Source organism: Hibiscus syriacus, unplaced genomic scaffold (assembly GCF_006381635.1).
Source record: "Hibiscus syriacus cultivar Baekdansim isolate YM2019G1 unplaced genomic scaffold, ASM638163v2 tig00110333_pilon, whole genome shotgun sequence".
NCBI classification, from domain to species: domain Eukaryota; kingdom Viridiplantae; phylum Streptophyta; class Magnoliopsida; order Malvales; family Malvaceae; genus Hibiscus; species Hibiscus syriacus.
The window spans coordinates 35322-179500 of record NW_024062689.1 but is presented as its reverse complement, the minus strand read 5'-3'; the positions used below and the strand labels follow the sequence as shown (position 1 = coordinate 179500).

General features: G+C 34.8%; 9 protein-coding genes and 4 pseudogenes across 15 annotated transcripts; 10 read left to right on the top strand and 3 right to left on the bottom strand.

The window, feature by feature from the left end:
• Positions 1 to 11538: 11538 nt before the first annotated feature.
• LOC120120237 lies at positions 11539 to 12351 on the top strand. Of its 2 annotated transcripts, XM_039139916.1 has the most exons (2): positions 11539 to 11707; positions 11822 to 12351. In XM_039139916.1, exons 1-2 carry the CDS (start codon positions 11612 to 11614, stop codon positions 12320 to 12322), a joined length of 597 nt encoding a protein of 198 aa, XP_038995847.1. In that variant the 5' UTR covers positions 11539 to 11611; the 3' UTR covers positions 12323 to 12351. The 2 variants fall into 2 exon arrangements, with proteins under 2 accessions (XP_038995847.1, XP_038995846.1); XM_039139915.1 differs by having other exon boundaries at positions 11541 to 12346.
• Positions 12352 to 54656: 42305 nt separating this feature from the next.
• Positions 54657 to 56643, top strand: LOC120120249. Of its 2 annotated transcripts, none has more exons than XM_039139929.1 (2): positions 54657 to 55960; positions 56275 to 56643. In XM_039139929.1, the coding sequence occupies exons 1-2, from the start codon at positions 54943 to 54945 to the stop codon at positions 56307 to 56309; spliced, it is 1053 nt and encodes a 350-aa protein (XP_038995860.1). In that variant the 5' UTR covers positions 54657 to 54942; the 3' UTR covers positions 56310 to 56643. The 2 variants fall into 2 exon arrangements, with proteins under 2 accessions (XP_038995860.1, XP_038995859.1); XM_039139928.1 differs by having other exon boundaries at positions 54657 to 56104.
• Positions 56644 to 58042: 1399 nt separating this feature from the next.
• Positions 58043 to 59430, top strand: LOC120120183 (annotated as a pseudogene).
• A 1983-nt stretch (positions 59431 to 61413) lies between these two features.
• Positions 61414 to 62195, top strand: LOC120120250 (annotated as a pseudogene).
• Positions 62196 to 63553: 1358 nt separating this feature from the next.
• On the top strand, positions 63554 to 65091 carry LOC120120182 (cytochrome b5-like). Its single transcript, XM_039139868.1, has 4 exons — positions 63554 to 63626; positions 63789 to 63871; positions 64343 to 64409; positions 64681 to 65091. Exons 1-4 carry the CDS (start codon positions 63554 to 63556, stop codon positions 64941 to 64943), a joined length of 486 nt encoding a protein of 161 aa, XP_038995799.1. The 3' UTR covers positions 64944 to 65091.
• Positions 65092 to 80396: 15305 nt separating this feature from the next.
• LOC120120180 (uncharacterized mitochondrial protein AtMg00310-like) lies at positions 80397 to 81059 on the top strand. Its single transcript, XM_039139867.1, has 2 exons — positions 80397 to 80757; positions 80809 to 81059. The coding sequence occupies exons 1-2, from the start codon at positions 80397 to 80399 to the stop codon at positions 81057 to 81059; spliced, it is 612 nt and encodes a 203-aa protein (XP_038995798.1).
• A 4522-nt stretch (positions 81060 to 85581) lies between these two features.
• Positions 85582 to 86313, top strand: LOC120120179. Its single transcript, XM_039139866.1, has one exon. It carries the CDS (start codon positions 85582 to 85584, stop codon positions 86311 to 86313), a length of 732 nt encoding a protein of 243 aa, XP_038995797.1.
• A 3100-nt stretch (positions 86314 to 89413) lies between these two features.
• Positions 89414 to 114686, top strand: LOC120120201 (annotated as a pseudogene).
• Positions 93027 to 97970, top strand: LOC120120199 (U-box domain-containing protein 44-like). Its single transcript, XM_039139881.1, has 5 exons — positions 93027 to 93196; positions 93915 to 95305; positions 95522 to 95825; positions 96303 to 96790; positions 96876 to 97970. Exons 2-5 carry the CDS (start codon positions 94076 to 94078, stop codon positions 97869 to 97871), a joined length of 3018 nt encoding a protein of 1005 aa, XP_038995812.1. The 5' UTR covers positions 93027 to 93196; positions 93915 to 94075; the 3' UTR covers positions 97872 to 97970.
• Positions 104040 to 108268, bottom strand: LOC120120203 (annotated as a pseudogene).
• LOC120120202 (ORM1-like protein 2) lies at positions 112474 to 115333 on the top strand. Its single transcript, XM_039139884.1, has 3 exons — positions 112474 to 112843; positions 113715 to 113863; positions 114942 to 115333. Exons 1-3 carry the CDS (start codon positions 112658 to 112660, stop codon positions 115078 to 115080), a joined length of 474 nt encoding a protein of 157 aa, XP_038995815.1. The 5' UTR covers positions 112474 to 112657; the 3' UTR covers positions 115081 to 115333.
• Positions 115334 to 117529: 2196 nt separating this feature from the next.
• LOC120120200 (auxin response factor 9-like) lies at positions 117530 to 121611 on the bottom strand. 2 transcript variants are annotated; one of them, XM_039139882.1, is made up of 14 exons: positions 121446 to 121611; positions 120791 to 120906; positions 120525 to 120620; positions 120379 to 120435; positions 120092 to 120244; positions 119922 to 120006; positions 119712 to 119802; positions 119457 to 119621; positions 119250 to 119363; positions 119089 to 119161; positions 118852 to 118999; positions 118133 to 118764; positions 117860 to 118044; positions 117530 to 117770 (listed from the first exon to the last, which is right to left on the bottom strand). In XM_039139882.1, the coding sequence occupies exons 1-14, from the start codon at positions 121453 to 121455 to the stop codon at positions 117635 to 117637; spliced, it is 2061 nt and encodes a 686-aa protein (XP_038995813.1). In that variant the 5' UTR covers positions 121456 to 121611; the 3' UTR covers positions 117530 to 117634. The 2 variants fall into 2 exon arrangements, with proteins under 2 accessions (XP_038995813.1, XP_038995814.1); XM_039139883.1 differs by lacking the exon at positions 121446 to 121611 and having other exon boundaries at positions 120791 to 120913.
• Positions 121612 to 135345: 13734 nt separating this feature from the next.
• LOC120120198 (exportin-2-like) lies at positions 135346 to 139109 on the bottom strand. Of its 4 annotated transcripts, none has more exons than XM_039139877.1 (2): positions 136094 to 139109; positions 135346 to 135704 (listed from the first exon to the last, which is right to left on the bottom strand). In XM_039139877.1, the coding sequence occupies exon 1, from the start codon at positions 139025 to 139027 to the stop codon at positions 136094 to 136096; it is 2934 nt and encodes a 977-aa protein (XP_038995808.1). In that variant the 5' UTR covers positions 139028 to 139109; the 3' UTR covers positions 135346 to 135704. The 4 variants fall into 4 exon arrangements, with proteins under 4 accessions (XP_038995808.1, XP_038995809.1, XP_038995810.1 ...); XM_039139878.1 differs by having other exon boundaries at positions 135346 to 135697; XM_039139879.1 differs by having other exon boundaries at positions 135346 to 135641.
• Between the last annotated feature and the right edge of the window lie 5070 nt (positions 139110 to 144179).

Sequence of the window (144179 nt, the reverse complement as noted above, 5' to 3'; positions counted from 1 at the left end):
TTTTCCAGTTAATTTTGAATGAACATTATTCAATATTGCCATCACTATGTTCTTTACCCACCGGTCTATCAAATCATTCAAAATTATCATTAAAAAAGTTCTAACATGTTGATTTTATTTAACAACTAAGGTTTAATTTCAGTGTACGATACGAGTTGTTATATCTCATCATTTATTATGATCTTCCACTAAAATTAAAAGAATAAACCACTTACAATTATTATAATCCAGATATTTTCATCAGCAATAAACAATAGTATGTCCTCTAATATAAAATGAAATTCCAGAATTCATGATTAATGTTTTAAATAGGGCCCAAGATATTATTGCTCACATTGATCCATCTCATACAATCATAAATTTAATAACCATGCGAATAATTTTTTTAAGATTCCGGTTCATAATTGAGAAACATTTAAAAGCATCACCCATGGCCATCAACGATATAGCTGTCTCATAAATGTTAGAATTGAGCCAATACAAATTTTGAGTGGAAAAAACAATGCATCTTTCACCATCATATTTTGTTGGCCATAAGCCCATAAATGTGATTTGGATTTTGAGGGTAAATTCGAGAAATCTCTCGATCATAGTTTGTGTTGAAATACTACTCAAGAATGTAAACTGCTAGTAAGAATACTTGAATGAAATTGACAATCTGAATTTACAAGGTGTAGTTCTTGCTTATATACATCACACTCACGCTAAAGCCAACTAACTGCCTAACGTTCTAGCTGTTGTTACAACTAACTATAACAGCTTGCTAACCAACCTGAGTGCTAATTATCCTCTGCTGCACCCTTCTTGACACACGCAACACTCCCAACATCTTCTATGTTCAATATTCCCCCTCTTTTCCCTTGTTTTTTTTTCTGTTAAACACACCATAATCTGATCACGAAAAAGTTCAAAGGCACCTTTAGCTAATGGTTTGGTAAAGCCATCAGCAATCTGATGCGAGGCTGGGACATATTGGACTCGTAGATGCTTGGCTGCCACCTTTTCTCGAACAAAATGAACATCGAGGTCAACATGCTTGGATTGAGCATGGTAAATCGGATTAGCACTCATTGCAACAGCTCCTGAGTTATCACACCAGATTGTTGGTGTTGTGTTCGAGTCTTCACCTAAGTCAGCGAGAACAGTATTCACCCAGGTGACTTCTGCAGCAACATCAGCAAGGCTTTTATACTCGGCTTCCATGGTTGACCGTGAAACAGTCTTTTGCTTCCTTGATAGCCAGGACACCAAACATTTGCCAAGGAATACACAATGACCAGACATTGACCGTCTATCATCGACATCACCTCCCCAGTCTGTATCCGCAAATGCAGTAATAGACAAATTAGAGCCAGCAGTCGAGAACAACAATCCATAGTCTACTGTGCCTGCCAAGTATCGAAGAATCCTTTTAACTGCCATAAGGTGGGATTTGCGAGGGGCTTGCATGTACTGAGCAACCTTGCTCACACTAAGAGCCACATCAGGTCGAGTATGACATATGTACAGCAAAGATCCAACAAGGCTGCGAAACTCATAGGCATCAACTAACAAATTACCTTCATCCTTAGAGAGTTTATTAGCTACAACCATAGGCGAGGCAGTCGGATTAGTATGTGTCATCTTGGCTTTGGCCAGCAGATCAAGCAGAAACTTCTTTGACTTAAAACAATGGAGTTAGCATCACGCTTGACTTCAATACCCAGAAAGTAGGACAGATCACCAAGGTCCTTGAGCGAAAATTGCTTGTTGAGTTCGCGAACCACATGCTCAATATGGTTTAGCGATTCTCCAGTCAGTATGATATCATCGACATATACAAGGATAAACGTGCGAGTGCCAGCCTGATCAGTAATAAACAAGGAGCTCAGCTTTGGACCCTCGAAACCCCAGAGCAATCAGACTATCTCGAAGCTTGTTGTTCCAGTTACGCGGTGCTTGTCGTAAACCATAAAGGGCCTTCTGTAGCTTACAGACAAGAGGTGTGCCATCAGGATTGTGTACCTCAAATCCAGGTGGCTGCTTCATAAACACATCTTCAGTCAACCCGCCGTTGAGAAACGCATTGTTAACATCGATTTGTCGAAGCGGCCAATTCTTCGACACAGCCAGTGAAAGGATGATATTGATCGTGGAGAATCGAACCACAGGACTGAACGTCTCTTGGAAATCTTGTCCTGGTACCTGTGAGTACCCCTTCGCAACAAGGCGTGCTTTGTGCCTTTGCACAGTACCATCAGCATTCTTCTTGATTTTGAAGAGCCACTTACATCCTACAAACCGTCATTCCTCTGGGAGTTGGACGAGAGTCCAGGTGCCATTTTGTTGTAGAACTTCAAACTCATCATGAACAGCTGCGGACCATTTCTCAGACTGAAAAGCTTCATAAACAGTTTCTGGGATAGCCTCATCAAGATTGCTGAGGAAAACTTTGGGTTTGAAAACACCAGCCTTGCTGCGTATGCACATCGGATGCGTATTGACTTTCACATTCAGCTGTGACACCACAGTCGGCTCAGCTACGAACTGTTCGGGTACCACAACCGGCTCATCTACAGGTTGTTCAGATGCATGAAACTCATGACATGCTTCTTCATTCAAGGCTGTAGAAGGAGACACTGATGCTTGCGAGGGAGAGGCGTGTTGGTTTTCTGCCGATTGTAGGCTTGACCCAATAGGCACGATGGGACTGCGAGAGGCAGTGGGGGTCAATATAAGCCCAGGAGAGGTATTTGTATGTGAAGAAGTCATAGGAACATGTAACCGTCGTGGTTGCAGAATTATGTCTAAAGCAGGCAAATTCTTCTTCTTGGCTAAGACACGAGGGGACTGCAGCTCTGCAAAAGGAAATGTTAGTTCATCAAACTTAACATGACGAGATATGTAAACTCGCCCATCCGCTGCCAAGCATGGGTAGCCTTTATGTTAAGGACTGTACCCAAGGAAGGTACACTGCTGGGAATGAAACATGAACTTGTGCTTCTGAAAAATTCGAAGATGTGGAAAGCACCTGCATCCAAACACCTTCATAAAATTATAGTCAGGTTGCCTGTTAAACAATCTTTCAAATGGTGAGACACCTTGCAACACACGAGTGGGAAGTCTATTAATGAGATAGACTGCCGTTGTCACAGCATAGGACCAGAACTTCAAAGGTAAGGCAGCCTGAGCAAGGAGAACAAGGGCAAGTTCGATCAAATGTCGATGTTTCCGCTCCACAACCCCATTTTGCTCAGAGGTATGTGGGCATGTTACTCGATGCACAATCCCTTCTTTGGCCAGAAGAGTATTGAGTGATCTGTACTCACCACCCCAATCGCTTTGAATGGCTTTAATAGTGAGATTAAACTGTGTAGCTACAATACTCCTAAACAATTGGAAGGCATTCAGAAGTTGAGACTTATCTTTTAGCAAGTAAAGCCAAGAATGACGAGTGCACGCGTCTACAAAGGCAACGTAATATCGAAATCCGTTTGAAGGAGTAGGTGCAGGACCCCATAAATCGGAAAATACAAGTTGAAAGGGTTCAGAATATACAGTCTGTGAGTGTTCAAATGGTAGTTTATGAATTTTCCCAATACAACAAGCCGAGCAAACTTTATTGGTATTAGTTGAAATCTTTACATGTAGCTTATGACAAACATCTTTTAGAGTTTGAAGAGAATGGTGTCCCAAGCGTTTGTGCCACAAATCGAACGCCTCTGAGTTAGTAACTAAACTAGCACTAGCTTGATTATTAACCGGATGCCTGCCATCAGCTAGCTCGAACGAGTAAAGGCCCCCATTCTGTTTTCCTCGAAGTAGAACACTCCCAGTGACTTCATCCCGAACACAGCAATCGTTGGCATGAAATTCAAGAAAGACTCGGTTGTCCCTAGCAAGCTTGGACACCGAAAGGAGGTTTTTAGTAATCTCAGGCACATGTAAATATTGGTTAACTTTAATGCTTGTGACCGAGAGAAGAGCAAAGTGTTACCAACGGTTTCTACATGAAGAGAAGCACTATTGCCAACAAGAGATTACATGGTCCCCTATAATCAGATGGTTGAGCTAGTTTGGCAATATCTGGCGTCACATGGTGCGTGGCACCTGAATCGACTACCTAATGCTCGCGAGAGGAAAGGCTGCATTGGCTTGAGGGGGCTCAGTGGCTCTTCCTTCACTGAAGGAGTCATACTGCGTGCTGTCAGCAAAATTAGCACTGCTAGAATTGGCTTTGTATCGTTGTGTCATTGCCATCACCAAGGAAATCGCGATCAAACCGGTACCAGCACTGTTGAACTAAGTGCCCAATCTTACCGCATAGTTGACACTGTACTCGGGAACGGCCTCGACCACGACCACCAGAGTAAGGTTTACGATTAAGCTCTTGATTGGTTCTTGAATCAGGAACAAACCGATTAGCAGCCTGTGCCACATGGGCACTCATGGAAGGTTGTCCGCTGAAAACTCAAAACCAGTCAATTGAGTTTCAGCATCAATTAACATGTTACTTACAACATCGAGAGTGGGTTTCTCACGCATGGTGGTTATAACCGCCATAAAAGACTGGTATTCACGAGGTAGACCCTTAAGCACACTTACAATCTGCTCAACTGGTGCAACGGGGCTTCCACAGGATTCCAGCGCATCGCACACTTCTTTAACACGTGTGAGATATACACGCATGCTGTCATCTCCTTTCTTGAGAGATTGAAGCTTGTATAGCAGATTCATTACTGCTGTGGTGGAGCGATTAGCAAAGAATTGTGTGACCTTACTCCATACGGCAGCTGCTGTCTCAGCACCAACGAATTGAGTCAGCAGCTGGGGATTGATGGTGGACAATAACCAAGACGCGAGGGCACTGTCTTGGGCCATGAAGTCTTCAAACGCTTCATTGGGAACGAGCTCACCATTCTGATCAACCACAGTCTCTGGTGGCGATGCCATCAAACCAGTCAACATCCTTTCCAAGCGATGGCTTCGAACTGTGAGCAGCACTTGCTGTTTCCACAGCAAGAAGTTCATCTCATCCAAGACAACGTTCACTTTCTTGTTGGTGAACACAAGTGAACGTACCAACGAACCTCCTCCAGACGTTGAGGAGACATTCGGACTGTCAAGCGCCATTACCGCAGTCGGAGCTTAGAAGCCAAGATCTATGGCGAAAGATACCATGTTGAAATACTACTCAAGAATGTAAACTGCTAGTAAAGAATACTTGAATGAAATTGACAATCTGAATTTACAAGGTGTAGTTCTTGCTTTATATACATCACACTCACGCTAAAGCCAACTAACTGCCTAACGTTCTAGTTGTTGTTACAACTAACTAACAGCTTGCTAACCAACCTGAGTGCTAATTATCCTCTGCTGCACCCTTCTTGACACACGCAACACTCCCAACATCTTCTATGTTCAATAGTTTGTAACTCAGAATAGAGTCTAAAAGTACTTTTTTTAGTGTTTTTAACATGATAACTTAATATTTGTCTACAGAAAGTTATCCTATATAATTATGTAAACACAAATTGATTTGCTTTAATGTTAATTTTTATAATATTTAAGATTTAAGTTTCCCCAAAATTTCTTAATTTTTTTGTATTTGAATTTGAAAATGTGAACTTTTCATTATGCCTTTTCTTTTTTAAATAATATTCTAAAAAGGTATGTCATTCCATTGATGGTTTCGATGTCTTCCTTTTATCCGATAAAAATGCTTATTATGACGGAAGATGTGTCAAAAAATAAATATAATTTATATAATTAATTGATTTTCCATAGAATCTCTTAATTATATTAAAAATAAAAATATTCAAAATTGTAATGAAAAATGTTACAATCTTAATGTTAAACACCCACATTGCTAACAAATGCTCAAAAAAAAAAGATGAATAAATAAGTAATCAAATGGAAGAACACTTGATTTATTTTGGTGTATTTTATAAAGCTAGCATAAAGCTTTCATATATAGGCAAGAAATTACTTAACCTTCACAACAATTAAAGCTTAAAGCCTATAATATAAATAAATCAATGCAAATATGTTAGTGTTATATTTCAACACTCCCGCTCAACACCAACTTTCATGTCGAGTTGACTACTGAAATTTTCGAGTTTATTGTCACCCAAGCCTTTAGTGAATAGGTCTGCTACTTAATTTTTTGTCTTCATATGTTTCATTTCTTCTTACAAGACCTTTTCTTTATCAAAACGATAGTGTACCTCCACATGTTTAGTTCTTGCATGAAAAACTGGATTCTCAACGAAATGTATGGTTGATAAATTATCACAATGCAGAGTGATTAGAAACTTCACTTGCTGATGTAAATCCTTCAAAAATTGCAATAACTTCACTTGCTCGGCTACTTCATTCTTTTTTCCTTTTTTTTTGAAAGAACGGCTACTTCATTCACCTACCCATGAACTTGGCTGAAGATGAGTAGTGATCCTTCATATTTTGTTGAAACAAAAATATTAATTATTTGTATCAATTTATATGAGTTGTTATAATTTAATTCAAATTTAATATTTAATTTATTTGAAAGAATTTATATATTTAATTTTTAAAACTACGATAATTTAATGTTAAATATTTGATAAAAAAGTTTTCATATTTATAATTTTATCTTACTCGATACATTAATTTATATCTAACTTATTAAACATATAGAGAGGCGCCCGTGGTTAAAGACAAAACAAAATTCAACTATAATAAATATTGGATTAAATTAAATTTGAAATATCTTCTAAAGTATACAACGGAATAAACAAAGCTATTCCAACATAAATAAAGCTATTAAATTAAAATAAAACCTTTTATTATATTTAGTGTTGTCAATAATGCAGTTTAACGATAATTTCCCTATCATGGCACTTTAAAAAAAATTCTCTTTTTCTGCTAATGTTTTATGCTGAGAACATCCCATGGAAGTCTGAAGAATTTATGCATGTGGGTAAATTAGTCTAATATTTTACTCGATTTTGTGTGGGTGCTGTTTTTATCGATAAACAAATACAATTATTGTACATCAGTAGAATTGATTAAATTATTGTAGATCGAGTTTAATCAACTCTACATCTGTGAAGTCATACTTAGTATTCAATGCTAATATCAAACACAAGTACAAATAATATTTTAAACTCGTCATAACTAACAAATTTCACCCGTGCAAGATCAAAGAATAAACCAAACTCTTTAAATAGTTCGCCAATGAAGTCTTCGATTCAATATGAAACTTAAATTTAGGATATGTTGATGCCAAACCATCAATAACAGCAAAATAAATGCGAAAATGTATTTAAATTCGTCGATGGACTGAGATTTTTTAATCTTCATGGTGAAATCTCGAATCTTATTGGTCTTTCAAATTAGCATAATTATTTTTAATATAAAATCTGAAAAATATGTTTATAATTTGATCAATTTAGAAAGTAATCTCATAAACACTATATTACAAGTTGATAATAATGATATATGTGATCATCTAGTCGATACATCGATTAAAGTCATAAAACATTTAAATGATCCACATAAGATTCTTCATTTTATCTAGTGATGGTCGAATGGTTCATTTGTTTTGAGAATAAGTATCACATAAAAAAGTTAGTTTGAAGATTCATTATATTCTTCAATGAGTATCTATATAGATTGTCAATAAATTTTAACTTTATAATTTAACTGGATGATGTAACTAGTCATTCCAAATTATATAACTATCAATAAACTTCTAATTTGCAATATCATACGCTTTAATTATAATTCAGAGGAGAATGCACCATTTTTTCAATATATGTTTAATACCTAAGTTATATTTGTAATTTGGGGATATTTATCATCACTTTCAGTTATAATTTGATATGACATTCATTTAAGTGAATATTCTTTGAATTAACAAAATTCTTTAAAATTTTAGAGATTACAATGCATCTTTATTTTAATTTAATTTCCATCGATAATAATATACAGAGGCGGACCCAGGACAAAAATTAAGAGTTGCACAAAAATTTAGGCGTATCCAAATGATCACAAAACTGAAAATATGTGCTTGATTTATAGGCTTAAGGTTGTTTTTTGGGCTTGATCTTTTTTTTTTAATTTTAAATAGAATATTATTTTTTTCCTACAATAAAGAGCAGCAATTACACACAATATTAAGGGTGACACTTGTATTAATTAAAAAAAATTAGAAAAAATTAACACTAAGTAGATAATTTTGTGGGGTTGCCTGGGATACCCAGGGCAACTATAAGGTCCGCCCTTGATAATTTATTTGCTCTTTTAGAGGCTTTGGTAACTTTTGCACTTTTAAAGTAGTACTCACATTAATCTTATATATTGTTAAACGATAAAAATATTTCTTATACATAAGTATAGTATGAGTAGTTACATGGGTATTAAGCACAGTTTTTTTATCATTTATTGCAAATTATATTTGAGCATATTGTTAATAACATAACAAATTTGTAATACTCCTTACTTGACCTTAACATAATAATAAAATCGATTGTGTCATTTTATATTAAGGGTGTTTAATTCGAACAAAAACTCCCATTTATAGAGGTAATAAAAGACAAATACAACTCGAGATGAATTTTTTTTTATTATCTGTGTTACGAGCTTTACAAAACTGTTATTTATAGGATTAGAACTCTAACAATATAGGAGGTATGAACAATTACATTAAAGATTAAGAATACGAAATATGAAAGGATATCAACATGAATAGTATTCATAATAAATAAAAACTATTGTGAATGATCAAGTCATTGAAACCAAAGTGGCCGAATTAATAGCACGTGTTGTGGGAGAGAGATTTTGGAAGAAGTGGGCCCAGGACCACCAGAGCAACCAACAATAGCTCCTATATGTACTGCTCATATAGAATATAGTAGAAATTTGAGCAACCAACATTAGCTCCTATATGTGTCCCCGAAATACATGGTAAATTTCTCATCACTTTCTTCTTCGATTATTATATTACATCCTACCCAATGCAATTCTTAGGGAGAAATACAAAAGCTATAAATTAAAATAATAATTATATATGAATAAATTCATTTAATCTCTCACTTTCAAAAACAGTTTCTATTCGTTAATTAATTCCTGTTGATGAGTAAATTTCCATGAAACCACGCATTTCAAGAAAAACATGGCACATTTTTGTTCGACAAGGGCTACGGATGGAAGCAGGGAATTTGGGCTTAGCTGTTTAATCGTCAAGAATTGACGCATGTCGGGAATCACAACAAAGCGGGAGAGCTCAATGATTGATTGTTGCTGATTCAGCATGTGCTTTCTCTGAGAGTGAATATTAATTTCTTAAATATGTAAACAAGTACTGCTTTGTCGTCTTTCTTTATGTTTCCTCCCATTGTTGTCCATTTTTTACTTTATAGCTACTAAATTCGCGCCCCCACAAGGCAGATTCGAAAAAGATCTCGAGTGTTTTCTGGCCAAAGAATTTCTTCAAATGCTTAAAATGTGTTTCTGCTCTTCATTTGTCTTTGTTAGATTGATGTTACAGGATTCCATGGATTTTTCTTCGGAATTATTAGTTGAATCGATCAACAGTGTAATTACCATATACTACAAATGATCATATATAAATAGTTAAAAGGTAACTTTTTTCAAACACTGATGATGTTGTTGGTATAATTTCCACAAGCATTGCTTTTGCTTTTGCTTGTTCTGCTTCTGCTTCTGCTTCTGATTCTGATTCTGATTCTTTTGTCAGAAAATGGTTCGATCGTGTTTAATCTAGGGGGTTATGTTCTTTTGAGTGAAACCAAATAATATAATCCTCCCTAGTCATCGATAGTAAAATAGAGCTATTTTGGCCATTAATGATAGATGCTAATAAGGGAATTGCATGTTGAGCAGATGGGCTTTGGGGCCGATTCTCAGAGGCGATAATAGGGACTTTAATGCTGCCAACACTCATATTTGTGGAGTCGGGAGGGATGTTTTATTGGTTATTAAATACCTCACATACAGGGCCGTGGCTAGGTTTTCGGGGAACCTGTATAAATTCTTATAAAGGGCTCCTATTTTTTAGATATATTAGATTTTGGGGTAATAATAGTAGCGTTTTTGACAAACGCCGCAATAGATCTATCTATAGTGAGTTTTTCAATAAAACCGCAACAATAGTGACGTTTTATTTTTGAAAAAAAAACGTCACAATATGTCCATCTATAGTGGCGTTTATTGAAAAACGCCACTATAGATATACTTTTTGGCCCCCTTTTTTGGGGCCTGCGCCGTCGCACAGTTCGCACCTCCCAGCCACGGCACTGCTCACATATTATATTTATTAATTGGTTGAATGATAAAATATATTTATATTATCTGATTTTATGTAACTTAATAAAAAAAATTACCTTACAAATAATGACTATATATAGAGTTCAGTATGGAAATTTTGATAAATGAGAACGAATCTTTTTGCTCGGCCTTGGATGAAATTTTGCTCGCAAATAAATGAAGGCCTAGGAAATCATCTTGCTATTCACTGAAGATGACGAAATGCTAGAATGTTGTGTATATCGAAATGAATGTTCGTTCTTCACGTATTCTTGATTTGAGGTTAAAAAAAATATTATTCTTTTTAGATGATTCAGATTCGATCAGTCCCGATTATAAAGTATATATTGTAAATGACTAAAGAAGATTTTAAACAAATATTATCATATAATCACTCTAAATTATAAAAATATAGAAAATAAATTATATTAAAATGTTGTGTATATCGGAATGAATGTTTGTTGTTAATGTATTCTTAATTTTCCAGTGGGTTGTATTGAGAATGGATGATAAAAGTTTAAAGGTGCTAAATTTCACGTTTTCCTAGTCAATCTTGTTTGTGTGGGTATTTATATGTCTAACATCAAATAGTAGGGTGAGCGATGAAAGTTTTAGGATTGATGATTATTGATAGATTGACAGGTGAATAAATTCAACTTTCAAATAATAAATAAATATAGTTGACGATAAAATTGACAATAGTAAATCAAAAGACTATAGTCGAGTAGAGAAACAGGGGGATTATTTCAAAGTTGATCTGCGTGGAGGCGTAATCAAGATTGAAACATTACTAGGTTACTTTCAGGCGATGCTGTTAGATGCTTTACCTTATGTTAGAGAGATTAAAAATCCCAGAATACTGCCTAGGTGATAATGTTGATTATGTCTTAAAAGAAATCCGATTAAGATGAAGAAATTATTGATTCCTTCACTGGATTTGGATCCTACGATTTTTAGCAAGTATATGAACCCTCCATATTAATCTTCCACTCAATCCCTTCACTTGATTAATAGTTGTTAACTTCGTCTTTTGGCAACTCGAATAATTTGCATAACCATTTCAATGATATTTACTTAAGTGGGTTACATAAAGTGAAAAATTCGTATTCTTCCGTGGGGCATGACCGAAAATGCCTTGTGTCTCCTCTTTCCCTTCTTTCACTTGCCATCTTTAGTCATTTAATTCCATACTTAGCTTCGGTTTCAAGCCAAATTTACTTAATCCTTTTTAGAAGAAACAAGAATCTGAGCTTTTAAGCTTTATGAAAACACCAGTTCATATGGTTTCTTTAGAGACGATTGAAAAGAAAAACCGACAAACACCATGAAATACAATGAGATTTCCCATTTCAGCCACCCCCAACACATTCTAAAATTTGAGTACACTGAAGTTCCATTCAAGTGTGATGGGTGCAAAGAAGTTGGCATAGGCTCACGTTATCGATGCTCCTTCTGCGATTTTGATCTCCACATGCACTGCTCTATGCCGTCTATTTCGATTTCTCACCCTTTCTACACAAAATGTTCATTTCAGTTCCTCTCGAGGCCCCCTGGTGACACTCCTCGCTACTGCAACGCCTGTGAAAAGTATGTTACCGGCTTTGTTTACCATTGCGAATCGTGTGGATTCGATCTACATCCATGCTGTGCAAAGCTACCAATGGTGTTAGATGATGGAGAAGTGAAACTGTATCTGTATAGGAAGGTGAGTTCACCGTGTCATCGATGTGGTCGAAAAGGGAGGAGCTGGAGTTACCGATCGGATTGCAAAAAATACAACTTGCATGTGGCATGTGTTAGGGAAATGTTGGTGGAGAATTGGCATGAATTGTACTTCGGAGATGGTGGTAAATCGCTGAATCGAATTCCGAGCTTGAAGAACACACTTGAAACCAGTCATAAAAGGAGTAAAGGTAAGGTTAAGAAGTGTTGTGAAATGGCTGCTTTGGCTTTGCAATTTGTTATCTCAGCTGTGCTTGGTGATCCAACCGCTCTCATTGCTGGGGTTATTGCTACTTTTATGTCTAGAGCTTGAAAATGTCGTCCCGTTGATGCTGTTTAAGGTAGGTGTCCGTAAAATAAACAAAAAATAATTAACTTCTGTTGTATATAAATCCCAAATTCTATTTTTCTTTTCAATTTTCGTTGTGTGGTAAGCCGTTTTAGGAACCTAATTGACGTCATTGCTTGTATAGTTTTCTACAAATGATGACAGTTCTGTAATCACCATTATTCAACACTCGATGAAAATGGTCACTACCCAACATTTTAAACTTGGATATTAAATATATTCATTTTAAATGTTGAATCTAAATTGTTCTTTTAAAGATCTAGGGTTCAAATAATTTCATTTGTAAGATGTGTATTAATTAATTAATGACTGAAAATATTTTAAATAAAATATTACCTGATAAACAGATTAACTGTGCAAGCTAAATAAGGGGTTGGGAATATATCTTCTTTCCAACCCACAAACCCCACCTTCAATTAGGCCGGGGCTTGAAAAAAGAAGAACAAATTTGAGCTTGAATGGATTCGGTCAGTAGGAACAATGGGTAACATATTGAAGGTGAAGAGGACTTTGGGCTTGAATGGATTTAGTCAGTGGGAACAAAGGGTAACCCAATATGTAATAACAAATTTTAGTGAGGATGAACCATTCATTTATTTATTATATTAAAGAAATAATAATTTATTTATGTGCTCACTTTATTAAAAAAAATTATGTTTATTTTAATTAGTTATATATAACTATTACTCCGAAATATACATGTTTAATTAGTTTATATAAAAAAAAGTAAATATATTCATTTTATTGTTTATAAATATTTTTAATAAACTTTATTTAACGTTAATGAACATATTAGTTTTGTATTTATAAACATGTTCGAAGACAAGTAATTTTAAATTAACACAAACTTAAAAGTAAATAGAAGAAAATAAATAAAAGTGTATTCGATCAAAGTTGATTTATGGTCCTAAGATTGTGGGGGTTTAACACTTTAGCTTAACGCTACCAGTATTCAGTAACGTCACATAACATAGCCTAGCACAAGGGTCACTTTTGTTGAATTGCATAAACTTCAAAGAAGACGATGGTTAAGTGAAGAAATCGAGGTGCATTTTTAAGGTTTTGACGATATCAACAAAAAGGAACAACTTACCAGTACTGCAGATTCTGGGAACCACTTTAACTCCAGTTTGTCCAACGTTGTTTGTGTCTGAAAGAAGATTACAGTGTAACCTGTAGGAATCAAAACCGAAAATTTGTTTCTCCATTGGGTTTTCAGGAAGTCGATTACTAAATCAAGCTCGTGCAACATACAACACTCGAACACTGACGAAAACATAAATCAAGCAAGATCTTTTTTTGTACAGATGGGTTGACAGTTAAATCACCTACGTATTGCACAAAAGCAATTCATATTGGATCCTGATTAGGCTAAATTAGTAGTACTGTGACGAAACTTGAAAATGGTAGTGCCGATAACAAGGATGAATTTTCAGTAGCTGAGAGGGAAAAAGCCAAGCTTTCACATGGCACCCACTATATCACTATGTATGGTCTAATCATAGGTCAATTTATGAACAAGCAATGGGTATAGGCTACAATATGAGATACAGAATTTGATTATCGGACTGTACCACAGTTATCAATTTAATAACTATCCAGTTCAGTTGGTAGAACACAAGTTTCTTAACTTGAGGTCGTGGGATCGAGTCCCACGGAAGGCATTTCATAATTCGGATGTCTACTACAAAAGCTGCTCTCAACATGGTATTGGTGGCAGCCTACTATCTTACCTCCCCCATACGACATTACATATAGGAACAAGGAACAACCATTTATATTTACATCTGTAATCCACAATGGGCCAATCCTTAGTGGCTTGATGACATGTTATTTTCAAATGTAAGTTGTACACAACTTAATACTAAATTAATCAAATCACGTTAGTATTTATATATAAACAAATATTTGACATATTGTCGTTAAATATTTTAATCTTACGAAAACTGTTTAAATATGGATACGTATACTATAAGGGTGCGTTTGGTTCACAGAATGTAAGATTATCAGTGGGAATAAAAGATTACCAGAGAATAGGATTACTGGGAATGTAGTATTTTGTGTTTGGTTGGTTTAGCATGAATGTAAGATTACCGTGTTTGGTTAAAGGAATAAAAGATTATTAAAATGTATATTTGACTAAATTGTCCTTATTATATATTTGTATAATATTACAAATTGTAAAATATTTATATATTTTCTTTAAAAAATTAAATTCATAATATTTATATATTTTTTTACAAAATTAAAAATATAAAAAGGTTTAATGAAAGGGTAAAAAAAATTTAACCCCTGAACTTCATATAAAATTTTAATTATAGACTTTTTTTGTAAATCTAAAATAATTTAAGGATAAATTTATAATTTAACCTTCGTAGAATTTTTATTATTCAATGACAGAAGAAGGATATTTTTAAAAAAAATAAAAATTTAAGGGCATTTTATATCAAAACGCCGGTAATGTTACAATACCTAAGGGAATGGAGGTAATCACATTCACGGTAATATACCCCAAAAATCTACTATTGGTAATAAAACATTACTGGTAATGAAATTCCCGGTCAACCAAACATGGGAATGTGGGATTCTCATCCTATAGGAATCTCACAATCTTTGAACCAAACACCCCTAAGAATAGTGACCCATGAACTTCAGGGGGAAAAAACTAACTCGACCCTTAAATATTATATAAAAATTAATTTATCCCATAAATTTTAATTAAAATGTCAATTTAACTCTTAAATCTAACCAGATTTCACTGGTTGTCATTAACCACTTGCATCAATTACGGTTGATGACTGTCAAGTGTTGTCATCGGTAATTGTTAGATTTCAAAGTTTATAGTTCATATTTAAATACTTCAAACTCTACAAATCTAATATAAATCCTTTGATTAATCTTAAGTAAATATAAGGCAATATATATAAAAAAAAGATAACATAAATTCTTTGATTTTTTTAAAATTTAAATCATAATTATAAATATATATATATATATATATATATATATATATATATATATATATATATATATTGAAAGAATGGTAACAAAGCAAATTTGGTAGGGGCAAAGGCTGTCCCGAAGAGAAAATATGGAGGAAACAGAAATTTTTAGAAGATTAAAATTTTAGAGTCAAAAGTAGATTATAATAAAAAGGTAATTGTAATATATAATAATTTAAAATTTTTCAAGATATTATCCCACCAAACTACCCTCGATTAGCCTAAAAAGAGAGGAAGTAAGGTGGTGTTTGTTTTTGCAGAGGTAAAAGGTATGTAGTTTGCGGATCACATTTGCAGACATCCGCAGCAGAAGAGGTGGACCAAAAGTCTGCAGTCTGCAAGAAGAAGACTATTTGTTTTTTAACGTCTGCAGACTACTAAAATGAACTGAAATATAAATAAACTGATTTTTTAAACTTAAAAGAGTTTTACAATACTAAGATTTAAACAATTTTAGTTTTGCAATACTGAAATTTAAATAATCCATACAACTACAATAATAAATTATTTAAAATAAATCAATCCATATTTTAAAATAAATCAATTCATACTAATAAATTATTTAAAATAAATCAATCCATACAACTACAATAATAAATCAATCCATATTTCAAAATAAATCAATCCATACTAATAAATTATTTAAAATAAATCAATCCAAATTTTAAAATAAATCAATTCATACTAATAAATTATTTAAAATAAATCAATCCATACAACTACAATAATAAATCAATCTATATTTTAAAATAAATCAATCTATACTAATAAATTATTTAAAATAAATCAATCCAAATTTTAAAATAAATCAATCCATACTAATAAATTATTTAAAATAAAGCAATCCAAATTTTAAAATAAATCAATCCATACTAATAAATTATTTAAAATAAATCAATCCATACAACTACAATAATAAATCAATCTATATTTTAAAATAAATCAATCTATACTAATAAATTATTTAAAATAAATCAATCCATAAAACTACAATAATAAATCAATCCATATTTTAAAATAAATCAACCCATACAAATAAATTATTTAAAATGAACCAATCCATACTAATAAATTATTTAAAATAAATCAATTCATACTAATAAATTATTTAAAATAAATCAATCCATACAACTACAATAATAAATCAATCCATATTTTAAAATAAATCAATATATACTAATAAATTATTTAAAATAAATCAATCCATATTTTAAAATAAATCAATCTATACTAATAAATTATTTAAAATAAATCAATTCATATTTTAAAATAAATCAATCCATACTACTAAATTATTTTTAAATAAATTAATCCATATTTTATAATAAATTATTTTATAATAAATTATTTTAAAATAAATAAAATTATTAAATTATTTAAAATTATTTTAATTAATAACTATATTTTATAATTGTTCTTGAAGAGGTTTGAAGACCTTTGAAGACATAAAATCAAATCTACACCAATAAGAGCTCGCGCAGACGTTTAAAGAGTTTTTGCATTATAAAAAATAAACATTCTGCGAAGCCTAATATCTGCCTGTAATCTGCGCGACTCAGAAATAAGTGATTTGAAGAGCTTGCACAGAAAAAAAAAAAAAAACATTACCTAAGAGTATAATCAACCTGATGCAAGATAAAAGAGTTTTTTCCAAACAAAATCACATGGTGAAGTCAGTGCGAAAAATTCGAAGTTAATGTACTACTACTAGTCTACTACCATCAACTCATTACTAGGCTGTGACCCTCTCAAGGGAGCAGCCATTATGTACCTTTATCTTGTAGATTTAGGGCTTCAAGAATTCATCTAATCAGGCCCCAATGAAGTATCTTTTTCAGTTTGGAAAACTACAAGGGTCCTAAAACGATATTCCCGAAAATCATGAATTAAAGGCAAAGAAGAAAGGTTTTTACTTTATGTTTTGCAAAGGTCAAAAAATACTCAAATCCCCAAAAGGGACTTCTTTTCTTTGGCACCGTTTTCATACCAGTGCTTTTTAACAAAGAAAATAATTCAGAGAAGAACGACAAATATATTCAAAGTTAATGTTGTTATGCTCTTCAGGTACAACTAACATACAATGTAACTAGGGTATGTTTGTTTCACTAGAAACAATTTTTGAAAAATGATTCCTGAAAAATGATTTAGAAAATGAATTACATAAACTATTTTTCGGTGTTTGGATTAAACCCTGTAGATCATTTTCCTTTGTTTGATAAATTTTTTTGAAAATAATTTTCAAAATTTAATTTTCGTTAAATAAACTCATCTAATAATCTTTTAATTTTATTGATTTAATTTTATAATTATAAAATTGTCTTTTTGACCAAATTTTGCATATGACTACAATGTTTTTATTAAAGTAAATTAAATTAAAATTAAATATCACTCATTTTTTTATAATTATAAAAAAATATGAATAAATTATATTGATGAAGTTATACATATATTTTTGTGTGTTCTTAGTCATTGAGTAATTCTCAATTCACCAAAACGAAATGTAACAAATTAATGTAAAACATTTACAACTTACAATGACATTACAAAAATAAATCAAAAAAAACTTAATTTATCTACTTTAAATTTTGTAGATCATCAAACTTTTCCTGTAACTCTCATGTGTTTCATTATCATTCTTACTGGTACATATCCAAGGCGTTTCATCCCTTCTATAACCTTTCTTTGACGTCTTCAATTTTTCTTTTCAATAAATATTTTCAGTTGCTGCAAAAAGTCAAAAAAAGGTTGGGCATTGCTAACAAAAAATGCTAATTTAACCAACATTGTAATAGCATAATCCATTAAAATATAACTGGCTTCACGCCAACATTGTTATTAGCAAAATTAGTAAAGTATAAAACAAAAGAAAAATAATGTATGAAACTATCTTGAAAAAATCATTGTAATAGCATAATCATGTATCGCTAATAGTAATATGTATTTTAAATTTGAAGAGTCCAAATAAAAATTTTGGAGTGGACAAGTCAATACCTCTACAAATCAGATGACCAATTTCTTCACTGTCAACATTCAATTTTTCTTGTAAATATACAACATTTAGCTCTGACAATCCAAAGACTTGTTGAGCTTCATCAATATTAGGATTTTTCAAAAGATGAATTTGCATATATATAAAAGTGAATGCAAAAACATAACAGTTTTTACTAAAATAATAACAATTTTAAAATTTTAAATTACTAACATCAGTTATATATCTAAATGCACTGAAGAAACAAGCTCTGAAAATAATACAAGTAAACTACAATGTCTTTAGCAAATTGGCAGAACCTAGAAAACATTGTATAGCCAAAACAAAACTTTTAAAGCTCATATACGGATCTTATAGCTCAAAAGTTCAATCCCTAATAATTTTTTATTTTCCAAAAAAAAACTTTAAAACAAAGAAATTTTCCTTTATACTTGTAGACACTTTAAAATCCGTAAAATACAAGTCTGAATATTTCACAATTTGAGAAAACCCACAAACTTAGAAAAAATCAACAGTGGAATCAATAATCTGAAAGTAAAATTCCTGCTGATCTCCGTCGGCCCTCTTCCGTTCGCCTTCTCCTTACTCTGTTTTCTTGTTTCTCTCTCGGTTGAACTGTTTTCTGGATGGATTGGAGGAAACTATTCAAGAGTTCAGAATCTCACGACCTTGAATATTTCCCCCCAAATGTTCGTGGTGGATCCCCGATAGTGCTTCCCCCTCCGGAGATACTTGATGCTGGAATCTCTGAGTGGAAACTATCACTCGTGGGTCAGTTCATTGGAGTCACGCCAAGCTTTGCCTCAGTTCAGAAAATCGTCGATAATCTTTGGAGTAAAGCCTTGCTGGGTTCACGTGTTCAGGTCAGTTCCGCAGGTTCCAATCTCTTTATCTTCTCTTTTGACAATGAATCTGCTAGAGATTGGGTTGTTGACAATGGTCCTTGGCATGTTCATAATAAGACCCTAATTCTTAGGAATTGGGAACCGAATTCGCAAAGCCTTTGTTTTGATTTAACTAAGATTCCTATATGGGTTCATCTATACAATGTTCCATTAGAGCTTTTCTCCAGAGTAGGACTTAGCTACATCTCTAGTGCAATCGGTAATCCTCTGTCGATGGACTCCATCACTGCTTCTAAAACTAGGCTTGAGTTTGCAAAAGTATGTGTGGAAATAGGTGTTAATGATGTCATTCCAAAATTCATAGAAGTCGTCCTCAGAGATGGACATCAAACTTCAATAATTGTTGAGGTTCCTTGGCATCCTCCTTCTTGTAAGAAATGCCGAGTATTTGGGCATAATGATAAGTCTTGTCAGCAAAGAACCACTCTAAAAGTCAATTCTGGTCCTGCTCAAGTCTGGAAAATGAAGGAAACTACTCCAAGTGACAGTCAAGTAGGAGGTATTGAAGTTCTGCAAGAACCAGTCTGTAATGTCTCAGAAGGTATTGAGGTCGGTAATTTGCAGGAGGAGAAGGGAGGTGCTATCTCGAATCAAGATAATTCCAAAGGAGGAGTTGCTATAACCACTAGTGATCTTCCAAAGGATGCTGATATCTCTATTCTCCAGGAGCAGTCTGAAACTCTTGTTAATGATAAGCTCGACCATGTTGTCTCTGCTATTACAGAGTCACAGCATCATCAGGAACTGGATACTGCTGTTGCAGACCTTATTAATCCTCAATTTGCTACTATTCCTTCCACCAGCTCAGTTCCTCAGTCTAAAAAGGGAAGAGGTAAACATTTTAAGGTTACTGGCCAGGGCTCTCTATCAGGATCAAAAAACAAATTTGAAGTGCTCAACTCCGTTGATGAACTTCCTAATTTAGAGAATCAACCTCGAAAGCCTAGAGCAGCATCATTAGGAGTTGCTTGTTTAGTCAAGGAGCTAAAATCAAAAAAGAAAAATCAAATTGACAAAGTTAAAAGTATGTCTGTAGAAAGCCAAGGGGAGTCCTCTGGATCGCCAAACTTATGATAATCAGTTTCTGGATTGTTAGAGGACTCAATAGCCCTCTAAAACAAAATAAAGTGGTTCATAGAGCCATGCTGAACAAGGTGGATGTCCTTTGTCTGCTGGAAACCAGAATCAAAGTGGATAAATCTGAAACAATTTTTTTTTCTAAATTTTCTAATTGGAATTTTTGTTCTAATTATGATTATGCCATCAATGGAAGAATATGGATGCTTTGGCGGAAGGGAATAGACCTATCCATCATTCAAGTTGCTGATCAGTGTATTACTGCCAAAGGGAACTTTCAAGGTAAACTGGTATTCATTTCTGCCATATACGGTAGTAATGATGGAGTTCACCGTAGGCAGCTTTGGCAAAAGATAAAGGATGCTGAGTCTATTGTTGATCAATCTCCTTGGGTCTTAGGAGGAGACTACAATATTTTTTTGCACTCTCAAGAAAGTTCTGACCACGATCTCTTAGGTCATTACCTCACTCCTGACATGAAAGATTTCCAAGTATTCACTCAAGAGCTTGCTTTGCACGATCACCCTTTTTTTGGTCCCAATTTTACTTGGAGTAACAAACAACAAGAGCTTTTTCTTGCTGTAGACACCCGTTTTTGTCCGAGTTTAAAAAATATTATTTATTTATTATTACTATTACTATTATTATCTATTATTATTATTATTATTTATTATTTATTATTTATTATTTATTTTTTATTTTTGTAGGTGCCATATTCAACCCCACCATTCTGTTAAATCCCTAAAAATCTGGCTAGTACAACTAAACTCAACCGAACGTGGACTCCCGGGAACGTGCGCGCCCACCACCTCGCATGTCCAGTGCAACTAACCTCGCATGATTGCTTCTTTTTCTCTCAAAAAAAGGGAAAGTGGGAAGTGGGCCTTGACTTCAAATAATGTTGGGGAAAAACACAAAAAGGAAAGGGGACCACGTGGAAAAAATGGGACATTGCGTGGGAATTTCCTTTCTATTTATTTCTTCTCTTGATACAGACCAGGGGAGAAAAAATGTTAGAGAGAGCTAAAAGAGTAAAAGGGAGTGCCGCGTGGCTGAGGATAATCTGCTACCTTTCTGTCAAGCTCAAGTTTTGGCACCCGTCTTATTGTTTGGTCGAGACTTTGGAGCGGGTGGTATTGAATCTCATGACTTCAAAGCGGATTAACAAGGGGAATGACGCTGCCTTGCTTTGAACTTTTCTTTCACGCAATTTCCGTTTCCAATCCTTACTTTGACTTCCAACTCTTTGCATTACAGCACTTCAGTTTCTCTTCCCAAATGGATTTCTTCTTCGTTTCTGCAGATCAACTCCAACGAAGTTTAACTACGAGATGATCAATGATGGTCGAGGTCTATGGAAGCGGCGGAGTGATGAGCGAAGGAGAAGAACCAGCACCGTGCCAAACACCTTCTCGTCTAGGAGACGTAGAACCACATTTAGACGGTTTAAATTCGTTGGTTTCACTCCATCCGAGGCCGAGAATAGTCGGAAACGCTGCAATCTCCAAGCAAACGCAGCCGCGTGTGTTCTAGACCGTGAAAACGTTGGAGATAATAATTCTTCCATCTCCGAGGTGGACAAGAAAAATGGAAGATCAAGAACCAAAGGAATGGTAGTTAAAAGTCACACAATTCCAGCTTTTAATGCCTGCAATCACAATTGATTCAGAGTTATATCCGAAATTTGGCGTTGCTTCGGTCTGCGACGTCGTTGAAGGAAGATGTCGTTGAACAACCTCACCCGCTTGAGCATTCATGGACATTCTGGTTCGATAACCCACAAGCCAAATTATACTTTCCCAACCATCGAACAACTCTGGAGCCTTTACAATAACATGCATCGCCCGAGCAGCTCGTCCGAAACTTTTTTTTCTACGTTGGAGAAGCTCCATGCTACTATGGGAACCAAGTTTATGATACCGATCACAGGAGGGAATGAGTTAGATTTGTACAAACTTTTTGTGAAGGTAATATCTCGTGGTGGTATCGAAAAGGTAAGTTGATACACACGTAATTATCCTGAGCTTCTTTCCCTCTCAAGCAGTGTGTTGGAGTCCTCAAATGGTTTATGAATTCAATTCAATCTATCTTTAATATGGCCATGTATGCTATGCACATTTCTGTTCATACATCATACATGAGAGACTCTTTGGACGAGTCAGTTTGGTGCATCATCAGGGATCAGGAATACATGCATATATGGTGGGGTCAAAAGGGACCTCACGTGTATGGTCTCCAAAAAGTTGTGGAGATTGTCATTACTGAAGGCAAATATTGGGGTTAAAACCCCTTTAAATGTATTATACATGGGACCCATGTTATCATAGCATGATTCATTTTGTTTTTGAATAAGCCCACGTGAATTGGACTTGGGTAAATTCTCTACATAGCACTTCAATTATTATGGGTTTCTTCTTCTTCTTTATTTAGTTTATTTTATCACTTTTTTTTATTTGATTTATTTAATATTTATTTATTATTTCTCATCTAACATTTTTGACTTTTTAGGAGAATTTTTTCCGATTAAAGGTAAGTAATTTGAATCGAGATTTTAAATTTTAATTTTCGCAATCAAGACAACCGAAAAAATTAATTGGTACCGAAAGGGCGGTTCAAGGGTGCTAATCCTTCCTTGACCGTAACCGACTCCCGAACCCAACGTATTTCTGGTAAAATGCAGATCAGGTAAAATATAAGGTATCCGATTAACCTATTTATTTTTAAATAAATAATCGGTGGCGACTCCAATCCATTTTTCTAAGTCGAAGCCCAATTCCCGGGGCCCAACCGAAAGACGGTCGCGACAGCTTGGCGACTCCGCTGGGGACAGGTAAGTGAGTCAGGCCGAAATTAATTTTCGGTTGTCTTTTTATGCGAAAATGGTAAATTTAAATTTAAATTTATTTATTCGATTCCAGTTATTTACCTTTGATTATTTTTCAAATAAATAGTTGTACTAACATTTTTTTAATGATTTCAGAGATTTTTGAAAAGTTTCTATCTCAAGCTCTATACCCGAGCTCCAAACCCTTTTAAGTGGGGGTGAAAGCGACGCATTCGTGTGAATTTATTCACCGCATATGCCTAGCAAGTAGCCTTCGGGATTCATATACCTTATGTCTTCGTGTGAATTTATTCACCGTGCGGGCATAAGGGAATGTTTCCTCTCGAGTTTAACTTAGTCCACATAAGCTTATAATGGGCTTAGGACTAAGGGTCTGGCAAGCCCAAGGGGGCACCGACAAGGGGAACTCGAGTACCTTTTTAGAACCTAAACCGGGAGAGTGCAGGGAATTAAAGCCCACCCCAAAACCTCATTCCAAACCTTAGGCTATTTTATTTCCTACTTTATTTTCTGCTCAAAAGCATGCGAACTAGACAAATATGCGGTTAGGATTTGTTTGAAATTAGTATGCGGGATAGAGATCATGTCCGGGCAGGAATTAAAGCATGTGGGGTAGGATTTTTTCATTTTTATTATTGTTTTGATTTACCTCACTAACTCTTTTATTTTTTGTCTTCTTTTATTATGTTTTTATCATTCGCATCATTTAAAACGGGGTGTTGATCCACCAAAAATGTGTTTGTTAAACGTAAATAATCTGCATTAATGGGCAAAGGGGTTATAATACAAAGAGATAAAAAGCTCAGAAGTCCAACCGTGATCAAAGAATACTCAGAGGCAAAAGTTGCAGGGGCAAGACGAGGAAATGGTTACTGACCCGGAGAGTCCTTTCGAAAATTACGAGAACAAGATGGTGAAACCCTAGCTAAGCCGGAGACCATTATTGATTAATTCCAAGAACAGGTCGACAAACTTCGGATTGAGGGCTCCAATGGCACTTTCGTTTGGAACGAGTTCGGCATAGAGCAAAGGCCGGAGATGCAGTCATTCGAGACCTTTTTTGGGGTAAGCAACTCGTTACCCGCACAAGTTTAGCCAAAGGAACTGGAATGGTTCGACAAGATATTCAACCGGTGAAAAAGCGGAAGACGAATCAACTTTCCAGAGGCTGTGCAGGATCTATACCATCAAAAAAAAGTTTTTTGTCTCTTCAGACGTAACATTTTTGTCCCCAATAAGGATTATTCAGAATAATAGGCACATTTTTCGGATCAATGCCTTGAACATTTCATGCATCATACATTCAGACATATTGTGCATTTTGTTATTTTTTCTTTACATTCGCATTATGATTCCTTTTTTTCATTACATTCACATGTCTCATCAAAAATGAGAACATTCCGATCCTATGACATATAAGGAGCTTTACCAACAGTTGTTTGATGCACACGTGGTGTCCATGAAGCCCCGTACCCCAGGTGGTATGATGAGAACGTTCATTGCGAAAATCATAGCGGAGTCCCAGGGTGCACTATCGAGAATTACTCCACCATCAAGAGAATCATACAGAAAATACGTAACAAGAATCAGATCGACTTCAACAACTTGGGGGCATCCAAGTGAGGCATATCATCTCATCATTTGAGCCATTCTGTTTGGATTTGTTTTTTCATTCTTTTCTCAAGTTTTTGCAAGGACTTTTAAATAAATTTATGTTGCTTTAATGATGGCGAGCAATAAATCACATTTGCAAACTTGCAATTCTTTGAATATCATTTGAATTAAGAAACTATGTGAATGGTTCAAAGTTACAGATCTTTGACCAAGTAACATGTTTTAAAACAAGGACCTTGACTTTACCCAGAATATACACTCAAACATCGTACCCTGCTCTTGTAATTAACCAATATAACATTTTCCTTTCATAAGGTGCGGACAACATGGGGCATCCTTTTGCATATGACATTATTATACTTTTTATTTAAGACGTTCAGTGATGATAATGATCTTCACAGATGGAATAGTCGAGTAAGTGAATCTAGTTTAGGTCAGTTGCTTGAAAATTGAACTCTAAAGATGAAATTTTTTACTTTCAAAAAACACCTAGGCTATAACAGGTTCTTCTTGACAATCTTAGGAAATTAAATCCGTAAAAACTGAGCTATTCCGCTAAGGCAATTGGTTATAGAGGAAACTTGAAAGCCCTGGCCTTATGAGTAGATTACGTTTAAACCATGACATTGCTCGGACACTTGGCAATTCGGTGTTTGCTCCACTGCTCTTGTCAGGCTGAAGACTCTGTGATGAGATGAACCCTTCAGTTAACTTGATAACTGTGATTATAATATTAAGCTGTCCCTCTAAAGCAATTGGTTAAACGCCCCGGCTTTATGGATTCAGCTAGTCAGATAACGACAAATTAAATCAAATTTATCTAAGCAAGAAATTTTCGGTAAAATGGACTAAGGGAGTTAAGGAACACCTGTTATAGTCAACTACACACGAGCACTCAAGAATTTCATTTTTAGATCGATGTTTTTGCACTGCCTTTGTTAGAGGAGCCTACAAAGCTTGAACAAATAGAAGATTTCAGAGGACTGAAATAAAAGGTCTAGTAAGTGATCATGCTAGTTATGTCATTTTGTCCGCACCCAATTGAAGTGCCAAAGCATGTTGCGATATTTTAAAAAAAATGACATTTTTTTCCAAAACCTTATAAAGGAGGCCAAGCTAAAGCCAACCCATCCATTTGACACTGGTCAAAGAGCTGTAACTCTGAAAACGTTAAAAGAGCTATTGATTCCTTTGATATTCTTCGAACTCACGTTTATAATTGCGAATAATATTTTACAGCATTTTTATCGTTTTCTCTCCTGAAACAAGAAAAATGAGAAAAACATTTTCAAACAGAACAATCTCAGATATGAAATGTCTGTAAAGCCCAAGCTCGAGAAACAAATGGGGCACGATCGATTCCATGGACCAGATTGGCAGACAAAGCACGAAGAGATAACACATAATTCATTCATGTTGCATGCATCTTAGACATACTTAGGTGCGTCACATTCATCATTTTAACATACACGTTTTTGCAGCTTTTAGAGTCAAGTTTTGACTTCAGGATGAAGGATACTCGATTCTCAAGCGCCTTCAAAGAAGGATGGTGGTTGCTTAACTCGGCAATAAGGAGCTACACCTCAACCGACTTGATATCTCAGAACCAATTTCAGATAGGTTCAGTTCAAAACAAATCCAGTTCGACTCAAACTCATCCATGAGCATCATGTTTCCAGTTAAAACTTTCAAGCCAGATTTCAATTCCACGACGGAAGATATCCGACTCAAAATTTGGCGAAAAGGGCCATCATTCATTTAAAGGAAATTTACAGCACAGCTTAAGTCAAGAAAAGTTGTTTGTCAACAAACAACTTCTCAATTTCAGAGCCAATTTCAACTTCACAACGAAGGATATTGGACTCGAGACAACGCAAGTTCAACTTCACGACGAAGGGACCGATGGTTGTCAACAAACAACTTCTCAATTTCAGAGCCAATTTCAACTTCACAACGAAGGATATTGGACTCGAGACAACGTAAGTTCAACTTCACAACGAAGGGACCGCTGGTTGTCAACAAACAATTTCCCAATTTCGGAGCCAATTTCAACTTCACAGCGAAGGATATTGGACTCCAGACAACGTAAGTTCAACTTCACAACGAAGGGACCGCTGGTTGTCAACAAACAACTTCTCAATTTCAGAGCCAATTTCAACTTCACAACGAAGGATATTGGACTCGAGACAACGCAAGTTAAACTTCACGACGAAGGGACCGCTGGTTGTCAACAAACAACTTCTCAATTTCAGAGCCAATTTCAACTTCACAACGAAGGATATTGGACTCGAGACAACGCAAGTTCAACTTCATGACGAAGGGACCGCTGGTTGTCAACAAACAACTTCTCAATTTCAAAGCCAATTTCAACTTTACAACGAAGGATATTGAACTCCAGACAACGTAAGTTCAACTTCACGACGAAGGGACCGCTGGTTGTCAATAAACAACTTCTCAATTTCAGAGCCAATTTCAACTTCACAACGAAGGATATTTGACTCCAGACAACGTAAGTTCAACTTCACGACGAAGGGACCGCTGGTTGTCAATAAACAACTTCTCAATTTCAGAGCCAATTTCAACTTCACAACGAAGGATATTGGACTCCAGACAACACAAGTTCTACTTCACAACGAAGGGACCGCTGGTTGTCAATAAACAATTTTCCAGTTTCAGAACCAATTTCAACTTCACAGTGGATGATATTGGACTCGGAACAATACTTGGATTTCAACTTCACGACGAAGGATATCCAATTCCAAGGCTCAACTTCACGACGAATGGGTCATATACGATTCCAACTTCACAACGAAGGGTATCGTACCCCAACAGTTTGACCCAACTTCACGATGATGGAGTCATCTCTGTCACAATAACCGTATCACCCCTAGACGACCAGACCTTTTCATCACCTATGAGTAGTGTCGTCCCCCAAATCAAATCAGAAAATGGAAAACCGGACAAAAAACTAGTTGTCTTTTTCGTCTTTGCCCTATCCTTGTTAACACAAGAATGTGCAAAGAGGGGCAGCTGTAGACACCCGTTTTTGTCCGAGTTTAAAAAAATATTATTTATTTATTATTACTATTACTATTATTATCTATTATTATTATTATTTATTATTATTTATTATTTATTTTTTATTTTTTATTTTTGTAGGTGCCATATTCAACCCCACCATTCTGTTAAATCCCTAAAAATCTGGCTAGTACAACTAAACTCAACCGAACGTGGACTCCCGGGAACGTGCGCGCCCACCACCTCGCATGTCCAGTGCAACTAACCTCGCATGATTGCTTCTTTTTCTCTCAAAAAAAGGGAAAGTGGGAAGTGGGCCTTGACTTCAAATAATGTTGGGGAAAAACACAAAAAGGAAAGGGGACCACGTGGAAAAAATGGGACATTGCGTGGGAATTTCCTTTCTATTTATTTCTTCTATTGATACAGACCAGGGGAGAAAAAATGTTAGAGAGAGCTAAAAGAGTAAAAGGGAGTGCCGCGTGGCTGAGGATAATCTGCTACCTTTCTGTCAAGCTCAAGTTTTGGCACCCGTCTTATTGTTTGGTCGAGACTTGGAGCGGGTGGTATTGAATCTCATGACTTCAAAGCGGATTAACAAGGGGAATGACGCTGCCTTGCTTTGAACTTTTCTTTCACGCAATTTCCGTTTCCAATCCTTACTTTGACTTCCAACTCTTTGCATTACAGCACTTCAGTTTCTCTTCCCAAATGGATTTCTTCTTCGTTTCTGCAGATCAACTCCAACGAAGTTCAACTACGAGATGATCAATGATGGTCGAGGTCTATGGAAGCGGCGGAGTGATGAGCGAAGGCGAAGAACCAGCACCGTGCCAAACACCTTCTCGTCTAGGAGACGTAGAACCACATTTAGACGGTTTAAATTCGTTGGTTTCACTCCATCCGAGGCCGAGAATAGTCGGAAACGCTGCAATCTCCAAGCAAACGCAGCCGCGTGTGTTCTAGACCGTGAAAACGTTGGAGATAATAATTCTTCCATCTCCGAGGTGGACAAGAAAAATGGAAGATCAAGAACCAAAGGAATGGTAGTTAAAAGTCACACAATTCCAGCTTTTAATGCCTGCAATCACAATTGATTCAGAGTTATATCCGAAATTTGGCGTTGCTTCGGTCTGCGACGTCGTTGAAGGAAGATGTCGTTGAACAACCTCACCCGCTTGAGCATTCATGGACATTCTGGTTCGATAACCCACAAGCCAAATTATACTTTCCCAACCATCGAACAACTCTGGAGCCTTTACAATAACATGCATCGCCCGAGCAGCTCGTCCGAAACTTTTTTTTCTACGTTGGAGAAGCTCCATGCTACTATGGGAACCAAGTTTATGATACCGATCACAGGAGGGAATGAGTTAGATTTGTACAAACTTTTTGTGAAGGTAATATCTCGTGGTGGTATCGAAAAGGTAAGTTGATACACACGTAATTATCCTGAGCTTCTTTCCCTCTCAAGCAGTGTGTTGGAGTCCTCAAATGGTTTATGAATTCAATTCAATCTATCTTTAATATGGCCATGTATGCTATGCACATTTCTGTTCATACATCATACATGAGAGACTCTTTGGACGAGTCAGTTTGGTGCATCATCAGGGATCAGGAATACATGCATATATGGTGGGGTCAAAAGGGACCTCACGTGTATGGTCTCCAAAAAGTTGTGGAGATTGTCATTACTGAAGGCAAATATTGGGGTTAAAACCCCTTTAAATGTATTATACATGGGACCCATGTTATCATAGCATGATTCATTTTGTTTTTGAATAAGCCCACGTGAATTGGACTTGGGTAAATTCTCTACATAGCACTTCAATTATTATGGGTTTCTTCTTCTTCTTTATTTAGTTTATTTTATCACTTTTTTTTATTTGATTTATTTAATATTTATTTATTATTTCTCATCTAACATTTTTGACTTTTTAGGAGAATTTTTTTCGATTAAAGGTAAGTAATTTGAATCGAGATTTTAAATTTTAATTTTCGCAATCAAGACAACCGAAAAAATTAATTGGTACCGAAAGGGCGGTTCAAGGGTGCTAATCCTTCCTTGACCGTAACCGACTCCCGAACCCAACGTATTTCTGGTAAAATGCAGATCAGGTAAAATATAAGGTATCCGATTAACCTATTTATTTTTAAATAAATAATCGGTGGCGACTCCAATCCATTTTTCTAAGTCGAAGCCCAATTCCCGGGGCCCAACCGAAAGACGGTCGCGACACTTGCTAGGAAGCTTGACAGAGTCTTAGTCAATCCTAGATGGGACTCTGCTTTTCCTAATTCCTTTGTTGAATTCCTCGCTCCTGGTGTCTCTGATCATTGCATGGCTGTAATTTGGCTTTCCAAAGATCCTCCTGCTTCTAGGCCGAAACCGTTCAAATTCTTTAATTTCTGGACTGCCCATCCAGTTTTTTTGAGTATTGTTAGACAGTCTTGGTCCCACAATGTTCTCGTCAACCCTATGACTGCCTTGTTCTCTAAGCTGAAAAGACTCAAAATTTGCCTTAAGGGTTTTAACATCGAACACTATGGCAACCTTTCGGACCGTGTTAAATTAAAGAGGGCTGAATTGGAACACCAACAACTCCTAACTCTTAAAGGAGAGAATGCCATTGAGAAAGAACTCGAACTACAAGACCAGTTGAAAATCCTTGAAGAGGCTGAAACTAATCTTCTTAAGCAAAAGGCTAAAATCCAATGGATGAGAGATGGTGACAAAAACACAAAGTTTTTCCACTCGATTGTAGCCTTTAAAAATAAGAGGGACACTCTAAGAATTCTAGTGGAAGACAGTGGGAATAGACTTGAAACTTATGACGACATGTCTAAAGAAGTTGTTTCCTTCTTCTCTAAGCTTCTTGGTTCTTCTGACCCCATGGTCAAGGACACCGATCCTGCTCTTCTTAATAACCTCCTTAATTTTTCCATGTCGGCTGAAGCTTCCTCTAATCTCGTGAAGGAAGTTACTGAAGAGGAAATAAAAAATGCTATCTTTTGTCAAGGCAACGATAAAGCCCCTGGACCAGATGGATTCACTCCCTACTTCTTCAAAGTTTCCTGGGCTATTGTGGGCAATGACGTTATGTCTGCTATTAAATTTTTCTTCAGCAACGCTTTTATGCATCCGGCTTTTAACTCCACTATTATCGCCCTTGTCCCTAAAATTCCCAACCCCAGAGCTGTCAAGAACTTCCGGCCTATTTCTTGCTGCTCTGTTATCTACAAAGCCATCACTAAAATTCTTGTCAATAGAATGAATGCTTACCTTCCTCAGATTATTACCATGAATCAGACTGCTTTTATAAGAGGAAGAAACATTATTGATAATTCACTCATTGCTCAAGAAATGGTCAAAGGATATGGCAGGAAAGTTATTTCTCCAAGGTGCTCCATGAAAATCGATCTTCATAAGGCTTTCGATTCCTTGCATTGGGGCTTCATCTTATCAATCCTTCGAGCCCTTCAATTCCCTAATATTTTCATTGATTGGATTGTAATCTGCTTCACCCAAGCCAGGTATTCTATCTCCTTCAATGGATCTTTAACTGGTTATTTCAAAGGAGCAAGAGGGCTCAGACATGGGGATCCCATCTCCCCTTATTTGTTCGTTTTAGCCATGAACGTCCTTTCAAATATGCTCAATTTGGCTGCTGCTAAAGGCATTTTTGCTTTCCACCCAAAGTGTAAGAAGATTGGGCTAACTCACCTTTCCTTCGCAGACGACCTCTTGATCTTTTGCAAAGGCAATGTTGATTCGGTGATTGGTGTCCTAAGTGTTCTTGATCACTTTTACCAAATTTCTGGGCTTAATCTTAACTCTTCAAAAAGTGAACTCTTTGCAGCAGGTATTTCTTCAAGGACGTTAGAGGATCTTAAACTCTTTACTGGTTTCAAGATTGGGTCGTTGCCTGTCAGATACCTCGGCATTCCTCTCGTTACAAGGAAATTAACTGCCAAAGACTGCGAGCCTTTACTCGGTAAAATCAGGCAACGCTTGCAGCACTGGTCTGGCAGGAACCTTAGCTATGCTGGCAGGCTTGAGCTAATTCGCTCTGTCCTGTTCAGCGTCTGTAACTTTTGGTGCAGGCAACTCATACTTCCTGCTTCCATTCTTAAATCTGTGGATCAACTCTGTTCCAGGTTTTTCTGGAAAGGAGCTGATACTTCAGCAGCCGGTGCTAGAGTAAGTTGGGAATCCATATGTCTGTTGAAATCTGAAGGAGGTCTAGGTTTAAAAAACACTGCTATTTGGAATAAAGCTTGTACCATCAATCTTAATAGAAAAATTCTAGCAGGCGATGGATCTTTATGGGTTGCATGGCTAAAATCCTATGTCCTAAAGGAGCACGATTTCTGGACTTTTGCAGCTGGATCTAATGTCAGCTGGAGCTTTTGTCGAATTCTCAAGTTGAGATCTATTGCTTTCCCTATAGTCTCGGCTGCTCATCAGCCGATCAAGGAAGTTTGGGATAAGATTCGGATAAAACGCATGAAGGTTTGTTGGCACAAACTTATCTGGTATCCTTTGCATATCCCAAAACACAGTTTGATTTCATGAATGGCCTTATTGAATCGGTTACCAACCAGAGACAGGTTGCATAAATTGGGTTTATGTTCTGATTCTACATGAGTTAACTGCTGTCAAGATCAAGAATCGCGAGATCATCTCTTCTCTCACTGTCCTTTTGCTATCGGACTTTGGAAAGCATTTTTACAACTGAACGATATGACTATTACTCCTCTTACTTGGGAAACTATGGTATCTTGGGCTAGCACAACTTGGAGAGGGAAGTCTCTTATCTCCACCTTATTGAAGATTTCTTGGAACGCTTTTATCTATTTCATCTGACAGGAAAGGAATCAACGTATTTTCCAGGGTCGACAAAGATCGATCGATATTTTGCTTAATGACATTATTGAAACTGTTAGTATTAGACTTAGGGGCAAAGCTATTAATAGACTTGATAGAACTAACCAATTGCTTTGTAATGCTTGGGGTATAGTCTAACCAAGCTTTGGTTCTTTTGCATTTAGGTTGCTTTGTCTCTTTGTTGGCTGATTTATTGTAGTATAACATTGTTATTTTGGGTAATAAATTCTGATTTATCCAAAAAAAAAAAAGAGATAATAGATTTTTCTTGTAAAAAAAATAAATCTTCATGGATGAAGAAATCTTATCACCTGATTTTCGTTGCCATAAAAAGGATGAGACGCCAGTAGTGATATTTTTACAGGAGTTTTGAAAGCTTTCAAAGTAACAGATGCTCTCCAGATAAAGTGAGAAGAAATGTAAAACAACTTACCGAAAATAAAAGGAAAGTCATTTGTGACTTTTTAGTTGACTAGTAATTTATTTTACATTGACTTTTTATTTTACTTAAACCAAACACTTGAAAACACGAAAAATATTTTTAGTAAATCATTTACGTGAAACAAAGACACCCTTAAAAAAAAGGGAGACATAAAAAAGTCATGTGATTATTTCTGAATAAAGAAGGTAATGAATGCCGGTGTGACAAGCTACTAGGATACGTATTATTACCTATTGTCCTGTTCGCCTACATAAACTCAACTCTGCCAAACTTTCTAATCAACTGTTTCTTCTTGTGTTCTGTTCTTCAGTATCCATGGCCCCATGGGGTAAACTTGGAGAAAATAGGGGGGAAATTGTGCAAACAATAGTAAAAACTTTACACCTCGTTTTGAACACCAATTCCCTAAAATGTACTGAAGAAACACCAGCTGCATTAGTAAAAGCTCCCTTCTTTCAAATGAATGTCCTTTTTTACTGCACAAAGGCTCTTAACCCTGGTGTAAGTGATTAGCTCAGATCTCAATCCCCTGAAACACCCACTGATCAGTCCTGGAAACCAGGGATTTGAAAGATGGAACAATTAAGGGTGTTTATTTTACTAAATTTCAACACCCAAAGATGGCATCTTGGAAATCAAAATTAGGGGGGGGAAAAGGCTGTCTTTTTCCTATCCTAACTCTAAAAAACATGTAAAATTTAAAGTGAAAGCTCCATCATTCATTCCAGTGATAAAAAACTGAGATATACAATTTTATAATTGCATCACATTTTCTTCACCATGCAAAGCAGGATAAGAGATGGAACAGATCTAATCAGCTTACACCAATTAAGAAGAAAGTTCGGGGAAAAAGCATTCTTTACCTTTGGTTCTTTACCGGAGTTAATGTTTATTGAAAAAAGGGTTCATTTTCAGGGAAAAGCCAAGCTCTTTACCTTGAAACTCTAGAAATATAGGGATGGAGTTGAAAAAGGAAGAGAGAAAGTTTACCAAAAGTTAAAAGCTGAATCTGAGAACAGCAGAACATACAGATCTGACAAATGCGGAACCAGAAAGGAGGGTTTCGGACTGACAAAAACAACATCAGGTGTCAAAGAAAAAACAAAACAAGAGTAATAATGAAACCTTTACACTTACTGATTAACAAAAAAAATGGTCAAAAACCTTATCATTACACCAATCTGCACATAACTAACAACGTTAATTACTCTAGAAACAAAACACCAGAAGATCTAGAACAAGACAAACCTTTGGATGGTGATCCATATGGAAGGAAGCAATAATTAGGGGGAATGAAGCCTGGTCCGACGAACTGGTACAACTTCAATCCATTGCAGCAAAATAATCAGATCCCATAAATGAATTCTCTAATGGATTAAAAGAAGCTGTCCTCGAAACAGACAACATTCCCCTCAATTTTGTCGCTCCCCTCAAGACATTAAAACCATCTTCAAACGAATTTACGTATGTATTTTGCTCTTTACCCCCCAAGAGTATCGCCTGTGTTCAAAGGGAGAGAGAGATGATCATGAGATGGTGAAGAGGGGGGTTTTAAGAAGAGTAAAAAGAGGTGAAAACCCATCGTTCAAAAAAGAAAAAGACAGAACATAGCTGTAGAGACACGACCCTACCAGCTATTCTCTCAGTTCCAGAAATAACCACGACCCCATGCATTCTCATCTACTTCTCTCTCTACTTTGGGTCTTATATGTATGTTAAGAAAACCTTTACGGACGGATGAATGTCAACTACAACAAGTTATTATAAAAAATTATAAAATTTAATTGTAATCGAAAATTTTATTAAGAGCTGAAATTTTTAGAATAATATGAATAATATTTTAGGTTTAAACGGAAAAATATGTTATACATAATAAATCACGTAAATTGTATAACTATTTTAGTTGTAACATAAAAAGTTATCGTTTTCTCAATTGTAGTTGAATTTTTTATCAATTGTATAATTTTTTAAGGTATACATGATATTTTAGGTTAAAACCCGCTCCAATATAACATTCTCCGGTATAATCAAAATTATCAACGATGTTCCACTCCTTATACAAGCAAATATAATTAAATTCAAAGTTTAGGGGATGATGGGATGCAAATATAATATTTCAAGTTAAAATCTTTATAAATTAATCTTTAAGTTAGGTTGTGGTGTAACTGAAATATCCTTTACCAATAGTTATACACTTCTCGTTAAAATATCCTTTACCATTAGATTCAAATTTGAATGGATGATGGTGTTATATTTTTTGTTATTAATGAAATTATTATTAATTATATAATTTTTTTAATGAAAAAATAACATTTAAGGTTAAAATATGCTGCAATGTAATATTCTCTGATTATGCTTAAAATTATTATCAATTGCATAATCTTTTAAGTTGAATAAAATAATATTTTAAACTAATACTCACCTTAAATTAACCTTAAGTTTGATTGTGGCATAACAAAATTATCCTCTATCATCAGTTTTACATTACACTCGTCGTACAAGCAAGCACACCGTTGCATCTAATTTAGGGGATGGTGGTGGATGGTGTCATGAAATATACTAAAAAAAAGGAAAAAAGCTACTGAGATCATACTGTCTATTCGGGAGCTTGTAGTAAGAAGAGAGAGAGTCTGTACTATCAAAACATATAATGATGCATAAATAATTGAACAGAAAAGGAATCAAATTAAAGGATGACCTAAAAGTCAGTGAGAGGTGTGGTTGAGTAATTGATCTGCCCGATAATGGCAAACACATTTAATATCTCTTACTTTTTAGAATTGAAAATGGGGTTTTAATTTTAAAAATGTTATAATTTTGTTTTTCATGGGAGAGGGGCCCTCGTCTGGCGTGTCACTTTTGGGAATGGCGAAGAATTCGAGGCGATATGGACAGATATAAGGGGTTCAGGGTCCACGCCCTCTCCTTTCCTCGGTCCTCATCTTTTTAAAACCCCCCCCCAACTATTGGGCTAGTCCCCAGGTCGATGCGGCTCCGTTTTCACTTTGACTTCATAATTTCCTCATTATTTTCTTAGGCTAACATTTATTAAAGGCATCCCCATATTGTTTTTTTGTTGTTGTTTTTTATCCAACTTTTTTGTTCTCTATTTTTTAATTTTTTTTATTCAAATCGAATTTGTTCGCTCGTATTTTTTTCCGAGAAATGTTCGCCGTATCTGATATTTTTCATAGTGACATTACTGTTTTTGGCCTAATTATGATTTTAATCCTTCATAACGTTGACGTGTGAAATTTAATCCATTTACTTTGATTTAGAATATTTTAATCCTCTACTCTTTATACTCCATCGTCCTATTAATTGTGTCTCATATCAATAAAACACATTGTTTTAAGAGGTAAATTTGATCATATATAAAATAAGAGAAATAATGAGATAATTTTAAAACTCAAATGGGACGCATTTAATGAGACAAAATGAGTGTTATTTGTAGTATATCTAAATTGATAACCTTTTCGGTTAACAATAACAATTAACAACTAATATTGTAATCAATTTGGACATATTGGAGGTGTTATAAAAATAGAAATTAAATTATGTTGCATTAAGCTACAATATTGTCTAATTGACTATCCGGTACCCTAATTAGAACTAATGATGTTATCAACATAATTTCGAACAACTAATGACATTACAAAATCCAGTTTTTGACTAGCCGAAATATAAGTGTTACAAATGTCTTGTCTATATCAAAAGGCATACAATGACATAACACGAGAGAAGTTTCCATTAACCTTTAAGAAGGAAATTTTGACATTCGACAAGTACTTTTTGTCCCCATATGAACATAGTCTGAAAATTATTAACTTTAGAAAAAAGTAAAATTAAAAAAAAAATCCCTCTCCTTTTACTAATACTGGATTTTGTTGCTTTGGTAAGAAACAATAGTTTTCATAGGATTATGATATCTTTGGATTCTTTGAAAGGGTACATTAATGTGCGAGTGTCAGGATAGAGACTTGGCAAAACAAGTATATAGGTTGGTTTTTTTTTGTCATTGTCTTTCCCATGCCATCCCGTTTCATCAATCTCTTCATCTATCCCTCCTATAAACACTGTTACGTTACTATATATATTATAGATTTTACATAAAAATTCTAAAATAAAAATATAACGAAATCGGAAAAAAAAATATATCACAATCTCTAACGCTTTCAAAAAAAAAATATTAATGGCGACGTTCCAGGCTTTGTTTTGCAGTCATACAGGCGAGCCAATGTATATAAATTTAAAAGTTAGAGCTGACACAGAGAGGGAAACATTGCCGGTTCAGGGCCTTACGGTGGTGGTGAACATAGAAAGATAATTGTCATTACATATACTGCAAACTTACTGCTGCTACTCCATCTACTGTTGGGTATTTCTCTTTGCCCTCTAATTAATAATCCCGTAATTGTTCAAAATTTTCAAATGTCAATTAAATTCCACATTAAATGTTACCAAATTCATTCAAAATTAACTAACTCATCATGCACTACTCAATGATACAATAATAAATTCAACAAATCTGTGGGGAGAAAACCAAACCAGTAAGAAATGTGTTTTAATGATTTATATGTTATTAATTTGAATAAAAAATTGCTATTGACGAGGGAAAACAGCTATTCCTGACAACTTTTGGAAAAATGGTTAATATTGGTGAAGAAGAAAGAAAAAGAAACCCTCCTTTTTATGACACAGAGTGATTTATATTGTTTCATGATATATAATAGTATGATTATTTTTTAGATTGACATGTTAAATAAATTTTTTAATTTTATCTTAATAAATTTATCTAACATATAAAAAATTGTATCTAGAGGTTTGCTTTCGAAAAGTATGAAATTATTAGTAATTTTGATAAACGCAGATGGTTGTACATAAATTTTAAAAGGCTGAGAATCGCTTTAGGAGGTATTAACATATATAATGTGATTATGTGAATTTAAACAAGTTGTATGTAAATTGCATATATTGAAAGGCCTAATGGAGTTGACGGAAGATATGGTGGCATGCTATGAATCTTGTCTAGCACAGCAAAGGCTCCACCATTGCCGGCTTGCCGCTCTTTGTCGAACTGTGCATTCAGAGTGACAAAGAGATAGGACGATACTGGTTCCAGATTTCAACGCTTTCACAGGTCTTGAGAATCGTGCCAAATAAACAGACAACACGTAAATGTCAAATCCTGCATCCTCCACCCCAGGTTGTCCACCTCTTCACTTGTATAATAATATTCCTATTAATCAATCAAAAACATAAAGTTCCATCATTTAAAAATGGGTATTCCACGTTGCACTTTTTTCACTGGCCTTAGGCTTAGGCTTAACATCTTCACTCTTCTCCATATGCATGATGCATCGTCACGTGCTATTCCCCTTTCTTTCTCTTTCAAGGTCTACGCCTTTGATAGAGCAGTTGAAAAGGAGGTGCAAAGTTTTAAACTTCAAAAAAAAATTATAACTTTCTAGTTTCTTCCATTTAGTAATAAAAAATGTTATTTTTTTTTGAGAATTTTAAGTTTGAATATTTATATTTATAGGATGTGTATGTATTTATTAGCAATTGAATAAATAGTACCTTAATATAATATAAGACTAAAATAAAAAAAACAAAATTAATTAATAAATGATTGTAGGAAGAAATTGCTTTTCAAAGTTACAATATCTGCAGCATTTTAATTAAACTGGTTCACATATAGGGCAGTAGTATTGTAATTAGTGGAAGTTTTAAGTACATTAAAAATTCTCTCTGCTTGTTTTGTTTTCTTTAATTTTTGATCGACTGACCTCTGTGCTGTGCTCTGCTCTGCTATTCTGAACTTACCCGCATCCTTCCAGCTCATGAAGTCATGATCCTTTGTGTTTATCCTATTGGTTCCCTGCTGCCCACCCTCGTCTTTCTTTTCATGTCGAAAGAAACAAAGATTAATACAATCTAATCAATATGAAATATATAAATTAGATTAATGTTGGTAATGCTAAATCCCTCCTAGAATAAGAAATACGTTAAGATTGGATATTTAAGGCTTTCATTATTCACTCACTTTTTGAGTGATAAAGAATAAGGGGGCTTCACGTGCGCTGATGTTGTCGTCTTATCTCGTGACTCATGCTATGTGCGATTGTTATCTTTTTAGAGAAAATTAGTAACTGATGATTGTTTAAATTCAGAAAAAATAACAGACATCTGAATAATATACTGTTTTATTTATAGAATTTAGCAATCATATTTCTCCTTAAATTAATATGTACGTTAAGATGAATTTGGACTGAATTTGCAACTTTTTCAATGGAGAGACAAGTTGTTTAATTCAGGAGTTTCCAACAGCTGAGCATTGATACGATGAACCTGGATTGATTTCAAGCCAGGTGCATTTGTTTTGGCTGTTATTTTTTGGGGTTTTATTACATAATTAAAATCAGAAATTTATTCTGATTTTATTGTTAAACGAAACTACCCCTATATCTACCCCATAAATAGAGAGTTCATTTGGCTTTTCAAATCATCCAATCGCTCACAAATCACTCTCAAGTGTTCTAAGCTATTCTTTTAAAGTTTCTTTCTAATCAGAAGGGCAATACCATCGGTGGTTCACTCTGAATTTGAGTGTACGAATTCTCGGAGCGACCGTGTTCACCTTGGGGGATGATTCGCCTGAAGCAGCGATTACAAATATCGGGGGCAAATTTGTTTATAAGACAGTGGTTTTCACCACAACAAGGTTTTGGGTTAACATCTTGTTCGATTATTTTTATTTGTTCTGTCAGTGTTAACATTTGAATTTTGCAGTATACATTTCCTACAATTTACAAACAAATTCATTCCTGTAAAATGTCGACAACACTAAGCAAGTTGATCCCAAACCTCTCTAAACTAGATGCATTTGATGGTTCCAATTAACGAAGGTGGTCACAACACATTCTAATATTATTCGAATAACTTGATTTGGATTACGTGTTGTTCAAGTCACCAGCTAGTTCATTGGCGACCTCTCCGATTCCTTATACTAGCAGTGAAGAAACCTCATCCAATTATGTTGTCACCTTTGGTAATATTGTGTGTATTCGAGGATGTTTGATGTTGATTGCATCATCATAACTTTATATGTTGATTTTTAGTACTAGTATTGAGTCCATTAACATAATAAAGAACTTTTTGTCCAAGAAGTTTGAGATGAAAAATTTGGGAGAAGTAGATGTAATCTTAGGATATAAAGTTCACAAAACTAGAAAGGGATTTTCGTTGAATCAAGCGCATTATATTGAGAAGATATTAAAAAATATTGACAGTTTGACGTCATACTCGTTCGAACTCCTTACGACACTAGTGTATATCTATTCAAAAACAAAAGGAAGTAGCGTTTCCCAAACTGAATATACCAAAATAATTGGAAGCGTAATGTTTTTAGTGAATTATATTCGACCTGATATTACTTACGCTGTGAGCGGACTTAGTAGATATACTCAAAACCCAAGTGGAGAAAATTGAGTCGCTCTTCGTCGCTTACTTACGTACCTTAATGGGACGATGGATTGGAGACTTGAGTTTGTTGGCTATCCTAAGGTGTTAGAAGGATTTTGTGATGCCAACTCGGTTTCTGATAATGATGAGGTAAGCTCAACGAGAGGGTATATTTTTTTAATTTGCGTAGAGCAACGATCTCGTGGAAACCTGCAAAGCAAACTTGTATTTCTCGATCAACTATAGAGTTAGAGTTTATAGCTCTTGACTTAGCTGGGCAAGAAGTCGAGTGGCTCAGAAATTTATTGGTTGAAATTTCATTCTGGTGAAGACCGACTCTTCTAGTTTCCTTACTGTATGATTCACAAGCTGCGATAAATGTGGCCAATAACCAAACTTAAAATAGTAAGAAGAGGCACATTCGTATAAGACATGACTCAGTTATACGCTTGATAAGGAATAGAGTACTCTCCTTACAATATGTGAAGTAGGAAAGGAACCTAGCTTATATGTTTACCATAAGGTTAAGTCATAAATTGGTCCTAGATTCGTCGAGGGGGATGGGTTTAAAGCGCATTGGTTGAGGAATTCATGTTGGATACCGAACTTAGTTATTTAAGTTCAATGTGGTCAAACGTAACCATGGAAAGAATTAAAGTGTACATTTCTGACTACATGTCCCTATGGTGAATAATGTACATGCACATGATGAGTGTTTGCTCTTAATAAATTCATAGCACTGTGTTTCGGTGGTGTTAGCGAGAAAGACTTGATGAATTTATCGACTATGGATAAATATTTATCCTTAATAAGTTCATTACCCAGAATTGAGTTTGTAGTTTTATTTGAGAATGACAAAATGAACTTATCGCTGGGAAAGTTGAGTTTTTAAACTCTTAATGAATTCAAATTCCAATTTGGATGGTCATATTAAAAGGGACATTTTGAATTCACCAATTTGTGAGGTTGAATAATTATTCTTACAGATTTCTTATCCAAGATTATAAATGATTCATTTATAATGAACTTGAAGAAAATCACCATAACCTTTGATAGGATGAGTCGTTATAAAAGATTCTTAATTATTTCATAGCCCAATTTTAAGGTGGTTTACATTGAGATAAACTTGATGAAATAACCTACGTAAGTGAGAATATAAACTTGATGAAATAACCTACGTAAGTGAGAATTATTAGTCACCTTCTTTGAAAAACATTGAATTATTTTTCTAGAGCACTTACTAGAATCCTGAGTTAAGATGGCTTAATATATACTTTTGTATATGTATGTCTTACACATCGATGACCCAGGTGGATGAAGGTGTTAGTTATGTGTTGTGAGTTTACCGCTATCTTAGAAAGTTCAGGACTAATTTCACTTATCTAAGAGAAGGATTGCTCATTATCACTTTGTACTAGTTCAAGATATGTTAACTAGTGCTTAAGCAACTAATCTCGCTATTGCTCTTCTGGAAAGTTTTTTTTGAGTTTCAGAAGAATTATTTCGCATTGGTGGGTGAATGTTGGTAATGCTCAATCATACAAAGAGTAAGAAATACATTGGGATTGGGTATTTGAGGATTGAATTATACACTCCCTTGTTGAGTAATAAAGAACAAGGGGGCTTCTTGTGCGCAACCGTCGTTAGTCTGTCTAATGGTCATGGTCGTGTTCGATGTCGAGGTTATGGCTCGTGGTAATACATTTCTTCGACTTGTACGTGCATTTGCTATCTTTTTAAAGAAAAACGTGAAAGATTTATGTATTTATTTGCTAGAAATTTATTCTAATTTTATTATTAAACGAAACTTCCCCTATATCTACCCTAAAAATAAAGATTTCAGGTGTACGAATTCTCTAAGTGACCATGTTCACCTCGGGGGATGATCTATTTGAAGCAGCAATTCCAAACATCGAGGCGAATTTTTTTCCTGAGGTTTCACCACAACACGATTTTGGGTTAACATCTTATTCGATTATTTTTATTTCTTCTGTCAGTGCTAATGTGTGAATTTTACAGTATACATATCATAAAATTAAAATTGAAGGACTGTTGATTCCATTTCCATGTAGTCAATGAAACAACTAGTTCACAACTCATTGTTGGGGTTATATACAATCAAATCAAGTTTTGGGTTACTCAAGTTAACGAGTTTTATTTTATGATTTAGACTTTTATTTAAATTTCGTTCAAGTCGAGCTTATAAATTTGAGTTGAATTGTTTGATTTGTTCGAATTTCTATTCAAAATTTAATTATACTTATTTATAATATTATAGTATAATTTAGTTCCAATTTAAAAGAATTTCTCTCAATATATAAGATATTATTTATAATGTAATTTTTAAATGATAATTTTTTTTAAAATAAATTATTGAAGAGAACATAAAGGTGTCGAAGAATTAATGGAAAAATTTTGCAAAAAAGAAAATTGTAGTCAAAAGACCTTATTGAATAAAATGTTAAATTAATGAATTAAATTGAAAATATAAAATATATGGTTAACAATAAGAATCGAAGTTACATAGTTATACATAGTACTAGAGGAGCATGTGGGTCATTTTTTGTCGAGATTAAATTAAAAAAATGGAATTAAAGAAATAAAAAAAATTAGAGACCAAATTATAAAATAATTAAATTACTTAGCTTAAAACTAAAATGATGTTTGAAATTTTATCTTTTAGTTATTTGAATTTTACAAATCGAAACTCATATTAAAATTTAAATTATAATTTTTTGTTGATTTAAATAACTGAAACATTTCGAATAATTTAACTTAAATTATTTTAAATTTTTTAAAAAAATTACATTTTTAGATCGAATTGAATTTACTCATCCCGAAACTCAAGTTACATTAAGAAAAAACAGATGCCAGTCGGATCCATGATTTTCAGCCCATATCTTTTAACAGCCCAAAAACGAACATAAATTCGAGCCTCTTCTGGTAAAACTTACTGGTAAGCGTACGGATCCCTTGGGCAGAGGTGAATGAAAAACAAAGAACATGTTTCGGACGAAGCATGGGGTTGCGAAATAATGACTTAAAAATTTACGGTGTCGTCCTGCGTTGTATGAATTAGAATGTTGCTAAAAATAATGGAATTATTAGATGATTACGATTCGTTCAGATTCATATCACTTCAATGATTAATATGATATTTATTATGGGCGAGTCAGACCATCCCACCTCAATATTGGGTATTGCATGGTATATGCAGTTTTCGATGAGAATTTTATACAAAATTGCATCAAAAAGCATATATAAACGCTTCGAAGCCATTCAATAGAAAAGATAGAAAGATTCACTGCAATCAATATTCGTTGTTTTCAATATGACATGAATACATTTAATTAGATGGTAGCAAGTATGTTTCTCCAAAATTCATACGCTACCAATTCTCCCTAATTGGCACCTCATGACTTGCATAAGAGTGTTGCAGGTGGCACGATCAGGCTCAATGCCTTGCTTTCTCATTGTGGAAATGATATCTATAGCTCCGGTAACCATTCCCTCCTTCCAATAGGCATCCACCAATATATTATTCATGACATCACAAGGCTCATTGCCTTGCTTTCTCATTTTGTCAACAGTAGTGCAGGGATCAACGTATCATACATGACACCATCAGGCCCAATGCCTTGCTTTTCCATTGTGTCAAGCATATATTTGGCTTCGGAAACCATCCCCTTGCTGCAAAGTGCACCGATCAATGTACGATACGTGACAAGATCAGACGCGACGCCTTGTTTGACATCGTGGCAACAATATCTTCAGCTTCGGATATCATCCCCTTCTTGCAAAGTGCATCGATGAATATATCAAACGTGAAAACATCAGGCTCAATGCCTAGCTTTCTCATTGTGACAGGAATACCTTCGGCTTTGGGAACCATTCCGTCCTTACAATGTGCATCCACCAATATACTATACGTGTCGAAACCGAGCTTAATGCCTTACTTTTCCATCGTGTTAATAATCCCTTCAGCTTCGGAAACCATCCCCTTATCACAAAGTGCAACAATAAGTATATTATACGTGACCGCATGAGGCTCAATCCCTTGCTTTCTCATTTTGTCAATGATATCCATAGCTTTGAAAATCATGCCCTCCTTGCAGTGTGCATGAATCAATATGTTAAAGAGGGAGATGTTTAGAGAAATATTGTAATCCATCATGTCAGTCAAAAGCCTAGTTGCCGCCCTCCTGTGGGGACGACTTATACATCGCATGCATTAAGAATGTGCAAGTATCGACAATTGGTCTAATACCCTCCTCCTTCATTTGCATGGTTTTCAGAATCGGATCGGTTAGCGAACCGGTCATGTTACCGGTTTACTGGTTCAACTGATCGAATTGGTCCGACCGGTCGGAAGAACCGGACGACGTCATAATTATTTAAAAAATTAAATAAAAATACCAAAAATATTTAATAAAAAATAATTTTTTATATCAAAAGTCATATTCAAAGCAAGTCATAACATATATAAGTTAAAAACCATAAAATCAAGTGAAACAAAATGATTCAAATTAACTACAACATAATATTTAAGGTAAAACATATTAAATAATAAATATAATTATATAACTATAATTAAAAAAATATATTTGGGGTTAAAAAAATCATAACAAAATGATATTGTTTGGTTTAATTTTTTTTTAAAAAATAATCCCACATGGCTAAGAAACATAGAAGAGCATCCAAAAAGTCTAAAGAGTAAAAACATGAGAACAAAACAATCTCACATTGCTAAGAAACATAGAAGCGCATCACAACTAACTTCTATAAATAATAGAGGTAATTTGACATTCAAAATCATGGAGCCTTTTGGTGAGCATTGAGTGAACTATTCTTTCACTTCAATCAAGCTCGAATTTTAGGCTTCAATCGAGCTTCTAATTTTTTTTTGAATTCAAGCCTTTTTGAGTTCAAGTTTCAATATTATATTTCGAATTTGAGTTGAACTTGATAATTTTTAGCTTGTGAGTTTGAGTTGAGTTGAGCTTACTTTTAAAGTTTTCAAGTTCGAGTCGAGCTCAGCAATACTCGAGTTCGACTTGGCTCGTTTAACAAACGACGTTGTTTGTTTTAATTTTTTTTTTAAACAAAACAAAAATCCCAAATTTTCCCGGTTTTCCCCCCCTTTTTTCGGTTTTCAGTCGGTCCGGTTTGAACGGTTCAGCGGTTCTGGCCGGTTCACTAATAGCGTTTCAACCGGTTTAGATTGAATCGGATTAAAAAACGGTTCCCGATTGAGCCGGTTGAACCGGCCGGTCCGATCCGATTTTCAAAACAGAGTTCATTTGGGACGCGAGATGGCGAACTTCCTTCTGTAACAGCCCCACCTTGCAATAAAAGTCGATGACAGAGGTATATGCAGCAATATCATGTTCAATGCCTGTTTCTTCCACCATCCTTAGAAAACTAACAGCTCTTTTCATTTTTCTCCCAAAAAAAATCCATCTCCCCTAACCATCATCCTCATCTTTATCTATGGGACCACCACTATAGAACTCATCGACTGCTTCATATCTTGAATCATTCTCTCTCATTCGAACCACCAATCATCTTCGTAACTCCACTAATGCATTGTCCTCTATCTCTCTATTGCCTAAATAGACTGAAATCCTTTCTAACAGTGCTCACTGCGCTCGCATCTGGAACTATATGCCTTCACCTAAGCCCTGAATCGACCACATATCTACCTGCATGCCCCCCAATAGACCTAATAGTTTTTTTTTGGGGGTTTTAGTTTAGATGGTAGGGTCAATTTGGGTAATGGGTGTTGAATGTAATGATTGTTGGTTTGGATTGCTTTAGGTATTCGGATCGGTTGTAATGGGTTAGTGTGATGGATCAGCTAGGTAGTTAGGTTGATGGTAGTTGGACTCCGGGATTTGTAAATGGTCCATTAAGCTTTAAATAAGAAATTTAAGTCCCAATGGCCACATCAAATCCTACTATTTGAAATTCCTAAACCCAATTTAGTTTCCATGTGTCTCAATTTTATTTTAACTTAAAAGTATACTCAAAAGAATTTAAGAGTCTACAGTATATTTAAAAATTACTGCATTAAGGTTTTGAAATATATTTTTTTAAAAAATTATATTAATAATAAATTTTAAACAATAAGTTGTTAAAATTAAAAATGTAAACGTAGAAATCAATAAATTTTAATTTTAATGGAATAATTCGAATAATAAACTGTGAAATTATCTACAACTGATGATGTCTTTATCTGAAATTGTCTTGTATTGTGTTGAAATACATTTTTTTTACTTGTCAACAATTGTCAGTGACATTGTTGAATTTATCAACAATTGTCAACAATTTTATTAACATGTTAGAAGACAATTATAGTTGGAGACGACTTAGGGATGGCGACGGGGAAACCCGAAATTCGGTCAAGTTCGGGTTGAGTCGGGTATCGGGAATTTTTTTCGGGTCGGGTTCGGGGCAAGGTATCCCCGCCCCGATTATATATATATATATATAATATTTTTTATTTTTATATTAATTATATATAAAATATTTTCGGGTTCGGGGACGGGACAAAAAAAATCCTCGACGGGACGTCCCGATAAAAAACCGTCGGGATTCAGGTCGGGTTCGGGGCAAGGTATCCCCGCCCCTATTATATATATATATATATATATAATATTTTTTATTTTTATATTAATTATATATAAAATATTTTTGGGTTCGGAGACAGGACAAAAAAAATCCTCGACGGGACGTCCCGATAAAAAACCGTCGGGATTCAGGTCGGGGACGAGGATTCATTTCGGGTTCGAGGATGGGGTGAGCAAAACCCACCCCGAACCCGACCCGACCCGTTGCCATTCATGGAACCTAATTGACGGGAAAGTAAAAAAATGGTGAAAGACGCTCGAAACTAGAAATGGATTCAAGGACATGTATGGCTTTGATGGACTTTGGGGTAGGTGTGGAGTACGTAAAAATCTTAAACTTTATTAATTAAATTAAACATTCAAGGATTATAAATAGTAACCGAAAATTAAAAAAAAAAATCAAACCAAAAATCGATTAAAATCTCTCCTTCAAAATAAATTTAAACATAAGATACTTTCAAACAAATAAATATTTATTTAAGTAGTATATGATTTTTAAAATATTTTATCTTTCGGAAGATGATGTTGTAACATTACTCTTGTCCATTGCATAAATAAAATTTTATAATAAGTCGATACGCTAATAAGAAAAGAGCATTCATTAAATTAATCTTCCATGAAAAAAGGCATTATTTTCGATTTGTAGTAACTCAAAATTAATAAATTAAATATTATTTGTAGAGGGCTTAAAATTTCACTTGGAAATTTGTACAATTATATTTATTCGTAAGTGGTAATTAAGAAAAATGTGTAAAGAGAAGGGAACAATTATCATTGTGCTACTTCAAAGTCAAATTACAAAAAAAAAAGTATATCTCTGCATTAGAGTTATTTAAGCTTCTGCATACATTCAATTTTTTTAAGGAAGAACAATGAATACAAGTTGCTTCGTTGTGTAAATCTGCAGACTATTCAATTTATATTCGAATCACATACAAGTGCATAAATATAAAGACATATTAGGCTTAATACTTTGCTTTTTCTTTGTGTCAATTATGCGTCGCTTCCGAAATCCTCCCTTGCTTGTCCAAAGTCGTTTATTTCTAGAGAGAAAAACATGAGATGGCGAACCAAATAGTATTAGCATCCCGTTGAAAATTTTGTGAACTCTTTTGGTTTTTCTAGTGAAGATTATTTGTAAAGTTGCATTTATCTATGTAGGTGTCCATGTCTTTAATCACATCTCCATTTAGCGTTTGCATCGGCCTCAATAGTAAGGTTTCAGCCTTTCAGGTACAACTGGCACAAAGTCCAGTGAACCCAACACATTACCAAGTAAGCTTATTTTGAAACTGATCCAAGTGGAGACTTCGAAACTTACTCGGTCTCTCTCTGATTCCGATCCTAACAAAAGGTGGTTGGCAGCGAAGAGGGAGGCAGAGAAGACTTTGTGTTTGAGGAAACAGTTGGGGATTCAGATAATCGGTAATGAAAATGAGTTTTTAAAAGATTTGACAACACTAGAGGTAGTCTAAAGGTTGAATTGGGTCCCTGTTGTTAGGTGTCGGTTATGATAGTTTCAGGGGTGTGGTGTTTTTGCATCAAAGGGAAAGTATTGCTTGTAATGACGATTGTAACGTGGAAGGAATCAATGTAATTTGATGAAAAGGCTTTATCCTTTGGTGGTAGTGACCATTTGGTCTGCGTTTCCTACTCGATCCTCATTGACGGTTTGGTTAGCAGTCATTGGCATGGTAAGATCAGAGTTGTCTAAGACTTGCTGGTAGAATCTTTCCTTTGCTGCTTCTGTGAGTGCAGGGGGTTGTGGTTCAGCTCTTATACTATTACGTACTAGTCTGGTGCTGCAGGTTTATATGTTAATTTTGGGTGGGGGTCAATCCGTTTGATTTGTTAGTTTTCTTTGTATACATTGCTGGTGAGTTATGGCTGCTTCTGGTTAGGATTTGCATTGTTTTGTTTTCATTTTTTTATAGGGCTACTGGTTTTTTCGTATTGAAATCTTGAAGAAGTGTTTCTCAAACTGAACAGTCCCAAACAACCAATAGATTTGAGTTAGAATAGAAGTAACAATAAAAGACTTCATTTTCAGATCGAAGGAGAATTGAGGAACTTTGTCTATGATTGTGAAGCTTTGCTTATTATAGTTTCTCGGAAGCTTATCAAGTGAATGACTTTCTGCTCTAATTTTGAGTTTAAAGTTTTTGTGCTTATTTCATATCTATTGCATTCTTTGAGAAGTAGTTACATTTTGAAATCTGTTCATTAATTTTCTGTTTGCGGAAGCTGGACGGGTGGGCTGGAAAATTGTTAGTTGAAATTGTCTTTGCGGATTATTTGGCGAAACAAGGACTACTTCGTGCTGTACTGTTCAAAGCGTGACGGGATTTCTAGACTCTGAGTCTTTGCACTAAGACTGTGTGACGGGATCTTTTTTAGCTCTGTTCTGCTTTTGACTTGGATGTCTTGGACCTGTATTTCACTTCTTGAAATGGTCTATGGTGTTTTATTATGGTTGAAGCATCATGTTCCTAGACTTGGAGCAAAGTCATTACTGGGTTGGGGCTTTCCATTATGGCTGATGTTTTTCGGATTTGTATCAAACCCGTCGTTTTTGAAGAGCAAACCTGCTTTATCATTTTGTTATATGTTTTTCTGGGATCTGCTAGTTCTGAGCGGGGCTGTTGCTTTGGTTGAAGAGGTTTGCAATGGCTTTAGATCTTTTAGGAAGATTTTTCAGTTGTGCTTAGCCAAGGTGGATTTTGCTTTTAATTATCTTGCGCGCATTTTAATTCTTTGTGTGGATTTTGGCTACTCTTTGTTTATTTTTGATTGTCTTCAGCAGGGCTATGTTACTACACCCAATCTTGTTGGTAGTAGTATTATGGTGGTGTTTGCATAGCTTAGTGTTGTGATGTTTAGCATCGGATTGTTGTCTTTTTTGTACCTAGGAGAGGCTTAACGTGGTCTCAGTGTTTGTTTTGGTGTAATTGCAGCAGTAGAGTTTGGTATGGTGTTGTACCTTCTTCTAGTTAAGAGTACTCTTTTTCTCTATTTAGATATAAAAGGATTTTTAACGAGATTCTTAACTTAGGCTTGATTGATAAATTTATCTTGCCGATAAAAAAAAAACAGAATCAATAGTGGGGACAAGTGAAACATACAAGCCCAAGCTTAAAAAAAAGGTTCCTGGTTAAAGGGACAAATGCAATAGCATCTCCCATGTATGCTCCTCAAAACTAGGAGATTTAGCTCTTACAATCACGTAAAACTTCAACAAGTCATTTCATTTCTACTGATTAAAGGGAAGTTAAGATTAAAATGAAGTCTTTCCAACAGTTAATAGTTTAAATTTGTCACTGTATATAATTGATGGCAAAAGTTCAGCTATGAGGTAACTTACTATCAACGTATAAGTGAGCAATGCTGACATATGATTCCAACTATAATCATCCAGTTAAACTGTTGGAACATAGAAACAAACCATCTTGCGAATCAATTTCACATAGATCCCTGCCTTTCAATTTGAAGGAGATGTTAAACTATCGAAAATAATTTTACCAGATATATTCCGGGAAAAACAAATTTATTATTAACTTCTATCTTACTCTTACGACGGACAACGAACAAAAATTCATTCAAGTCACTTATTATAGTAAATACTAAAATGTTCAGACTGATTATTGGCTATGGGATCTCCCTGAAATAAGAAACTCCTCTACAAGCAAAAGTCATTAAATATGAAGTAAAAAATCGATGAAACTGAAACTAAATGTAACTTCTAGATTAATTCTATAGAGATATATCTTAAGAATATTCTAAAATAATATTTCTCTAGAAATATCAATAAAATAACTTAGATATTTATAATATTTAATATTACATCTAGATTTATGTGTAAAAAAATCTAGATATTTGTAAAGCTAGTATAACTAAGACGTTGACATGTGTCAATAATCCAATGATCGCTAAAATCTATAAATAGGGGGTTAGAGTTATCATTGTTGATAGAGTGAAAAATAGAAAAATAGTGAGGTAAGTGTGTAATATTATAATTGTATTTTGAATTAGTAAAAGTGTTCACTTGTTTTATAATCATAAATTTTCTGGTTAAACATTAATTTTTTTTTTTACTTTATTATGTATTCGTGTTAGTTTTAGTATATGATTGACTCTATCACCTAAATAATATACAATCGACCTTGTTGTTTAAGTATTATTATGCCCCTAAAAAGTTATAAAATAAAAGTTTAACCAACATCAAAATATTATTATAGTAATAGTGATAGATTTTAGATATTCTACAATAAACATGTTGGGTTTGTCAAACACGACACAAAGGTAAGCATGACTCAGAATGATGTCTTGTCAAACTGAAGTAGCATCAATGTAAACAACTTATCAAACCAATTCACATTCGCCAAAGACGAATGTCAACCTAGCCTCAGAACAGTGTCTTCTCAAGTTTAAGTACATCAATCTAAACAACTTTTGAAAATGATTAAAATTCCCAAGCCACATCTCTTCTCTGCGTGTTAAACAGTTCAATACGTGCAATATCAGAGCTTAGTATGAAAACCAAAATCATTCTGGCAGTGCATATGTTTGTAGAAAAACCCTTCCCGATCATTTCCTCGATGAGTTTGATTGCTTATGAGGTATGATGCTGTCGAAAAAAACCCATGGATTAAGATATTGTAGAAAACCCATGAAGTATAATGTGTTGTAGACAACTAAGTTTGATTGATAACCCATCTTGGTCATTCTATGGAACAAAATCAATGTCTCAACAATCCTGCCTTGCTTACAAAGTCCACTAATTAAAGTTGACAAAGTTACAACATTAAATTCAACACCTAATTTCTAACATTTTCTCCATAACAGAAAAGTCATAGCCAACTTCTTCTAATTGACAAAAAAATATTAATCAATATGCTAAGAGAATAAGTATCATGAGTAAATCCTACTAATTCCATATGGCTACGCATAGAAACAATAGTGGCCATGTTTCTTACTTGAGCTTCAACGTTGGTATTAATGGTTTTTATAGAACGAGAAAAAGCAGAGTGGGAAATAGAAAGGTTAAAGAAATGAAGGAAGAAGTAATGAAGAAGAAAGCCTACCCATAATGTTGAAGTTTCTCGAAATGGAAGAGCAGATGTTGAGCTTCAAATGAAACCACAAATGAGTTGGTTAAAAACAAGAAATTAAGCCTACTCCTAAAGGGGAGTATGAGAGTGGTTTTATGTTTTTTTATATATATGTTTCTTATACATTGGGATTTTTGAAACGTATCTTATTTTAATTTGAAGTTCAATTAAAGAAGTGAATTGATTTATTTGTTGGAAACATATTAGAATAAACATTTAATTATCAAGACTAAAATTAAATCCTTCCATTTTAATTTGAAGTACAAATTTGTATCACGTATGTGAAATTTTACGAAATCATATTCGATGTATGATTTGATATTTTAAATTTAATTCTTCTTTTAGAATTGGATATTCAGACACTTACTTTGTATTGTGTGTTTAGGGTCTGAGATTAACCACATGTATTTTTCATTCTAGAGGAAATTATTCGGATAGATCGGATTCATAAAGTTTGTCAATATCATGATTAAATGACATATTTCGGATATTCTGACAGTGAAAACATGCTTGTTGAATATGAAAATATATATATATATATATATATATATATATATATATGGTAATATAAGATTTGTATTCAAATGAATTTAACTTTCAGCTATATGGTTATGGTGTGATTTTGTCGATTTGGCTATATGGTCATGGTATGAGTTTGTCAATTTGAATATAATATAACTCCTAAATTCGACTTAGATGTTACGGTCGGATCCTGAAGGTTACATTAATCATTGAAGTGATCTGGAAACCAATTCAAAAAATTTAACAGTTATAAAAACATATTCAAAAAATTTATTCAACTTTGATCATGTTAACATAAAATAATTTAATAAAAAGTAAATTAAAAATCGAGATTCCCATCTTCGAGATGCCGATCCTAATGTCTGTCCTGAAATATCTGAAAGGGAAAAATAAAAGGAGTGGAGTTCAGTTCGGTCAAAATGTGTGGAAAAACAAAATATTCAAAAATTCAAACGAGCATACACAACAAATTTGGTAAAACAGACAAACCAAAATGGAAACGAGCTAGTAAACTCTTAATTACCCAACCATCCGCTAAACTTCACAGGACGAATTCCCAATAGCCCGTAATCAATCGAATGCCAAACAACATGCGGTAAAGGTTGATGGTAGTTGAACTTCGGAATTTGTAAGTGGCCCATTAAGCTTTAAATAAGAAATTTAGGTCCCAATAGGCCACATCAGATCCCACTATTTGAAATTCCTAAACCACGCACGACCCAAAATAGTTTCCATGTGTCTCAAATTTATATTAATTTATCAATATACTCACAAGAAATTAAGAGCCTACAGTATATTTAAAATAACCGAGTTGAATATTTTTAAAATATATTTTCTCAAAAATTTTACTAATAATAAATTTTAAATAATAAGATGTTATAAATAAAAATTTTAATCATAAAAATTAATAAATTTTAATTTTAATGAAATAAAAGGAGTAATTCGAATAATAAGATGTGAAAGAAAAATGAAGAGAAGAACAATTATTATTCGTACAAATATATTTATTCGTAAGTGATAATTAAGAAAAATGTGAGAGAAGAACAATTATTATTTTTGTCACATTCTGTGAGAAAAATGGATAAATCCGTTAATGTAAAAAATATCGTATATGAAATCGAGAATTTTTAAATATTATATATATAAATTTAAGAATTTGATATATTTAATGTATGAATGAAGTAATTAACCCTTGAAATATAATAAACAAGAGCTGGCGGGTCAGTTACTCAATCCTCGGCGTCCAATTGTTGGGAAATTAGACGGTGCGTAAATAAATTGATTTTCAAATAAAAAATCTAGATGAAGTGTTAACCAAAATAGATAAATAAGTAAAAAATTAATTAGCATCCCTTATAATAAAAATAAAGTCTTTCGTCTCATTGCCTAGCTCCATTAAAATAGTCAAAACTTAACCGGATTAACTAATCTTAATAAATAATACCGATTAAAAATTATTTAATTATATTATTTTTCGTAATAAATCTATAACAATAGCTAAAAGTTGTCGATATCTTCCAATTTTACGACAAAAAACGTGTAATTAAATTTGTTCGATGGGGTAATTATGGGAATAGCCAATTTGTTTAGTTTTTCTTTTTACCAAAATTATGTTATTTTTTTTATAGATAAAATGTGTATATTATATACAAGGAAAATACAAACCGATAGTATCCGACAAAACAAGATACTCAATTTTCAGTAGGCGCTCACTATACCTACTATAGACTTTAAATTGAATTATCTCCCTAATGAAACCCACAATTATATCCCTTGTTAAAAATGTAGAAAGTATTAACTGTTGCAATACAGTTATGTAATCTGTTAGTTTGTTGAGTTTGTTAGATTTCTGTTACTGAGTTAGTTATAGGAAGCTATTGTGTATATAAGGACCAATTTGCTGTAATTGAAAATAAGAGGAATAAAATGATATACTGCCCAAATGTTCATTGTTAACATGGTATCAGTTTAGCCCAGGTTATTTGTTTTTGGGCCGTTTTCCTCTACTCTTTGCCCGTGGCTTTCTTCTTTTTTTCTCTCGTCTAAATTAGGTCTGGTTTTGGGCGATTTCTTTCGAAGAAATGGACACTCCTGACGCTGCTGCTACCACCGCCGTGCTCGACTTCAATCATCCTCTATTTTTGCATCCGTCTGATACGCCGGGCGGTGTTCTGGTCTCGCATCGTCTGGTTGGCATCGACAATTATACCGTCTGGAGCAGATCTATGAGAATCGCGTTGCTGGCCAAAAATAAGTTAGGTCTCGTTGATGGCACCTGCTGCAAAGAAGATTATGATGAGATCCTGCACTCTCAATGGGAACGTTGTAATGCGGTTGTTTTGTCCTGGATTCTTAACACTGTAAGCAGCGATCTCTCGGCTGGAATTGTATTCGCTTCAAGCGCTGTTCAAGTTTGGAGTGATTTGAAGGAGCGCTTCGATAAGGTAGATGGATCTCGAATATTTTTTTTACATCGTGAAATTGCTACCCTAAATCAAGGTGACTCAACAGTTTCGACCTATTTTACGAGATTGAAATTGTTGTGGGACGAATACCATGCCCTAGTTCCTCTTTCAGCCTGTAATTGCGAGGTATCTCAGCAGAATTCCAAACACATCGCACAACAGAGGTTATTGCAATTTCTTATGGGCCTAAATGATACTTACTCAGCCATTCGTAGCCAAGTTCTGCTTATGCAACCTCTACCGAATGTAAATCAAGCATATTCCATGATTGTACAAGAAGAAGCACAACGAGCTCAGTTATCTGGTGTTTCGGGTGCCACTGCCATGTACTCCAATGCATCTGGAAATTCAGATCGTAGGCGATTCAATGGTGTTTGTGATTACTGTAAAATCAAAGGTCATAAGCGAGACAACTGCTATCGTTTGATTGGTTTTCCTCCAGACTTCAAATTTACCAAGAAGAAGAATTCTCAGGCAGCTTTTGCTACTAATCCCTCCCTGGTTGACTCCAATCATGATTCACATGATTCCAGCATAGTTAATACTTCTCCAGTTTTCACAGCAGCTCAATATCATCAGATTCTAGAGCTCTTGAACAAAACTCCCTCGGTGGATGCAGCAGTCAACCTAGCAGGTATTGCTTCCTTGTGCTCACCTGACTCTTCTAATTCGTTTCGTTGGATACTTGATACAGGGGCCACTGACCATATGGTGTCTGAAATCCATTGTTTGCAATCTCTAACTTCATGTCAGCCTAGTTCTGTCCATCTGCCCACTGGTAAAACTGTTCCAATCACCCATACTGGTAGCTTTCATTTTAACTCAGTTGATATTATTCCAAACGTGTTGTATGTTCCTAATTTTCATCATAACTTACTGTCAGTGTCAAAACTCACTAAAGATCTCAACTGCAGTATCAGTTTTTACCCTCATTTTTGTATTTTGCAGGATCTCTTCACTGGGAAGATGAGGGGGATTGGTAGGGAAGCTCGTGGTCTCTATTTGTTCGACTCTAAAGACCTTGTTTCTGGTTTGTCCTTTACAAATATTACTTCTGTTTTGTCATCATCCAAATGTAAAGTTGATTCTGGTTGTATGTCTGTTTCCTGTGACAATAATACAATGCTTTGGCATGCACGTTTAGGGCATGCTACTTCTGTTAAAATGCATAAAACTCCATTTTTGTGTTCTGTCCCATTAAATGAAAATTCTGTTAAGCAATGTTCTGTTTGTCCTCTTGCAAAACAGTCTAGGTTACCCTTTCCAATTAGTTCTTCTAGGTCACTTACACCTTTTGATTTAATTCATATTGACTTATGGGGTCCATATAGAATATCAACACACAGTGGTCATAGGTCTTTTTTGACTATTGTAGATGATCATACTAGGTTCACTTGGGTTTACCTGTTGAGACTTAAGAGTGATGCAATTATCTTCCTTAAACAATTTTTAATCTTGTTCGAAATCATCATTCTACTTTAGTTAAGTATGTTCGTAGTGATAATGGTGGTGAATTTTTTAGTGATAACTGTTCTGAGCTTTTTTCATCCCTTGGTATCATTCACCAAAGCTCTTGTGTTCATACACCCCAACAAAATGGTGTTGCTGAACGAAAACATAACATCTTTTAGAGGTAGCACGTGCTCTTAGATTCCATTCTCATGTTCCTATCAAATTTTGGGGTGAGTGTGTCTTAACAGCTTGTTATATCATTAACAGACTTCCTACTGCTGTTCTAAACTGGAAAAGCCCATTTGAAGTTTTCTATAAAAAATCACCTAATCTTTCTCATATGAGAGTTTTTGGTTGCCTTTGTTATGCAACTAAAGTCAATTGTAAGGACAAATTTCTCCAAAAGCCTTACCTTCTGTTTTTATGGGTTATTCCTCAACTCAAAAGGGATATCTACTTTTTGATCTTCATACAAAGTCTTTTTTTGTTAATCGTGATGTAGTCTTTCATGAGACTATTTTTCCTTTCTCAATTCCATTAAATAAGCCTTCTCCATTTTTCCTACTCAGTCCTTCATTGATGATTCTGATTTTCTTACTCTCGAAATTTCTGCACCTTCTCATCCTGTTGATTCTGTTTCACCTAATTTGTCTTCTCCTTCTTCCTTCTTCTTCTTCTGCATCACCTCAAGTCTCAACTAGTTTGCCTACTCCATCTTCAATTCCATGTTCTGGTCAACTTTCTTTACCACAAACTCAGGGTCTGGCTCAGAGAAGGTCCACTAGGATTATCAAACCCCCTAATTGGCTACATGACTATGTTCAATCCTACCAATCTTCATCTCTTCCAAGTAAGTATCCTATCTCCAATTTCATTTCTTATTCTCACTTACCTTCTAAAACTCAAAGTTTCTTATCTTCCACTTCTCATATAAGTGAACCAAAAACCTATATTGAAGCCATCACCAACCCTATGTGGATTAAAGCCATGAAGGAAGAGATTGAAGCTTTGGAGTCAAACAACACTTGGTCAATAGTTACTCTGCCATCAGGGAAAGTTCCAATAGGCTGTAAATGGGTATACCGAATCAAGTACAAGGCTAATGGAGATATTGAACGGTTCAAAGCTCGCCTTGTTGCTAAAGGATTCAATCAAAGAGAAGGGGTTGACTTTGTGGATACCTTCTCTCCAGTTGCTAAACTAGTCACTGTTCGAACTGTCCTTGCCATTGCCTCCATTTTTTCTTGGCCTCTTTATCAAATGGATGTACAATGCATTCTTACAAGGTGACTTAGTTGAGGAAGTCTATATGGCACTTCCTGATGGTTTTTGCAGCCAGGGGGAGTCTAAGGTTGTAGGCTGCATAAATCACTTTATGGACTAAAACAAGCCTCTAGGCAATGGAATTTGAAGCTAACAGAAGCCTTACTTGTAGCTGGTTATATACAGAGCAAGTATGATTATTCAATGTTTACAAAGCAACAAGGGAGTGATATAGTTGTTTTGTTGATATATGTTGATGATCTTTTAATCACTGGGAGTAGTGAGAGATTGATAGCAGAATTGAAACACATTTTGAATGAGAATTTCAAAATGAAAGATCTTGGGGAGTTGAAGTACTTTCTAGGATTAGAGGTTCTAAGATCAAGGGAAGGGATTGTGCTGAATCAAAGAAAGTATGCTTTAGAGTTGATTGAAGAGATTGGAGTAGGGGGAGCTAAACCAGCTTTGACTCCTCTTGAGCAAAATAAAAAGTTTACTTCAGCAGAGTATGATGAAGCAGTTTGTAGCAATGAAGAACTGTTGCAGGATAAGTCTGTTTTTCAGAGACTTATAGGTAGATTAATATATCTGACTCACACAAGGCCAGATTGTCTATGCTGTACATTTCCTCAGTCAATTTATGCATAAACCAAAAAGGTCGCATCTTGAAGCTGCTCTAAGAGTGGTAAAATACATCAAGAAAAATCCTGGACAAGGGATTTTGCTAAGTGCGAAGAGTGAGTGCAGGTTAATTGCTTACTGTGACTCTGACTGGGCTGCCTGTCCTATGACTAGAAGGTCTGTAACAGGTTTCTGTATTAAGCTTGGAATGTCTCTAATCTCTTGGAAGTCTAAGAAGCAGAACACGGTTGCGCGTTCTTCTGCAGAAGCAGAATATAGAAGCATGGCAGGAACCGCGGCAGAAATTATATGGTTGAAGGGTTTGTTAGCAGAGTTAGGCTTGAAAAACTTAGCACCAGCACAATTAATGTGTGATAATAAAGCAGCTTTGCAAATAGCAGCTAATCCAGTTTTTCATGAGAGAACCAAACACATTGAGATAGACTGTCATTTTGTCAGAGAGAAGATTCAAGAAGGCTTGATACAAACTAAACATGTCAAGACAGGGGAGCAACAAGCAGATTTGATGACAAAAGCCTTGGGTGTGCATCAACATGAATATCTAGTTTCCAAGTTGGGGTTTAAAGACATCTTTGCAACCACCAACTTGAGGGGGAGTGTAGAAAGTATTAACTGTTGCAATACAGTTATGTAATCTGTTAGTTTGTTGAGTTTGTTAGATTTCTGTTACTGAGTTAGTTATAGGAAGCTATTGTGTATATAAGGACCAATTTGCTGTAATTGAAAATAAGAGGAATAAAATGATATACTGCCCAAATGTTCATTGTTAACAAAAAACACATTCCTGAAACATCTATTATTTCGTTCCCTCCAAACATAGTAAATAAAAGCATTCCAAGCCAATATAAAAAAATAGTGGCACGAAAGGACTTAACCCTAACGTGAACACACACCCAAGCAACCTCACCTTCCCAATCTAGAACTGAACGACGAATACCACTAACACCCAAAACGATCATTCAAATCTCAACTGAGAAATGGCACCCACAGAAAATATGGGATCGAGTCTCCTTCGCAGCATTACACAACGCACAAATTCTGTCAACACTCAACCCTATACGAATAAGCCTATTCCGAGTCGGAAGACGGTCGAGCAAGGCCATCAAAGTGATAAGAGAGTGCCTAGGAACGTGCAACGCAAACCAAATCAAGTGCTGCCACAAAACCCTCACCTTCCTAGCGCAGATCTCACCCCACACCTTCCTAGTTCGGCAAGCATCAGCTCCCTCCAAAGCCCTAAAGACAGCAACCACCTCATCTTTATAGGACAAGACCTTCCTTAGACTCCATCTTGTCATGGCGCTCAGCAAGAAACTCCACAGATCAGCCCCCTAATTACATAAGCATGAATCCACGCGACCCGGAGAGAACCGTCATTCGGAAGTAGCCTCCTGAGCAACTGAAAGAAGAAAGCCTTATTCCAGCATTCCAAATCCTTCAAGCTCAACCCCCCTCGGATTTGAGGGAACAAATCTGACTCCAACCTACTCTGGCACTCGAGGTCGCCACATCCTGCCTTTCCTTTACGTTCTCAATCAAACTCCGACAATCATTCTCTTAAATGTTCTCACCGAGCATCCTAACACACACAGCCTGCCACTACTATCCGGGTTACTGTCCATTACCCGGGGCCTCTACCACCCCCAGCAAACGAACCATCTAAGCCCCTACCCCAAATCAAGGCTTCCTTCCATAGCACCACACGCTTTCTCACACCAAACATACATCATCCAACGTCCCAATACCACAAGTAATCGTGATTCCAGAAATACTTTTACATGCCGTGCACAATCAATAAATTTTAAGGATGAACAAACTATGTAACTAAATTAATTTTCGAATTCACAACCAGACTCGAGCCTCGAAAAAAGATGAAGGTGACTAAAGAGTTAAGGATGCACCCATGATAGGTCGCAGTCTGATTTCAAAACAAACATTATTATTTTAAATATCCACGCCATAAATATCTATAAAAAGATATTGTCAATCATTCAAAATGTAACACGTGACTAGTTTATAAATATTTTAAAAAAATTATTTAAAAAACCTTAAAATTATTATCATTTTCAAAAAACCTCAAAATATTTTTGAAATCTTAAAGAAATCTCAAAATTCATTATCCCGAAGTATCAACCTCACTTGTCCGTCGTTGCCACCCTCATATACTGCCACCCACACGTAGCCAAAATCATCCAAAATCTTTAAGCCCCGAACCGTAACACACATCCATCTTAATTGATGAGTGAGTAACCAGCGGCGGGTGAGTGGGCAATCGTTGACAATGACGATGATTGACGACAAAATTGAAGGTTTTAAGAATTTTTTTTAAAAAAGAAAAAAATAAAGTTATGATTTTTTAAAAAAATAAAAGAAACAAAAAAAAATCAAGCAACATGTAAAATATTGATTAGTTGATTAATTTGTAACGAAAATTTTTAACGTCTTTTACAATGTAGGTATTAAGATGATAATATTTGTAAGTTAGACACCTATATTGAAAAAAATGTTTAGATATCTAGATAAAAATAAATATAATTTACCAAAAAAAATTAAATATCTAAATAGAAAAAATATAATTTAATATTTTTTTATTAAGCAAATAAAAAAAATAGTAACGTAATCAAGGCAGAAAAGAGGGCTATAAATACTATAATTACAAGCATAGTCAGAAGCACAACAATCAAAAAATATTCCCTTTTATTGCACACTGCTCTGTAATAGTATTTACCAGCTTGTATATGAAGGACGGAGATTTCCCGGAAAAGATGTTAGATGGGGTGGATTATACTCTGGAGATGATGACAGCAGAGCCTCTTTCCGCCAGGAAAAAGAAGAACAAGAGGAAATTTTCCGATGAACAAATCAGATCATTGGAATCGATGTTCGAATACGAAACCAGGCTGGAGCCTCGAAAAACGATGGAGGTAGCTAAAGAGTTGGGGCTGCACCCACGCAGGTTGCAATCTGGTTTCAGAACAAAAGGGCTCGCTGGAAATCGAAGCAGCTCGAACGAGATTACGCCATTCTTCAACAAAATTACAGCAGCCTGGCTTCCAAGCTCGAAAGATTAACTAAGAAAAGCAGGCCTTGGTGATTCAGGTACTTGACTATTAAACAAACTTTGCATACAAAGAAAGTAAACAAATGATTATATCGAAGTTGTTTTGGATTTTGATTAACAGTTGAAGAAGCTGAACGATTTGGTTAAGAAGCCGAAAGAGGAAGGCGAGTGTTGCGAGCAAGTGGAAGTTATAAAGTCTGATTCTAAATGGCAGCTCAGTTTATCGGTGGAAAGATCGGAACGTGCACTTGGAGGGGCATCGGACTATGATAGTGCCACAAAGATGGAGTATTTTGGAGTGGAAGAAGAGTATAACCTTATAAGCATGGTGGAACCAGCTGATGACTCTTTAACATCTCCAGAAGTTTGGCACAGTTATGACTCTGATTGTCTCTTTGGTCAGTCAAGTTGTGTTTATCAGTGGTGGGATTTTGGGTCATGAAAATTGAAATTATATATATATGGTAAGGAGGAAATGGGTGTAAATCCAATATATATATAATTTTTTTATAAATCCAGCTTTCCTGGCGTGCTTCACTTCTGGCCAGGAAATAGAATTGGAGTTCACTCAAACAGGACCTATACCATTTCCAATTATCATTCAAGTAAATATTTGCTAATCATACCATTTGTTTCATTTTGTTGTTTTAAACTTTTAATGGTCAGTTGATTGTGTTTTGCACAAAATTTTCATTCTGCAAGATATTCAATGGGACTGGTTGGGCTATGAGGAAAAGGAATGAAATTTGTACCATCTTGGAAATGGGGATTCAACGAACTTCTAATAAAATTTGTTTAATTAATAGCAAGATTAAAGCAATATTTTAAAAAAAAATATATAAACAATAAATTTCATCCTTTGTATTTAAAAACTTAATCATTTAGTCTTTATTTTTCTCTTAAATTATTTATTCTTCTCTAAAAATTTATATTATTATTTTGATATAATTTCCGTTTGACAATAACTTTCCACTTTATAGCAGAATGTAGATATCTGAATGTTATTTTGATAGATTCGTTTAGTTTGACAATACCACAAGTAGAGACATACGAAGGAATTTGTGTCAAAGGGTACGAACATAAAAAATAATATTAAACTTCAAAGAGTGTGAAATTAAATAATTCATATAAAATACAAAGAAATTTAAAATTGATGAAAATAAAAATAATATTAAACCTTAAGGGGGTGTGGTCCTCCTCAATCCATCTCTGACCACACCCCAACACTCCTCAATCCATCTCTGAACACAAATAAAAATAAATTGATGAAAGTTTTAGTGATAACTTATCATTACTTTATATCATAATAAAATTATCCATTGTTCTTTTATTGGAATCATTTGATTTCACAATATCATAAACAAAAATATATTGTAATTTTTAATATAATTGATTAAATTTATTAATTTCTGTAGAGTTAAAATAAAATTAATATAATGTTTAAATTTTAATGACTAAATATATTATTAAAAAATATTAAATATATTTGTATTTTAATAATAAAGTAATTTTTATAACAATATTTTAATAATTACATGATCCTAACTTTTAAAAAAGAAACGACATATTTATTAGCAAATATATAATTAAATAAATTAAAGTACATTTTGTCCTATAAGAGAACACATGTGAAATTTTATTCGCTAAATCTATTTAAAAAAGAAGTCGTGGAAGAGAGAAGAGATCAAGTGTGGGACAGATAGATCCAGGATGGTTCACATGTACTATTGAAAAGGAAACACGTGTCAAGCTCCTTATTGGTCAAGCGTAGCCAACTAAGATAAAATTCAGATTCTCCCAGACATTTATATGACAAGCCTCGACTCAACCCTTTCCACTCGCCCCTCATTTCCATTCCCCCGTCTTCTTCTCCTCACAACAGGTAAGACAATCCATTCTCTACTTAGTTTATTGTCTGAAATTTACCTCCTCATATTATTTTGTTGTCTGGAATTTATTTTGTCATAATCCCACTATTCTAACTCTGAACTTTGCTGTACTTTTCTGGGTTTTTTTTTAAAATTGTTTTCATTATTATATGTAGTTGATGGAGAAAAGGTTTTTGTTTTCGAAGACGTGGCAAAGAACAAGGAAAGGAATAATTGTTGGCTATTGATATCTGGAAAGGTTGAGTTTTTCTTTGCTAATATGATTTTGGGATTTTCCCTCTGCTTATTTATGTAATTGATTTAAATTTTATAGCTTACTTTTGGAATTTGACAACTATGTTGAGTGTTCTCTGTTTTAGTATTAAACTATTACCATCGAACTATCAGATTTTCCCTTTCGATTAAAAAATTTACAAGTAAGCTGCCTTTATCTCGTGTCCCATCTGTTTGCGTATTAATTTAACTTATCGATGAAATTCACGATAGAGCTCAATGGTGTATTAAAACTTGTATAAATTGAATTCATATTGTAAATTTTTTGTATTTTGTATAGGTAATCTATTTATCTCTAGAATTTTAAAAAATTTGTTCCCTAAAATTTAAAAATTCATATTCTTATCATAAAATTTTGCTTTTGTCCATGTTGATGGCAGTAATGTTGACTTCATTGTTCAGAGAACCAATTTTCTTTTTCATCCTACTGTATCAGGTGTATGACATAACCAAATTCTTGGAGGACCATCCTGGAGGAGATGAAGTCTTGCTAGCCGCTAGTGGTAAGATGATATTATTGCTGTCCGCTGACAATTACATACAGACAGGATAAATACATGAGTTTACATCAGAGAGATAATTTTTAAAATTTTAGAGTAGAACGAACTTGTAAAATTTAAGGAACCAATACATATTATAAACAGAAAATATAAAGAGAATATTTAAAATATATGATAATTTAAAATTTTTAGGGACGACTGTCCTAACCTCTCGGTTCATCCCTGCCGACGTATCGTATTTCTTAGCTGGGTTTGATTCATCTTATTGATGCAGGAAAAGATGCGACACAGGACTTCGAAGATGTTGGTCATAGTGATGATGCAAGAAACATGATGGGGAAATACTACATTGGTGAGGTTGACAGCTCGACTGTTCCTGCACCAAAGAAGATCAAAAGGGAGCCAATTTCAGTGACTCATAAAGGCGATGAATCTGGGTTTCTGTCTAAAATATTACCGCTCTTGGTTCCCCTCTTGATCTTATGTTTCGCATTCGGTTTGCGCTTCTTGGGGGAAAAGGGAAAAGCTGAAGCTTAGCTTTCCTACCTTTTCCCCCCATTGTTGAACATTCAAAAGGTGTGCGGCTGCTGATAATAAAGTTGGTGAAAGCTGTGTTTGTTGTAACATTCAATGAATATCTTCTATTTGTTGCTAATAATAACGGCTTGACATGTCTCATTCTCAATCTCTTGCTACTGTTTCTGATCATTTATATCAAGTTTTAATCATCTTGCATAAAGTAACAAATCTTTGAATTTTAATCCTTACAAACATAAGATTTTATGTTGCGTTGTAAATTTAGAAAATTGTATTAAAATTTTAGAGTCGTGAAATTATATAATTTTAAAAGTATAAAATAAAATTATTAATAAAAAATATATAAGAAATTGAAATTTTCAAGAGTATGATTCTACCTCAACACTTCTCGATTCATATACAATCTTATGATAAAGGTGAATGTATCTAAGAGGCCTTTGTATTAAATGGGGTGGATCAAATTGGTCCTTCTATTATTAAATGGGTCAATTTAATCTCTTTATTATTGAAAAAAAAAGATAACTAAATTTAAAATTTTAATTTAGTTGGATTTTGTCATTTTAAAAATACATAATGATAAATTGATCGAAGATCATGGTGGCAACCCGGCAGTGATTTTTATGATCATTATCTTAAGAGAGCATTGTTTTATTTAAAAAATTTACCTCAAGGTTTCTCTAGAATATTTTTATCGAGTTCTGTTGATTTAGTCGTTGTGATTTCAGAACATTTTTAAAGTACTAGATTGGTACTTGCACCAATTAAATACTTAATGTTAAAAGAGAGAAATCTCAAGGATTGAACATGTTGAGCTATCCACATACATCATTGAGTTGCATTTACAATATCGTGAACCCCGTCGTCGGTCCTACTCGCAAACTCTCACTGTCATTGCCTCGCTTTCTTCTACCTTGAATTCTCCAAGCACGACCCTGAAAAGCCATCGCCACCGGTGTCAAAACTGGCACCGAGATACTCCTCTCACTGTTGTTGGTGACGGCGAGATTCGTTTTGTGTTTTATGAATGGTTGTCGAAGCGTGGTTTTCTCAATTTAAAAATGAATTAGACTTAAATTATGTTTAAATCAAAATATTAAAATCAACTAATGATAACTTTAACATTTTAAACCAAAATGTAACTTTTTTAAATGTACAAAGATTAAATGTTCAAAGGTGCAACAATTGGTCGTGAACGTTTACAAATTGGCTACTTACTTTTTGCCGATGATAGTGTGCTCTTTGGAGAAACAACTATTGTGGGAGCCATCAATATGAAGAATGTGTTAAATGTTTATGGTAATTTTTCTGGACAAGAAGTTAATTTCGACAAATCGTTCCTTTTCTTTAGTAGTAATGTTGAGTCAAGCGTAAAAGAGCAAATTGGTCGGATGTTGGGGTGCGTATTTCCTCCAATTCTGAGCGATACTTGGGGCTTCCAACTATGCTTGGTAGGAATAAAAGAGAAGCTTTTAGCTATTATCTGGATATTTTAAACAGGAATCTTGATAATTGAGGTGTTCACCTCCTCTTATTGTTGAAAGTGGACAAATCCACCGAATGTTGAAAACAAAATCAACAAGTTGGCAAAACATTTCGGTGCCAACCAACATGATATTGTTGAGAAAAAAAAAATTAGGCACCGAATAGTGCAACTTTTGTTGAATTTTGGTGATGATAAAATTACACTTTTAGTCATTATAATTTAGGGTATTTATAAATTAGTCCTTAAGATTCAACTATAAATACCCTAGCTCATTTAGCTTCAAAATCATCTCAAAGCATTCTAGCTTTCTTCCAATACTAGAGAGAATTTAGAGAGTTTCTTGAGAGTTATTTTTTCCTTTTTATCAAGAGAGAATTATCATTGTTTTCTCCTTGGTAGATCGAGAGAGGTTGTAATTCCTATTTTCTCATAGTGAAATTCTTCTACCGTTACCCATGGTTTTTTACCCTAATAATTTTAGGGGTTTTCCACGTAAATTTTGTGTCTATTTTATCTTCATTTTTATTTTTCAAATTATCAGTTGCGATTTTGCTCTATCCGATAGCCGTCTTCCGCAACAATTGGTATCCGAGCTAGATTAGAGTGTGTAATATCTGCTTATTGTCTTTGTGGTTGCCACCAAAAGGTGGATCCTCCAACATAAGAAAGTAAGAAGTTATTACCCATTCTTTGAAGGTTCCATAGAACTATTCACGATAGTGAAATAGTGGGAGCTATCCATAAACGAAGCAATTGCAACGAAATTTGATATTGAAAAGTTCAATGGGAGAAATTTCTCATGGTGGAAATTGAAGATGAAGGCCATCCTAAGGAAAGACGGGTGTCTAGCGGCTATCAATGAAAGGCCGGTGGATTTCGCAGATGACATCAAATGGAACGAGATGGACGGGAATGCTATGGCAAACTTTCATCTAGCATTAGCAGATGATGTAACCCCCACAGACCGATAAGGGTAACCAAATCCGATCCGGGGTGTCACATTAGGGCCACCGGAGCGACCCACTGTAAAAATAGCAGAAAATTTAAAACTTTTTATCAGAACATGCAAACTTATAAAATCATTTGTCGCTATTTAAAAATAAAACAGATTTTCAGACTCATATATAAATCAAAATACAATTACATGCCCCCTAATCACATGTACCATACTCTGCAACAACGCCGAAAGAACTCCTTTACTGAAGTCGATAGATGCACTGGTACAATTCTTTTAACCTAAAAAGGTGAGTAATAGAGTGAGTTTTGGAAAGCTCAGTAATACAAAACTACCAGATGATGCTGAAGAACGTGCAAATATAGATAAATATACATTTCCTTATTGGTTCAGATATTTACAGATTTTTTTACTGAGCAGGGATCCTACTGATATTTCAGGTGCTAACGGACAATGAGCTTTCAGTTCAGATAAATAATTTCGGATGACTGAGTTCAGGAGATCAGAATAGGTTATCTAGTGTGTTCCCAAAAACCATGTAACTTTTCAGATCTTTTTAAAACATATATATATATATACCCCCATCCGTCACGAACAAAATGTGTAGGTTCCCCAGAACCATACAACCCCATCACGAACAGTAAGGCCCTGAGCACAAAGCCGAGGAGCCTCCAAGTAATCTTCCTCCAACAATAACCCCCAATAAAACATGTTCCGTACGTAAACGGATATATCAAAAATCAAAACATAATTCAAGTCAAGTATTATATCAGAATCCAGGTCATGTATCAGATCAAAATCCAGGTCAGGTATCATAACAGAATCCAAATTTGAAATTAGATAAAAACATTCATGTAATTAGGGAACATACTAGAGTTTACAGGTATTATTTAGAGGTACTGTATCAGGCAGAGAAACACAGTTCTTCAGTATGTCGATAGAATGTTGGAATTTAGAATCACTATTGGAAGAGTTCATTAACTGACAGAATCATCAGTTATTTAGAATGTGAATTATCAGGATATTATCTTATTCAGACAGTTTTCAGAAGTTGTACGTAATCAGAAGGGTATTCAGAATCCTTTACATCCATGTCAATTGATCGGATAATCGAACAACTTGATAACGAAGATTCAGAACCTTAACAATTTATATCCACTGGTCAATTCATTTCCCTTCTAGGGTATTTACTTTTTAATACCACAAATTCTTGTTCATAGATCACCTTCAGAATCATCGCTGAATAGATCTTCCAATGATCTTTATTTCATTTCCAAGCTTCCACGATATCATGAAATACTGACGTGCTTGATTTGTAGTTCATGTTCCATAAGGACAATACATCTTATAAACTCATCAGAATTTCCAGACTTATCCAATTCACTTACTTAATCCTCGATCATTGAGGTTACTTAGCTTATTTAGCAGTCAAATCCATTCCAGTTACTTCAGGATTTTCCAGAGTAATTCAAACGTTCCTGAATTTCAGATACATGTTGTACTTCCATTCCATTCAATTTGGCCTTCGTGGTTGATTGTCGAACAAACGTCCAATTCTTAGTACTGAATACAATCTAGAGCTGGGCTGAGCTGAATACTTCCAAAATTTATCATCAAGCCAAACTTGAGAAGACAAACACATGTTCCAGTAATATCTATGCCATTCAGGTATTGACATAGTTTTAGGGTTGATCTACTCACTTAAATTGTTTCCCATTACTTTTAAAGGTAGGCCAATACCTATGCTTATTTGGATTCCTTAATTAATCTAAGGCATTTACTTGGTATAGGTCATGAGGGTATTTTGGAAATTTTGGTGTTCAGTTTTATTCCATTCATTTAAGAGCTCGAGGATATCCAATCATTCCTGAGCTTGGTGATATTCTTGGGTCATTTCCATTACAGGGGTATTTTGGTCATTTTACAGATCTATGGTATTTCAATATTTTCTTGCCATCCGATCTTATTATTTAATTCAATATTATCATTTACTTCAGTTCTTTCAAACAATTCTAACAGCAGAATACCCCCGATAAATTACTCTTCAAGTATTTACTCATTATTCGAATATTTTCGGGTCAAGTGTCTTCTCAGATTTTACAAACGGAATATCATAAATTTTTCTGTACAAAGACAGGATCTTAACAATTAAATTCGTACTTAATCGAGTTAAGTACAAATCCTCAAAGTACTTTCTCATTCAGGGTCAATTCAGACTATTTTATCTCTCAAGGGCATTTTTGTAATTTCTTAACCAGATAATTTCGATATTAGCTCTTAACGAAAATAATATAATATAGAGATCCTATGATTAATTGCTTCCTCGAACATTCTTTGATCTTGAAATGATTCCTTAAAAGACTTCTAGTATCTAGCATAAACCTTCTTGGGGTTAAAAACCGGTTATCCATAATTTCCAAGTAAAACTAACATTTCTTATGTACATCAACAGTTTTAGTAGATCAATAATTCTTTTCAGATTTATTAATCCACTTCCAGAGACAATTCTTGTCATTTTCCAACTTAAGGATATTTTCGTAATTTTACCCTACCGGAGTATTATCATAATTTCCCATCCAAGTACCTTTAACATTTAACCTTTGATGAAATAAACTATAAGTTACAAACCCATGTTGATTTCTTTATCACTAAGCACAGAACTTGTAATTTAATTCTAACAATCCCTCAATTTCTTATAGAAATCATCTGAACCATAATCAAGTACTGAACCCTTTTACCGTATTCAGATCAAGTGTAGAAACTAATTAACTACACAAATGAGACCAACATTATCTTAATCATGCATTTACCAATATTCACATGTTCCATAAAGCATAAAGAGGTAGTAAAGTATTACCTCGATTTCCGTGCAATACTGATTGACCATAAAAATTCCATTCGAATGCCTTTGATCTTCAATTCAACTTCCAATAATTCCTCAGATACATATCAACATAAATTATATCAGAAACGGAGCTTAATTACGATAACCTGATCGAATCGGGTGATAAATCAGTGAATGACGGCTTACCGGGTTCGAATTTGGCGAAACGGACTTCGGATTCAGGACGTCGAAAGCATAAAATACGACTTTTCGGAAATTTGGAATTTTCGGTCAAAATCGAAGTCAACGGGTTTGACCGGCAATTTTGAGGCCTTCGGGTTCGAATTTCGAAAAACGGACAGCGGAATCGGATTTGGAACGTCGAAAAATATCAGGATAGGTATACTCGGTCGAAGTCAAAGGTCGTTTAATGCCCGGTCAAAGCCGGTCAACTTTGGTCAATGCCGGTCAACGGGTCAACGGGTCGGGTCAGGTTATGACCGGTCAAACCGGTCAACTATTCACTAAAACCGGTCAAACCGATCATTTGGACTATCCCCACTCGCAGTGGCGGCGCGTGGGGGCGCGTGGGCACTGTTCTGGCAGCGTAAAATTCACAGAAAAATTTCTAAAAATTATTTTGAGCGATTTCGAGATACTTACAAAGCTCGGTTCACAATTTTGAACGGCGGAGAGCTCGATTTTGAAACGTCGGAAACTTTGACCGCTTCACCTCCACACGCGCCGCCGCCGCCAGAGAAAAAGGAGAACACCGGTGGACTCGGAACGGCACAAGGAACACGATAGTGCGGGAGGTGTCGTAAACGGATCATCGTGAATCGATGAAAAACCAACTAAAATCGAGTTATTACCGACGATACTTCCGACTGAAATTAACGACGAACGGAGATGATTAACGATGTAAGGTTTGAAGGGTTTTGTTCCTCGCTCGACAACGAACACGATGGTGGTTTCGGCTCGTCGATCGGAGGTCGGACGGCGAGTAGATCGGAGTTGAAAGAGGGGTTGATGAAAAGGAAAATCTGGAAATATTTTTTCCAGAAACATACGGGGATGGGGTATATATCATCTCCTAAATAAAAATGGTTAAACCAAGAGTTTAGCCACTGAACTTCCTGTACTTCTTAAAATGGTCTGCTAACTTTAAAACTTTACAATTTAATCCCCAATGTTTCTTTCAAAATATCAATTAAATCCGCCACTTTATAATTTCTTAATTTTAGCCCCTAAATTGGGGTGTTACAATTCTCCCCTCCTTAAAAGAATTTCGTCCTCGAAATTCATTCATGTCACATAATTGTAGAAATTAAACTTTCATCAACTCTTCTATATCTTCGAGTAGCTTTTATAGAAATACGGATTCTCCACTAATCCTTAACCAGTTGAGTATACATTCTTATCAGAACTCTCTCTCATTTCAATAAAAGAATCCGAACGAAAATGGCAGTGAGTAATCAATTCAGTCTTGGTCATGAGAATATGCTCATAGAACAGTAGCATATCCCAATTTAATTTCCGGAGTCAAGTCAGAATCTTTCAAATAAATAACTCTCACATGGCTCATGAGATACTTTACAGCGTTTAGACAGATGTTACTAGTATTCCTTTTTGTACAAGTATAACCTTAACGGATAGAAACTTCGGTTTATTCGTTACAGATAGGGACTCAGCCCTGGAGTTCCGGCTAAGAGAGGTATGATCACAGTCTAGGGGCATGTACTGATCAGACATATTTTAACATTCGACCGGCCGGTCTAACTTGAAAATTTTGACTCAAACCATAGATCTGATACCACTAAATGTAACCCCCACAGACCGATAAGGGTAACCAAATCCGATCCGGGGTGTCACATTAGGGCCACCGGAGCGACCCACTGTAAAAATAGCAGAAAATTTAAAACTTTTTATCAGAACATGCAAACTTATAAAATCATTTGTCGCTATTTAAAAATAAAACAGATTTTCAGACTCATATATAAATCAAAATACAATTACATGCCCCCTAATCACATGTACCATACTCTGCAACAACGCCGAAAGAACTCCCTTACTGAAGTCGATAGATGCACTGGTACAATTCTTTTAACCTGAAAAGGTGAGTAATAGAGTGAGCTTTGGAAAGCTCAGTAATACAAAACTACCAGATGATGCTGAAGAACGTGCAAATATAGATAAATATATATATTTCCTTATTGGTTCAGATATTTACAGATTTTTATACTGAGCAGGGATCCTACTGATATTTCAGGTGCTAACGGACAATGAGCTTTCAGTTCAGATAAATAATTTTGGATGACTGAGTTCAGGAGATCAGAATAGGTTATCTAGTGTGTTCCCAAAAACCATATAACTTTTCAGATCTTTTTAAAACATATATATATATACCCCCATCCGTCACGAACAAAATGTGTAGGTTCCCCAGAACCATACAACCCCGTCACGAACAGTAAGGCCCTGAGCACAAAGCCGAGGAGCCTGCAAGTAAGGCCCTGAGCACAAAGCCGAGGAGCCTCCAAGTAATCTTCCTCCAACAATAACCCCCAATAAAACATGTTCCGTACGTAAACGAATATATCAAAAATCAAAACATAATTCAAGTCAAGTATATTATATCAGAATCCAGGTCATGTATCAGATCAGAATCCAGGTCAGGTATCATAACAGAATCCAAATTTGAAATCAGATAAAAATATTCATGTAATTAGGGAACACACTAGAGTTTACAGGTATTATTTAGAGGTACTGTATCAGGCAGAGAAACACAGTTCTTCAGTATGTCGATAGAATGTTGGAATTTAGAATCACTATTGGAAGAGTTCATTAACTGACAGAATCATCAGTTATTCAGAATGTGAATTATCAGGATATTATCTTATTCAGACAGTTTTCAGAAGTTGTACGTAATCAGAAGGGTATTCAGAATCCTTTACATCCATGTCAATTGATCGGATAATCGAACAACTTGATAACGAAGATTCAGAACCTTAACAATTTATATCCACTGGTCAATTCATTTCCCTTCTAGGGTATTTACTTTTTAATACCACAAATTCTTGTTCATAGATCACCTTCAGAATCATCGCTGAATAGATCTTCCAATGATCTTTATTTCATTTCCAAGCTTCCACGATATCATGAAATACTGATGTGCTTGATTTGTAGTTCATGTTCCATGGACAGTACATCTTATAAACTCATCAGAATTTCCAGACTTATCCAATTCACTTACTTAATCCTCGATCATTGAGGTTACTTAGATTATTTAGCAGTCAAATCCATTCCAGTTACTTCAGGATTTTCCAGAGTAATTCAAACGTTCCTGAATTTCAGATACATGTTGTACTTCCATTCCATTCAATTTGGTCTTCGTGGTTGATTGTCGAACAAACGTCCAATTCTTAGTACTGAATACAATCTAGAGCTGGGCTGAGCTGAATACTTCCAAAATTTATCATCAAGCCAAACTTGAGAAGACAAACACATGTTCCAGTAATATCTATGTCATTCAGGTATTGACATAGTTTTAGGGTTGATCTACTCACTTAAATTATTTCCCATTACTTTTAAAGGTAGGCCAATACCTATGCTTATTTGGATTCCTTAATTAATCTAAGGCATTTACTTGGTATAGGTCATGAGGGTATTTTGGAAATTTTGGTGTTCAGTTTTATTCCATTCATTTCAGAGCTCGAGGATATCCAATCATTCCTGAGCTTGGTGATATTCTTGGGTCATTTCCATTACAGGGGTATTTTGGTCATTTTACAGATCTATGGTATTTCAATCTTTTTCTTGCCATCTGATCTTATTATTTAATTCAATATTATCATTTACTTCAGTCCTTTCGAACAATTCTAACAGCAGAATACCCCCGATAAATTACTCTTCAAGTATTTACTCATTATTCGAATATTTTCGGGTCAAGTGTCTTCTCAGATTTTACAAACGGAATATCATAAATTTTTCTGTACAAAGACAGGATCTTAACAATTAAATTCGTACTTAATCGAGTTAAGTACAAATCCTCAAAGTACTTTCTCATTCAGGGTCAATTCAGACTATTTTATCTCTCAAGGGCATTTTCGTAATTTCTTAACCAGATAATTTCGATATTAGCTCTTAGCGAAAATAATATAATATAGAGATCCTATGATTAATTGCTTCCTCGAACATTCTTTGATCTTGAAATGATTCCTTAAAAGACTTCTAGTATCTAGCATAAACCTTCTTGGGGTTAAAAACCGGTTATCCATAATTTCCAAGTAAAACTAACATTTCTTATGTACATCAACAGTTTTAGTAGATCAATAATTCTTTTCAGATTTATTAATCCACTTCCAGAGACAATTCTTGTCATTTTTCCAACTTAAGGGTATTTTCGTAATTTTACCCTACCGGAGTATTATCATAATTTCCCATCCAAGTACCTTTAACATTTAACCTTTGATGAAATAAACTATAAGTTACAAACCCATGTTGATTTCTTTATCACTAAGCACAGAACTTGTAATTTAATTCTAACAATCCCTCAATTTCTTATAGAAATCATCTGAACCATAATCAAGTACTGAACCCTTTTACCGTATTCAGATCAAGTGTAGAAACTAATTAACTACACAAATGAGACCAACATTATCTTAATCATGCATTTACCAATATTCACATGTTCCATAAAGCATAAAGAGGTAGTAAAGTATTACCTCGATTTCCGTGCAATACTAATTGACCATTCGAACGCCTTTGATCTTCAATTCAACTTCCAATAATTCCTCATATACATATCAACATAAATTATATCAGAAACGGAGCTTAATTACGATAAAATGATCGAATCGGGTGATAAATCAGTGAATGACGGCTTACTGGGTTCGAATTTGGTGAAACAGACTTCGGATTCGGATTCAGGACGTCGAAAGCATAAAATATGACTTTTCGGAAATTTGGAATTTTCGGTCAAAATCGAAGTCAACGGGTTTGACCGGCAATTTCGAGGCATTCGGGTTCGAATTTCGAAAAACGGACAGCAGAATCGGATTTGGAACGTCGAAAAATGTCAGGATAGGTATACTCGGTCGAAGTCAAAGGTCGTTTAATGCTCGGTCAAAGCCGGTCAAAGTTTTGGTCAACTTTGGTCAACGCCGGTCAACAGGTCAACGGTCAACGGGTCGGGTCGGGTGAACGGGTCGGGTAAACGAGTCGGGTCGGGTCGGGTTATGACCGGTCAAACCGGTCAAAGATTCACTAAAACCGGTCAAACCGGTCATTTGGACTATCCCCACTCGCAGTGGCGGCGAGTGGGGGCGCGTGGGCACTGTTCCGGCAGTGTAAAATTCACAGAAAAATTTCTAAAAATTATTTTGAGCGATTTCGAGATACTTACAAAGCTCGGTTCACAATTTTGAACACCGGTGGACTCGGAACGGCACAAGGAACACGATGGTGCGGGAAGTGTCGTAAACGGATCGTCGGATCGTCGTGAATCGATGAAAAACCATCTAAAACCGAGTTATTACCGACGATACTTCCGACTGAAATTAACGACGAACGGAGATGATTCACAACGTAAGGTTTGAAGGGTTTTGTTCCTCGCTCGACAACGAACACGATGGTGGTTTCGGCTCGTCGATCGGAAGTCGGACGGCGAGTAGATCGGAGTTGAAAGAGGGGTTTATGAAAAGGAAAATCTGGAAATATTTTTTCCAGAAACATACGGGGATGGGGGTATATATTATCTCCTAAATAAAAATGGTTAAACCAAGAGTTTAGCCACTGAATTTCCTGTACTTTTTAAAATGGTATGCCAACTTTAAAACTTTACAATTTAATCCCCAATGTTTCTTTCAAAATATCAATTAAATCCGCCACTTTATAATTTCTTAATTTTAGCCCCTAAATTGGGGTGTTACAGATGAAGTATTGTCAAGCATCGAGGAGAAGAAGACAGCTAAGGAGATATGTGATCATCTCATCAAATTGTACGAGGCCACATCGTTGTACAATAAAATTTTCCTTAAGAGGAAATTGTACACTCTCCGTATGCCAGAATCTACTTCAGTGACGGAGCACTTAAATACACTGAACACCTTATTTTCTCAGCTTACATCCTTAAGCTATAAAATAGGAGAACAAGAACGTGTTGAACTTCTACTTCAAAGTCTACCGGATTCGTATGATCAACTCATCATCAACTTGACAAACAGTAATGTCACCAGTCTAGTCTTCGATGACGTTGCAGCTGCTGTTCTACAAGAAGAAAATCGGCGCAAGAACAAGGAAGACAGACAAGTAAATCTGCAACAAGCAGAAGCGTTGACAACGATGAGAGGGAGATCAACAGAACGTGGCCAAAGCAGCAATCATAAACATGGTAGATCGAAGTCGAGGAGCAAGAAGAATTTAAAGTGCTAAAGTGCTACCACTGTGGAAAGAAGGGTCACTTGAAGAAGGATTGTTGAAGTCTAAATAAAAACTCCAATCCACAAGGCAATACCGCAAACACTTCAGATGATGGAGATGCTCTATGCTGTGAAGCGTCAACTACCGTGGAAGGCAGAAAAAGATTTGCAGATATATGGCTCATTGATTCGGGAGCGACATATCACATGACCTCAAGAAGAGAATGGTTCCATCATTATGAACCTGTCTCAGGAGGATCTAGTATAGTTGCAATGATCATGCCTTAGAGATCGTTGGTGTGAGAACCATCAAATTGAAGATGTATGATGGAACAATTAAAGTTGTTCGAGATGTACGGCACGTGAAAGACCTGAAGAAAAATTTATTATCCTACGGATTGTTGGATAATAATGCAAGCAAGATTGAGACACTGAAAGGAATCATGAAGGTGTTCCGTGGAGCGCTTGTGGTGCTAAAAGGCGAAAAGATAGCAGCAAACTTGTACATGCTGAAGGGAGAGACTTTGCTAGAAGCAGAAGCCTCTGTTGCCTCATGTAGTTCAGATTCGGCAATGCTATGGCATCAGAAACTTGGACACATGTCAGAACAAGGAATGAAAGTCCTTGTGGAGCAAAAGCTACTTCCAGGCTTAACAAATGTATCACTTCCTTTGTGTGAGCATTGCATAACAAGTATGTAGCACCGGTTGAAATTCAACACATCAAATTCTAGAGGCAAAAGTGTTCTAGAATTGGTTCACTCTGACGTATGGCAAGCACCAGTAACGTCCCTAGGTGGAGCAATCATTTATTGATGACTACTCCAGGAGATGTTGGGTGCACCCTATTAAGAAGAAGTCAGGCGTGTTTTCAACTTTCAAAAACTTCAAAGCGCGGGTGGAACTTGATTCTGGAAATAAGATCAAGCTTTTCAGAACAAATAATGGAGGAGAATACACAAGCGAATAATTTGATGACTTTTGCAGGAAATAAGGCATCAAAAGACAGTTCACAGTGGCGAACACTCCTCAACAAAATGGAGTGCCAGAGCGGATGAACAGAACCTTGTTAGAAAGAAAAAGAGCAATGTTGAGGGACGCAGGCCTAGAAAAATCATTCTGGGCAGAAGCAGTCAATACCGCCTGTTATTTGGTGAATCGAGCTCCATCAACTGCAATAGAGTTGAAGACACCAATGGAGATGTGGACTGGTAAACCAGTTGATTATTCAAACCTCCATGTATTTGGAAGTATTGTGTACGTGATGTACAACGCCTAAGAAATTTCAAAGCTGGATCCAAAATCCAGGAAATGCAAATTCTTGGGGTATGCTGATGGAGTAAAGGGGTATCGCTTGTGGGATCCCACTACCCGCAAATTGATCATTAGCAGGGATGTTATCTTTGTAGAAGATAAACTACAAAGAAAAGAAGACGATGATAGCGCTGAAAAGTCAGAGACTACTCAGATACATGTGGAAAAAGAGTTTGAAGAAGGAGATTCTTCTGAAGCAGAACCAGTACATTATGAACAAGAACCAGAGAGTTATGAAGCTCCAACAACTCGTCAATCAGATCGTGTGAGAAGACGTCCCAATTGGCACTCGGATTATGTTATAGAAGGTAATATTGCATACTGCCTTTTAACAGAGGACGGTGAGCCATCAATATACCAGGAGGCAATAAACAGCTCAGATGCTTCACTGTGGATGATGGCGATGCAAGAAGAAATCGAAGCCCTTCATAAAAATAATACATGGGACCTTGTGCCACTACCACAAGGAAGAAAGCCAATTGGTAACAAATGGGTTTTCAAAATCAAGCGAAATGGTGATGATCAAGTGGAGAGGTATCGTGCAAGACTGGTGGTCAAAGGATATGCTCAAAAAGAAGATATTAAAATAACTTTTCTTCATGGAAATCTTGAAGAAGAGATTTATATGCTCCAGCCTGAAGGTTTTGAAGAAGACGAAAAGAAGAACTTGGTTTGCAGGTTGAACAAATCTCTGTACGGTCTAAAGCAGGCGCCGAGGTGTTGGTATAAGAGATTTGATTCCTTCATTATGTGCCTCGGATACAACAGACTTAATGCAGACCCTTGTGCTTATTTTAAGAGGTCTGGTGATAACGATTTTGTTATATTACTGTTGTATGTGGATGACATGTTAGTTGCAGGACCCAACAAATATCATATTGAAAAATTGAAGGCACAACTGGCTAAGGAATTTGAAATGAAGGACTTGGGATCAGCAAACAAGATTTTAGGGATGTAAATTCACCGAGACAGAAGTAATAGGAAGATTTGGCTTTCACAAAAGAATTACTTGAAGAAAATCTTGTCACGATTTAGCATGCAAGATTGTAAGCCAATTTCTACCCCTCTTCCTATTAACTTCAAATTATCCTCCAGTATGAGTCCTAGCAGTGAAGAAGAGAGGATGGAGATGTCTCGAGTACCGTATGCATCAGCAGTAAGAAGTTTAATGTTCGCTATGATATGCACAAGACCAGACATTGCATAAGCAGTGGGAGTGGTTAGTCGGTACATGGCGAATCCAGGCAAAGAGCATTGGAATATTGTAAAGAGGATCCTAAGATACATCAAAAGGACCTCAAATGTTGCATTATGTTACGGAGGATCAAACTTACTAATCAATGGGTATGTAGATTCTGACTATGCAGGGGATTTGGATAAAAGCAAATCTACTACAAGATATGTGTTCAAAGTTGCTGGTGGAGCTGTAAGCTGGGTTTCAAAATTGCAGTCAGTTGTGGCTACATCCACAACAGAAGTAGAATATGTAGCAGCTACATAAGCCAGTAAAGAAGCAATTTGGTTGAAGATTCTATTGGAGGAGCTTGGGCACAATCAAGAGTATGTCTCTCTATTTTGTGACAGTCAAAGCGCCTTGCATCTAGCAAGGAATCCAGCATTTCATTCAAGGACAAAGCACATACGAGTTCAGTACCATTTCATTCGTGAAAAGGTGAAATAAGGGACAATAGATATGCAGAAGATCCATACCAAAGACAACATAGCAGATTTCATGACAAAGGCGATCAATGCTGATAAATTTTCTTGGTGTCGATCCTCTTGTGGCCTGTCAGAGACGTAAGCAACATGAAGGTACAAGGTAGAAGGAATGGTGTGAAGATATGATTGTTACAATCAATTCTTCAAGTGGGAGATTGTTGAAAGTGAACAAATCCACCGAATGTTGAAAACAAAATCAACAAGTTGGCAAAACATTTCGGTGCCAACCAACATGATATTGTTGAGAAAAAAAATTAGGCACCGAATAGTGCAGCTTTTGTTGAATTTTGGTGATGATAAAATTACACTTTTAGTTATTATAATTTAGGGTATTTATAAATTAGTCCTTAAGATTCAACTATAAATACCCTAGCTCATTTAGCTTCAAAATCATCCCGAAGAATTCTAGCTTTCTTCCAATACTAGAGAGAATTTATAGAGTTTCTTGAGAGTTATTTTCTCCTTTTTATCAAGAGAGAATTATCATTGTTTTCTCCTTGGTAAATCGAGAGAGGTTGTAATACCTATTTTCTCATAATGAAATTCTTCTATCGTTACCGTGGTTTTTTACCCTAATAATTTTAGGGGTTTTTCACGTAAATTTTGTGTCTTTTTTATCTTCATTTTTATTTTTTCAAATTATCAGTTGCGATTTTGCTCTATCCGATAGTCGTCTTCCGCAACACTTATGGGGAAAGGAAGTCTTGATTAAGAGTGTTTTTCAGGCAATTTCCATTTATGCGATGCAGTGCTTCCTCCTCTCTATTACTTTGTGCCGTGCAATGGAACAAGGAATGGCAAAATTTCGGTGGCGAAGCAATAAGACTAGGAATGGGATTCATTGGAGTACATGGAGTTATCTTACTCGTGCCAAATCGGGCGGGGGGCTCAGCTTTCGTGATCTTTGTCAGTTTAATGTTACTCTTCTTACAAAGCAGTACGGGCGTCTTATCCCTCATCTGGAGTGTCTTCCTGCTAAGGTTCTTCGGGCGAGATATTACCCTAGAGGCAATTTTCTCACTGCCAATTTGGGATCGAGTCCCTCTTATATTTGGCAGAGTATATGGAGTGCTAGAGGTTTAATTGAGAAAGGCCATGGCTGGCGTATTGATTCGGGCGAATAAGTGAATATTTGGAATGATCCTTGGTTACCAGGTCTTGGCAATGGTAGGGTCAAACCTCGGAGTATTGACATCAGATTTATCAAGGTGTCTGATCTTATTTATGCTTCCAGTGTGACATGTAGATACAATGTTTTGAAGGATATTTTTTATGAAGAGCAGGTGTCTAAGATCTGCTCCATTCCTTTGTCAAAAGTTGGTATGGCCGATGCTTTAGTTTGGCGTCCTGATGGTTCTGGGAAGTACTCAGTCAAAAGCTGTTACAGATTACTTAGGGGCAAGTAGGATACTGGTCATGGCGGGTCTTTGACTGCTCAGTCTGTGGATGTTTCTAAATTTTATGCTGAGTTGTGGGCTGTTGTTCTTCCTCCAAAGTTAAAATAATCATGTGGAGAATCGCTCATAATATTTTCCCAACCTTTGACAACTTGCAGCAACGGAAGCTTAGTGTTGATAACGTTTGCTGCTTTTGCCAGTCATCAACTGAGACTGTCGATCATGTTATGCGAGACTGTTGGTTCGTGAGGCAACTTCTTCATGCTCTAGGCGTGCATCTTCCCTCCAGTCTTGTGCACATCCAATGGCAGAATTGGCTAGCCTTGTTCTTCATTTCTCTCCCTACGAGACTTAAGGCTGTGCTGATGGTGTCTCTCTGGGCTACCTGGTCTGCTCGTAATAAGGTGGTTCATGAAGGATTAGTGCCTTCAGTACATAACACTCGATCCTTTACTGAAGCTTATCTCAGGGAAATCGATTCGCTTGCTGGTCCAATTATTTATGAGGTTGCGAGGAGGCAAGCTGAGTGGCAGGTTCCAAATGAAGGTATGGTTAAGTTTAATTTTGACTCAGCTTTTTATGCAGTCTATGGAGGCTGTTTCAGGAGTGATTGGTCGCCATACATCGGCTGTCTAATGGCATCTTGTACTGTTCCTTATTTGTCTGTGAAAGATGCTTTTGCAGGCAGTCACTTTTGCTAGGGAGCTTGGCTTTAGAAGAGTTAGTTTTGAAGGCGATTCCCTTACTGTTATTAAGAAGCTGCTTATCCGCTGGTGGATGGTTCGTTGATTGCTCCAATCATCCATGATATTAAAGAGCACTCTAAAGTGTTAACTCGTTGTCTTCTGTTTTGCTGGTCGAGAGGCTACCCAACCTGGAAAGTCAGGAATTTTCATTATAAATACATGATATTTTTTAACCGGTTTGGTGGGTCTGATCAACTGCGTCGGTGGGTCAGATCAACCGAATCGAGTAAGTGGAATATTTGACGAAGTGTCGGAATGATTTCTTGAATTTAAAGCAGAACAATATGTCTGTGAATTACTATGAGATTGAGTTTCTGAGGCACATCAAGTATGCTTCGGAGTTGGTTTCGGAGGAGGAAGAGAAGTGTGATTGATTTTTGATAGGTCTTTGACCCTCAATTCAGTCAGGTGTTTTACATCATGATACAATGTTTAGTAGGTTTACTGTATGAGCTAGGACTGTTGAGAGGATTAAATCATTGTCATCATGTCCTAAATCTCAAAATTTTGATAGAGTCCAAAGGCAACTAGGACCACTTACTAAGACTGGTTATGTGAATTAATTTGTTAAGAGATCGAAACAAAATTTAGATTCTCATGAATTTTCTAGAGTGAGACTGATGACTCTTATTGTTCTAACTGTCAGTGTTGAAGGTAGGACTAGTACTCATGGTGTACCATAGTGTTCATACTATAAGAAGGGCATACAAGAGAATGTTGGAGAAAGACTAGAGGTTGTTTTCCGTTGTGAGTAATTGGAACACTATTTCAGTGAGTGTTCGCTTCTAACTGATGCTCCTTATATTTCTAATCAAACTTCAGTATCGGTTAAGATACCGATCGGAGGTAAAGAACAAGATAAACCTATTGATTTTGGTTTAGCTAGTGGGGGTAAACCAATTTAGAGTAGAAATTCAACTAGGTCAACAGTGAGGCAACAAGAGTTGATGTATTCTACTCGGAGGCACGAGGAATGAGATGAGTTACACGTTTTTTCTTAGTTCATTCTATTTCAATTCCGATTTTCAATTCCGATAAATTTGGAAGTCAAAATTTTCTTTAAGGAAAGAGAATTATAACACCCCCAAATTAGCTTCAAATTAAAATCCCTAAATATTGAGGTGTGACAATCAACATTTTTTTAACAATAAAGAAAATAACACGAACCAAGTGGTCTCCGTGGTAAATGAATTATTGTTATTCCTTGAGTACCCGAGTTCGAGTACCATAGGTGTCAGAGGTGTAAGTATTCAATGTCAAAAGGTTAAAAGTTTATCTTTAAACATATACTATTTTGTATTTACTCATATTAATAAAAAAACAATAAAGAAAGTAAGACTCATTTAGTTTTTTTAATATGTATTTTTTATTTTAAAAATTATTTTTTGTTTTATTTTTAAAAATATAATTAATTTTTTTATAATTACATCATATGTTTGATAAATAAAAATAAAAGTTTGTTTTTAATAATAAAATAATATCTTTGTACCCATTTTTATAATAAAAATATAAAAAATGAAAGTTATTATTTTTTAAGGATTTAAACGAAAGGGAAAGAATTGTTATTTAAAAAATATTGATTTCTTTCTGCGTTATGTAGATTTGAACTATGCTTAAATTGTTAAATTAAAAAAACACTAGTTTTCAACTTATTTCAATTTTTAAAATATTTTTGAGAGAAAACAATAATTCATTTCCAATTTTTAAAAGATCGTTTTTATAAACTTCAATCAAACAGCGCTTTTTTTTTCCTCTCTTTTTTTGTAAAACGAAAATCACATGTGTTTTTTAAACCAAACATATCCTATTTTTTTAAAAAAAAATCTTGTCAAACTAAATTAGCGCTCAATTAATTGATAACATCAATTAAGTCAAGAGTTTAAGTATGTATGCTGACCAAGTAAGAAGAGACGTCAAAGGAGATGTGTAGTGTGTTTCACCGAAACAAAAACCGAATTAGAGTAAAAATTACAAGACAAATGTCGAATACGAACCAACTGCCTACTTTACTTCATCCTCCATCCTTTGAGATTTTAATTAGCATTTGAGAAAGATACTATGGGGAATGACCTAATGGCTTCCCAGTTTTGACCTAATGGATTCGTCCCTATTCTTAATTATATCGATAAATTGCTGGTGAGATTGATGTTATGGACACAAATACCACCGAATTTGTACAACGTGGAAAGTATATCGGCTGCTTTCATAACCATCGCTTGGGATCGACACGAGAGGAATATAAAATGAGTCATATCATAGACGCACATGTGCATCTTTATATAATTCAGATCCTAATATTTTCCTTGTTGAAAATGATAAATTATTGGATTTAAATTTAAACCAAACAAAAATAAATCAGAGTTGTATCGGTCCATTCTTATTTATATCCAAAATTTTATTAAATTTAAATATGATTTAATTTTATTCGATTCCATAGCATTATGAATTTTGACATCATAATAGCAATGCTATGCTACTAGTCCACCATTACTATTTTTTCTAAGATATCATGGATTAATTGTTTACGGATTACGGATACCAGTTTTATGATTTCAAACTTTAAATGTGAAATTACTGATTAATGAATTAACTATTAATCTTCGAGGGGTAAATGATAAAAAGAAAAGGAGATCAATATTTTAGGGTCCCACCTGTAAATTCGGTTCTTCTCTTTTGTGACAAAAAGGGACAAAGTTAAGATCGTGATGTTTCGAAAGTAAGCTCTCAAGCCACTTCGTAGAGTAATATTCTTCATTTATATTAAAAAATAGGATTAAAGATGTATGAACTATGAAGTTTTTAAATCTAAAAAATAATAATTTTTTAGAAAGAAAGGTAAACTAGTCGTAGCAGATAGCATCAAAATCTGCTTGCTGACCATTCTCAGCAGGCAAAGTAAGAAAGAAGAAACAGACAGCAACGGCATCAAATTTCTCTTGTAAGAATCTGTCACTGTTTTCTTTATGAAATCTAAGAGATTCTATATATTAAGGCTGCCGCACGTGAAACTTTCCCGGAATATGTGAATCATTGAACAAGTTTTTGTATGAAGCCGTCATAAGAACAGGTTCTACGAAAAAGGAACGGTGGTTGGAGAAAGTGATGCGCTGTTGGTTTTACTTTGAATTTTGCATGATATATTAAGAATGATTTCCATTTCTGTAAAGAACAGCTTCAGTCGGCCGAGGATTCAAAAATGAAAAGAACAACTTCTTTTGTTCGGGGCTGTGGTTAAATGTTCATTGAAATGACTTTACAAAAACCCTTATTGCACGTTGATAACATGCGAATTCTGAACCTTGTATACAGACCTGGGTGGAAAAAGGAAGAGTTAATCTTATATATTACACCATTCGATTCCTATCGTAAGACGTTTAACTTTTGAAATGGTAATGTGCAGCATCAGTTGCTTTTCTTTCTACCATATAAACATATCATGGTTAGACATTAATTTCATCGTTTCTTGTGCATTTAGCTTTCAGCTTTTGATCTTCAAATTGTTTGGAACCACTCCGCAATATGTCGAACCAACCGGCACCAACTCGACCCTGGTTTCGATTAGCATCCATTTCAAGGCCAGCACCAACCTCAACTCCTGAACCAGCTCCACCTCTGCCACGATCAGACACTATACGACCTGCATTCAGGCCACCAACTCAAGCTCAACCAAATGCCGCTGCTCCACCACCACCTGCAGGTAGTGTTTCTTCGGTTCCACCATCACCTACAGATAAAAAACCTACGGTTCCGGTCAATGCAGGTACTTCTTCGGTCCCCGATTCCCCATGAAGACCGTGCCAACTTCTACTCCTGCGAAAACAGCAGCAACTTCGTCCTTGCCATCTTCTCCAGCAGCGAAGCCAGTGGTTACTAATACCAGGGAGAAAGTTTCACCTGCCAAGAGAGCTCCAACTGCAACATCAGTGGCAAGTTTCCCTACCCAAAAGCCTGCCTCCTCTGTGACCACCACGACCCGTATGCCAAGCCCTAAATCATCGATGACCAAACCGCCAACTGGTAGGCCACCTTCTCCTTTTACTCTCCCACCTTTCCAGTTGAAAGCTCAAGCTGAGATTGATCCCAAGAAGAGTCATGCTGAGGCAGAGCAAAACACGACCGACAAGCCCAAGGGATGGCTATTTGGTGGCACTCGCAAAGCAGCATCTAAGGGATGTGAGTATTCTTCTGATTCCGAGGATGCAGGAATGAGGATCATAACAATTACTGGTGATAATAAAGGCGCTTTCATGGAGATAAACCAATCATCCCACCATAAAAATGGGTTTCAGGGAACTTCGTTTCGTCTCGAAAACAGCAACAGCAACGAGGCAGGTGATCGGAAGATGAAGGCCAAGAGCAACACATCCAAGACAATAACTATGAACGCATTCATTAACAGCAATGTGCAAGGCATTAATAACTCAATTGTGTACAATTCTTCATGCGTTTGTCATGACCCTGGTGTCCACCTTACTCTCTACACAAAACCAACTGTTGGAGGATTCCATGTCGAGTAAAGCAGCAATGGATACAACAGCTACAGAGGAAGTAAAACATTAAATTTAAAGGTTTTTAAGTCTTTTTGGTTTGAATAAATTTAGGCTATTCTACTTTCAAGTTGTAACAACCCGGATATTTTCAAAATAATATTTAATTGAAATTTGAGGTTTTAATTATGAAAATCGGTAAATTGTGGGGACTAAATTGAAAGATTTTAAAACTTGGATATTGTTTTAGAGTTAAAGAAAATTCAGGAACCAAGCCCTGAATTTACCCAAGAAAATTAGGCATGTTATGTTATAAACGTGGTTTTCTGTTTCAAAACAGAAAACCACACCTCAATTGCTCCTAAATTCTCTTCCCCCTATGTTGGTTTCCGACTTAGATCCCGATGCCGTCCGAATTCTGATCGTCGTTTTGAAATCACCATCGTGTTCGTTATCGAGTCAGGAACAATCCCCTTAAATTAATTGAAGCGAAACGCTGCCAAACGTCAGGAATTTCAAGTCAAAGCATCGACTTTTTTTTAGCTCTATCGCCGGGAAAATCTCAAATTCACCGCCGATCGTTGCTCCGTTTACGACACCTTCTGCACCATCGTGTTCCTTGTGCCGTTTCGAGTCCGTCGGTGTCATCCTCGGTCTCAGTCGACGGAGGCGCGTGAGGAGGTGGAGCAGTCAAAGATTCGGCCGAGTTAAAATCGAGCTCTCCGCCGTTCAAAAATTTGAACCGATCTTTGTAAGTATCTCGAAATCGCTCAAAATAATTTTTAGAAATTTTTCCAGGATTTTTAGAGCCCCAGAGGAGGTCTCACGCGCCACACGCGCCGCCGCAGGGAGAGTGAGTAGCTGGAAAACCAGTTTGACCGGCCTGACCCGACCCGACCGTTGACCCGACCCGACCCGACCGTTGACTTTATTGGACCAGAACCTTAAATGGCTTTGACCGACCCTTAAACGACCGTAAATATTTTTCGAGTATATCTATTCTGATAGTTTTCGACGTCCCGAATCTGTTTCCGAAGTCCGTTTCACCAAATTCGAACCCGAAGGCCTCCAAATCAACGATCAAAGTGGTTGACTTTGACTTTGACCAAGAATTTAAATTTTCGAAAAGGCATACTTTATGTTTTTCGACGTCCTGATTCCGATTCCGCAATCTGTTTGGCCAAATTCAAACTCGAAATCCTCCAAATTGATAGTCAAACCCTAAAAATGCTTATATACTTAAGAATTTAGCTTTGAACAATTAAGTAAGATTTGAGGCTGATAAATTATTATTGTTTGAAGGTACAAGAGACTCTCCGGATCGTTCGACAACTCGACCCAGCTCTTTTAGATCAATTAAACCACGTGTGCCAGTATTCACCCGTAAGACCCGTAAATTTTATGATTTTAGAGATTTATTTATGTTACCCATATGTAATATAGTGTTATTATAAAATAGGTTCGAAAACTGTAGCAGAGCGTGGTGAAACCAGCAATCAGTAGATCTACTATTTAAACATATTATCGAGGTGTGTTCCCTAATTATTACTGAACTGTTTTATTGGTTTTAATATGAGGTACACTGAGTTCTTTGGTTACTGTTTTATTGATGCACCAATTTAATGTGATGATTTATGGAATTTTTGTCACGGTGCAATTGAACTTTTGGATTGAATTACAATAGTATAGCTTTGATCAAGCTAATAAACAGAATGGGTCTAATGTGACTCTTGGGGCCCCAAGATACATTAGGTTGGCTTCCCTTGCTGTGTGCTTAGGGTAAGCTATATGGACTTGGACTTACGAGCTTAAGGATACAAGCTCTAAAGCTTATCCTTAGGTTGGCTTTCTTTTTGTTGTGTGCTTAGAGTAAGCTATATGGAAAATAGTTTTGGAAATTACTGATGGTGTACAAGAAAAGAGTTTAAACTATGATTTTCAAAAGTTAAACTCTTTTATGAATTTATGAGATTTACTGGACTATTATTTGTTTAATGTACCTATTGTGATTTTAAGGTAATATTGGGACACACTGAGCCTATCTTACCTTTAAAAAAAATATTTTTCCCCCTTTCAGATACTGTTGGTTAGATACATCGGTTCGAGCACTTGGAGGATCAACATATCTCTTGAAGTATATATGATTGTAATGTTTTATCTTGCTAGTTGACTTTATTTTGGTGATATGGACATTATTTTAAAGTATCGTATTTTAGGATGATACTTTTGCTATTACTGTTCGGTTTATTATGATTTTGAAGACCTGTTTTAAATTAATATATTACTTATTGGTATTATATTTACAAGTTGGGTTTTGATGGTATAATTTATTTCATGACATTTATAATGTGATTTTACATTGATTGAATAATGGTTTCAGAAAATATCTTTAAAAATCATAATGTGATCCACTAGACTTAGTCGAAACGCATAGGTCGAGTATAGGGGGTTACGCAAGTTGTTTGAGTGATGCCTAAAGGGCATATAGGTTCGGATTCTTCAATATCACTTTTTCGTGGCGTCTATTGTAGAGAATCCAAGCCCAACCCTTTAGAGTTAAGAATTATGAGCTAAACTTAGAGTGTAATAAAAATGTTGGATAAAACCCTTGTGTTTGCATTTCACCGACTGGCTATTATAACACCAATTTTATTTTTAATTTTGCCTTGCATATTCTAGTGGTTCCTTTATAACACTCCTAAAATTATATTTAGACTAGGCTGAGGGAATCAATATAAAATTATAAAAAAATAACATTTCTACGAGAACGTTACATTATCTAAGAAATATTTGGCAATGATATTAGATTATCGTACTTGAAGGACGAAAAACAGTGTTTAGTGCCTACGTATATGTATATACATCATTCTTCTTTTTCACTAATAATTACTTTTAAAAAGATGATAGGAATGAATCATATGTGCGTGTATATGTGGTTTCTCACAGTTGGAGAAGCTAAGTGAAATGTTATCCCATAATAGTGATCATTTACGTAGTTTACCAACACCATTCATCACTAGTATTTTATTAGTATTTCAGTTACCAAAATAATAATGAGAAGATAGTTGAATGATGAATAGTGTAGTTGACCCTAAAAAAGCCTAATTTTCCCCGTCGTTCATTACAAGTCTCAGCTCCATCAGCGCCTAATTCGAAGCTGATCCGAGGACCTCATTTCTCTAAACCATGATGCGTCATACTGAACTGCATTGCCAAATGGTGATCGGACTCCTCGATCGAAGCACCGCCTTCCGATCTTTCACCAGCGTTGACCTTTCCACCGTAGATCCTTCCTCCCCACTCCTCCAGTACTACACCGTCACGCCCCCTATTAAACCCTGGCCCCAAAATCTCCATCCCAAACACCTCGTCTCCATGATCAACCGCCAACAAAACCTCGATCTTGCCCTCCAAATATTTCTCTACGCCTGCAAATTCCACCCCAACTTTTTCCATAATTACAACACCTACCAATCCATCATCCAAAAGCTCTCCGCGCCCGCGCCTTCGAACCCATGGAATCCCTCATCTCTCAGCTCCAAAATTCCCAAATTAAATGCGGCGAAGAACTTTTTATCACGGTGATCCGGAATTACGGCCTCGCTTCCCTCCCAAAGTTGGCAGTGAAAACCTTTTTGCGTATCGAAAATTTCAATGTCCAGCGATCAGTTCTATCCTTGAACACGTTGTTAAACGTCTTGGTTCAAAACAAACGGTACGATTTGGTTCAGTTTATGTTCAAAAACAGCAAAACGAAATTCAACGTTATACCGAATATTTTTACTGCCAATATTTTGATAAAAGCACTTTGTCAGAAAAACGACGTCGAAGCCGCATGTAAAGTGCTCGATGAAATGCCTGTGATGGGGATGGTGCCGAATTTGGTTACTTACACGACAATTCTCGGCGGATATTTGGCGAGGAGAGATATGCTAAACGGGAAGAGGGTTTTCAGGGAGTTACTGGATAGAGGGTGGATTCCTGATGCAACGACATATACTGTTTTAATGGATGGGTATTGCAAATTAGGGAAGTTCAATGAAGCTGTTAAAGTGATGGATGAAATGGAGGAAAATGGTGTTGACCCAAATGAGATTACTTATGGAGTTATGATTGAGGCCTTCTATAAGGAGAAGAAATCCGGAGAAGCACTTAACTTGTTTAACGATATGCTTCAGAAGAAGTATATCCCGAGCTCTTCACTTTCTTGTAAAGTAATTGATCTGTTGTGTGAAGAAGGCAAAGTGGAGGAAGGTTGTTACTTGTGGAAGAAGATGTTGAAGAATGATTGTTTGCCGGATAATGCAATATTGAGTACGTTGATTCATTGGCTCTGTAAAGAGGGGAAGGTTTGGGAGGCTAGGAAAATATTTGACGAGTTCGAGAAAGGTTCAGTTCCGAGTTTATTGACCTATAATACTTTGATTAATGGTATGTGTGAGAAGGGATAATTGAGTGAGGCGGGGAAGCTGTGGGATGATATGGTGGAAAAAGGGTGTAACCCAAATGTGTTCACTTACAATATATTGATTACAGGGTTTTGTAAGATCGGAAATACGATGGAGGGAATTCGAATTCTGGAGGAAATGCTGGATAAAGGCTGCTTGCCGAATAAGGCAACTTACAATATATTGATTGAGGGGCTTCATGGTTTGGGAAAGGAGGGTGAAGCTGGGAAGGTTTTTTCGATTGCTATGTCAAGTCGGAGAGTTGATCAGAGTTCTTGGGATCTATTTTTAACCAAGATTGTTGGCAAACTGGATGATGGGGTTGATTTTCTTGATCAGTTGTTGTTGGAAAGTGGTAACTAAGTGACCAGCCAATATCTTTCCTATGTACAATTGCAATGTTTTTTGTCATGAATTGGTTGTAGCTCTCTCTATGAAGCAGGTCGTCATGCGGAAAGTTGAACATGAGGGAAACAAGCTGCCGGAGGTTCCCTTAGCCAATTCATGAGACCTTCTCCTAGAAAGTAGCTAGAGTCTTTTGTAGGATTGTAGGCTGAGTTGTTAGAGACCAAGATGTCTCAAGTAGAGATACAAAATTTGGAAGCTTTCAGCTATGGTGTTTTACTCTCATGGCAGTTGAATTATTTTGTCCTCCTTTGGAGAGGTCCGTCCTTGGTGAAGTTAACTACAAAGAATCTTGCCCGGGTCACTAGGTGGTCTTGTGCACCACCTGCACTTTATTTAGTCCTTAACTTCTACACTTTATTTCAATTTAATCTTAATTTTTAAAAATTAATCCAAACATTCTCATATTCTACCAAATTAACTCCCTTCATCCTCCTCCATCAAGGAGTATACACTCACAAATAAAAGGTTAAACCAACCAGAAAAAAGTCATTCTAAATATTTTCGTAAATGAAAATTGGAAGTTGAAAGAGAGAATTAAAGATAAAATATAAAACTAGTATACAAGTTTTGAAAAAATAATTATTACGACCAGGGACAGAGTCAAAATTAAATATTGACAGGGGTTGAAATATTATACCATTTAAGAAAAATATAAAGACTTATTAAATATTTAAATTCGAAATTCAACATGAACAAACAACCTTAGTGATTAAGGGGATTGTTGTTATTCTTGAGGTCCCGAGTTCAAGCATTACGTATGTAGGGGTATGAATGTTCATTATTAAATAGTTGAAAGTCTTTGTACATATATTGCCTTGTATTTAACTTAAGTTTATAATAAAGCTCAAAATTTACAAGTCAACTTCTAATTTGTCTAATATTTAAACTTACTATGACATAAATTGTAATTAGACTAAAAATTTGAGAGCATGTACTTATCATTCTTTAATTCAACTACTACTTGATTAAATATTTAATATTTTTTATATTTTTTAAATTTAAATAATTATTTTTACATGAACTAAAATATTATTAAACTAAAATTATATCGAATATACAAATTTTAACAGGAGTCGAGACTCATTGGGCCCTAAGGGAGCTCCATCCCTGATTATGACCAAACTAATTTGAGGTCCAAAAATATGTCAATTTTATCAATTGTTTTAATATATTTTAAAAATCCATTTATTACTATTTTTAAAATCCAATGATCTTTTTATTAGTTTTCGTAGTTAAAAAAAAACTTAATAATCAAGATTTATTTGCATATTTTTCCTTAAGTGAATTTTTTTAATTCTTCAAATACATAACACAATTAAAATGTCATATATAGAATCAAATCAAAATTTATACATTAAATTTGATGTTTATCGCTATCTATTAATATAATATACACATTTCCCTGGCTGCATCTGCCCTGGAACTTGTCTGCCAAATGGCAATTAATCAACTTAAAATAATATTGAAGCCAAATCCGGAAACCGTGAAACATGATACAATCGTTGAGGACAAGGAGGACGTCCATGTTTGGGGTATCAAGAACAACATGCTTCATGAGTTTGATAGTCCACCGTCCCAAGACTTTATAATTTCTGCAAATGGGAATGCATCCCCGTTCCCCAAAGGCTGCTCAGATATACCTACATGGTGACCACCAATTTGAAGGGTTTTACGAGTTGAATGCTTCTTAATATTTTCCAGGAAAAGCAAGTCAAATAAATAGCGAGGCTTTGGGCAGAAAGGAACAAGGTTCAAAGGCTTTTTATTTTTATTAGCCCATACAGAAAGAAAAATATTTTCTTCACTGATTGTTCTGTAAACAGTAGAAAGAAAGAAAAAAGTAAAGTAATAAAAACCAAAAACTGAAAAACAAAGTTTCTTTTTCTATATATATATATATATTAGGTGGGGGAACTCTCATGTCAAGTGGCTGAAATCTCCTCACAGAGTCCAAGTGACCCGATCGCCACTTTTCTTTGGAAGAGCTCTCTTTTCAAGCCCTTCATAGCTGTGGGCTTGTGGATTTTTAAGGTTCTTTAGCATTAATCCATTTTCAGGTTTGCATCTTTCTCCCTATTGTTCAAAGCTTAGGCTTTTTATTGTATTAAGCTTTTTCTAGCCGGTTGACTATGTGGGTCTTCGCTTGTGCTTCAAGTAAATTTAGGGTGTTTTCCTTGCTCTTCCAAGGTTTTCAATTTGAGGAAATGAGATTTCATAGTTGATTTTTGATTTTTTTTCATGATATTGTCGTTTGAGTTTGGGCTTGATTGGTGCTTATACAATCTCTTTTTCTTCCTTTTTCTGTTTCAAGCCTATGGAAATCAATTTCTTTTTGCTTTATACTCGATTTCCTCTGAGATTGCTCTGCTAAATTTTGTTTGGTTTCCTGGAAATCAAAGGAGAAGCTTCGATTCTATTTAATACACTTTCAAGGTCAAGTTCTTTAGAAAACAAATTTAGGTTGAACTATTGTAATTTTTGGGACATTGAGGACGACTACCCTTATTTTGGTCTAGGATAGGAAAAGCTTGGTCTTTTCTCCTTAAAAAATCATTTTATTCGATATCTTCACTTATACTTTCATGGCAACCAAACATTAAGTTTAACTATTTTTCTAGTTTTCCATGATTGGATGCTCATCCCAACAATAACAAGACAATATTCCAACTAACTTCAGTTATATTACTCTATCGTTTCCTTTTAATCCAGTAAAGTGGTCGAAATTTTCCAGCTAATAGCAAGGAAAGGGTTATTCAAATTTTGATTGTAATGCAGGTGCTAATGTTTAATAAAACTGGAAACATTGTTTTGGATGAAAAGGCTGCAATCGCTGTCCCACGGCCATGCTTTTGCCACTCTTAGTTGGTGTAATAGTCTATAGGAAGATAGAGCTATGCTTTCTGGAATTTGTTGTGTTTGTCATGTGATGTGATGTGATGGCAATCGACGTAGTCTCTAGTGCCTCAATTCCGGGTTCAGAGGTTCTTTCTCAGACTGTAGAGGCCATTCTCGAGACTGTGGTTTCTGCAAATGACATTCTCTTCAAGAAAGACACTTTCAAGAAACTTGCATCATACTTGGAGAGAATTGTCCCAGTTCTGAAAGAGTTGAAAGAGAAATATATTTATAATTCTGAGAGCTTGAACAATGCTATTCAGATTCTCAATCGTGAAACAAAGGCTGCGAAGCAAATAACTCTAGAATGCAACACCAAAAGCAAAGTATATCTCTTAGTGAATAGTCGCGGGATAGTCAGACGCCTAGAAGGTATCATGGGAGAGATAAGCAGGGCACTAAGTCTCCTTCCATTGGCATCTTTAGAACTTTCTTCGGCTATAGTTGTAGAAATCGGAAATCTTTGCGATAGTATGCAGAAGGCTGAGTTCAAGGCAGCTGTAGCAGAAGAAGAGGTCTTGGAAAAAATTGAGACGGGCATACAGGAGAGGAAAGCTGATCGTTCTTACGCAAACAATCTGCTGGCTCTCATTGCCGAAGCTGTTGGAATAACAACTGAGAGATCGGCTTTGAAAAAGGAATTTGAAGATTTCAAAAGTGAGATCGAAAATGTCAGGCTTAGGAAGGACAAGGCTGAAGCTATACAAATGGATCAGATAATAGCTTTGCTGGAAAGGGCAGATGCTGCATCTTCTCCTAAAGAGAAAGAGATGAAGTATTTCACAAAGCGGAAATCTCTGGGTAGTCAGCCACTGGAGCCTCTCCGATCATTTTATTGTCCGATCACTTGCGACGTAATGGTAGATCCTGTGGAGACTTCTTCTGGACAGACATTTGAGAGAAGTGCCATAGAAAAGTGGTTTACTGATGGGAACAACTTATGCCCTCTGACAATGACTCCCTTAGACACGTCAATCCTACGCCCTAACAAAACTCTGAGGCAGTCGATAGAGGAGTGGAAGGATAGAAACACAATGATAACAATTGCTTCAATGAAACAGAATCTCACATCTGGAGATGAGGAAGATGTGCTTCATTGTTTAGGACAGTTAAAGGATCTTTGTGAACAGAAAGACATGCACCGAGAGTGGGTTATGTTGGAGAACTATATACCACTTCTTATTCAACTTCTTGGTGGAAAAAATCGGGACATAAGGAACCGTGTGCTTGTCATACTTCACATTTTGACCAAAGATAGTGATGATGCAAAGGTACGCAATGTGAAACTGTTACATTCATCTTGGCATCCCATATTGAAAAATCTAATTTGCATATCATTGGGATTTAGTACACTTGCTGGTTTACCGACTTCTTCGATCAAAAGACGATTATTTGCATGTAACTTGCATAAATATGGATTCTTACTAACCTGAAATGCATATATGTCTCTCATAAGTTTTTGTCCAAAATATTGAAATATGTCGCAGGATAGAGTGGCAAAAGTTGATGGTGCAATTGAATTTGTAGTCCGTTCCTTGGGGCGCCGCATGGATGAAAGGAGGTTAGCAGTGGCATTACTTTTGGTGCTATCAAAATATGATGTCTTACGAGACAGCATTGGGAAGGCTCAGGGTTGCATTCTCCTTTTGGTGACAATGGCAAGTGGTGATGACAATCAAGCTGCCAGAGATGCAGAGGAAATATTGGAGAATCTTTCATTTTCTGATCAGAACGTCATACTGATGGCAAGGGCAAACTATTTTAAACACTTGCTGCAGCGTTTGTCTACTGGTTCATACCCTAAACTCGATGACCTTTTAAAGTACTCGTTTGGGTGTTCATATTTCCTCACCTGTTCTAACTTGAGCACTACACAAATTCTTCACTACGATTGTGTTGTAGGAAGCATACTTTTGAAGAATTAATAACACAACAGTTTAATAGAAAATTTTGACCCGAGAAGTATCAACAAATGTAGGCTATCTTGTAGTTAATACATCAAACATTTGCTTAATCTCAATATTGGTGCATGATTGCCTAGAAGATAATGTGTAGCCAAAAGATGAGGAGGTCTGAATTTCCTTGTTTGTACAGTTTCCTAGTGATCAGGTTTTATTTTACATGGCTTGGTTTAGGTGCATATATTTTTTTCTTGTTTCCTTCAATATTTGGCTTTTGCTACATTTGAATTCATCAGATTGCAATGTCTCGGTGGTTTTTGCCATTATTTGACAAAACACTTACGGAAGTATTTCTAAATCTCTACAGGACCAGAAGATGTAAAACTAATCATGGCAACAGCTGTGGCTGAAATGGAGTTGACTGACCATAATAAAGTGGTACTGCTAGAAAGAGGTGCACTGCGTCCACTTCTTCACTCCCTCTCTCATGGTGGCATTCAAATGAAAACCGTAGCTGTTAAAGCTCTTCGCAACCTCTCAAGTATACCAAAAAATGGTTTGCAGATGATCAAAGAAGGTGCATCCCGCCCATTACTTGATCTCCTTCATATCGGCTCATCATCCCCAACCTTACGTGAACAGGTTGCTGCAACGGTTATGCACCTTGCTGTATCCACTATGTCACAAGAATCCAATGAGACTCCAGTTTCATTATTGGAATCCGATGAGGAGATTTCCAGGCTCTTCACTTTGATTAACCTGACGGGACCAGAAGTCCAGCAAAACCTTCTCCACATGTTCCAAGCATTGTGCCAATCTCCCTCTGCAGCATATATCAAGACCAAGCTTACAGAGGTATACATTTTATTGGAGAATGGTGTAATTCTTTTACTGGATATTATTTCAATTTTCAACACAAACTGATTTATGACATTAACAGTTCTCCGCCATCCAAGTGCTAATCCAGTTGTGCGAGCGTGATACTGAGAATGTACGGATGAATGCCGTGAAGCTTTTCTGCTGCTTGGTGAATGATGGTGATGAAGCCACTATACTAGAGCATGTGCATCAGAAATGCATAGAGACTTTACTGAGGATCATCGAATCTTCTAAAAATGAAGAAGAGATTGCTTCTGCTATGGGCATAATATCTAACCTTCCTGAAAATGACCAGATCACTCGGTGGCTTGTGAATGCTGGTGCAATTCCAATAATTTTTCATTTTCTTCGCAGTGGCAGGCAAAATGATTCCAATAGAAGTCAGTTAACGGAAAATGTTGTTGGAGCCATCTGCCGTTTTACCACTCCAACAAATCTGGAATGGCAAAAGAGAGTAGCTGAAGCCGGTGTTATCCCCGTGTTAGTTCAATTGTTGGATTCTGGAACCACCTGGACCAAAAACTATGCAGCCAATGGTCTGTCTTGTTTTTCACGGAGTTCGCTTCAGCTAAGCCGGCCAATACCAAAGCGGAAGGGGTTCTGGTGCTTGTCAGCTCCACCGGAGACTGGTTGCCAGGTACATGGAGGAATTTGTTCTGTTGAATCATCGTTTTGCCTTGTTGAGGCTGATGCTGTGAGACCACTTGCAAGGGTTCTTGAAGAAACAGATGCTGGAGTGTGTGAAGCATCTTTAGATGCACTGTTGACTTTAATCGAAGGTGAACAACTGCAAAGCGGTAGTAAGGTACTAGCCCAGGAAAATGCGATTCCTCCTATGATAAAATGTCTTAGTTCACCTTCCCTCAGACTGCAAGAAAAAGCTCTACATGCTCTAGAAAGGATTTTCCGGCTGCCTGAGATCAAGCAGAAGTATGGTCCATCTGCTCAGATGCCTCTAGTAGATTTAACACAGCGAGGCAATACTAGTATGAAGTCTCTTTCAGCCAGAATACTTGCTCACTTGAATGTTCTTCATGACCAGTCTTCTTATTTCTAAACATTACAATTCAATGGCTTTTTACTTTCTCAAATCAGACCGAGGAAGAAGGACCGATCATATTATTCATGTTGATGATTTATTTTGCAAGCATGTAACACCAGTGCGCATGCTCAAGGCGTGTTAACGCATTCACTTTGAAAGCTAAACAAGAACTATCAACCCACTCCATCGTCAGTGAGCGGATGTATCAGTGTAGCTGTTGCTTGTCATTGATCGAGTAGCACTGTTGCAGCACCATGATTGATGATACACATCAAATTTAAGCTTTTGCTGTTAAGAAATGGCTGCACGGAAGAGATTTTATGGGGTTGCCGACATTTAAAAGCACAACATTAGTGATATAGCTTGGAATTGAATTCTTTCCTTGTAAGCTCTGTGGTTCTTTTTTTCCATTCTTTCACTCAAGTAAATACTTTATCTATAGCTTCTGTGATTCCCCTGTATTAAATTGTAACACTTTGGGGGTTATGTTTTTTTTTTTCTAGATTAAATATGAAGTGGTTGGAAAATAATCATTTTATTAGACCATTATTTTATTAAACAAATAGAGGATAATAGAGTAGGTACAAGTGGATAAATTGTTGGTTGTGATGGGATTAAATTAAAAATGACATTTGCCTCCAGTTTTCACTTTCGGCCAGTATCCACCAAAGCCTAATCTTCAAGCTTAAAATCCCTAAACAAACGTTTGAGCTGACATAAAAGAAAGAAATTGGTTAATAAATCAACGAGCTGTTTCAACAAGGAAGTGATGTCGTAGATCAATCAACATTAAAGGGATTAGCGCAAAAGACAGGCTTTAGAGTGGAGGAGATTCCGCGCAAGTACATTAGGTATTCGTTGAACGAGAAACCATGGAGTGCAGAATTGATTGCTAGCTTAATCTAGCTGAGGAAATCTTCAATGCTCGACGATTCTCAAGTTGCTGAAATTTTAAAAGAAATATCAAGACGAATTGTTCGCGAAAAAGGCCCGGTTGTAATGGACATTTCAGGTTTACAGAGAAAGGATTTAAGAGGAAACTTGTTGTGCAAAGCCTATTTGGGAAGGTTTTATATCTGTCCGAGATCTACAATCGTCCATCGTGAGTCTCGGTCAAGAGAGGCAAGATCCGTGATGAGGAGGGTGAGGCGAGTTTGATGGTGTACCTTGGGTCCCGAACGGCGATCGATGGACGTGGTGGTCATCGGCATCTTGTTGTTGGCCTGCAAAGCTCCTTGTTCCATATACAGAGCACTCGGTGGTGAGTGCTGGAAGAAATAATGAAAAAAGTGGGAATAGTGATGCGTGGAAGACAAGAGCATTTTAATTGAAAATCAAAACTACGTAGTTTTGTGGTGTTTAGAAAGGAAGATGGACAAATCACAATTTCAGTCATCCATTTTTTGTAAAGTTCTGATCTTGTCCTCTAGTTATGATATAGTCTTGATCAAGCCATGATAATTTAAGTTAATTCAATTTAGTTCCTAATTTTAGTAATTAGATATTATATTGGCTCCAAGAGTTTTAAGATTTACAAATTAGGTCCTGAAATTATTATTATTTAGATTCTAATAAATTATTTTCATGGCGAGGAAATTATTTGGAATCGAGTTCGTATATTTGATGGTCCAGGTACGTGAGAAAAAAATTGAAAACTCGAAATCAAATATAATGAGTTCAAATTCGAGAAAAATGAGGTTATGACAGAGTATTTGATTATACCTGAAAAAGCATATTTTGGATTCTCTTCGACGTCCTGGGTTCTAATCCGAAGTTCGTTTTGCCAAATTCGCACTCCGTAAGCTGTTTTTCCATATTTTACCTTCGGATTCAAGTTAGCTTCACAATTAAGTTCAGTTTTTGACGTAAATTTGGTTGCTTTGTATCTGAGGGATTATTGGAAGTTTAATTAATGATCGAGGGCGTTCGAATGGAAATTTTATTGTCGATCAGTATAGCACAAAAATCGAGGTAATATTTTACTACCTCTTTATGCTTTATGGAACATGTTGATATTGGTAAATGCATGAATAAGATAATGTTGGTCACTTTTGTGGAGTTGATTAATTTATACACTCGATATGAATGTGGTAGAAATTCTGTAACTGAATACGGATCGAATGACTAATATAAGATATTGAGGAATTGTCAGAATTAAATTATAAGTTTGTGATTGGTGATAAAGAAATCAGCTCTGGATTTGTAACTTATATTTTATATCATCAAATGTTAAATGTTAAAGGCACTTGGATGGAAAATTATGAGAATACTCCGGTATGGTAAAATTATGAAAATACCCTTATGTTCTAGGATGACAAGAATTGTCCCTGGAAGGTTAATAACTCTGAAAAGACATATTGATCCGATATAACTACTGATGTGCATAAGAAATGTTAGTTTTACTTGGAAATTTTGGATATCCGGTTTTTAACCCCAAGAGGGTTTATGCAATATACTAAAAGTCTGTTAAGTAATCATTTCAAGATCAGAGAATGTTCGGGAAAACAATTAATTATAGGATTTTCAAATTATATTATTTTCGTTAAGAGATAATACCGAAATTATCTGGTTACGAAATTACGAAAATACCATTGAGAGGTAAAAATAGTCCAAGTTGACTTTGAACGAGCAGGTAACCTGAGAATTTGTTATTAAACCGATAAATTACTGATTTAATGGTTGAGATCCTACTTTTGTATGGAAAATTCCTAATAATTCGTTCGTAATGTCTTAAAAGACTTTTAACCTGGAAATCTCCGATATATGAGTAAATACCTGAAGAATAAATTATCGAGGGTGCTCTTTTGTCTGAATTGTTTGAAAAGTCTGGAATAAATGATAAGTTGGAATTAAATAATAAGACAGAATGAAAGGAAATGATTGAAATACACTGAATCTGTAAGATGACCAAAATACCCCTGTAATGGAAATGTTTAAAGAATATCACAAAGCCAGGAATGAATGGATATCCTCAAGCTTTGAAATGAATGTAAGAACATTAAGCATAAAAATATCCAAAATACCCTTATAACCAAGGATAAGTAAATGAATTGGACTTATTAAGGAATCCAAATAAACATGGATGTTGCATTGTTTTTTTTTTTAAGTTATGGAACATAGTTTAAGTCGATCGACCAACGTTAATGCTATGTCAGTACATGAATAGCATAAATACCACTTGAATGTTTGTTCGTCTTCTAAAATTGGGATTTATGATAATTATGGAAGTACTCAGCTCAGCTCAACGTTAGAGCGCATTCGATATTAAGAAGTGCATATTCGTGAGATAAATCAACCACGAACACAAAATAATGATTTTAGTAAATGACCAAAGAGAACTAAGTGGAAGTACAACATGTATCCGGAACGCAGAAGCATCTGAATTACTCAGAAATACTCTGAAGTAACTGGATATTGTTTTGATTACTAAATGAACCGAGTAACTTTAATGACTGAGAATTTAGTAAGTGATTGAATGAGTCTGAGAACTCCAATGATATTGCATGATGTATGATTACTATGGGTTATGAACCAAGAATTAAATACATTGACAATTCGTGATATTATTGCCATGTGGATAGAAATAAAGATTATTTGGATTCTCTGTTGCTTCCTTTAGATTTATTCAGTGATGATTTTGAAGATGATTTATAAACAAGAATTGTTGGTATTAAAGTGTGAATACCCTGGAAGGGCAATGAATTGACTAGTTGAAATACATCAGTTTTAGGAGTTGTTGATTGTCCGATCGATTGACATGGATGGTAAGTGCCTGAATATTCGTTTCTACTTTATCAGCTCAAATTACTCTGGTCATACTTGAACACTTTCCTGAGATATATGAATCATAGAGGGATTCGAAAATATCACCCTTAAATGTCTGATTAGATTAGTTATTAATCGATTCTCTTCAATATGACCTAGTTCCTAGAATCAGATCAAATTTCATAAGTTTCGTGTTATCCATACTGATAATTACAATGGCCTCTGAAAACACTTGGATTCTCTAGTGTGCTCCCTAAGTACTATTTAATTATTTTATCTGTTTTAAAATATAGTACACTGAAATCTATGGTTTACTGCTTATTGATACACCGACTTACTGGTGATGATTTATAGACTATTACTGATATATGATTATTGGTTTTCACTGATATATGATAACGATGATTACAGATTTGTGGAATTTATGCGTACTGCATAAATTGCATTTTTGAAATACTGATTTTGGATGGATTGAATTACAGAGTATAACTCTGATCGAGCTGATAAACCTTACGGACCTAATGTGACTCTTGGGTAGGCTCACGGGCCCCAAGATGCTCCATTAGGTTGGCTCCCTTTTGCTGTGTGCTTAGGGTAAGCCCTATGGACTTACAGACTTAAGGATACTGGCCCCAAAGCCTATATTTAGGTTGGCTTCCTTTTCGTTGTATGCTTAAGGTAAGCCCTATGGACGCAGTTATGGGAACTGCGGCTGGTGTACAAGAGAATGGTTTAAACTACGAGTTTCAAAAGTTAAACTTCATTATGATTTTATGAGATTTACTGAACTATCATTTGATTAGTGTACATATTATGATTTTATCGTACTGATGAAACACACTAGACTTCCTATTCGACCTCATGAAAACTTTACTGTATGAAAGGTTTCTTATGAACTGAGATTCATGACTTCTACTCGATGAACTACTAACGGAAACTCAGATTATTCCGCAATTGGTATTAGGGATGGCAAACGGGTATGGTTTCGTGGATTCCGCATCGCATCTGCTCTAATTGGAGCGGAGATGGGTATAATTTTAGCGGGTAGTGGGCGGGTGTGGATTTATAAAGTGGTACCCGTCGTGGGTGGTGGGCGGGTAATGGGTTTGAGACATTACCCGCCCCGCATCCGCCCGCCCCACATCCGCCCGCCCAGCTAAATATCTATTAAATTTTGGACCATTATGAATTTAGGTGTAATTTTAGAGACTAATTTATAAATTTTAATATTATATAATATATTAACATATAATTTAACTAAATATTAAGGATATTTAGTCTTTAATCTGATATTTAATAAGGTAAACATTCAGCTCTTTGATTAAACCCATAATCCCACTAACCACGTCACTTTCCATGTTCTTTAGCCCATGCTGCCTATCCAAACACAAATTAGCCGTACTATAAGCATTAACATCAAAAGCAGCAGTTTCCATGTTCTTTAGCCCCTCAAAACCCATATTAGGCGCACTATGAGCATTAACATCGAAAGCAACACAACAATCCAGCTCTGCGACTACATGCTCCCTATAATCTGTCTCCATAACATTCGTAGAGCCACTCCTCTGACAAATTGAAGCATGCGCTGCTACCCCATCACGAATTGTCTGGGAACCAACTCCAACATCTCATTAGTTTGTTGTCAGGCGGGTCTAGATGGGTATGTCGCTAGTGGGTAGTGGGTGTGAGGATGGATTTGAAAATGTACCCGCGTGGGCGGTGTGGATTTGAAAATTTGTACCCATCATGGGTGGTGGGCGGGTGGTGGATTGAAAAATAGTAGGTGGGTATGGGGATGGGGGATGGAGTATCCGCACCCGACCCGCCCGTTTGCCATCCCTAATTGGTATACTTTTGATTCAATAAGGAAATTATGACTTCCCATTTATATGCATGTCCTGTAGCATCATCTGGTAGTTCTGTATTACTGAGCTTTTCGAAGCTCACTCTATTACTCATCATTGCAGGTTAAAAGATTGTACCAGTACAACTATCAACATCAGTAAGGGAGTTATTCCGACGTTGCTTGCAGAGTATGGTACATGTGATTAGGGGGCATGTAATTGTATTTTGCTTTATATATGAGTTTGAAAATCTGTTTTATTTCGAATACTGATAAATTTTATTTTGTACTCATAAATGATTTTTATGAGTTTACATGTTTTAAGAAAAGTTTTAAAATTTCCGCTATTTTTACGGTGGGTCACTCCGATGGCCCAAATATGACACTCCAGATCGGATCGGGTTATCCGCATCGGTATGAGGGGTTACATAAATAATCAAGAAATGCAGAACGAGATGGTTTGGTATTTGTCAGCTCAAATCTTAATATTGAATCTCAATAGCATCAACTATATGAAAATACAAATTATCAGATCTACTGTCGAACCAAATATCGAACCCAACTTCTTGAAAAATGAAGATACATTCAAGGCAGTTAACAAAATGTATATTTTCGTTTTGTTTCTATAAATGAACTTCTCTGTTTCTTTTAGAATATAACAAAGGAATCGTCAACAAAACAAAAGGGAGAGCTAAGAATATAAATTAAGGTACTCCTAGTAACTTTTTTTTTATATGTCAAGAGACAAATGTAAGACCTGCTGCTGTTTTTCTATGCTATCTTCTCTTTCATTCTATATCTTCGGCTCCTTCCGAAAAATTTAAGGATCTCATCAATAAGTATGACCGGTAGTGAGACCAGAATTACCAAGAACCATTCATTCAGGCTCAAGGGAACAACAGCAAACATATTTGCCAGGAATGGAACGTAGAGTATAAGGCAATGGAATCCAATTAAGACTGACAGGAGTCCAAATGAGACTGACATGGCAACCAAAAGCCAAGGGTTCCTCCAAGGTGGCAACGTTAGCGGGCTGCTGTCTTCGGAAAGCACATTCAAAGAATTGAACATTTCGATCGCTACTAAAACAGATAGTGACAGAGTCATTGCCTTCACTTTGCCAATGGTGAAGTAGTCGCACTGGTTCGAGACAGTGATGAGGTGACCATCACCGATCATATATGGCACCACCGAGAAATTTGACCATGTCGGGCACTCTCCCCAGTTTTGAAGCTGAGACAGCTCAACTAGTGTGTGACCATCACTCACAAGGTTGATATCCATAAAAGAAGCCAGAGTGTACCACAAGATGAAGATGCCAACATTTGCTATGCCCACATGAGAACCTATTATCTGCAAAACATAAATGTTTCTTTCAGTTTTAAAATCCCTGAACCATGTCTTACCTTATATATTAGTAGGCAGAAACTATTGGTGTAGATCAATACTAACCAAGTAACGAAACAGGACCCAGGAGTTAATGAGAGCATCATCACTTTTACGGGGCGGTTTCTGCATTATGCCAACATCTGGAGGATTAAACCCGAGAGCTGTCGCAGGCGGACCATCGGTAACCAAATTCACCCATAAAAGTTACACAGGTATCATACAACTCTGGTAATCCCAGAGCAAATTAAATAAACTGAACGATATCATGTATCTGTGAATTTAGGAATTGAATAAATAAGGCACGTCTTAATTGCTCAGCAAAGTAGTAAGAGCAAATTAACACACCTTATGAAAGCTTTCATGTTATTATAAACTGAACGACCCTTGGCAACGGCTAAAACAATGGTGCTGAAGTTGTCATCTGCCAAAACCATATCAGAAGCTTCTTTTGCTACCTGGAAAATTAAACAATGAGCATGTCAGAGTCCAAAAGGTTTTACATAGAACTTAAATCTTATTATCTTCCTCATTTTCTTTTTGAAGTAAAAAGATTTATTTAAGGATCATTGGTAGGGATGAACATGAATACATTTACCTAAACCGTAAAGTTTGCTCTAGGCAAAAGTAATATGAACGCTACAAGATTTTCAAGCAAAAGAATCAAGGTGATATATACTTACCTCGGTTCCGGTTATGCCCATAGTAATTCCAATATCGGCCAGTTTGAGGGCAGGTGCATCATTCACACCATCTCCGGTCATAGCAACAATTTCTCCCATCACTTTTAGCATCCTAATAATTTCTTGCTTATGCCTAGGCTCTGCACGAGAGAAGACCATGCCCCCTGGTTTTGACAAGGTTTCCATTTGTTGTGAAGGGGAAAGAGCCTGAATTCTTTACCAGTAAATTTTTTTTCTCTAATGTCCTCTCCATCAGAGAACATCTTAATTTCAAGACAAATAGCCTCAGCTGTAGATTTATTATCTCCTGTTATCACCATAATTCTAATACCTGCCGCTTTACAATCTTCAATTGCTTTGTGAACTTCATCTCGTGGAGGGTCCTATACGGATACAGCAAATTACATCTCTGAAAAGCATTAACTTGACAATTTATTAACTGATATAAACATAAAAAGTGGTTGATATATGCTTTACCCTGAGTTCAACAACCCCTACAAAAACCAAGTCACTTTCAATGGAAGAATAGCAAGCTGGATCAGTAACTTCTTATGAGCAGGATGATTCTGAGTAGTCTGAAAATTCTCCAAGTTCATCCTTATATGCCAATCCCAAGCATCGCAATCCCTTCGAACTCATCTCGGAATTTCTTGAAAGCAATAGTTGCCCACAAAATTCATCCATTGGAACAAGAGATCCATCTGCAAGTTGCACGTGTGTACTACGTTCCAGTAAACTATCAACAGCACCCTGCAGATCATGCACATTGATTTAAAGATAAAAGAAGCAATGGCATAGTGAATCATTTGTAACAAAAATAATAGAAAAAAGATTTATAGACACCTTGACAAGCAGTCATATGTGCCCGGTAGGCTCTCTGACAATAATGCTCAAAGACTTTCGAACACGATCAAACTCCAACGTTGCAAGTCTTTTTGATCTTTTGGTCCACCACTCACAGCAACCTAAGGTTTGCAAAATATCATAAATCAAAGAAGTGCAACATAATGCATGAATATACTAAAACTAGAAAGATTTATGGCTCACCTAGTTTAACTGTGCTTCGGTCAATCAAATAGTTCTCAACAAGTTGTGAATCACGGATTTTGTTCCTCATCTTGGCATCTGGAACTCCCATCTTTTCAACCAAAACCTTCAAAGCCGGTTCTGTAGGCAAACCTGTAGCTCGGTAGAGACGACCATCACAGAAAATCCCAGCATCATTGCAAACTGCATATATTTCTGCCATGACTTGTAAGTTAGCATCCATATTGTAACATGTCCAATCAACAATTCCACCATCCTTAGGATCATAGGTTGTTCCTTCAACATGGAAGATACGAGAAGTAGTGGTTTTCCCACCCAGGATGAAGAATTCTACAACGGACATTTGATTTGTGCTCAGAGTTCCGGTTTTATCTGAACAAATCAGTGGTGCATCCCAAGGTTTCGACACTAGGAAGCTCCGTACAATCGCATTCTTCTGAGCCATCTTTCTTGTTCCAAGAGCAAAAGATGTGGTGATCACAGCAGGGAGGCCTTCTGGAATTGCAGCTACAGCAAGGGCAACAACTATTTTGAAATAGTAGGTACATTTCTCGAACGAGAAGCGGAGATTTGCAAGCCATCCATCCACCATATCCCAAGAGAAGAAGTTTTTGTAATTGATAAGCCACACAACGAGACAAACAAGTCCAATTGCAGTTGTAAGTCTGCTCCCTTCTTTTTCAAAGGTGTGTCGCTCTCTTCCAGAGAGACCTCGTGTATTTGCTTCTGTATTTTCCCAATCTCGGTGTTCATTCCGATGGAAATAACGATAAAAACACAGTTACCGTTCACCACAGTATTGCCTGCAAAAACCATATTTTCTTTTGGCTGTAGCTCGCATTCCTCTGGGAATATAGGAGCAGTACCTTTCAAAACAGGCATTGCCTCTCCGGTTAGTGCACTTTGCTCTAATCTCAAAGTTGTTGTTTTCAAAGCTGCTATTCTCATATCAGCATGAACCTTGTCGCCAACTTGCAATTCAACTATGTCACCAGGCACAAGCTCCTGGGAAGGCAGATCCGGCACAAGGTACCCGTCTCTTAAAACCTTCCCGGATTCACATTGCATCTCCTTAGGGGGCTCAATTGCCTTCTCGGCGTTGGTCTCTTGCCATACTCCAACAATGGCATTGAGGACTAAAATCAAAACTATAACAAATGGCTCCACATAAGCCTCAAAACCGGACTCCTGGGATTCACTAACATGCATATTTGCTAGAATGAAAGATATAAAAGCTACAACTAGAAGGATCTTTACGAGCATGTCATCGAATTGTTCCAACACGAGCCGCCATAAGGGCTTCCCTTTCTCTTCGGCAAGCTCATTCCAACCACACTTGTCACGCTGCCTTTCCACCTCGTAACTACTCAAACCCTTGACTAGTTCAACATTGTACTCTTTCAGACATTGCTCAACAGACAGTGACCACGCAGGGAAAGGTCTTTCCTCCATTGAATCCTCGACGTTGGTTACTTCCCCAAAGTAAAAGAGCTACTTCAATTTTTGCTTAAAACCATGTAATTTTTCTGCAAAACTGATCAAAAACTACAATCAAGTGATAAGAAAGAGATAAAAGAATCCAAAATTTCCTCCATTAGCATCATAATTAAACAGTGAAAAGAGTTAAGAAATGAATAATAAAAACAAAGGTGCAAAAACAGAACAAAAGCAGAATCCATGAAATTATGTCGAATACCGCATGAACTAACTAGTCACTAGAACAATTACTCCAACTGAATTACAGCAAAGACCCATCAAACCAGAAAAAAGGAAAGATATGGGGAAAACTGCTTTTAGTGGCAAATAACTGCTAGCAAAACTTTAAAAACTGTAACTTCAGTTAATCATATGACCCAAAAAAAAAAAACTTTACCTCAAAAACAAAAACATACCTCAAATGACTGAAATGTTGTTACAGGAAACTTCAGTGTGCATAACAACTTAAAGAAGAAAAATGTAAGAAGGGAAAGAATAAAATTTTGAATATTAATAAGACCAAGACAAAAACATGGCTTGGGGACAAAGCAAAGTTGAAAAAATTACGGGTATCTCTTGTAACATAAGAAAAGAGGGGGAGAAAAAGGGTGTTGTTCTTGGTCAGTCTCAACCGATCCTTTGAACTTTTGTGGTTCTATTTGTTACGGGAACGTGACGCACTCCATGTTTGGAACACCTTTATTTTGTCAGTTACTCTTATAGAAAGTTAAAAGCTCAAATTTTATTGGCCTAATCATATTTTAAGCCTTCAATTTCTATTTGAGAAAATTCATTTTAATTATTAATTATTGTTGTCAAATTTAATATTCAAAATTTAAAAATTTCATTAAATTATATTAGTTGACGGAAAGAGTGAAACAGCAAATAAACAAAGAAAAAAGGGTCCGGTGAGAATATAATATAAAGAACAAAAGCGGGGGCAGATAAGGTTGGTTTAGAGTTGGGAAATGGAAGCAACATTACAGGAAGCTTCCTACCACTGCTGTCTGCTAACGTTGATATTCCTTCAGCCTCCAGAACCCGAATCCATTGGGAAGCACACCGTGATTATTATGGATAAAGAAAATGCCAGTGCATGGATCACACCCACCACGCCTGTTCTTATGTTTATTTTAATGTAAACTACCAAAACTTTGAATAAATTTCCCTTTTACTCTGTTAATATCTTAAAAGTAATGATTTGATCATTAATATTATTGATTCATAACAAATTGATCATAGTTTATGTCTTTAAAATTCTATCAGTTCCTTTTCATCTTTTATCCGATGAATAATTACATTGACTTTGTTTATGTTTATTAAGTTGGTTATTCTTGGTAAGTTTTCAAGTATAGCAAGCACTGCAGAGTCTGTAACAATTGATTCCGTCGTCGTTGCTGCGGGTATTGCGGGATCTTCATTAGCCGAATGCTTTATCCACTTCATCAATGATTCTACTCATGCTTTTCTTTTTGTTCACTTTGGGCTTCGGATTGCATCTTATTGTACAATGGTTTTCTTTTTGTCGAATAGTTTAATGGTTATATATTATCAGTCTTACACATAATGCAATTTCACCAAGAGATGAATATATTATAACCTAAACATACATGATTGCGTAAATAATATAATTATTTCAATGCACTAACAGTTTGTAACTATACATTTTAATGCATTGCAATAAAGTTAATTATTTTCATTCCATTCTCATGCATTAAAATATAAAATAGCTTCCATCGCCAAAATAATAAATATGTTTTCAATTTCTTTTATTAACATAATAGAAACAAAAATTATGTATTATGTATCACCTTAACACCAATAACACATTTACATATGGATTCTTATTTAACACATTCTAAATAATCATTTTATAATTGAATGTCACAAAATTTCTAATCAATTATAATTCTCATCAATGATGATTAATCACAAAATTTCTTCATCAATATATAATTTAATAGCTTTTATGAACGTTTTTAAACTTCATTCATTAAAAAAAAAACTATAAACATTTTATACTTTATCAACATAAAAGTTATAATTATATATTAATTGCATGTTATACCTATAACATTAAATTCACGATATAAAACGTTTTTAATATTTTTTACTAACCTTTTGAATTTTCCCACGGATGGCATTTCATAATTCGGAGGTCTCCTACGGAAGCTGCTCTCAACCTGGCGTTGGGCAGCCTACTATCCTACCTCCCCCTTATCCCATTACATATGGGAATAAGGGTCAGCTAATTTTTTGAATTTTCCCACTCTCGTGTAAGAATCATTTTTTAACAGCACTATGATTTCACTTCTAAATTGTTGAAAAAATTGATTGTTGTAAAACGAGGTGTTAGCATTGATTGGAAAATATTAAATAAAATTTTTAAATAAAAAATCGATTAATTATGTCGTGGTATTAATCACTGTCTTAGAAGCAAATTTATCATGATGTGTGTAATCACTACAATTGATGAATGACCCCCGAGGTTAGCACGGCTCTCCAAATTTTGTACACTCGAAAGATGGAGTGAACTTAGTAGTACTGCTCTTCTCTCAAAACTCAAAGTGACATTTCGAGCATGTTTTTAAAAACCAATGAGAATATTTCTAAACAGACACAAATTGCTTAGGGATGATTTATCTTCAAGTGCATATAAAATGGAAAATTAAACATCCATATATAGGCTCTAGGAGTAAAATGATAAAAGAGCTAATTACAGTTACAAAATAATTAATTATCATAAACATTATTCTAATGGCCATAAATTATATTAAATATTTTATAACGGTTATAAAAAATAAAATAAACTCTGATAAATAATATTTTAATGAAAAAATATTGTTTAAAAAGAAACATATATAAACCGAATCGGACAACACTAAACGGTTCATACCTAATATAAAGTTCTTTGTATTACCAACAGTTGTAAGTGTTGTGTAAATATTAAAATTAATCTTTATTTTTCGGTATTGTTCAACGCTATGCATTATCGATTCTTAGTTATTATTTTTAACCTCACAACTGTGGCAAGTCGATCGAATCTTCATCTCCTCTTCAGTTTGTAATTTCTTTTTGAAGTTCTCTTTTAAAGTTGTAAAAGATTGGACTTTAAAAAGAGTAAATTAAGGTTTTCTTAAAGAATGGAGGTCTTTAAAGTGGAGAGTCAAATACCAGTCATATTTGATATTCTCTATAGTCAAATATGTCACATCAATATTTTGTTATTCTGGTAATGTAAGCCCAGCCCTGATTATTATCCTCATTATGCCACGGTCGTACCAGTAAAATTATTTCGTTCTTCTAGGATTACTCGTTGAGCCTTTGTTTTTTCAAATATCTGTAGCGCGTTTGACTCCACAGAAAACAAGGAATACTGCGTTTAAAGACTTTTCTGGTTGGTTTAGCTTTCTATTAAGGAGGAGCAATTGATAGCATTTATACATTTTATTTATTTTTTAGTTAGTACTAAACAATGCGAGTATGTTAACATCCGCTGGACCATGTATTTCTATAATTCTGGGGGAAAAAGTATGTGTTGAAACATAAATGTAGGGGTGTTGATGGGAATAAATGGATTGTTAGTAGGCATTTTATTTCTTTTGATTTGAACACAAAATCGAGATCGATAATGATTTCTGCGAAGAAACCACAGTCATCCATCCCAACCTCTTAGAATCTTTATTTTCCATGTTGAAAATTTTCTGGTGTGGGTTTTGGATTCTACAGAGGAAGGAGAGCTGCTAAAAACCTCTTCACTTTCTTTGTTTCGTACAATTGGCTACAATCTTATGGACTAAACAACGTTGTCAAACTGAAGAGCACTGGCGTTGGTCCATTGTTCTTTAAATTAAAGGATTGAGAGAACATGGCCTTCGAAAAATCCATCACCTTTTTAGCTGAGTGTCATTTGTTTTATGGTTTATGTTGGTAAATGCAAAAGCAATATGTTTTTGCTGTTTGGAAAAAAATGTGATGGATTCATTAATAAATTTAATAATCGAATTAGAATTTCTTTGAACATGATATATTTATTCCAATATTAAATGTATTTTATATTTTTTTAAAATTCAGATATTAATAAGATAATTAGTAAATGTACTTACAGTGACATTACTTAAAAGAGTCTCTAATCCCTATGGTTAAAAGGCAGCTTGTTAAGGACAAGTAGCAATTAATACGATAGTTAAAAAATTATAATAAAACAGGGGATTAGGCAGATTACATTCCAGTGGACATCTAATGCAGCTTTCTCCTTTCCAAAGAAAACGACAAGTTTCTAGTCTTAGTATACTCTTGGTCCTAGACGGAACTTAGACGGTGTCGTGTTGGTTTGGATTAGATGCTTGGTTTAATGTTCGGTTTAGATAACTAATCTAAACGCTTTTTTGACAGAGCTTTCCAGTTTCCATTCAAACGAACAAATAAAGACCAATCCTTTTTTTTTTTTACAGATAAAGGCGACTCTTTGAACGGGGAGGGTTCGGGATTTTGCTTTCTAGATTCCTAAATCCAACAAATACCCAGAAAAGCCAAGTCTTTGAGATATTTATATAGATCCATCGTAAATCAGGGTGGCTCTTGGATTTGGTGGTTATCATATGGCGAATCTATATGTGAAAGCGGTGCCGCCGACGGATCTCAACCGGAACACGGAGTGGTTCATGTACCCAGGTGTGTGGACTACCTATATTCTAATCCTCTTCTTTTCCTGGCTTCTCGTTCTCTCCATCTTCGGTTGCTCTCCTGGCATGGCTTGGACCGTTGTCAATATCGCTCACTTCCTCGTGCGTTTCCTTTTCTTTTCTCTTTGTAATTTTAATTGTCTTATCCTACTGAATGTTCAATTTGGTTTCTTTTTATGCCTGGTAATTTACCCTTTTTTGTTGAAATTGGCTTTGGAATTGGATGGCTTAATTTTGAGAGTTGTGATGGGTGTTTTCGATAGTGGTGCATCATTATTGTCATAGAGATATTGTTTAAGGTTTGAATTTTGCCTTGAGTTGCTGAGACGCTGACCTGCACTCTACTGGGAGATTTGATGAGCACCAGATGAACCGTGCCATTGTTTTGCATGGTTTCATCTTGAAGTTAATTCTTGTAGGCCCTGATTTATAGACGTGAAACGGGAAAATCAAGGGGTTTTGGCTACTGAACAATATCATTAAGTATTGAGAATCTGAGATATAGTGTGGAATATATTCGAAATTTTGTTACCTAATCATCTCGACACGTCTCTACTGCAAAATTAAGATTTTGCAAATGCAAACCTAGCTCTTGTTAAGCTGTTTGGCAGCTTGGTTATGTATATATATATATATACTGGTATTTTTGGACCTGCTTATTTATCTGTTTATATCTGTCTCAAGTGCTTAATGTGCTTCTTTATTTTCTATTTTGCATTAAGATATTGACTTATTTGAACGTCAGCATCTATCTGTTCATAATAGGCTTTTCGACTAGTTTATTGCCGCGTCTGCAATGTTCATGCTTTCATGAATCATGATATTTCAACGTATCTGATCTTGTGCTTCTTTCACTTGTAAAGATTTTGATTTTATGTTGTATTCACAGAATACAAAAGCCTTAAGTTTTTCTGTTTAGCTTCAGATCTGCATGACAGTTATCTGAACCAACATTGAATTGGTCTGTTTTCAGGTTACATACCACTTCTTTCACTGGAAGAAAGGAACGCCATTTGCTGATGATCAAGGGATTTATAATGGCTTGACTTGGTGGGAGCAGATAGACAATGGAAAGCAGCTCACACGCAATAGGAAGTTTCTAACTGTTGTACCTGTTGTGCTGTAAGTCTCCTTATATGATGCTTTACAAAATTTTGGAAATTGCTTATGATTTTGTCCTATTATTCTGTGTCGTATTTCTGTCATTTGTGTGTATGCATGTTTTCGATTTCAAACTTTGAATGTTGATTATTCAGCCTTTTCTTTTGTTCCCCAATCATAGATAACATTGTTTTTGCCTTAGTAGTGCAACTGGGTTTCTGTAACATGACTTTTATATTGTGATATTTGTACAAAGTTTCCTTTCATTATCAAATAGTTATTCTGTTGCTTTTCTTTTAACATCTATCAAGTGTGATTATGTTTGCACGGATATATATGTTCTCGTTAGTGAACTGGTGTTATTCAATTATATCTATTCAAAATGATAGTCTCTTTTACATTCTTTGACTCATCACCAGCACGTTTATGTCAATTGATCGCTTTCAGTAAATTAGCTCTTGAGACTTAGATCAGTGGTATGTTTTGCATATTCATTTAGAGCAGGGCTATTTGTGAATTCTTATACTTTACTTTTGTATAAGACATTCATCAAGGAGTCCTGCCTTATTTAAATGGTTTATCGGAACTTTTTATTAGAAGTTATTTGAAAATCAAGATAAACTGGAAACTTGGTCCATTCAGAATGGCTCAGACCTGAGGGGCAATAGGGTTTAAATATAGCACCAATTGTGTGTGAATATATCATTAAGAATGAAAGGAGAAAAGGAAAAGAACTACTACTCTGTGATTAGATTTTAGTTTTGCCATGGAATTTGAGAGACTCCTCTGCGAAGGATTGCAGTTTGTCTTCAACTTGGTGTAGACTTGCAGATTCTTGTTTCCTCAGAGAAGTCTGATTGATTGCCTTACAAACTAGACATTGACAATATTTTGATAGATGATAGCAAACAGCATTTCATCCTTGATTCTCTTGCCTCTTTCATGAATCTTTTTTGGCATGACTTAACATATAATTCATGGTTTTTGTTTTTCCATAGAGTGCTTGCTGTTTTTAGTCTCTGAATTTCGTTTGCCGGAGTATGATACTGGGACTCGAGACTTTTATTGACCATGCTTTTTTTTTCCTGTTTCCTGACAGGTACTTGATAGCCTCGCATACAACCGACTACCAACATCCTATGCTCTTTTTGAACACACTTGCAGTCCTTGTGCTTGTCATTGCCAAGTTCCCCTACATGCACAAAGTTCGGATCTTTGGAATCAATGCAGATAAGTGAGTATGGTGTTGAGAATACTTGGCTTTGCCTGCTAGAAAAGCCACTGCTCCTTCCCCTCTGTTAAAATGGGTATGCTTCGTATAGGAGGACATGTTGAAGGTGTCTTCTGTTTTTGTTTTCTATGACAAGTCCGCGGACTGCATTTAGGAGCTCTTTTACATTATGGAGGAGTAATAAGTGTATCAAGTTTAAGATTAAGTTTTGTACAGTGGAGAAATCCAATGTTTCATTATGCACTCATCACCGCTTCACATATCTTCATACTGCTTTTATGTTGTAATTTATATATTTGAATCTCTTATTCCATCTCCTACTACAAAAACAAACATGAGGCCCGTGTCTAGATGACCCCATTTCGTTTTAAGCATTAATGTGAAGTTGGGTGATATTGTTGTTTGTTGGATTGAAAATGTCAGGTTTTCCCAGAAACATAATCTTATCGGGTTTTCCCAAAATGTCTTCATTTTGTTTACATTGTTCAAAGAAGAGTAGAAAATGATACAAAACAAAGGAAACCATTGATTATGTTATATATATCATCTCTTAGTTCTATACACCTTAAACAAGTAAATGCAGTTGGATTATGATCTCTTTTTGTTTTTGTTTTTCTTACCATGATCCTCCTCCTAGCTCAGTATCCAGCTGAATTGCCTTGCTCCTTATTTTGATTATCAACTTCATTAGTGTTGATGAACTCGATTCCATTTCACCAAAAGGGAATAAAAACATTCATCCATTCTCTTGAATGCCATGGATGCTTGCAGCTCGACTTTCAAGTCCATCAATGGGAAAACCAAGGGTTTGATTATAGTCTTGCATGGAGAACCTAGTTGAGTAAGGTGTAGTAGTCGAGTCTAGTGCGGGTGCCAGAACGAAAGAATGCAATCCTCTTGATGCCACTTTGGACCTCAGCAGTTCCAAAGCCGAAACAGAGGAGTAATTTTGTTGGTGAGCATTGTTCTCAACTTGTAGATATTGAGCTAAGCCTGTTGGATATTATAATTTTAAGTGGTGTGATTATTCATATGAATAGGTGCGTTGATTCATATGATTAGGTATAATTATTCATTATGAATTGAGATGACTGTAGGATGAAAGGGTGTAATGAATAGTTGTAATATTCTAATAATTACTTGCAATTCCTATATAAAGGATTGTAAGTGATGAAGCAAAGCAATGGTATTCCAATTCAATTCTAAAGTTTCTCTAATATTTTCTTCTTCCGCTTTACAAGTTTAAGTTTCATACTTCTATATCCCAACAAGTGGTATCAAAGTTTGATTCAATATACGTGAAGATGGCCAACAATGGTATCTTTCCATTTCAATTTCCTCGTCTTACAAAAGATAATTATATAAGTTGGTGTCTCCATATGAATGCTTTACTTGGGGCACAAGATGCTTGGGAGATCACTCACAATAGTTATGAATCTCCACAAAACAAGTAGGAATGGCAATGGGACGGGTTCGGGGCGGGTTTTGCTCGCCCCGTCCCCGAACCCGAAATGAATCCCTGTCCCCGACCCGACCCCCGACGGGTTTTTTATCAGGGCGCCCTGTCGGGGATTTTTTTGCCCCGTCCCCGAACCCGACGAAATATTATACCCAAATCCGAATTCGAACCCGAAAATATATATATATAATTAATATAAAAATATAAAATATTATATATATAATTAATATAAATATATAAATATATATATATATATATATATATATATAATCGGGGCAGGAATACCTTGCCCCATCCCCGAACCCGACTCGAAAAAATCCCCGTTACTTGACCCGACCCGAACTTGATCGGGTTTCCCCGTCGAATTCGGGTCATTCTGCCATCCCTAAAAACAAGGCGTCATTGTCACAACAAGAAAAGGAGACTTTGACGAAGAAAAGGAAGAAAAATCAACAAGCTCTTACTCTCATCTAACAATGTCTGGATGATTCGATATTTGTAAAAATGGCAAATGTCAACACCATAAAGGAAGCATGGGAGATTTTGCAAAATTCTGAGTTGAGAAAGTGAAGAAGCTAATTGGATGCCTATCCAATTTTGAGTGACATGACATGGTCCAAAGGGAGAATCATGGCACACTTTTTCAAAAGTGTGCTTGTTTTGGACTTTACTTGGTCCATTTTCTATGGATTGAAATTTTCCCTTGTTCACTTGCCAATCCAATTTCCCACGTGAGTTTCATCTTCTTTCCTGGTTTATGATCACCTCAATATCATTGTGGACAGAATGTGGATGAAGATGTTCAATAAGGATCAGCACCATTCCATTAGGCCACATCTCCAACAATGAACTAAGTGCAAACTAAATGCAAACATTTATATATGTAATATATTTTACAGGCTGATTATTCACTGAAACCACCCAACAAAGAAAAAGGTATTCACAAATGACAGTCCTTCCATTTCCAAACCTACAAATGTTCCTACTTCCCACACTTTTCCATAATGCAACTTTTCATTCACTACTCGAATCAAATTAAGCAAAAACAAGATAAAACCACATATATATAATAATAAATAAGAAAGGGATTTCAAACTTTCTTTCATGTTTTAGACCTATGATCTGAATCAATCTCTTCACCTTCCAAAGATGAAGCCGCAATTTTACATCTTGCACTAATGTTCTTCACCTCTTCGCCTGAATATATGAAGATCTTTCTCACCATCTTGCAAAAATCCCTAAAAATAAAATAAAGGGAAAACTTTAATTTTCTAAAACTAGTAGTGAAAAATGAACAAAGCAGGTGTGCTTCTTCAAAGTTACTTACAGCCATGGATCACCTACGAGCATCATATCACCCTCATCGTCAGTAAAAAAAACAGACCATTTACCACGGGGGCAAAGCTCTCCATTGATATCAAACATCTTTTCCAGCTCATTAATGAGATCACCGTATCCTTTCAATACAGTTAAGTCAACAGCACGACCAACTGCAATCCCTTGCATGTGTACCTTTGGTATCCATAAATATTGATTCAATTATGGAACGGAAATGATGAAAAAGGAATATAAGAATAAGCATGCAGCTGCAGGTATTTACCTTAGTACAAGTTCTCATTGAAGTAGAGGCACCCTGCTTAGTTTGCATCTCCTTGGTAGTGGTCTCTGATGCAACTTGCTTCAGCTCCTTTGAAGACTTCACTGTTTCCGGGTTCTGATCAGTATGAGACACATCTGGAAGAGATTCTGTAACGCAATTGTGACCAACCGTTGTGCTTGCTTGTTCCTTGTCCGTGGGGGCAGCTACACTAGTGCTATCTGTCAAATTAAACCCAAACAACCGGCAACCAGTGGAAGTCTCAGATTTTTTCCCTTTCTCAACTTGCTCCTGCTTTAGGCCATGGCTAGGTTCCGATTGAAAAGAAGATGCATGTTCCATGACAACAGTCTGTGGTATTTTAGTTTTGTTTTTGTCACCCAATGAATCAGGAAAAAGGTTTAGAGAGACATTCAGAAGAGGTGAACGTGGCCAGGCATTTTCAGGGCAAATCCTCGAGTTATAAGCTCCACTAATATTGATAAGACCGTAATCCGCTTCTTTCTGCCTCATAGGCCACATAACTTGGCTTTCACTGCTTTGGACTTCAGGTGTGCTTCCTACTTGAGTTAGTTCCTGAGATTTGGTTGAACCATGGCCCCAAAAAGCTGAACCAGCTGAATTTGTAGTAATTTCTACAATTTCAATTAATATTATCAAAGTTAATCAAGTCGGCATACAATAGTCCACTGAAAATACTTTAAAGAACAATGTTCCTACACCTGAAATTGGAACATCAACAGGTCGCGGTCTTTTGCTCCTTACAGCTTGTTGTACAATGTTTATAGAAGCAGAAGCCACAAATGGCTCTATTTCCCATGGAGAAACTCTATCTGGCCTTTGTATCATTGCAGGTTCATCCCATTGAATCTAAAAGCAGAAACAGTCGGGTAGAACTACTATAAAAAACGAACAATTAAGTTAGTATTTCAAATCAATAATTTAAAATTATATTCAACCTTCAAGGACCGCCATTTAGATTCTGACCAATGTGGGGAAAAATCTCCAACTCCAATTATGGTACCCGTGAACCTGATTTTGAAAAGGAAATGGCAACAGGTAAAAGGATCAGAAAATTAAAAGACAAACATTAGAGAACTACCTATAGAAACGAACATACCTTCTCTCAGGAGAGTCTTCCTCCTCGATTCTTATCTTAAAACGCATACCAACAGAGAATCCATTTTTCATGGCGTCTAAATACTTATTTACTCCTATTATGAATTGGCTCGTCCTAACAAGAGCAAATGCAAAGAAACTCAGCCCATAGGTAACTATAACAAGCTAATATTGCCAACCGTGTCTGCATCAAGAAAGAACATTAAACCTTGGCTTGTAGTACGCAACAAAGAGGGTTTGCGTTGTAACAGCATGAGCAGCAGTAGCGAGCACTCCTAAATGCATGCTCTGGCTGGAAATCATAGATGAAGGCATTCTGCTCTGTGGGCAAGCAAGCCGCCGAACCCCAACCCTTAGTTCTTCATTATCACCTCTAATAAAACAAGCCAATACAATTAGAGACTACAAAAATACAACATTGACAGTTTGACACATCACCAAAAAAGAGCTGCAGAAGTCTGACCTGAGAAACACAAATGTATCTCCGGCAACCAATCTCTTGGAAGTGACAAAGGTGCTCCATCCTGTCGTAAGCAAATGTCTCCGTGGTTGCCCTGAGTAGTTGGAATCACGAATTAAAAGCAGATCAAGAAAGGAAAAATGATAGAGCTACTATTTACAGTTGCCTAACGATGACATGTAAAGTAAATCTGAAATGGAAAGAAACCATTACCCCTAAATATATGCTTGAACCGCCACTCGTATCCCTGAAGGTCTTTGGCAGTCAACTCCTGAGTAGGGGTTGTTTGATTCATATCCTATTTAAAATAAACACGGTTTAAGCCAATACCATATACTGAAAGTCTAACAATAAATATTAACATGATCAATCAAACTTAGTACCAGAGGAGGCAAGCACTCGGTAGCATGCTTTCGGAGAACAGAGAACCCTCCATGAGTGCTCGTATCAGATGCAGTTAAAACCTTACAAAAGGAATGAACCGTCCTCTTGGGAGCCTCAGTTGGGCAAGGATCAGGACTTGTAGGTTCACTTTGCTGTAATGACAAACATGAACTGAATTTAATTATATCATGTCTTCATTTACATTTCCTAATAAAATCTGTCAACCCAAAGAGTATGGAAAAGGGAATACTAAAAAGAAAATTAGGATGGGACTATGTTTGCTTACATCTGCTTCAGGCTGCAAAGTGATCTGAGCATAAACCTCGTCCGTCTCTTGTTCGGCCTATTTCAATAACAAAAAAATAATTACAATTGTCAAGCTCGAAAATTAAAGAAATAATAGGAGAAAAAACATAATGAGAGATAGAATACCAGTAACTGGACGTGAAGAACACGACATAGGATCTTAGAAGGAAGATTAAGCAGTAGGGGTTGATTCTTAAGTTCCTGATTAGTTGATGCTTCTAACTGCAGAACAATCAGAGAAAATTCAATAAAAAAACAAAGCAAAAATCTTGCAAAAAACAAAGACAGGAAAAGAGAAAAGAAAATGGCGGATTTCAAAGTTTTAATCTAAATATGATGCAATTTAAACATAAGGAAGAGGCCAAAAGCAATTTCTAAAAAAAGACAATTACTTGTTCCATGTGACCCTGAGGGAAGTAAAAGACTCTCTCGTGATCCCGAGGAATCTCCACCAACGGGCCTGCGCATAACTTCCATAGCTCTTGGTATAGATCATCACCACCCGGAGCTATCATACGAAAAATTAAAAGGAAATTCATAAGTTCAGTAGAGGAGAACAGAACAGTCAAACCGGTACACTAGGATTTTGATATACCCATAAAAGGATTTTTCATAATTAAGCTGCTAAACTAATACCCAGTTAAGCTGAAGTTCAAAACACCAATGTCCGTACATTAACCATAGTACAACCTAAAGAAAACTTTTGTTCTAATTTCTCAGCAGCCAAGCAGGTTCATTTTCCAAACACCCATAAATAATAAGACAAACCCATTTTCTGTAACTTAACACTGACTCGACACCGCGTGAGCAAACGAAGAACCCCATGGATTAACTTATACATTAACCATCAAAACTAGGACGCACGGACGATGCAGAGAAAGTAAATCACTAAAGAAGAAAAAATGTGTTCGTGAAGCAGGCAAAGTCTACCCCGTTAAACGAAAGCAAAGACCAAAGAAGCAAAAACAAAACCCCGGGGAAGACTTGAAATGATGAAGAAAAGTGTAGAATATTAAAAACAAACAAAAGAGAGAGCGACGATTATACATGAATTCATTGTTGGTAATTTCTCTGTAACGAGTATGAAGAATTAATCTTTTCTTTTAAACAATCTTTGGGCCACTGCACTCTTTCAGTTACAAAAACCGCTTTCTGCTTGAAACCACTTTTGTTTTTGCTGGTGAAACACGCTGCTCTATTGTAAGACGGAGGCTGTTGCTGCTTGTCTTCCTTCTCCGGCTAAAAGAATATTAAATCGGCGTTTCCAAATCCCAAAACGAGCATATAAATAAGTAAAAAGAAAAACAGTCGATAAACAAATTGTTCATAAACTTAAATTAATCAAATAAATATTCATTTATGTTCGTTTATTAAATCAACGTAAAAAATTTATACTCATTTAATTAGTTTAATAAACAAATATTAATAAACATTATACGAACAATTAATAGTTCATCAAACATTTTATTAATTCATACTTTAAAATGTTACCATGTTTTTATGCTTGATTGATATTTTGGAATTATTTTTAATTATTTAATAAAAATACAAAAAATAAGAAAAATAAAATTATTATTTAAATTTAAAACTACCACTCTTTACATATAACCACAACCTTGAAAAAAAAATAACCAAAGTTGCCCTCATTGATAAAATTAGTCTCGGGGATTCTTGTTTGCAATATTGCATTTGATAATGTTATAATAATTATAACTAGGGTAAACTATATCATATACCACTATACTTTAAGCGTTAACTTGCTTATACCATTAAATTTTTAATTTGATTAATTTTAACGTTAAAGTTTATATTTAAGTGCAATTATGTCATTTTGTCATTAATGACTTAACGAGACGATAACATGATAGACGTGTGTCGTGACGTTGTTGATGTGTTTGTCTCACCAAAACGACGCCATTTTGACGTAGTTATTTGATGCTTAATATGCCCCAAAGAACGTCATTTTACTTGAGAAAAAATATTGAAATATGGTGCTTGGGAAGATTTGAACTGTAAAGCGATGAAAGTTAAAGTTAAAGCTTAACGATTAAAGCAACTTAAACTTTTGTTATTTTTTGTAAAAGTTATAAAATCTAAATTTTCAGTTAAGATTAATTCTAAAATTTCAAATAACCTAGGGACTAAACCTAAATTTTTCATTTATATTTTTCTTACTTCTTCATTTCGACTGCATACCCATTTTTCACCTTCGATTCAATGGCCATCTCTTGAAATTTTATTCTTTTAATTTGAACATGGGTGGCAACAAAGATGATGCCTTGAAATGCTTAAAAATCGACAAAGATGCATTGGACGTCGGAGATGGAACCCGTGCGCTCAAATTCCTCACCAAAGCTCGTCGGCTTGACCCATCACCTCCTCCTGATTCTTCTAAATCCAAATCATCCGATAAACCCTCAATTCATTGGAAGAATCCACCATCTAAATCGGTTGCTTCTTCTTCCTCCTCGACGACGGTTGCTACAAATACGTACATCGAAGATCAAATCGTGATTGCGAAGCACATCAAGAAGAATAATGATTATTATGAAATTGCGGGGTTAGAGAAAACGTGATCCGCTGAAGAAGATGATGAGAAAAAGTATAATTGAAAATTTTAGGTTTAATCCCTAGATTATTTAAAATTTTAGAATTAGTTTTAACTGAAATTTTAGAAATTTTATAAAAATTATAATAAAAAATAATGTTGGCCCAATAGTTAAGCATTAAGTTCTTTTTTTATGGGTCTAGGGTTTAAATCTCTTCAAACATAATATTTCAATATTTTTTCTCAAGTAAAATGACGTCGTTTTGAGTTTTTTGAATACCAAAATAATCTTGTCAAAATGACGTTATTTTGGTGAAATATTCACTTCAGCAATGTTACAGTGTACGACTTCCATGTCATCGTCTCAATTAGTCATTAATGAAGGAGTGACGTATTTATACTTAAAAATAAACATAGTGCTAAAATTAATAAAATTAAAAGTTTAGTGGTATGATCGAGTGAACGTTTAAAGTTTAGTGGTATCTGATGTAATTTACCCTTATAACTAAAATGGAAATAAGCGAGAAGAAATCACAGAAAATAACACGCGTGGAAAAGTAATATAAGCCGTCTAAAACGGCGGGTATATAATTAAATGATTGCACATCACATCACTGATTATCCTGATTCATTTGACGCTCTGTTACCTCGGAAAATGTAATGCCCTCAAAACGGAGTTTAAATCCCATTCTTCATTTCTTTTTATAGGTTGCATTTGACGGCGCCGTTAACTTTTTAACAGATTTTTAAGTGAAAGTACTAACCAAACCTCAAACCTCTATATTAAGAATTATCATTAAAAAGAAATAGCATTTTTATTATTTTAAAAGGTGACATGAAATGTCCAGGCAAATACTATCTCAATTATTTATTTAGAAAACAAAAATTAAATAAATTCAACCTAAAGTGAAAAGGTCTTTTGTGAGAATAATATTTTTATAATTAATTAAATAAATAAAATTTAATAAAATATTAACAACACCCAATTATGAGATGCATTTAGTCAATTGCATTTTCCGAGAAAAAATCTCTAAACCGAAAACCAATTGTTTGATGGTTGATGATTTTTTGAAAACGGTAATCGTCTCCGTTTTTTAACTTACTTTTCTCTTAATCTTAATATTTTCGTGTCCTGTTTTTCTTATTTTATTTTATGTTTATTTATTTGATTATTGAATTTTTTAATTTTAAATAAATATATATATTTTTATGACACGTTTTTCTCTACTCTTATGGTACGTATTTTTTTACTCTTCCCACATAATCTGCATACATTTGTGGTCGTTTTGGTGCTCGCACAAAAACCATCACGACATTTATTTTCTGATTGGTTTATCGGTGGACACATATAGTCAGATACATTCTTTGGTAAAACTTTGTTTGCTGATATAATTAGAATTGTGTAACGAAGCAACATGTCAGATTGTTTGGTTCACTCACCACTCATTTTTCACTTCGTAAAGCGTCTCATTCATCATAGACAATGAGAGTTTTTATGAAGATCACTGGAATCTTTTGATGGTAGTCGTTATTCTTAATGAAAGATTTTTCCCCGTATATTTAAGCTTAATATTTTATTTTTGTATGAATATTTTGGTGATTATTATCTCCAATTTGATTTATATATTTCGATGCGTTGTAATTATGATTTATTTTATTATTAATTAAATTCAGTTTTCATTGTTAAAAGAATTTAATATTTGATTTCTTTACGAACAAGGTTTGGAGTGTTTGATGTTTCTTGTGTTTGAGGTGCATGTATTTCTTTATTTACCTATGAAAGAAGGCATTGTGATTTTATTGTAGATAAAAAAATTGTCTTGATTAGAAAGTTACTTTAGTATATTTGTTTAATACAAGTTTTGAGTTGTTTCAATGATGAAGGAGATAAGTTTGATTAATCTTTTATTTGATGTATTATTAGAGAATATTATTGAACATTCATCAATTGAGTTTTTTCTTTCTTTCTTTTAAATCACAGAGTGTTTCAAAAGACTTGTAATAGTGAAGTTATATCTATCACAACTTCGTTATACAATTATGATTATTACTCTTAATTCTTAAAAATGATTCATTTCATTGAGACGGTTGTTGCTACGAGTAATTCGCATGTATCGTATTAGGAGGGATGCAAAAATGTTTTTTCTTGGATTAACATTGACGTTGGAAGTGATTTGCAAACGCTACAATAAGTTTCTAATAGAGGGGTGATCGAAGTCGGATATGTGTTGGGTTTATAATTATTGTGTATAAAGGGTCGATAATTAGAGAATTATCGAGTTTTGTTAACAGTCAACATATGATACGATGAGGGTTCTAATACTTGGTCAGTGACTTACAAGATGTATGATTGGGGTTTTATAGACAACCGTTGAAATTAAGATTTTAGCGTTTTCATTTTGTACTGTTGAGACTTGCTATTATAGCGCCTATTGTCATTGGTTTTACAAAGTGTGGCATCTATGTAAACTGATTAATCATCGTGGTTGATTCATGGTCTGTATTATAGTTGGATGGTTCTTTGTGTCCTGTAATGGAAGGATGTATGTTGATGTGGTTAGTCAGAATATTATATAATAAAGATGTTAGGTTATTTTGTGTTTGAATTTTTGTATTAGTAAAATATTTTTTATGTTTGTTATTAAGATCCTATACTTTGATTGATAACTCTTTTATTGGAGGTAAATATATCTAAAAACTGATTTTTTTTTAAAAAAAAAATTATGAAACATTCACTAATCGGGTGATTGAAGTTGGAGGGTTTGCTTGGTTCATGTACCACGTAAGTGGCTGACGTTATGGTTAAATTGATATGCAATCGTTCTTTTGGTACTCATTTCTTTTATGATCCGTCCCTGGAGATAAATTTTATATTCTATGATGAAATTCGAGATAGTTGAATTGAGGGCGATGATCGTCATATTCTTTTCTCTTTATTAAAAAAATGGGAAAATCTGAAGGAAAAAAAAGGAAAAATTATACAAATCATCTTTTCAATATATAATGTTGTTTTATTAAGTCCATCGTCTATTAAGAATTATAAAATAATCCATCGACCAGAAGGTATTGTTTTGTTGAATCCCATGAAAATTAAAGTTACAAATGGTTATTAGATTATTTATATGTTCCAAATTCATCATTTTATGTTAAAAAATTAGCAACCATTAAAAATTATAAAATGATCACTCGACTATAAGGAGTTATTTTATTGAGTCCATCGACTATTTAAAGTTACAAAATGGTCTCTCGATTATGGAGTTGGTTTGTTGAATCCCTCAACTATTAAAAGTTACAAAATGGCCACTTGACTATTCATTATATTCCAAACTCGTCATTTCCATTAAAAATTTGACGACAATCTGAGTTATATGTTAACCTGCTGGCTGAGATATAATGGTCATTTGAGATTATGAAATCATATTTTATCATATCTCAGTCAGTATGTTAACGAATAGCTCAAACTACCATCATAATTTTAACGGAAAATGACAAGTTTGGGACATAAAGAATAGTCAGGCGACCAATTTATAACTTTTAATAGTTAGTAACTTAATATAACAAAATCCTATAGTCATAGGATCCTATATATACTCCCTTTAACAATTTAACCATATCAATTTAATCCACTCCCTAGGATTAATAGGTATTTTCACTGGAAAAAATTACTGTTGGGCTATCGCCGTTTCTTTCTTTGTGATTCGTGGAAGGCAGGGATAAATTGAGAGGACGGGTAGGACCACTTGTCCTTACTCAAAATTTTAAAATTACTATATATTTTATTAAAAATATATTTTCATTCTCTAAAATTGTATAAATTTAAATTTATCTTTAAAATTTTAAAAATTTAAATTCGTTTTTTAATATAAAATCTTATTTACTTGCTAAGATTCGTGTTATTTCTCAAATAAAATCAAATATATTGACTGATGAGAAGAGAAGCAATTTTTTTTTTTCTATTTTGGCATTGTAGATCCGTGTAATAACTCAGTTTGCCACTGCCGCTTCGGAGGACCCACCGGAAGCATGGTAAGCGTGTGTGGTTTCTCAATAGTGGTCAGCTTTGTCACATCCTTTCCCTCATGTCGTTTAGGGTGAGTGTACCACAATCGCTGTGTGTTTTTTTGCAATTTCTTTTTATTGTATCCGATAATCATTAATTGAGTTTTGATTTTGACCCATTGGCGAGCTTAAGAAACGATGACGATAACCGAGGAAGCACTAAAAGATTCAAAGGAAAAAAAAAAGGTAAAAACGTGAAACAGCGAGTGTTGGGTACGTTCAAAGGGAGAGGGAGTAAGTCACGTTTTCGAGGAAGCCGACGTGGTAGGTATGGTCCAGCAAGTGTTCGGTCGCTCACCTACCAACGTGTCACAACCCGACTTGTCTCGCTTCTCCGATGCAGGACATTCTGCTTCCCATTTTTTAAACAATCTGAAACTTCACACCCCTTTTATTTCCCCCCTAAAATTATATAAACCAAGAAACAAACACAAGATATCTCTAATCTATGCATATGTTTTTCTCTTAGTTAAAGCAACATTTGGTTTGATGCCAACAAATTCATACCATCATAATATAATATTGCCTTAATTTTAACATTAATTAATGTTGGGTTTATAAATTATAATTGTTTGAAAATGATACTAAGATTTCAATATAGATATGCAAATCTTCGTGGTTTGAATTCAACCAATACTGTTGTTTATAGTTAAAATAAATAAATTAGATTAATAAATATTTGATACAGTAGGACGATATACAAGATTTCTTAAACAAATTTAAAAACATGAACTCCTACAGTACGTAATCTCCTAAACAATTAATATAACTGTATGAAACTAAATTGAAAGAGTTATTACCATATAAAACTCTGTAATATTAAATATGTTTTAATTTATCAATATATTATCAGATAAGCATGTAAAATTAAAACCAAAAATTAAAAATTTGAAACTGAATTTTTTGGTTAAACAGAATATATGTTAAAGAAGTATTCAAATATAATTTAAAATTAACTATTTTTTCATCTTTCATTATATTTAAAGTCTCATTTTTATTTTACAAGAATGATTTTATCCAAAATATAACATAATGAATAAGATTTGCAAGCTTCAGTCGAGCTTCATGAACTGGGAGCAGACTGTGCTCTAGATTGTTGTGAATTGGAAAGTAATTCACTTATTGTGCGCATTCTTAAGTTGACTTGGACTGATTTTGTTTATAGTGTTTAGAAAGAACCCAATTTTAAACAGTTTAGGAGGGTTGCTCGCTCGATTGATGTTATTGTTAATCGTACAGTTCGTATTGAGTTGATTAACATTTATATAGACAAAAGATATAATATGAATACGAGACTATGTGTTGAATGTGGATTTTCTTAGTTGAGGGTGCCTCTAGTTATAAAAAAAAAGTAATTAATGTAGTAAACTTCGATATTACATCATTGTGACATTTCCTTTTCCCTAATAAGGCAACACTAATTAACATATGAATTACACAAAAATTGTAAAAGAAGAAGTCAATGATATAAATTCTTTTATAAAAATACAATTGCTGATTGAATTTAAAAAATACATGTTCTAAATTACACTCTTTTAAAGCACTTTTTATTTCATTTTGTTTAAAGATTTTATGTCTAGTCTATAAGATATTTATAATCAAAAGGATTACAAGATTGGAACTTGAAAGTGTCAAGTATGCTTAAAAAAATAAAGATTTTGCGTTTGATGTGCTTTAAACTTATGTTGTATGTGAATCCATTAAACGATTTAATGGTTAAAGAGAGTGTTATTATTTTTTAAAAGTCTTATATTCAAGTAAATATGTCACGTTCATTGTTAAATAGTTAAGAAATTTTAAATAGATTTCTTTTTGTAATCACTACAAACTAATAAAAAAAACTTATACTTTATACAGTGAGATAACTTAACACTATAGTTTAAGATGATATAATTAAAATTTTCAAAATTTATAGAGATTTAATCAAATTTTTTTAAAAGAGTTGTAGGGATTTAATGAAAAACTTCATAGACACACACTATATAATATCATTTAATTTAATACAATTGTTTTTGAAAGAATGCACGTTAATTTAATTTATCATCTACATTTATTGTACGTTTTTTTTATAAATGACTAACTAGTGCAGTAACAATTTATTCTCATTGGTCTTACCAATCAAAACAAACAGCTATGCCCAAATCATTATTCTATTACATGCGGATCGGAATATTCTTTGCAAACAACAATAAGAATAAAATAAAACGAAAAGAACTTAATGGTGGAGGTGGAATCCAAATCATATAAATTACATTAACTAGGGTTAATTATGCCAACGTTCACTGTTAACCAATATGCGTCACTAATCACAATTAGTTAAGCATTTCTTTTTCTTTCTTTTTTTCAAGAAAGAATTGGGGTTAGAGAGAGAGAGAGAGAGCATGTTTGAAGAACAAAACTTTTAATTAAGTTGAAGATTAAGATTTTATTCCCATTTGCATCTTTTGAAGATTTTAAGCAACCCCTTTTTGACTATATTAAATAAAAATCTCAAAAAATAATTTTAAAAACTTGTACACTACATATATATAAGGTAACAAAAAATTAATAAATCATATATTTCTATAATTATTAATATCTAATTTATTACTCGATTAATTTAGATCAAATAATACAAAAATTTATTATAAGAATGATATTTCTAACTTGATTTTATCTGCAATATCAAATTTTAAAATTTAAACATTATTAAAAAGATGTAACATTTTTTTGGTTTAAAGACCAAGCCGGTAATGCAAAAATGACAAACAATTCTCATCCTTGGGAGCAAAAATGTAATTTCCGTTCGTAAATTCCCGTATGTTGTCGTCAATAGAAAAAGAAAATAACTTATGGGAAGGGTTTACGGAACATATTAATGTTAATTATTGCTAAAAATAAAGTATGATCAGGAGTAGTATTCTAAGCACTATTGATGGCTGTGATTTGATTAGGCCAATAAAGGAATGACTCTTAGCGGGTCCAAAGGGGTAGATGCTTTGTAATTTTATTTATTGAAAAAGGTTTGTTAAGCTTGTTGTATAGTCCTATCCATCAGATTATGCAGATTCCTTTAGGATTTAGAGAAGAGATCCAAAGAGACCAAGATTGATCCTTTGAAGGTGCTTCTTTGCTTCCTTTCTTACTTTGATTCGAAGCCTTAACCAATACTAATTTATATAATATATAAAAAGCCTGGGTGGGAGAATCTTCTGATCCCCATCAGTATGTCACTTCTTATTCGGTCACGTTGAAATTAAAAACATTGTAAAAAAACAAATATATTTAGGCTAAATTATATCTAATGATCTTTTAATTTTATCAATCAGGTCACATAATTATTTAGTTGTATTTAATCAAGTTACTAGCAGTTAACAGTTGACAGAAATACTGACGTGACAGTTACAAATTTGGTATAATTATACATATGGTCCATATTGTTTACACATTCTTTCAATTTAATTTATTTTTTAATAAATTAAAATAAATTAGTCTTATTTCTAATTTATTTAATTTATTTTTAATGACTCTGGTTGTAAGAAAACAAATTGAAAGAAATAAATTAGATTCTAAAAAATAAATCAAATCATCTAATCGAATAGGTCCACATGTCATCATTAAAAATAAGATTAATTTATTTTAATTTATTAAAAATAAGACTAAATTAAAAGAATATGTAAACAACAAAGAACATACGTATAATTTTATCAAAATATTTAACTTTCATGTCAGCATTTCCGTCAACTGTTAACGACTAGTGACTTGATTGAATACAATTAAACAATTATGTGGTCTGATTGAAAAAATTGAAATATTGATAGTAAAAGTAAAATTACTAAATAGTTAGGTGGTCAATGATATAATTTACCCTATATTTTATACAACACATGAATTAGAATATACACTAGGCATGCAAACAACTACATTTACATACATAAATGCATATATAAATCATAAAAACTGAATTCATACGATGTACAAAACATTCAACTTATCAACCAAACTAAAACCACATGCAACCAACGTCTAATAAAAATTTACGAAATAAAAAATCTATATATTTAGACTTGTGATATTATAAATATGATGTCATCAATTGAACTTAATCTTTTAAAGAGTCGAAAACTAATGGAGTAAGTTCAATGAAGCAGTCACACAAATATAGTCTAAGAGTTGATTAGAAGACTGCGCACACTATGTTGACTTGAGGTGATATATATATTAACTACCTTATATTCGGTGGAAGGTCCGATGAAATTGATGAAATATGCCTAGTTCCAGTTATACTTTCCTACATATTGGTCTTCTTTTCTCACACCGGAGATTCATGCTTCGAGTAGGTTATTTTTTTTTGAAGGAATGCTTCGAGTAGGTTAGTTTGTCAAATATAGGTGTAGTAATTTTTAGGGTAAATTACGAATTTAATACCTAAACTATTAACATTGATCCATTTTAGTACCTAAACTTTCATTCTTTTTAAAACCATACCTAACGTTTAGTTTTCATTTTATTTTAGTATCCCGTCAATAAAATTTTAACCCGTTTAGTACCTAAACTATTAGTTTTGGTCTGTTTTAGTACCAAAATATAAATTTTGAACGGGGCACTAAAATGAAATATATACTATAGTTTTTAACTGTGAGGAACTCAAGTGAAACAAAAATTAAACTTTAGGTGTTGTTTTGAAAAACAAGAAAATTTAAATACTAAAACGGACCAAAACTGTTAGTTTAAGTACTAAATGTGTAATTTGCCCTACTTTTACCATGTTTAAAAAGAAGTTCTACAACAACAACCAAAATAATAATAACTTAGTGTACGTAAGGACTGATCGAAACAAGTAACCATTGTTGGTAACGCAAGGAATTTGACATTGGATAGGACTCTTTTGTCAGAGTCCGATTCGGTTCATGTGTGTTTCTTTATGGATTCTCTCAATAAAATGATATTGATCATGGTTTATATATTATCATTTCTAGCCGTTATAAAATAATGTTTATGTTCATTAAAATTGAAATTACGACAATCAATTTTTTATAACCGTTATTTGATCTTTTAATCACTTTATACCTACTTTAAGTCTATAGATAGATGACTCATTTTTAGCTATTGAGATATACTAAAAAATGAATTCTCTCAAATGTTTTACTTTCAAACGCTCTCTAGCTTCTTCTACGTTATGTTTCTTAGAGAAGAGCAGTACCACCTAAGTCCACTCTATTTCCGGGTATACGAAATTTGGAGAGCCGTGCTAATTTCATGGGATCGCTCGTCCATTGCACCGATTATATACATTGGAGTGAACTCGCTCCTAAGGTAGGTTAATACCACGATATGGTTGAACAAATTCTTTTTATTTACTTTTTATTATCCTAGAAGTGTTAATGCCTCGTTTTGCTTTTCCAATAAACATGAGACTAAAATATTGTATTGGTTCATGTAGTAATGATACTTAGAGACTCAAGTCTCGTTTTCATCCAAAAGAAACTAAGGTAGGGTAACAATGGTACCATCAACGTAAGAGATCAAAGCACGACTTGCAATTATGAAGTAGACTTGTTATTTCCGGAGAAGATAATTAGTTTCATCTAGTCTAATAGCGATTCTCTTATTAGAAAATGACTTCATAGTGGTAAATACTTGGTTGAAAAGGTAAGAAAAGAATAATTTCATATTCACGTGCAACAAATATAACCAAAAATCTACAAGAAGAACCAATTAAAAAGCGATGAAACAATCAAAACAGAAGTCAAAACGAGAAATGAAAACAGACCATCGATAATAGAGAAATCGAACGGCCACTGCGATTGAAACTGTTATCGGTGATTTTAATGGCTTCGATAAAATTTTATTAAAATAAAAGTTTTGGATGAATACAAAGCAGGGCTCACTATAATAAAATCTTGGATGACTTTTCACCCGTATAACATTGCATTTAAGCACGCTCGAACATATATTTTCTGATAAAAATAGAATAATATCAACCGAAATATGATTCAATCAACCATAAAACTTTATTAACAATGTTTGGACAATAATATATAATTATTTATCATTGTAAATTATATAATATAATTACTATATTTTGTTATACTCAATATACTAAATTATATATTATAATTTGGTCAAATTGTTTAAATAATGTGTGAGAAAAAAATGCTCATATTAGGACGTAGAGAAAATTATTTCTTCAATTAAAATATTTTTTATATTAGTTGGTGGTAATTGTTCGGATCATGTGATGACTTTTGAAGTCGCCCAGATCGCACGACGATTTTTGAAATCATTCTTATTATCGTACGTACATGAAACTTTGAAAAGACACCTTACAATCCACGTGATTTTTCAAAGTTATTAAACGATTCAAACATCTTGTAAAAATCATGGAGTGATCCAAACATATTTTTTTTAAATAATATAGCAAATACTTTAATTAAAAAATAATTTTTGTTAGCCCTCTATTCACATCTCACACCAATCATTTGGATTTTTTGTGAATACATTGCCATTTCACACGCATGTGAAGACCAATAACGTTTTGGGCTTCAATTTATGACACGTGGCTCCACCATGCAGCACGAATATTTGGGCAAGCCCCTAGGCTTTTGGGATAGGTAAGGGGTACCCTACAAATTCTTTAATAAAAAAAAGTGAATCTTATGCTTTTTTATTGTCTGGGGAATTTCAATTGATAATAAAAAGATGGCCATGGGTCAGCTTACGTTGCTTCTTCGATCATCATCTCCCATGCTTACTAGAATTCATTTTTGTCTTTGAATTTCACAATTTTATTTATAAATTTGAATTATTTATTTCAACGCCTATTTGGGCTTTATAACAGAAAAGAAGGGTACGCCTTCGTATATTCTTCAAACACAATCTTATTGACTTTCGGTTAATGACCGACTTTCCTTTGTTTTAGGCTAACAAGAAAGGTAAATATAAAGTTTTGGAATCCAAAATGTGCTGCTTAATAATTTTTTTGTGTAATTATATATTTATTTATTTTAATAATATGATTATGTATTTGACCTTTTAATAGTGAAATGAGAAATTTAGTTATATTTTCCAAAGGTGAATTAGGCATAACTTTTTTGATGTGATTCAGTACTTAACTTTTTATTTATTTATTTTCTGTTACAATTTTCTTAACGATAGTAATTAATTAAAATAATTGAATAAATTCATCAATGATCAACATACAATTAAATATAAATGAAATTTGTTTATTTTATGATACTGAATATAACTGATTAGAATTTAATTTTATAATACATGACCATGATTTTATTCTTTTTATTTTACAATTAAAATAAAGAAACGTAAATAAAATAAAACAGATTTCAAGGTGTTTATGAGAAGAAGAAGAAAATCATTTTTTGCGAGTTCAAGTTGGGAATGGGATGGCATTTTGGGGGTTTTATTTGTCTAATATATGTAGGCGCCGAACTTTTAGACCCAATCTGATTACCTTGGTCATCATTCTTATGCTGTGGAATATTGTTGAGATCCGTTCGACCTCTCCTTTATTTATTTCGCCTTTTCACCACCGTCATAACATTTCTTTAATCAATGGTTAATCTCTGTGTGTTTAAGGAGTTCTGATTAGTTCCGCTAATGGGATTTTAATTTAGAGATTTTAGAATTTGAATCTAAATCTTAGTTAAATTAAGATTTAGGGGGCCAACTAGTTTAACATAAATTCAACAAAAATAATAATCATCGTAATAATGATACTGAGATTTTTTTTTATAACACTGCCTTTCCGATAACTTGGAAAGAAGAATGATGAGTAGAAATGGAGACATAGAGGAATGGGATGTGATGGGCATATAACATAACGGTCATATAATCATGATTATTGCCTTTATCATGCACTTCCAATAATTTATCTCTGTGTATGATGGTTTACACAAACAATTATTTAGTTAAAGATAAATTAAAGGAAAGAGGTAGTGGAAGTTAGTTAAATAATTTAATCAATTTATAGATAATTTCTTTTGAATAATTTATTCATTTTATTAAACTAATAATAATTAGCCACCAAATAAAGATAAAAGTGCCCCTCACCGTATGCACATTTGGTGGTCATGAATATGTATATATATATATATTAGAGTAAACAAAATAAATATGACTTTGAAAATTTTGAAAATTTAAGTATGAAGTTAGACCAAAACTGATAATTTAGATACTAAACACATAATGTTCGCTATATTCTATACACTTCATAATTAAAATCAAAGAAACGAAAAACCTTTTATATTGCACGCAGAATAGCTGAATTTGCTTTTGAAATTGTAAACCCAGAAACACGAGTTGTTTATGTTCTGAAAGCTACAACAGTATTAAAAACAAATATGGTCCCAAGGCACTGGAATGTAGGATTCTTCGATAACGACTTGGGTTTTATACGTTTTAGCATTGAGCTATTTCAAATGAAGGAAAATTGAAGAAGTTTTACACAACTCTTTTCACCAGGACACAACAGGATCTTACAACTTCATGACAACAAAAAAAGACCAAAAAGGGGCTCTCCATTGAACTGCCTACCAGTGGAACCACAGGCACCGGGAGCAGAATTTGAGAGAGCAACCATAACTGCAAAATCCACCAGCACATATGATCCTTCAACTTTATGTCAAAATGCACAACTGCTGCTCACAAATGCATGTTCAAGGTAAGGCACCAAAATAAAGAAGAAACAATATCCCTGCACTCTAGCAATAAAACCAATCGATGAGAATGCACAACCCCAAACAACATACTGCTATTGAAATTTAAACATAAAAAATAGAGAATTCATTTCTTTGGAGTTTGAAGATGGAGCAGATTTGTGGTTGGATTAGACTGAGAGCAGAAGAAACTAGTTTCAGTAGATATGTAGAGAAAACCAAGAGCTTTATTGGGTAAATGAGCACAATTATTATTGAACCTTATACGACTCCAGAAATCACAATTAGGCAACTTTCTGCAGGTCAAAACACCCTGCAATTGGATGTTTAGGTAAATAGTAGCTTGCATGCTATCGCATATGCATGCAGTTTCACTCACTGAAACCAAATCTGAAGCAAAGTTGAAGTAACTATAAGTGCAGAAAGTAACTTACTCAAACTATTTGGCAATTATAAGTGGTGCAAAGCTGAAGCAATGCCGTTTGATTCGCTGGCTCAAGACTTTCACTAATGATCTGGGGATATCTCCCTGGAGTAACTGCAGAAAGTTTTGCCAATGAAGCTACTAAGAATTGCTTTGGATCCTTCACATCAGTCAAAAGATCATCCTCTTTCTTCCCAGCATTGTAAAGTTTGACAAAAGTGGCTGTATATCCTACATTTTCTGCAATATCTGGCATTTCTGGTTCTTCCTCAACTCTGTCCTGCTCAGGCCGTGAAAGAAGGGTAACAATGCTATCCAGCATCTTGCCCCATACTCTAGCAGCTGCAGCATCCAAAAGCACCGGAGTTTCACATATGAGTCTTGTAGAAGCAACTGCCGTTAACTTAAGCTCAATTGCTCCAGTAATCAGCTTAAGATTGGGAATCCAAAACTGCTCCAAAATTACCAAGAATATGTTGGCCTGAACTGCATTCATTGTGCCCACTAAATTTTGAGCCCCGTGCTTGACTAAAAAGAGTGACATGAAAATCACAAGAGACTTTTGGAATTTCACAGTACGGTTGTTTTGGAGGCGCATAAAAAGGACATTCCAAATATTACTCATGTATGGAGATAGGACACCATATTCAAGATTCTCAATCACGGTATTAAGAACATAGAAGCCCTGTTCATCTGTGCCAGCAGATGAGACAAGCATGTTGAAAATACCAAGCACCTGGTTCAGTCTCCCCTCTTGATTGAGCTCATGGGGTGCCTTCTGCAGGAAAGCCTGAAGCAGACGCACAAGAGCTGGAACATTCGATGATCTCCTCCATGATTCAGGGGAGAGGAGAAGCACAAAAATTTGCATGTAGCTTGGAGAGATGGGTGGTTTGTTCAGTTCAACAAGCTGGGCCAACAGCTGGAATGCATAAGGCAAAAACTCAGTCACATCAGTGGCCAAGATGGTTTGGAGACTGGGAAAGAGGCTTGATTCAAAAGCTGATATAAGAGATGCATCCCTCTCACATGCCCGTCTGACAAGAATAGCCACGGACTCAAAAAGATAATGGTTAAAAATTGGGTTTTTTGGATTTTTGCAAACTTCATTAAGAATAGAAGTTAACCCAACAATGCAAGGTCCAGCAATCTCACGTGAAATGTCTGCGGCCGCTAGCACACGCAAGATACATTTCATTACATATTGATTCTCCTCGGACTCTGGAAACTTCAATGCGTTAAAAAGGTTGTTCATTAGCACAGGCACAAAAGGAGTTATATCTGCTGAAGTATATCTAGCATTTCCCCCTTCATCCTTGACAAGCAAGAGTTTTTCTATACAGCTTGCAGCATAAGAGTGAACCACATTTGATTCTGCACCCAAAAATCGAACCAAATCTGGGAACAATTGAAATGCAACAGGCTTTTGTATCAGTCCTCGAAACATTGTGAAAAATTTAAGAGAACCTGCCTTGAGAATTGGAAACGCATTAACATCTTGGCTTTGTAACTCGGGGACTATGACTGATAAGAAGAAGGACTGAACATCCACAAGATCAGTTGAAACAAAGGTGCCCCCGGCCTTCTTAGTTGCAAGAGAGACAACCAAATATATGGCACAGTCCTTGTCCTTCCAATTGGAAGAGGGGTTTGTCGCAAATGAGCTCAACAAATTTTGAATCTGAACAGAAACAATATCAATCACTTGTTTCTTGTAGTTAGTTGCGATCCCTTTAAGCAATTCACAAGCTATCCTTCTCCTTGTATCAAGATCACTCCCTTCCATATCCCTCCTGATGAACTCAATATAATTCATCTCAAAAAGCTCTTCATCCTCATCCCTCAACCGCACATTTGGAATCACAATACTCTGACAAATCTGTGGTAGTACCCCTTCATTAGCAAACAAAGTATGATGCACACTTGTACTAACTGTGGTCAAAAACTTCATTGCTGTAACAGCCAGTTTATCACGACTAGAAGATTGAGACACATTTGTAAGCAAACTCCAAACTGCTGATGCAAATTCATTTAAATAACCTTGAAATTCCTCCTCATTCTTTTCCATGTAAAGACTAATATTTTCACATACTGCAGCCCTAAGTTCATCGACTAATGCTAGCCCATCACTGTTACTTTCAAGAGAAGGATAATTTGTGGTCAAATACTTCCTAAACTCACCCATCCACTCCCTCATATGATCCTCGAAGAATTCGGGCAGTTCTTGGAAGTTCAATGAAAAGAATATCCTACAACATAACCTCTGAGATTCAAACAGTGGCCGGAGGGTCGCAGGGGAACCACCGCCAGGAGCATCAGCCATTGAGTCAACTAATGAAGCAGTTTTAAGAAATATTTCTAATAATGGAGCCGCGAAATTATCCAAACAGTACTTTAGATCAAGCAAAAGGTCGTTCGTTTTATACTGATACCTAAATTTTTTGAAAATTGAATTTGCAGTTCCGAGAATACCGTTAATGGAAGCATAATCAGAGGACTGTGCAGCCTTTTGGAGATTTGAGATGAGCTCGGGAAGCAAAGTCGGCCACGATTTGGGGAAATCGTGCTTACCGATAACTGCAAGGGCTTCACAGAGCTGGCTCTGAATGCGAGGGGTAGAAGATAGCATGAGTGAGACGATTAGGGTTTTGATTTGATCCTTCTCAGGGTCGAGGATAGGGGAAAATGTGGCGCGGGCGTTGGAATCGTTAGAGGGAACCCAACGGGTCTTCAGGTGGTTCTTGAAGTTAACAGCGGCAGCTTGACGGATCTGCTCGTCAACAGAAGGCTCCGCTACGAGACGGAGAACAGCGAGACCGTAGTTTGGACGATCCGCAGCTTCGGCTAGGGAAGATTCGGCGGCGCGTCGGGGTTCCGGCTTGTGCGAGAGAGTGTGGAGGAAACATTGCGAGAGGAATTGAAGGGTTTCGGCATTCCACTCCATTTTCAAATTAAAAAAAAAACAATTCCAGAAACTTTTTTAAGAAGAAAATTTCTGGATGTCTCAGAAATAATTCTAGGGTTTAGAATCGGAGGAGCGAGTGGAGTAACCCGTGAGGGCTTAAATGAGTCACAAAGAGGGAAATTTTTGGAATTTTTAGCATTTGGGTATACTACACCATTAGCTATTAACATTTAGTGTTTATTTTGTTTTTGTCACTAAACTATAAAAAATTTAATTTTATCACTAAACTTTTTTAATTAAACTTCGTGTGTGTTTAATAGCTAAATATGTTTTTTTTCTCATTTTCTTGTGTTTGATAGCTGAAAAACATTTTTAGGAAAAAGTTTTTTAGTGTTTGATAGTTGTAATTGATTTTACAAAAAATATTTTCCACTGATCAATATTTGTAATTGGCTTTCCTCAACGTAATCCATTTTTCTAGTTACTATGGATTTCATGTAAAATGTTATACCATCTAATTTTCCATAAACTATTTTCTTAACTTTTCACTTCAAAACATAAGCACTCAAAATAATATTATTTTATTTATTTAATATTAATATAATATTTGATATAATTTTAATGAATATATTTAAATATTTTAATAATATTATATTTTATTAGTAATATATATTATAATATTTAATATATAAAAATTTTAATATATTTACTAATTCGAACCAACATGCATCATACACCTAATTTTGATGGGTGAGCCTCCTAACAATGAATTTTTTACATACACAATTACTCAAACTAGAGACTTTGCTTAAGCGATATTAAGTAAGGGTGATCAAATTAATCTGTTACTGTTAACCGTAATCAATAACTGATGTAACCGCTACATTTTATAGGTTATTAACCAAATCGTTAAGATTAAACGATTTCAGTTAACCGAATCGTTAAAAATATTGATTAACGGTTACGATTATGGTTAATGAATTTTAATAAATAGTTAACTATCAGTTAACCGTTAATAAATTATAATTAATTAATTATATTTTTTAGATAATATAATTAAAAATAAAATCAAAACGATTCCTCCTACTTTTCAGTCATCATATTTATCTTATATAAGATCACATTAAATCAAACATAGATGGAATAAATACATAATTTTAAATTACAAAATATAAATATCCACACAATATATATATATATATATATATATATATATATATATATATGTTTATGTAATTGCAAATTTTTACAAATATATATATGTTTCCATCGTTGCAAATTTTATGAAAATTTGAAAATTTTAATTTGTGTTATGTTTGAAAAAAATAATCGAACCGTTAATAATGGCTAATCGTTTCTTAAAGGTTATGTTATGATTAACAAAATTTAATAACCGTTATAACAATTAATCGATCGTGAAAAGTCCTAATATTAAGCTACTTACCACTTAAATCATATTTGTTGATATATTATATGTTTAATTTGAAAATATATAATAAATTAATATTATTTATTATTCTATAAAAAATAATATTAGTAAATTATTAATAATGAATAGTATTATTTTATATATTTAATATTAATATAATATTTTAGTATTTTGTTAATAAAATATCAATTGTCAAAATATATTTATTAATTTGTTAATAATATAATATAATAAATTATTTTAATATTGTAATAATATACTCAATAATATTATATCAACAAACAGATGGTCTAATAGGATGAAGCAATAGATTTCTTAAGTAAAAATAGAGGTTCAAATCTTGACTTTTGTGTATGAAGTAAATTAGGTTAAGATGGTTACCCCTATAATGGGCCATTGCAAAATCCAATCTGGATTAGTCTGTCAATAGAGATATTAATGATTAATTCAAAAAACAAAGAGTAGTGTTATTTAATATTAATATTTTAATAATAATATTGACTAAACTAATCTAATATATTAAAAATAATACTTTATTATATTTAATATTTTTAAGGGTAAATTACGCGTTTAGTACCTAAACTATCAGTTTTAATTCGTTTTAATACCTAAACTTTCATTTTTTTTAAAATCATATTTAATGTTTAGTTTTTGTTTCGTTTTAATATATCGCACTTAAAAACTTAACATGTGATTTTCACGTGGCACATTTTTTATGGGTAAATTACATCATTTTTTTAATTTAATTACTTAACTTTCAAATTATTCCTAATTTAATCACTCTAACTTCCAAATTTATCTTTTAAATTTTTTAATTATATATTAATATAATAATAATAATAATACCATGTCACAAAAATTATTAATAAAGTAAACTAGAGTGACTAAAATAGGAGCAATTTGAAAGTTGAGTAGTTAAATTGAAATTTTTTAAACTTTTGTACCAAAATAGGAATGAAAAGATATTTGAGTGATGAATAATGTAATTTATCCATAAAAAATCAGTGTCGTTAAGTTTTTAATGGTGATGTACTAAAATGAAACAAAAATTAAAAGTTTAGATACTAAAATGGATCAAAATTAATTATAATATATCAAACAAGTGAAAATGGTTTTCATAAATTAATTTTTAGAAGATATAATTTATTTTACATAAAATAATTTGTATGTAATTTATTTTACGTAAAATATTTTTTAAGTAATTAATTTTATGTAAATTATTTTTTTAAAAACCAATTACAGTATATCAAACAAACTTTTTTTATTATAACGTTAAATCATTAACAACTAGATGGAGCGACATTTTGTGATGAAATAGAAGAAAAATATGTTTCTATTTTTTTTTTCTATAATATGGCATTTTTTTGCCTTTTCCCTTTATTCCTCTTCATCCAATTTAAGCTTCTTCTTTTTTTTTCATTTTTAGTTATATCATTCTTCGATTTCAATGAAGTTTGTGAGCATCTTAGATATAGAAAAAAATTATTCTCGTCGTCTTTCACCACTTTATTAATTTAGATTTTTCTAAACACTCTTTAAAACTCATAAAATTAAAAATAGAAAAAATATATCATTTTAAGGTTTTAGAGCTTTGTTGAGTTTAAAAGATTCAGGGTGTATGTTTGAAAATTCAAATAGTAAGAAACATTTTTTTTAAGTCGAGTAACATATCTCGAAATCAATCTTATTTGATGACCTCTAGAAGAGAAAATAAGATTATATGGTTAAAGCTTGGATATATTTTTTTATTGATTTTGAATGATTTTATGAAATACCAATTAAAGGAGAACAAAAAAAGAAAAGAAAAATATGAACGTTTTAATATCGATTTTTTTTAGAAATGATCAATAATGGATAACAATCCAGTCTTTTAAGGATTTTTATAAAAAAATGAGAGAAAATAATAATTACATAAGTATGCTATTAATGATTTAACGATATAATGATAAAAAATTATTGACAAAATCAAACAAATTAGAGTTTAGTAACAAAAATAACATGAACACTAAATTTACTTACTAATGGTGTAATTCACCCTTGTCATTTTAAATTAGTGTATGTAAATGATATTTATGGTGTACAAAGTTTATTGGAAAACAAATGGTTACAAAATAAAATAAATCATCGGTGTAGTCGTTGAAATGATAGTTGCCGTGGAACTTAACTGAACTTTTCAATATTTGTACATCTGAATATCGAAGTGAAAATAAGTCTGTCAATATGACTCTTCTCAAAAAGATAAAATTGAAGTTGAAAATATTTTTCTCTGATTATATTCCGACAATTGAAAATAATACTCTAAAAACAAAAGGAATAACAATATGTAAAAAAACATCTATTATTGTTGTATATTGTAACCCCTTAGACAGAGTCTATACGTTACGACTAAGTCTACCGAATCACATTATCATTTTTTAAAACATTTTCTAAAAGGTAACGTAAATTTTCAAAACAGTTATAGATCTAAAACAATACTATCGTATCTATTAAAACATAAAGTCATGAGTACTGAATGTCAAATATAATATATCATATAAGTTCATACACCAAGAGTAAAAATAAAATGCCATATAACCAGAACATTAATATAGAGGCACCTGTCACCAAAACAAAGACAGTTCGAAAGATGGAAATATTACGACAAAAGTACGATATAAAATATGTCGATCCTCCAAATGTTTGGTGCGGGACGCCTAACCAAAAGTATCTGAAAGGAGAAAAGTTAGGGGGTGAACTAAGGAGCTCAGTGTGTTCCAATAAGTGCAATATAAAAACATACTGAAGAGTTCGAAAGATTAGTTCAGTAAAGTACTATAAAAGTATTAGTGTGTTTATTTATAACATATAACTACCCTCCACCCATACACAAAAAATGTAGTTTCCCATAACAAAACAAAAAGGAATTACCAGTTAGTTGAACCTCAAAACTCCATACACCTACCCATACATTACCCCAATAAACAGTTAAGGCAGTTTACATAAACTCCAAAATTCCACAAAACATTTATAATTAATTTTCTTAGAAAATAAGATAATCAGAAAACATGTATAAGACAACACAATGTAATCAGTAAATCAAGAATCATGATATTGATCAGATAAAATATTCATAGATCAGATCAGATAAACAACCATCTTTCAGAATATGTAAATCAATTATATTATAAAACATGTAAAAGATTATATAGCACACAAGGAACACACTTCGCAAAACGGAATCAGACTAGAAAGTCTACTGAGCACCAGCCTCACTAAGCTCTATAACAGTGCTCGAACCTAAACCATAATAAATTTGAATCACTATTTATAGGATTTACGAAACTATACAAGTAATCACAGGCTCACGAGACCGAAAATCGAGAGAAGCTAGGTCTAGCTGACGAGCGAGTCTCGAGTACCTTAAATAATTAAATAAAGTCAAATTAAAAGTAAATAAATTTGGACTGTTACATATATATTGAAATGGAGCTTACTTTGTTTACTTGTTTAAATGAAGCTTGTCAAGAAGATTCTTTAAGCCACGATTATAGGTGTGTTTATCAAATAAAGTGTTTACATAATGTATATGAATAGAATATTCAATAAATTATTCGTGAAATATTTATATAATATTCATTTGTTAAAATTCTCGGGATAAACTAGGTAATGATTGCCTTTTCCATTATTTTCTCTTTTTTCCCATTTTTTTCTCTACATAACAATGATGGTCAAATTAGTGAACGAGTCCCTGAACTTTTAGGAAATCATAAAGCTATCCCAAAA

Bases quoted from the DNA above. Each gene is read 5' to 3' on its own strand.
- LOC120120237 (XM_039139915.1), top strand. From the start codon at position 11,612: ATGAAATACAATGAGATTTCCCATTTCAGCCACCCCCAACACATTCTA.
- LOC120120249 (XM_039139928.1), top strand. From the start codon at position 54,943: ATGGACACTCCTGACGCTGCTGCTACCACCGCCGTGCTCGACTTCAAT. The intron at 56,105-56,274 runs GTAAAACTGTTC...TGTATTTTGCAG, and splicing joins TTCTGTCCATCTGCCCACTG to GATCTCTTCACTGGGAAGAT.
- LOC120120182 (XM_039139868.1), top strand. From the start codon at position 63,554: ATGACAAGCCTCGACTCAACCCTTTCCACTCGCCCCTCATTTCCATTC. The intron at 63,872-64,342 runs GTTGAGTTTTTC...CTACTGTATCAG, and splicing joins GGCTATTGATATCTGGAAAG to GTGTATGACATAACCAAATT. The intron at 64,410-64,680 runs GTAAGATGATAT...TTATTGATGCAG, and splicing joins AGTCTTGCTAGCCGCTAGTG to GAAAAGATGCGACACAGGAC.
- LOC120120180 (XM_039139867.1), top strand. From the start codon at position 80,397: ATGCAGTGCTTCCTCCTCTCTATTACTTTGTGCCGTGCAATGGAACAA. The intron at 80,758-80,808 runs GTATTGATTCGG...CTTGGTTACCAG, and splicing joins TGAGAAAGGCCATGGCTGGC to GTCTTGGCAATGGTAGGGTC.
- LOC120120179 (XM_039139866.1), top strand. From the start codon at position 85,582: ATGAAGACCGTGCCAACTTCTACTCCTGCGAAAACAGCAGCAACTTCG.
- LOC120120199 (XM_039139881.1), top strand. From the start codon at position 94,076: ATGGCAATCGACGTAGTCTCTAGTGCCTCAATTCCGGGTTCAGAGGTT. The intron at 95,306-95,521 runs GTACGCAATGTG...AATATGTCGCAG, and splicing joins AAGATAGTGATGATGCAAAG to GATAGAGTGGCAAAAGTTGA. The intron at 95,826-96,302 runs GTTCATACCCTA...AAATCTCTACAG, and splicing joins GCTGCAGCGTTTGTCTACTG to GACCAGAAGATGTAAAACTA.
- LOC120120202 (XM_039139884.1), top strand. From the start codon at position 112,658: ATGGCGAATCTATATGTGAAAGCGGTGCCGCCGACGGATCTCAACCGG. The intron at 112,844-113,714 runs GTGCGTTTCCTT...GTCTGTTTTCAG, and splicing joins TCAATATCGCTCACTTCCTC to GTTACATACCACTTCTTTCA. The intron at 113,864-114,941 runs GTAAGTCTCCTT...GTTTCCTGACAG, and splicing joins ACTGTTGTACCTGTTGTGCT to GTACTTGATAGCCTCGCATA.
- LOC120120200 (XM_039139882.1), bottom strand. The intron at 120,245-120,378 runs GTAAGCAAACAT...TTGTCATTACAG, and splicing joins CTTTGCAGCCTGAAGCAGAT to CAAAGTGAACCTACAAGTCC. The intron at 119,803-119,921 runs GTAATGGTTTCT...CCAACTACTCAG, and splicing joins GTTCAAGCATATATTTAGGG to GGCAACCACGGAGACATTTG.
- LOC120120198 (XM_039139877.1), bottom strand. From the start codon at position 139,027: ATGGAGTGGAATGCCGAAACCCTTCAATTCCTCTCGCAATGTTTCCTC.